Source organism: Ambystoma mexicanum, chromosome 1q (assembly GCF_040938575.1).
Source record: "Ambystoma mexicanum isolate Mex_15411 chromosome 1q, UKY_AmexF1_1, whole genome shotgun sequence".
NCBI lineage: Eukaryota > Metazoa > Chordata > Amphibia > Caudata > Ambystomatidae > Ambystoma > Ambystoma mexicanum.
This window is the reverse complement of record NC_090922.1, coordinates 803,877,424-804,021,602: the sequence shown is the minus strand read 5'-3', so window position 1 is coordinate 804,021,602 and position 144,179 is coordinate 803,877,424.

Here is a 144,179-nt window from a genome sequence, read left to right as displayed (position 1 = left end):
ATTGGTCCGTCCACTGGAAGGGTTGGTCTTTTCTCAGTAGCTACCGCAGTGGGCATGTTAGTGAGGCGTATTGTGGAAGGTAGCGGGCGCAGTATCCCGCCATGCCCAGGAATGAGCGGAGTTCGGAGGCGTCCTGTGGGCTGGGCAGGTTGGTAATGGCGCGGATCTTGTCCGGGTCTGCTTTGATTCCTTGGTCCGAGAAGATGTGTCCGAAGTAGCAGAGGGTGCGTGTGTTGATTTCGCATTTCTGGCTGTTAAGTGTCAGTCCGGCGTCCTGTAGAATGCGGCACACTTGGTGTAGGGCTGTGTCATGTTGATCCTGCGTGACACCAAAGATGAGGATGTCATCACTGTAATTGAATGCGTTGGGGACGGAGCAAATCAGTCTGTGGATAGTTTCCTGAAATATCTCGGCAGCGGACGAGATTCCAAAGTTAAGTCGTTTGTAACGGAACAGGCCCTCGTGGGTGGTAAATGTCGTGATGGGCCTTGATGCGGGGTCAATCACTAGCTGGTGGTACCCCTGGTTGAGATCCAATTTTGAGAATTTTGTGGCTTGGTTGAGCCTGATCAGCATGTCCTCTATGTTTGGGCCGGGGTGCCTTTCCCGTTGGATGGCGGTATTGGGGATCCTCATGTCCACGCAGAGGCGGAGACGTCCATCTGCTTTGGGGACAACTACGGCGTGGGTCCTGTTGCCCTTTCTATGATGTCATTGTCCAGTAGCGTCTGCAACTCATGAGATACTTTCGCCTGCAGGTGGAACCCTACTCTCCTGGGGTGCTGTGGTACTGGCTGTATCTTCGGATCGATGTGTAGCTTGATGACGTTGTCCTTCAGTTTGCCCACACCTTCGAATAGGGCCGGGTAGGTTGATTTCAGGTTTTCTATGTTTGGGGCACTGTGGTGGATGGCCTGTATGAAGTGGGAGTTGGGCGGGACGCCTTGGATCACCTCCGATGCGTCGTAGTGGATGTTGATGAGGCATAGGGCTGTGGCAGTCTTGTGGCTCAGCAGGCATCTGCCGATTGCCGGGCTGTGAATGACATGTATCGCGGTCTGTGCTCTCTTGCCCCTGTGTATGAGGTCGCATGTGAATTGTCCCTTCGAGGTTAGTGGCTGTGTTGCGCCCCATTGAAATATGTGGGCGTAAGATGGTTGTAGTGGAAACTTGTTTGCCAGATGCTCGTATGCCAGGTGACTCATGACATTTACGGTTGCGTCCGTGTCCACCAGGAATGGTGTGTCTATTCCTCCTAGGTGTACCGTCACTCTGGGTGCCGTGCTGTCGTCGGAGGCCTCCGAGATAAGTCGGACATATTCCCTGCTGTATCGGTCGTATTCCGCATAGGGTAGGTATTCCGTTGGGTGTTCTTCGACTGGTGGGTTTTCGTATGGGTCCCTGGTGTTATCTTCCCTTCGGGGTTCCTCTTCAGGGTACGTTTGCATGTGATATATTTGTTCTTGGTTGGCGTACGGTGCATCGGTTTGGTCCACCTGAAGGTTTTCGACCGCCCTGATGAACCCAGGATTGTTTGGCATTCTGGGGTTGCCGGCGGGCCTGGCGTATTCTCGTTCAGAGTATGGTCTTGGGTTCAGAGGTCTCAGTGGCTCGGGCCGCGGCTCGAACTTCCTTGTGGTCGGTTGCTGGTTGTGTGGTCTATACGCTGATAGCGGGGGCGTCTTCGCCCGGCACATGCTCTGAAAGTGGTTCTCTTGTCCGCACCTCATGCACATTTGGCCAATCGCGGGGCACTGGCCTCTGTGAGGGAATTCAAACCCGCACCGGTAGCATTGTCTTTCGGGTGGCGGGCGTCTTGCGTTGTTCCATTGGTCCTGTCTGTATGTGTTGTTGTGTTGGCGGCCCATTTGGTTGGCGGTGACGGCTGCGACGGAGTCTATCTTTCTCGGGTTCTCCATGTGTGCGGCTTGAGCATCTACTCTTTCATATACTCTGGCGAGTTCAGCTATTTCTTTCAGAGGGAGTGGTTTTTTCAGAAGATGTTTGCGGAATATCGATGACAGGCATCCCTCTATCACTCTCAGACGGATGGCCTCGTCGTCGTTGAAGTTGGCGAAATCACAGTACGCTATTTTCCTTTGTAGGCGCAATATGAATTGGCCGATTGTTTCTTGGGGTAGCTGGGTGCACTGATTAAAGATGTAGCGCTCGTAGTCTCTGTTCAGGACTATTATCAGTCGACCGTTGATGGCTTCAATGAGTCTTTGGTATGTATTCCTTTCTGCTGTGGGGATGGTCTTGATGACACTTTTAATGTCTTTCCCAACTAAGTTTGTGAACATGTCTAGTTTGTTCGGGGCATCTTGGTTTCCTACTGCCCTCATGAATTCCTCAAACTCGTCCATCCATTCTTGCCACCTTTGCCCTTGGTTTTCTTGCGGTTCTAGCGAAAAGGGGTTTGGGCGGCGTAGGAAGGAGACTGGATTGGTGGGAGTCACACCAGGCGTGGCAGGTGCCGTGGTGTCTAATGCTGCGCTTCCACTACTCCCTGGTTGTGACATGATCACTGAAATCGGGTGTCCCTTGGTGTGTGGCTGGCGCCGGCGCGTGCCAGTGAGACTTCGGTTTCAAGTGGCTTCTTGCTGGTGCTCGCGTGTGTTTCACTTCCCCCACTCTCAGGTGGGCTGTTCTGCGCTGTCGCGCCTTTCTCTTGCTAGCGCTCGCACGTGCGTGACGTTCCTCGCTTTCAAGTGGCTCATTAAAGCATTTGTGTGTGCATAAAGTTCCTCGCTTTCACGTGGCTTGTTATATGTTGTTGTGCCTTTCGCTCCCTCCCCTAGGCCTGTGGGGTCTGTCCGGTACCTGCGTGTGCGCCTGGCACCTCTCGAACTCCAGGGCGCTGCTCAGCGACCCGCTGGGCTCTTCCTCGCTTTCGGCGGTGTGCGTCTCCTTTCCTTTCTTTCACGGGCTGCAGGGCTCCTCCTCGGCTCCTGTGCAACTCCGGCTGCTCTCTGCTCTCTTTGTGCGCGTAGGTTCCTCCACGCTTCGCGTACGGTCCTCGGCGTCGGGTCCTTCACCTACTCCGGATGCCTTCTTCGGGCGCGTTGGCTCCTCCTTGCCTCGCGTTCTCCCTGCCTGGCAGTCTTCTTTGTGTGCGTGGTCCGTCTGTCTTCGTCGCCAGTTGTTGTGAGGCCTCCGGCCTACAAATCACGCAGCGACACGGGCGTGCATCTTTACAACTCCTTTATTAAACGGCAACTGCCGACCCCTTGACTTTCCCGCTCTTCCCTCCCCTTGCCCCGCCCCCCTTTCCCTCTCCTTTTCTTAAAGGGCCCGTGTCCCTTTCCTCTGCACAACAGTCATCACTCTACCAACTATCATACCCACTAACAGGAGATCAACAAACCACCCCTACAACCATACCTAAATTAAGCACGAATGCCAGACCAATGACCACGAAACCTGTAGCTGTCAGCGATAGATTGAAGACAGGATACTGTTCCAGGTAAGTTTTGTAGTGTTCTTTCTCTCTGCAGGTCCTTGGTTTCAGGTAAACTGGCATCAAAGAACTGGACACGGTGAGCGTTACGCTGCCCACAGCAGAATAACACAAAGCATGTTCTGCTGTTTGGGTCTGGTTTAAATAGTCTAAGGTAAAGTAGTCCAAGTAAAATAGTCCCAGGCCTGCCACACCCAAAGTAGTCCAGGTAAAGTAGTCCCAGGCCTGCCGCACCCAAAAGACTAGACCGCATAGCTCAGTTCCTTGTAACTGAGCTATGCGTGTGCCTCCATGTTGGCTGAACCCCCCCCAAGTTAAATAGTCCCAAGTAAATAGTCCCATTCTAATGTTGGTCTTCATGATGGTTATGAGCCTGGCGCCAAAGGCACCAGGACTGACTCGAAGAGTCTTGGATGAGGTTTTAAGGCCTTTGACCTGGCCCTAACTGGAAGGCTGACTTGCCAGTGAGGGCCAGGGGCAAAGGTCATGACATCGGGCCCCTCCTCACATTAGCCATCCCACCAGACTACACTAGCCTCAGAACGGATAGGACTCGCACACATGGAGGTGATGTGGCAATCATCGCAAGGACCACTCTCCAGCTAAGCTCATGCCAAATTAAGAGCATCCTAGGTTACGAATTACTGCCAGCTAAATTCCCCATAAATTGCAAAACCACCATCAACCTACTAGTTGTTTACAAAGCCCTGAATTCTAATAACCAGCCAGAGATTGATATTCCACTGCTACTAGCTCCCTACATTAAACCTAAAACTAAATGTCTTATCCTGGGAGATCTAGACTTAGGATTCAACGATAGCCATGACCATACTGCGGAAGCACTTCACTCCGCATTGAAGGACATGTGTTTTATTCAGCTAGAAAACTCACCTACCCATATCAAAGGACACATTCTGGATTGGGTCCTTGCGATCAACATGGATACCTGCATTGATGTGATAACCCCACTTGACTGGTCAGACCATCGTAGCATCCTGCCCATCATTAACACCTACGAACCACGTGCATCTGCTCCCAAAATCTCCAATACCTATGAAACTAGAAACTCTTGCAAACTCACACCAGAAAACCTAGAGCCTATGCTGTCTAAGGCGTTAAATACCCTACCCATCTATGACGATAGCCAGAGTACTCTAGCAGAGACCTACCCTAACTGTCTCACGGCCATCATCAACACAGTAGCCCCACTTACCACGAAAACCAAATGGTCAGAAAAACGATTGTGCTTCTGGTTTAGTGAGGATCTTGTCGCACTCAGGAGAATGAAACGCGCCTTAGAACGCACCCATAGGAAACATCCATCAACAGCATCTGAATTGGCCTACCAGGAAGCAAATAGAATTTATAAAAAAGCCATCATCATTTACAAAGATAATGCCCTCAATACCCGGATCGGTAACGCTGCATCCGATTCTAAAGAACTTTTTGCAATCCTAAAAGAACTGGAGAACCCAATACCTAGTGCGAGCTGTACTAACTCCAGCAAAGAGTTCTGTAACACCATCCAAGACGCTCTCGCTGCAAAGATTATCCTTCTACAAAACAAAATCTTAGATAAAAAACAAACTCTTAGTGAGAAACATGCTACCAATAACCACCTACCCACCCTCCATGAGAACTCCAAACCCTCTTTTCAGTTCAACCCAGTCTCTCAAGAATTAGTGCTCAAAACTATATCCAAGCTTAAAGCATCCAATTGTAGGGGTGACGCCGTCCCGGCCAAAATTGTGAAATCCTGTGCACGCACACTGGCACCCATTATAACCAAATTCATAAATGCCTCATTTGACAAAAACATGGTGCCAGCTAGCATTAAGGAAGCCTGGGTTACCCACTTGCTAAAAAAAAAAAACAACCTTCACCCTCCCGTGCGTACCAATTATAGACCCATAACCACGGGCCGCTTCCTGTCGAAAATCCTCGACACAATAGTGTAGAATCAAGTTCAAGCACACCTGGAACAGAACCAACTGCTTGGCACCAGGCAATCTGGTTTCCGCCACAATCGCAGCACGGAGATAGCCCTCCTGGATCTCAAAATACAAATGGACGCCATCAGAGGTTCAGGATAACTTTGCATCCTACTCTTACTAAACCTATCGGCAGTGTTCGATTTGGTCGATATACTCTACGCAACACTAGCCAAAGATTTCAATTTTTTCAATAATGTCACCATGTGGATCAAATCATTCTTGGCAGAACGCACATTGAGAATGGTCATAGGTAAAGAAGCTGCCAATCACATTCCGGTCCCCATAGGCGTACCGCAAGGATCCTGTCTATCACCCACACTCTACAACGCCTATCCTAAGCTCCTGTTCTCAGCCTTGGACGATATGGGTGTCATCTACATGAATTTTGCAGATGCCACCCAGATCCTCATCCCGCTATCAGGGAACTACGACCAAGACACACTAACTATAAACAAAATCTACTCCATCATTCAAAATTGGATGGTCCTAAATAGTCTTTGCCTTAATGATAAGACGGAGATTCTTATCGTGGGCTCCCCACCTAAAAACCAACCAAGCTACTAAACTCCTCATCTCCTCTCTCCTCCAGACTTTTCTACTGCTCTACTCTTCTCTTTAGACTCCCCTCCTCTCAGCTCTCCCCCCTCAAATCTGTCTACCACTCTGCCATTCGCTCCCTCTGCCTCCTCTCACCTCACGACTCCATCTCCTCTCCTCTTCTCTTCTCTCACTAGGCTGGCTCCCATTCCACTCCCAGCTCAAATGTAACTTCCTCTGCCTAGTCTTCAAAGCCCTCTATGGTCTTGCCCCTCTGTACCTCTCCTCCTTTCTCTTTCTATACTCCTTCTCTCCATTCTGCAGATCTCTTCCTTCTCTCTACTCCACCTCCCCCCTGTGCCCCCTCCTGTTTCCGCTCCTTCCAACTTCTTGCTCCTTTCAACTGGAACCACCTTCCTTTTCCCGTCTGCTCCATCACCTCCTATCCCTTATTTCGCACTTCTCTAAAATCCTATATCTTCCACTCTCCTCCCCTAGCACCAATTGTTTCCTCTCTCACCACCTAACCCACCTCCACCCTCACCTACTACCTTCTGTTCCTCTATTAGTACTTAGCCTCATCATAAATGTAAATTTGTTCATTGTACTGTTTTCTGGTTTAGATTCATTGTCAAGTATTGTTTGTTGTATTCACTTGTTCCTCTTGTAAAGCGCTTTGGATTAAGGTGCTATATAAATTAAAATAAATACAAATAAAATAAATGCACTTCATCCTGATTACGCCGCTATCAATATAGACGGCACCTTCATCCCTATTCTCAAACATGTGAAAACCCTAGGAGTCTACTTAGACTCCAACCTATCCTTAAACAAATATATCGGCGCACTCTCGTCTTCCACCTCCTACACTTCAAAACGTATCTCCCTCAGCTGCCAATTCTTGACACCTGCGAACTGCATTACATTGGCCAGAGCCCTGATTCTGTCTAGACTCGATTATTGCAATGTATTACTCTTAGGCACCGCCACCACCAACCTCAATAAATTGCAGCTGATACGAAACAAAGCTCTGAGGGCCGCCCTTGGAATAAGATCGGAGCATATATCCAAAACCAGAAGAGAGTACCATTGGTTACCTATTAAAGCTAGAGTTATCTTCAAATCTTTATGCATCACATTCAAATCCCTCTGTGAAAATGCCCCCATCTACCTAAATCAGGCAATTTCTAGAAAAACGAATACCAGATTGTTAAAATCCAACAAACAGTCACTACTGTCACTACCGCAGTTCAAAAATACTAGAGCAGGGGCTCTAGCTTCCAATACCTAGGCCCCAAACATTGGAATTCTCTACCACTGACAATCAAAAAGCAGGAAACCCTGTCTGGGATCAAAAAGATGCTGAAAACGTGGTTATTTAACAAATACTAATAACCTAGCCACCTCTCCATCCGGGAAACCTGGTCTCTGGCCTATGTCTAATGCATATACTGCTATGATCTCTCTTACCTTGCTTTTTTATCTCCATATTTTGTGTCATATTGCCAATTTAACTATGCCTCCTTCATTGTATGCACTGTGTAAACTGTCTGTAACCTTTCCGTGGTACCCAAGGGTCTGGGCGAGTAACAAATGTAATGAAATAAAATAAATAAAAGAAATGACGATGCCATACGACAGAGGAGGCTTTGCAGAACCACACTTGGAAGTGTACTGGTTGGCGGCCCAAGCACAATTCGCCACACATTAAGTAGAAGGAAGGGCCCACTGCATGTTAAACTGGAGGGGCTTGCGGCTGGTACATCAGACCTACAGAGCCTACTGCTGGACACGTCATATAAAGATGATTGCCCGTTTGACTCAGTCCTTGGCACACTGACGGCCTGGTGCTACATATGGGGAGGAAACTGGGGGTAGCACAGCCGTACTATAGGTGACTGCCACTGTGGAGGTTCACAGGCTTTGTGCCCACATGGGATACGTCTGAGCTTACACTGGGACCGGATGGGGTACAGGGCACTGAGCCATATATTCCCTGATGGTACATTCATCACACTGCAGACTTGGAAACAAGGGGGAGGGACCTCTGGTCTAGAGCTGATCCAATACTTTAGGCTAAAAGCAGCAGTATCTGCAAGATGGAAGACATACCCAGAGGAGCCCCTAGAAAATGACCTCTGCTTACATTGTCAACTCTTTATTTGATTTCTAAGGTGCAACCAAATTGGCCCGGAGGCATACGGGTGCTGACAAAGCAGAAGATGTTAAAGTGAGAAAGGACCGAACTGGGCATTATTTAAAAAGGTGTGTTTTGAGGGGTTTCTTAAAACACTCCAGAGAGGGGCCCTTTCTAAGTTCTAGCGGCAGAGCATTCCATTTAACCGGTGCGGCCATATAGAATGCTCCCTTTCTTACCAGTTTGAAAGACACTTTCGGGATATGCAGCATATTAGCATTGTTAGAGTGGAGCGATCGAACTTCAAGTTTATTTTTAACTCCAGGGGTGGGGGCAGGTTGGTGGCTGCTATCTGCAAAATGATAATGGGTAAGATTGAATTGTTAAGCCCTGGAGTAAGGAGCGCATGGGCAGCAGATATGAGCATAGAAATCACGGAGGCATAGTGGAAATTGATGTGCATGCATACTAGGAAAGTGTCATTCTATGCTAGATTCAAGCTAATCAAATAGAAGGTCCTAATTATACTCTGAGCAAATGAACCCGCAAGTGCACAGTGCGTACCCAAGGTGTCACTTTTAGGGGGCGGATCACTTTCACATGTTCTGGAGTTGTACCCGTCTTGAGTGTCTTTTGGGGGGTGGTGACAGCAGCCCTTGCAGAGATTACTTGGATGCCCGTTACATACTCTCCTATGGGGGTGGTGTTCGGACTGTGGCCAGATATCCCACAAAGAGTTCGAGAGCATTTGTTAATATGGGATGCATGATGATTAAATGCTGTATCCTCCAGAAATGGAAAGAGAAATCTCCCCCTACCACCAAGGAATCGTTAGGGGACCTGACGTGGCCCACGAACTGTGAGGAATTATTTGTTGGGACACTACCGAAGTGTAGAGGAGGAGCCAAGTACCCCACCCCAACCACTTTGCCCATATTACCCATATGTTGGGAGTCGGAGTATGAGACGCGTGCCGTACCATTGAGACTACCGATACCTAGGAGAATCCTGGAAGCAAGGTTCCCATTCAGAAAGTCATACCTGCATACAAGAAAATACGATGGCCATTTGAAGGAGATTCCGGAAGAAGCAGAGCAAATGAATAGCAATGATGAATGGTGACGACACAGAGTCGAGCTGGCAAAGAACAGATGCAGAGACTAGAGAATGAAGATATTCTATAAGGCATCAAGAAAAGGATCAAAGATAAGTGACATCTTGGGATCATGGTGAGCTTATGCTAAAGAACTGATGAAGATATCAAGTCATTTTGCACGTGTACAGATGCAAAGAAACACAAGCAAAGACTGTGGCAAGCTCAAACGTGTATATGTGTATATATATATATATATATATATATATATATATATATATATATATATATATGTGTATATATATATTTATGGTTAAGTTGCTAAACTCATAGGAAGAGCACTTTTTCTGTGACTTATAACTTCGCTCCCCCTGGTGGAATCATTACTAAACTTTGCAGAACGAGTATATGGGTGGCCCTGAATTCTTCAGCCAAGTTGTGTGAGGTTTTGTGTGTGGGGGGCAAAGTTATAGGGTGGGTCCCAACATATATTTTTTTCCCCATAGACTGAATGGGGAAAATTTTTGCGCACGGCTACAGGCTGGACGGATTTTCACCAAATTTGCGGCATTAGTGGGGGCTTGGGTCAGAGAGCGTGCTTTTGTGTTTGGTGGAAATCCGACCAGTACTTTTGTTGCAAATTACTGAAAAGTATGTCCCAAAACATTAGTGATATCAGGGTCCGCTCCGCGGACCAAAGTGTCATTGGCCTGGGGTACGCCGTAATGTCGGCGAAAGTTGGACGTGGTTGGCTGGAGGGAAGCGTGATGTGCGTCAAAGTGTTTCTCCAGCATTGGATCTTTCATAGATTCAGATGCTTGAATATTCCCCGTCGTCAGACTGGGAATCCTCGGTGATAAATTTAATAATAAAATTTTTTAAATATACACACACTGCTACCTAGCAGTGCATGTACATAGCCCATTATGGCCTATGAGCCATTTCATTGTGTAGTCCCTCCACCTCACTTTGGTCCTTTATGGCCCCAGCCAATGAGGTGGCAGGGCTTAAGCTCGCCCCCGGCAGCCATCTTCAGATTTTTCACCGCAGTCTAACAGACACAGGGAATCCTCAAGCTCTCTGAGCTTTTTCAAATTCTTTCTACTTTTGTGTGGAATATATTTGGAGAAATATATTCCATCTTGTCCCCCTTCTTAGGGGCTTTGTTTTCAATTACCCTTGGAGACAAAACTTGTTGTTTCTCTCTCAAAATCGTCGACTGAACTTCTCTTCAGAAATGGAGGCACCTCAGGCTGTCAGGAACCCTTCCCTGTTCAGGGACTGCACGAGGTGTAAGAAGAAATTGGTTTACTACAAAGACCCCCACGAGCATTGCATTTATTGTCTGTACCCGCATGACATTAAAAAATGTGAGATTTGTAGAACTTTTTCCACCAAGACCCTTCATGACAGGCATAGAAGACTCCTTTCATACCTGGAATCCAGGGATCAATCTTCGGACGAAGAGTCTGTCAGAACAGCTCCTGTCCAATCCAGCACTCCATGTGAGAGACAAACTTCAAAGAGAAGGGCCTCTTCAGTGGAAAGGAGTTCCTCTCCCAAGTCCAAAAAGAGGAAGCTGGAATTGATACCCTTTCTGCCTCCAGTTGACTTACCAAGCCAGAAAAAGTCAGCAAAATCTGCCTCCAGAGGTAAGGAGGAGTTTGCAAAAAACGGGGGGGGGGGCAGTCGTCGGCGGGTAAACCGTCCACGAATGAAGGGAAAGGTAAAGGCCCGTCATCGGCCATACCGTCGACGAAACCATCATCGAAGACGACGACGCTTAAGACATCGTCGACAATTAGATCATAGTCATCGGACATGTCGACCACGAAGCAATCGTCGACGAGCAAGAAACACCACTCGTCCACGAAGCATTCATCCATGACGCAGTCGTCCACGGAACATACTCCACATTCGTCAACGAAGCCCTCGTCGACGGGAAAATGTCAGTCGTCGACGAAGCCCTCGTCGACGGGAAAATCTCAGTCGACGGCGAAGCCCTCGTCGACGGGAAAATCTCAGTCGTCGACGGGAAAATCTCAGTCGGCAGGGAAGCCCTCGTCGACGGGAAAATCTCAGTCGTCGACGAAGATAGCATCGTCCATAACACCTTCAGAGGCACCACAAATTTCGGCAATTACGGAGGAATTACTGCCGTCCACATTTGAAACTCCTGTCATTGAAAGCAATATCATTGAGAAGAATACTGAGACTGAATCACTGGTACAGCAATTTTCACCTTTGGGGCACATGGCAGAACTTCCGGATGTAATTCTTCAGGAAGAATTCTCTGATGCGGAAGTGGTGGAAGAGTCCATCGGTCCCTTACCGAAACAATACAGCCCTCCTTGGCACCCGTCCACGGGAGAATCCGAATATCCTCATGACCCGATACTCATGTTATCCGTGCAGAGGATTGTAGAAGAATTTTACAAACGGCAAAGGGAGAAGCAAATCCCGATGAATCCCTTAGAAGCAGGAATTATTCCTAGAGAGTCATCTCCGATTCCAGGCACATCTGGTTGCTCTCCTCACAGGAGTAGACCGCAAAAATGGATGAGATCACCTGCTCGAAGACCGAGGAGCAGCACCCTCAGTGCTTCACCTACAAGAGACCCGTCACCACAGTCATCGCACAGACCGCGATCTCCGGACGTGGATCCTACGATGGTACCGTCCACCAACTCGGTATCAGACTGGCAGGAGGATCCTTTTGGAGAATTCTCGGAACCAGAAGAAGGAGAAATAACACAGGAGCCAGACGCACCCAGTGAGTGGGATGACTACGTAGTCGAGAAGCCCAGGAGGAGAGACTCGCCGGGCAAGGCCTCACCGCCGGATGATCTCGTCTCTTTCCACACCATTATAGGTAAAGCCGCAGAATTGTTTAAAATTCAGGTTTCTTCGGAGGAAAGGCAATCAGTGCTCTATGAGCACAGGGACAAACGAAGGAGGACAGTGACCACAATTCCTCTCCTCGATACCATCTCGGATCCAAGATCCTATCCACGCCCTTATCGACTCCGGCGTTGGTGTCCAGGCCAGAAAAGAAATATAAAGCTCCGGATTCGGCACCGCTTTGTTTGAGGGGTCATACGAAACCAGACTCGGTTGTTACAGTGGCGGCCAGAAAGAAACTCGCCAACCCCTCCTCACCGTTGTCGGTACCACCGGATAAGGACGGACGTAAACTGGAAGCCATGGGCAGGAAAGTATCATCTTCTGCATCCCTTACAATCAGAGCGGGCAATGCGCTGGCCATGACCGCAAGGTTCGATCGCGAGCTTTGGCTCCGCATGTCTAACTTGGCGAAGCAATTACCACCGGAGCTCCAGGAGGAGGCAAAATCGATAATCGCGGATGGTGAAGCAACATCGGATCACATGATCGACGCAGCGGTTGATGTGGCCGAATCAGGCTTCAGGCAGATGGCGCACGGCACAGTGCTCAGAAGGCAGGCCTGGATGAAGGCTACTAACTTTAGACCTGAAGTCCAGGCGCAGATATTAGACATGGCGTTTGATGGCCAAGATCTCTTTGGAAAAAAGATAGATGACCATTTGAAGGCAATCAAGACAGACACGGACACAGCCAAAGCCATCAGTTCTTTAAAGGACAAAAGTAAGGACCATCGGTCTTTTCGTCCCTTTAGAGGTTCATCTTCCAAGTTCAGAGGATACGGTCGTTCCTCCTATGGTCAAAAAGCACAAGGCGGCACGTACCAAGACAATAAATATCAGTCATCCAACAGATACGCCCATAGAGGCAGACGTGGCTCCGCCCAAGGGAAGTCACAAGGCAAGCAAAACTGACGGCCAATTTTCTCCCCCCCTTCACCACACCCCGGTGGGGGGAAGGGTGAGCCAGTTATTCCAGCGCTGGCAGTCAATTACATCGGACAGATGGGTGTTGCAGGTGATCCGAAAGGGTCACACCTTAGAATTTCTGGACCAACCTCCTTCTCTGCCTCCAACATCTCGCAGAGTGCATATGCTAAGACAGGTCATGTCCGAAGTGCAAAAACTGCTCCAGAAGGCAGCAGTAGAACCAGTACCTTATTCTCAGAGGGGAAAAGGTTTCTACTCCCGATTCTTCCTCGTCAAAAAGAAAAACGGTCAATGGAGACCCATCTTGGACCTGAGGGCACTCAACAAATTCATCAAGCCCATAACATTCAAGATGGTAGCTTTACAAGGGGTGCTACCTTGGTTAAACAAGCACAACTTCTTGGCCACTTTAGACTTGGAGGACGCATACTTCCATATTCCGATCCATCCAGCGCACAGACAGTTCCTCAGGTTCACAGTGGGAGAGCTCCACTTTCAGTTTCAAGTGCTCCCGTTCGGGCTAAAATCGGCTCCGAGAGTTTTCACAAAATGCTTGGCACCGGTAGCAGCAAGTCTCAGGAGGGCAGGAACGGACGTTTTTCCATACCTGGACGATTGGCTGATAAAGGCAAGTTCCGCTGCAAAGGCTCGCTCGGCAGTGTCGAGGACTGTCAACCTCCTAAAAGAGTTAGGTTTCTCCATAAACCAGACGAAGTCCTGCCTCGTTCCCAGCAAGGTAGCTCTCTTCCTGGGAGCCGAACTCGACACCAGCATTCCCAGAGTGAGGCCATCCACAGAAAGAATAGCAGCGATTCTACGCTCAACTTCGAACTTCCTACAGAAAGAGACAACATCCGTACGCTCTTACAAATCCCTATTGGGCATGATGTCATCATGCATATTCCTCATACCGAACTGCAGGCTTCGCATGAGACCGGTTCAGGAAGCTCTGGACCACCACAAGCTTTCGGATGCTGGGAAGACATTGTCCAGATTCCATTGACGTTGCACAAGGCCCTTCGATGGTGGAATGTTCCGAGGAATCTTCTGCAGGGAATGCCGTTTCAAGCACCGACATCGACCCTCCTACTGCGGACGGACGCTTCCTTTTCAGGCTGGGGCGCTCATCTGGCGGACCTCCAAACCAAGGGATCTTGGTCGGCACAAGAGTCCCAGCTCCACATCAACGTGTTAGAGCTCAGGGCCGTAAGGTTAGCGCTGAAAGCTTTCCTACCGGTTATAGCTGGTCAAGTTCTTACAGTCCAGACAGACAACACGACCTCCATGCACTATACAAACAAGCAAGGAGGCACGAGGTCTCAGATCCTGTCGCAAGAAGCCCAACAACTATGGGCATGGGCCTTGCGCTACGGGATACAGATCAGGGCAGAGCATCTTCCAGGAGTGGACAATGTCCTAGCGGACAGACTAAGCAGAGAGTACACAGCGTCACATGAGTGGGAGCTGGACGAAAAAGAAACCCAACGGATCTTTGCCTTATCCGCAGATCGACCTTTTTGCCACCAGGAACAACAAAAAATGCAAGAGATTTGCTTCAAGATACCCGGAGCACCAATCACTGGGAGACGCGTTCTCAGTGGATTGGTCGGGGAAATTCCTCTATGCCTTCCCACCCATTCCCCTCATGTCGAGGGTACTTCGCAGGGTAAAAGAACAGGATTGTTCTTTGATTCTTATTGCGCCGGATTGGGCACGGCAAGTCTGGTACCCGACGCTGAGGCACCTATCCTGCCGACCCCCGATTCGTCTCAAGACACATCAATATCTACTGACACAACAGAACCGCAAGGTCATCCACCACGACCCGAGGAGCCTGTCTCTCAAAGCATGGTTCCTGAGCAGCGCAAACTGATGCACCTAAAGTTACCATCAGAATGCTGGGATATCATCAGGGCCGCTAGAGCCCCGTCCACGCAACTTACCTACACCAGGAAATGGACCAGGTTTTCCAAATGGTGCGAGACCTCTGCGATCGATCCCCTCTCGGCCTCGGTTGATCAGATTCTGCCCTACTTGTTGCACCTGGCTAAGTCAGGGCTCTCACTGTCCTCTATCAAGGTCCATCTGTCAGCCATAGCGGCCTACACAGTAACCGCGGAGACGCAAGCCTTACTTTCCTTACCAGCGGTTAAGATCTTCCTGAAAGGACTGATGCGTACTTATCCGCCTACACCTACACTAGTTCCAGACTGGAGTCTCAACACCGTCTTAACAGCCCTCATGCAACCTCCCTTCGAACCCATACACAGATGCGATATGAAATTCTTGTCCTGGAAGACATCTTTCCTGATAGCCATCACTTCAGCCAGAAGGATCAGTGAGTTGCAAGCTTTGTCTTCAGAACCTCCGTTTACTCTGTTCCAGAAGGACCGCGTCATCTTAAGGCCTCACCCGAAGTTCCTCCCCAAGGTACTTTCGGAGATGTCGTAAACTGAGCGCATTGTTTTACCAACCTTCTTCCAGAATCACGCTTCTGAAGCGGAAAAGACATTACATTCTCTAGACGTTGCTAGAGTGTTGAAGTTTTACTTGCAAAGAACCAAGGAGTTCCGCTCCTCAAACCGGCAATTCATTTCGTTCTCTGGCCGTACCAAGGGTCAGCATATATCCAAACAAAGTCTGGCATGCTGGGTATCGTCCTGCATCACCCACTGCCATCAGTTGAAAGGCAACCCTTTAACTAGACCGCCATCTGCGCACTCCACCAGAGGAAGAGCGGCGTCAACAGCATTCCACGCAGGGGTGGCCTTGAAGGACATATGCAGAGCCGCCACGTGGAGCACTCTGCATACTTTCACGAAACACTACTGCCTGACTGAAAATACCAACAAAGAAGCTGCAGTTGGACAGGCAGTGCTCCGCCATCTCTTTGTATAAGGTAGGATCAGCCTCCTTTCCCGAAGTATGTAACCGTTGTGTTGCTGCATGGTAAAGGTTTGACCAGAAATATGTTTTTCTGTATTTATGCATATATGTATATTATGGTGGCATGTTTTAACTGCTTGGTATTCTATTCAAGCATCTGAATCTATGAAAGATCCAATGCTGGAGAAGTCTTAGTTACTTACCTGTAACTGTATTTCTCCAGCATTGGTATCTTTCATAGATTCACATGCGCCCGCCCGCCTCCCCTGAGAGGCTGCTCCTATGCTCGGCATCCATCATACTGTAATCTCTATGGTTCAAAATCTGAAGATGGCTGCCGGGGGCGGAGCTTAAGCCCTGCCACCTCATTCGCTGGGGCCATAAAGGACCAAAGTGAGGTGGAGGGACTACACAATGAAATGGCTCATAGGCCATAATGGGCTATGTACATGCACTGCTAGGTAGCAGTGTGTGTATATTTAAAAAAATGTTATTATTACATTTATCACCGAGGATTCCCAGTCTGACGACGGGGAATATTCAAGCATGTGAATCTATGAAAGATACCAATGCTGGAGAAATACAGTTACAGGTAAGTAACTAAGACTTGGGAAACGCCGCCAGGGTGTATAGGAGGTCATTGCGGCGTCGGAAGGGTCTGGAAAATGTACCCCATAGCTCTCAACGCATGTGCTTTTGGCAGGTGTCACACGCCTTGTAAAGAGCTGACTCACCCGGCAAGCCTCCTGCACGCCCATTCATTCCAATGGGCTCTCACCTGCCAAAAACGAAATTGTGTGTTTTCACCCGCCTTTGCGAGACTAATGGCTGAGAGCTATGGTATCGTACAGCATGTGTTGTTGACAAGAAGGAAGGGAACGTTGGGGGAAGGAGAAGTGGTTCATGTGACATATGTAGTTAGGTGGAAGAAGACAAAGGAGTGCCGGCAGTTTTCGAGCGTACCGCGTGAAGTTGCGGGTAGGTAGATATGCAAGTACTTTATGTGATGATTGGAGCCAGGTGCTCTAACGGCCTGATGGCTTCTGTGGCAACCTGTTTGTAGTGTTCTTTTTTTGGCAATAAGTGGTGGCAGGTCATTTTTAGAAGGGACATCAAGTGCACAGGACATAGGCTGGGTGGGAGCGTGGGTGGCTGCGCTATGCAGATGGAATGTGGTAGTTGGGCACATGGTGGCATGGATGGGGGAAGGCCTTTGCGTTGGGTCTGTGTAAGGATTACAGTATTGGGTGCATGGGCGAAGGGAGTTGACAGTACATCATAGAGTGAGGAGTGTAGGGTTTTAACATACCCACCACAGTAATGCAAGTGTGCAAGTCCATCTGGTACAAGGTGGTGCTTGCATAGTGCAATGTGTGCATATTGGTCGCAGTAGGCCAATGTTACCCACCCAATGTGGGTTCTGTTGCAGTGGCAGAATAGTTTGGCAATGGAAGTGGGGACGGCCATAGTATGGTCATGTAAGTGCAGAGGGGTGCAGGAGACAGGGTTTTCTTTCTACATTATGGTACCTGCTGCAATTTGTTGCTGCATAGTTGTATGGCGGTGCTTAGGTTGGGTAGTAGTGGTGGTGTTAGTGCTCTGCCATTATGTAGCAGTGACAGTGTTGAAGGTGTACATTGTTGGGTGCATGGCTGAAGGCTGTAAGCCATAGGCAAAGCAGTCAAAAGGCTAGGACTGTAGGACACGGCAGCAATGCATTTTGGAATATGCTGCACTTAGAGGGTGGTGACCTACAAAGACTGGGTGTGGAGCAAATTTACTACGCAATAGAGCAGGAGAAGGGAGCTGTAATGTGTGCATGTTTGCTTTTGTAGGTGAGCACAGTCTTACAACATGGTAAATTTACTGAAGTGTACTTGGCAATGGTGCTGGCAAAAGTCATGTAGTGTAGGCACTTGGTGCAGTGTTTGCATATTGTTACTATGGAAGAGGATATGGTAGAAGTGCACCTTGATTGTGCTTGTTTACTATGCTGTGTACTGAATTGTTTAACTAGGGGCAATGCTGGGAAAAAGTAGTGGTTAGGTTGGCACAGACACAATACTTTGTGAATGGCTGTGGAAAGAGCTGGTGGAGGCTGTGGTATGTTAGTGGATTCTGTTGACAGCAACTTGTTTGTGTGAAAGTGTGCAATGCAGTGGTTTAGTATGTGATTGGTGGATGCGTGTGTAGGTTGCGTAGGAGTGCTGGTGGCAGCAGTGTTTATGTGGTTTGGCGTGGTTGGTGATATGGTGAAGTGCATGGCGCATTACGTTGTAGGTACTTTGGCAGTGAGGCAATAAGTAGGCAATGGAAGTGGCGCTGCTTATAGTATGTGCTTGAAAGTGCACAGGGGTGCAGGAGACCGTGCTTCCTTTGTACATTATGGTAAGTGTAGAAATTTGGTGCTGCATAGTTCCAGGGTGGTGCGCAGGTTGGGTAGGAGTGTTGGTGGTGTGCTGTGTATGGGGATAGTCAAAGTTGGTGAAATGGATGGTGCCATTATGTAGCAGGGACGGTGTTGAAGGCCTAGAAGGTTAGGTGCATGGCCGAAGGCCATGTACTGAAGAGGCTAGGACTTTAGGAGACTCACAGTAGTAATGCATTTTGGATTATGCAGCAGTTAGAGGGTGGTGACTTGTAAATAATGGGTGTGGAAGACATTTGAGATGCAATGGAGCAGGAGAAGTGAGGGGCCATGCGTGTAGGTTTGGGTTTGCAGGCGAGGACTCAGAACCTGGTAACATTTTTAAGGTGCACATGGTGATGTGAAAAGTCATGCAGTATGGGCACTGGGTGCTGGGTTTACATGCTGTCAGTATGGAAGAGGATATGGTACAAGTGTACCTTAAATGTGCTTGGGTACTATGTTGGATGCTGATTTGTTGAAGTAGGGCCAATGTTGTGGAAAGGGTATTGCAAAGTTGGTAGTGATAGAATATTTTGTGAAGGGGTGTGGGTAGGGGTGGTGGAGGCAGTGGTATGTTTGTGGATGCTGCCAATTGCGCACTGTTTTCGTTAATGGGTGATGTACGGTGTGAGGCAGTTGGGCTGAAGTGCCGCTATGTATGTTAGGTTTGTGGAAAATGTAAGCTTCTCACACGGTCGCTTGCATGGATTCATGGTGTTGTGCTGGGTGTAGGCAAGGGTGAAGTGTTGTGTGCATGAGAAAAGGTGTGCTGGGTGTACCGCAGGATGACACCGGAAGCTGAAGTAGGGCATCCTGTAGGAAACATTTGTTGTGGAGGGGCTTTGGAAGGAAAGGGAACGTGTTCTCAGAGTGTTTCATGGGAAGTGTGGAGTTGTGCACATAAATAATAGTGTGCAATGGCGAGGGTCACTATGTGATTGGTGCAGGCATTTTTGAAGAAATCATAGGGGCCAATAGGCGGCACTAAGGGAGTGTTGGAAAAATGGAGTGCAAAGGCCAGAAGTATTGTGCCTGCTCTACTGAGGCGTGGCCTTAGCTGTAGCTGGGAAAGCGCACATGCCACATCATGGCTTTGTGAGCATGGAGCCTTTGCGAATGGAACTGTGTAAAAATTCCAATGAGAATCGGAGGGTGTGGTTCACCGGAAGGGGCGGTGACCTATATACCACACGTTGGATGCAGTGAGTTTGGCAGAGATGGAGAGACGGCAACTGCTTATAGTCTGTGATAGCTTTGTGTGCGGTCTGCACATATATGCCGTGGAAAGGGGCTTCGATACTGACTTTCAGTTGGAAGGAGTGCAGGCTTTTGTGGATGTGGTGGTTGTGCATTTTGGAACACTATATTTGGGACACATGTGCTCACGTTTGCTTGCTAACTTGAAGAAGTTGATGACAGCTGTGATGCAAATGTTTCCTACTGCAAAGGTGATTTTCTCCTCGATGACTCCGAAGAGGACAATGGGAGCAGGCCGCTGTAAATGTTGTCCACAGCCAGAGGTCGGGAGATGTTGGGTAAACAGTAGTATGAGTGACTTTATGTGCTGGGCTGGGATGTTCTGCACCAACTATGAAAGCATTAATAACCAGTAAGATTTGCAGTGGTTCCTAGGTAATGTCATTTTGTTGACTTCCATTGGCAATGCTGTTGTGTTTGCCACTCTACACAACTTTTTGCAGAGCATTTTGTAGAAATGTAAGATAAGCGTTCATTTGGAGGTGAGAAAAATGTCAGGAGAAGAAACAGACAGTGAGCAAAAGAGACAAAAACTAGAAAGAAAATGCATGAATGCACTTGCATAACTAAAACACGAAGAAAAAAAAGAAAAATAAGTGTCTTTAGAGACAAGCCTGAAGACATCCCTACCCTTGTGTTACATTCAACCCCGCGCCCCAACCTCCCAATGAACACCTCAAACCCATGCCCCCCCCCCCACTTTGCAGTACAGTAATGTCACAGATTACACTGGAATTTGTGGATTACACGTGGCACATCTGGCTGTTTTTACTATGGCAGGTACAGCATTGCCACTGTGGAGGCTAAGCCAGTGGGCAATGTGGTTGCTGGTTGTGGCGTGTACCAAAACACTGTCAGAAGGTCTGTTTGTACAGATAAATGTAGGAAGCTATGGTGAAAGTGTGCAAGGTAAGGGGCATGCATCCTTTTTGTATGCATGCACCGCAAGCGGTTGCTTACTGTTGCTAATATACATTCCGTGCTGCTTTTGTGGGCTCACTTTTACAACATTTGTAGTGCATGCATTACAATGGCAAGACCATATTGCGAAGTGTACAAGGTACGTGGCAGGCATAATGTTGTGACTCATAATATGATGGGCTATGGTATTTTGAGCCATTTGTATTGCGCGTACATACAAGTGTTTGAAGGTGTGCTAAAGAAAGGGAGGTGGAACGGAGACAACACAGACACATTGATTTCTCTAGGCCACCTGACATTCAAAGTACACAAGTGATTGGGACGGAGGAGGGCAAAGTGCAGTATATGGGAACAAAACAAAATAGAAATACATGCAACTACGGCAGGTGCTGGGAAGTGCAAGAATAAGTGTAGACATCAAGTGATGGCTGCACTGTGAGGGTTTTGGAGACCAGTCCCAAAGTGCGTGGGTTGACAAAGTCAGTGCAGGGGTGGAAAACGTAAAAGGGAGGTGGCCTGGGCGCAGATTATAGGGTGGGTAGGAAACAAGTGTACAAAACATTTAAGGCAGGAAGTGAGCAGGGGAGAGGACGAGAACAAGAAGCACATGGAAAGGTTTACAGGTGCTTTTAGAAGCCACAGTCGTTCTCCTGAAGGTGCAGGGAGAGAGAGAGCGTGTTCCACAGGGAGGCCCCAGCAGAAAAAATACATCTACCACCATATGGTTGTTGCGTGTAGAAGCAACTGATCCAGAGGGAGCAGGAGGTGGATGAGGAAGGAGCTGCAGCAAGCAGATAATTAGCAAATGACAGTGCAAGCTATTGAGGTGCCAGGTACCACAAGGCCTTCTGCATAATGCACAGCCCTTTCATTTCATTGTTCGCAGCCACTTGAAGCAATTGCAGACATTTCAGTCCACCAGAGATACTATCGCTGCCGTTGAGGTGAAGGGCAAGTTGCACACTCCTTTTATGGATGACTTGCTGACGGGGCACAGTGGAAGTTGGCACATTTAATAAGAGCCTGTGGCAACAGTACAGTGTACAAAGCACCACAGCCGTACAGACACTGACCTTTTGGTAAGTGACTGTAGGTTACTTACATACATTCAGTGGTGGCTTTAGTGCCTTCTTTTTATGAGTTATGTAGTAGGTGAGTTAGTGGGGAGCAATGTTTGTAACATTGTGGGAAGGGAACAACACAGTTACTCTTTCCCTGATAAAGTGTATGATATGGGGAACTGAGAATGTTGCAAGCACATACCGACAAAATGTGACTTCATGGTAGGAGATGGGAAGAAAAGCACTGTTTTTAACACGTAGTGGACGCTTAGAGGCAGATATCGTGCACCAAAGCACTTGTAACAGAGTTGTGAACATATTGCCAAAATAATATTCGTACAGTTCTTTTGTGGTGATGGGTGCTTATGTGGATGAATGTGCATGAAAAATGCTGGAATGTGACTGATCTTTCCACTGGACGTGCTTTGGAATAACAGCACATCTGCAGGCTGATTATAGTCGGTGAAGTGGCACAGCGAGTAGAGCGCTCGCTTTGACATCCGTGCAGAGCCTGCTAACGCAGGTTCGAATCCCAGCGGGGGGCCAAACTCAGCCTTTCATCCTTCCGAGGTCGATAAATGAGCACCACACACCGTGGGTAATAATAAGCAGCGCTCAGATACCTGAGGGTTTGTAGCGCTATATAAATGCCAAATTATTATTATTTATTATTATGTAACGTACATATGAAGTCTTGTGCACAACTGACACAGTAGGATGCTGAAGTCTTGGAGGGCATTAGTGGATGCATGTGAGTACTTACCAATACGTAATAAGGCTGTGCTGGGAAGAATATATTGGAAAGGGAAGAAAGACTGTTTTTTTTTTAAAAAAAATATATTTTTATTTTATTTTTTAAGGTCAAACAAACACACTACAACCGTTTCAAAACATAGAAAGCATCATATTGCAACACCTTTTCAAACTCCCCAACTCCCCCCTCCCCCTTTAAACTAGAGCCAGTTCTCACAAATCATTTACAGGAACATCACTGGGTGGCGTACTACCTAGACTGCCATCAATCGGGTCCTCTGTTTCGTTGTCACCCTGGTGAGAGTTTGCCAACGAGGCCACCAATTGCCGCCAGGCCAACAAGGGCCCTACTTCTTCTTCGCCCCCCCCTGGTGACCGCTTCAAACCAGACTACAGATTCAGCTTCCGCCCATCTCAAGAGGTCTGTCCACCACAACTCCACCCTGGGTCTATGGGCCGCCTTCCAGCCCATGGCGATCCTGCGTTTGGCCAAGACATAGGCCAGGTCCTTCATCTTGCTTATGTGTTTCAAATGCCGGGGTCTAGGGAATAGTCCAAGCAAGCATGACCAGGCCGATTCCACATCCAGCACTACCCCCCCCCCCGCCTGCCAGTTTCGTCTTGACCTCATTCCAAAATCTATGCACCTCCGGGCAAGCCCAAAATATGTGTAGCAATCCCTCGCTCACCTCCCCACACCTGGGGCATTGCTGTGTAGCTGATCCCCCGAACTTTGCAATCTTCTCGGAGGGTTAAATAAGCCCTGTGGGTAACATACAACTGAAGTTGTTGGAATCTAGCGTTACGGGACACCTTCTTATGGTACCTCTGGGCCCGTTCCCGCTGCCCATCTGTCATGGGTCCTCCCACCTCCTCCTCCCAATCTTGTCTCAATTGGAGCAACTCCTTCCCTGCCCTTGCTCGCAGGAGCTCATATATTCCCGATATTTCGTGCCCGCCCTCCGATACATCGTACATGGTTTCCAGGGAGGCATCTGGATCCTCCGTGAGCACTGTCTCCGGCCATCTTTCTCTAGTCTTTTTCACCAGCCTAGTGTAGGTTATATATTGGCCACCATGTACTCCTGTCTCTTCCTGCAGCCGCTGAAAGTCCACCGCCTCCCCATCCTGCCATATGTCCCCAAGGGTGGCTAGGCCTACCTGTTCCCAGTATCTGCGGACCGATTCAAGTAGTTGGGAGTCGCTCCCACACAGTGCCGCCAAAGGGGCCTGCTGGGAGTATGGTTCCGAGTCCCCCCCAATCTTCCATGTCCTGTGCCAGATCTCCCAGCCCAACCTCAGTAACCGCCCCTTGCCCACCAGTTTATCTCTGCCAAACCACACCACTTCCATCAGAAAGTATGGGGCCGTATCTTCGCGCAGGAGCCTGGCTTCCGCCGAATCTTCAGTTGAGAGCCACCTGGCCACGTACTGCAGCTGCCCCGCCAGGTAATAGAGTTCGAAGTTAGGCAGGCCTATCCCCCCCCCTGTCGCACGGGTTCTGGAGCTTCCACAGAGCCACCCTATTCCTAGAGCTGCCCCACACAAAACCCCTACACACGCTGTGAAGTTTCGCAAATAGGCTTCTGGGTATCAGAAACGGGACGTTTGTAAAAAAGTGCAAGAGTCTAGGCAGGACCACCATCTTGAGCAAGGCCGCCCTCCCCATCATGGTCAGGGGCAGTCTGGACCGAAATACCATACTGTTCCTAATCCCCTCTGACGCCTTTTCCGTGTTGTGCTTGTGTTCTGTCTCGATCTTGTGGTAAATGTTTATTCCCAGATACCTAAATGTTACGGGCTGCCATGGTATCGGCAGAACAGGCAGCCACTGCACCGGGACATTCCTATATCTACCCAAAGGGAACAGGCTGGACTTTCCAGGGTTCACCGATATATCGGAGAGGATGGCGTACCGTTCTATCATCTCTAGGACGTACTGTAGGTTTTCTTCTGGATAGCGTAAATAAAGGAGCATATCATCCGCATATAATGATATCAAATGCTCTCCGCTGGCCGTGTTTATGCCCACCTCCCCATATTGTTGACGCAGGCATATTGCCAGCGGCTCCAGTGCCAGTATATATAGCATCGGTGACCAGGGACATCCCTGTCTGGTCACCCTGCCCAGTTGCCAAGAATCTGAGACCGTGGACCCTGTCTTGACCCTCGCCATCGGGGTGCTGTAAAACAACTGTACCCATCTGAGGTATCCAGGTCCCACTCCATATCCCTTCAGGACCGCTTTCAGCCAGGGCCATCGTACCGAGTCGAAGGCCTTGACCGCGTCTAACGACACTATGGCCAGCTCGCCCGTGTCCTCCTCAGTTTGGTCCATGACATGGTGTAGCCTCCGGTGGTTGTCGGTGATGTTCCTGCCCGGAACATATCCCGTCTGATCTGGGTGTATCAGTTTCTTAATCACCCTTTTCAGTCTATTAGCCAGCACCACCGTGAGTATTTTGCTGTCCTGATTGAGCATGGACAACGGTCTGTAAGACCCACACTCCACGGCCGGCTTGCCTGGTTTTAAGAGTGGGATGATTACGGCCTCACAGAGAGACAACGGGAGTTCTCCCTTCTCATAGGCCTCGTTGAAAGTGGCAAGCAGTGGCTGGAGCAACTCTTGCTGGTATGTTTTGTAGAACTCGCTGGGCAGCCCATTCGAACCCGGCGCCTTGCAAGTGGGCAAGTCCCAAATCACTACCTCCAGCTCATTTGAGGTGATGGGTGCATCCAACTCAGAGCGCTCTAGATCTAAGGTGGGCAGCTCAATGTCCCCCAATGTGTCTAGTATGTCTTGACCCACATCCTCCCCCGTGTCCTCATACAAGTGTCTGTAAAACTTAAGGAATTCCTCATTTACCTCTTTCTGGGTGTTGCATATGCTACCTCCTACGCCCTGGATCTCGCTAATCACCGAGCGGGGGGTCTCACTCTTGTACAGCCAAGCCAGCAATCTGCCCGGCTTATCGCCTCTGTATATTTCGTGTATCCGCTCTGTATATTTCCTGTAGCTGAGTCTGCACAGTCTATCCCAGAGTGCACTACAGGACAACTGTAGCTCCTCCACTTTGGTTCTGTTATCATGAGCGGTGCTCTCGCAACGCGTGAGCTCCTCTAGCTCTCTTTCCGCCTCCCGGAGCTCCCTTTCAACCCCCCCCCCTGTAGCGCTTTAACTTGGGAAATAGCTACCCGACGCACCACCACCTTAAACGCTTCCCACAGTGTGCCCACAGAGCTTACGCTTCCCGTGTTTTTATCAAAATATTCTTCAATGGCGTCCCTCAGGCCCTCCCGAAACCCCTCATCCTGCAGGGCCTCGGTCCTAAGTCTCCATGTAGGGATCTACGGGCGTGGGGGCTGGTGTCTCCAGTCTACCACCAAGGGCGAGTGGTCCGACAGCACTCAGGCCTTGTATTCTGCTCCTTCTATTTCTCTCACTATCCCGGCTGTTACGAACATGTATGCTAACCTTGTGTACAAATCATGTGGTGCTGTGTAGTGTGAGTATTGTCTATCCTTGGGATGCAGCCTCCTCCACGCATCTTCTAGGCCTAGGTCTTTCAGTAGGGTACTCAGCACTTTAGCCGCCGGTGCCATTTTTCCTGCCTTATCCTTGGACCTATCCATACTGGGGTCTACGGTACAGTTAAGGTCCCCCCCCCACTACCGTACCCCCCGCCAGGGGGCCAAGTTTACCGTAGAGGGTCCTAAAGTAAGCCGCTGTATCGTTATTGGGGGCGTACAAATTTATGATGTGTATTTCTCTGTTTTCCAAGAGACCCGTTACCACCACCATTCTACCCTCCGGGTCCACCGTAGTATCAAGCACTCGAAACGGCACGTGGGGCGCCACCCAAGTGACGACCCCTCTGGCATACGCTGAGTACGCCGCCCCACAACGGTGCCCTACCATTTCCTCCCGACCACCTCCAGCCTTTCCCTAGTGAGGTGGGTCTCTTGCAGCAGGGCTATGTCTACACGCATCCTCTTTAAATACATCATCACTTTGTTGCATTTAAGATAGCTGTTGAGGCCCCGTACATTCCAGGTCACAATTCTGAGATTACCCGATGCCATCTAGTCGGTCTATCTCCGTACCATTCCCTCCCCATAATGTTCCACATGTAGGGTCGTTTACTAGCTCCGTCCCTTCTATTAACGAACCGTGCCCCCCTCCCCCTTCTCCAACCTCACACCACTGCACACAACTCCCCTCCCCACCAACCCCCAACAATAGCCCAGCTCCATCCCTGGATCTCAGGCCTACCCATGTCTGGACCCGTCTTGTGACCAAGAACAAGGACCCAGCGGGGTGTCACCAATCTAACAGTGACCTAACTAAGTATACTACTATCGGGTGCAGAGGTTGCTCCCCAGGAGCTCCCAATCATCTATTTAGGAGAAGTGAATTCAACGGGACCCGCCGGCAGATGCCGTGACTTCCCTCACACAAGCACAATATCAAACTATATTCTAGTCCCAATGTCATAGCTATGGCCTCACGGGTGCCTCTGCAGCGTGCTACTTATCTCCATCCGCTTCTGTCTGGGCATCCGATTCCTGTGGTCGACCTTGCATATCCAGCCATTCCATCGCGTCGCTCGGCGTCTCAAAGAAGAGGGATCTGTTCTTATGGATCACCTTTAACCTAGCGGGGTAAAGCAACATGTAGCGGTGGCCTGCCTCTCTGAGCCTCCTCTTCACCGTTCCAAAGTTCATTCGACTCCGTTGTACAAGCAGCATGTAATCCGGATACGCTATTATATTCGCTGACCCCCTTTCTATCGTGCCCCCTTTCCGGAAAAATTCGAGAATCTTCTCGCGGTCACGATAGTTCAAGATCTTTGCAATCAACGGCCGTGGGGGGGCTCCTGGGGCCGGTCTCCTGGTCAGGGCCCTGTGCGCCCTTTTGACCGCGAACCTCTGGGTCAGCTCTCCGCCTGTGATCTCCTGCAAGAGCATGGTTTCAACGAAATCCGTGGGGTTCGATCCTTCCATTCCCTCCGGTACCCCCACTATGCGAATGTTGTTGCGCCAGGCGCGCCCCTCCGCCTGCTCTGCTCTGTCCTCCAGATTGCCCACTCGCTGCACAAGGGCATGAAGTTCCTTGGCGTGTGTATTGCACGCCTCCACGGCGTGCATCTCTTCTCGGACCGCTCCTATCTTGAGGTTTAGGCCCTCTTGCAACTCTTTCATGGCCAGGCCCAGCTTCGTCTCCCAGGCCACCTTCAGGTCAACAATTGCTGCCAGCACCTCCTGGATGGTACCCGGTGGGTCCGTCGCCGCCGCAGGGGTTTTTTTGCTCTTGCCCCCTTCCGCGCCCGAGGGCGACCTAGCATAGGTCTCCATCGTAGGCTGCTTGATCCGGGGTCGCACCGCCTTGGAAGACATCCTGTTGCGTCAATTGGGCCCACGCGCCCAGCTGTATCCTCGCGGGTTCACTCTGCTAGTCCGCCACAACCCATGGCCTCTGCAGTAGGGGCTCGCCCTTATGTTCTTGCTTTCAGCCTGAGGCGCATGCGACCCGTCTGTCTGGTTGCGCTCGCCCACGTTCCGACCAACCTTGTCTTCCTCAGCTCGTCTGACCTTTTATGGCCCTTTGTCCACAGGGGGCCATCTTGGGTGCTCCCCTTCCTTTGCGCGACCGCCAACTTCTTTGGGGTCTAATTCCGTGAATATGCAGTCTCGCCGTTGGGGAGGGCACGCACCGTATGCCCCCCACTTTCATACGCCTTTAGATGCACCGTGGGCTTGAAAGTCCACCAAAAAGCATCACTTTTTTCCAAGGATCAGGATCGGATCATCGGGAACTCCTCCAAGGAACGTCCTCTCACGTAGCCATCAAGCTGAAGAAAGACTGTTAATGATTGACTGGGGCGCAGCTCTTACAATGGTTTGTGAGGTGCATGTGCTACATTGTGCGCTTCGAACATGCTGGCCAATGGAAATGCGATTGTTGCAATTGTCCAATCAGGTGGTTAGAGTGTGCGTCAAAGGAAAAGGTGGCCATATTTTCTTTCATTAGCTTGTGTAGTGAGGCTCCCGGAAATGGCGAGACACAGTTTTCATAGTGGGTGATCGCTTTGTGGTAGATCTGCTGCAGTATGCTCTGGAAAGACGACTTAATGGCAATTTGAATTTGGACGAAGTCTAGGCTTTGTGGTGCCGTGTTCCTGTCCGTACTTGCGACCATTTGCTTGAAGAATGTCGACGAGTGGCGACTTTAGGTACTGTACGCATTGTCTTAGTGCACTATGGAGCTTTGCTTGTGGGTTGCATAGCTTGTGCAAGTGTGTACCGGTAACTCAAAAAGAGGATGAAAAAAGTGCAGCACATTTTTGCCACTGCAAAGGTTCTTTTCTCATGTATACCACCAAGTCCAGCATATAAATATTCCAATGCATGTTGTTGGCAGCCTGAGGTGGGAAGGCGTCTTATCAACAGAAGCATGTGTAACTTTTTGCGTGCTGCTGGGCTCTACTCCTGTGACCATGAGAACATTGGTTATCGATATGTGCACCTTCTCAATGGAAATGGCATTTCATTATTGCCCAGTGGCAATGACATTTGGTTTTCCAATCTACAGGTTGCATTGAAGACGCTAATGTAAGAATGTGAGGGGCAGTGCAACAAATAAAAAGAAATGTGAAAGCCTGAAAAAAGAGTTGTTACTGTGGGATCTGTCAAAAAAAGGCTACTTTAAGAGCCACCACTACAAAGGACATCCCCTATACTGGTTGATATTTATTCCCCTAATTCCGCGCCTGCACACCTGCAAAAGTCCGCTGACATCACGACAGTTGCAGGGTTGTATGTGGAACATATGCTCCTTTAGCACATGTCCATCTTAAATTTATGACTGTGGAGGACACAATATTGCGCAATAAGGTTTCTGGGTGTGCAGTGGATGCACAGACTGTGGTATACGGTATATTTGTGGACCTAGATGTAGAGGGTGAGCTTATGGCTGTGTGTTGTCCTCAAAACAGCGTATGCTTAGTGGGTGAATTGCACATACATTACTTGACAGTGAATGTAAAACAGAGTTCGGTGGGAGTTATATCTGCAGTGTACCATGTGGGTATGCATGTGTATGGATCATCTACAAAGAAGTGATTGCTTTTGGTTTCTCTGTGTGAGACTTTGGTGGCGCGCGATCTGGACGATATTATTTTAGTTGCTTGTGGAGGGACAAATGCATACTGTGTAACACAATTTTCAGTGCCCTTTGTGCTGAGGGAGGCAGTAGGCTAGGTAATGCTTCTGTTTGCAGTCACCTGCATAATTTTGTATCTGAATATGCAGACACCTATGGAGCCGCGTTAATTTTGATCTGGTGCGCAAATGGAGAACAACTGATACATGGTGGAGAAATGTATTTATGCCTTTCTGCAGCTTGCGCCATTGCCGTACTATAGAAATAAAAATCTATGGTTTCACAGCACGAACAGTTTTCCGCACAAATAGCATTCTTGTTCATATTACTGCATTTCCAAATTCTGTATGCTCTATACACATTGTCTTGGAGCTCTTTTTGCAAGTATAGGAATAATGTTTGTGCTTCCTGTTGCACACTTGCAGTTTTGAAAACACACAGAGTTTCTGTTGAGGTGCTGTAGTCTGCACGGAACGCTGCAGAATGAGTCTATCCACTGTTGTTGCTTTTGCTGTGGGAGGACCCATTGAAAAGACTTTCCGGGCTGCGGAGCGGCCGCTGAGGTGCTGCAGTCTGGCAGTCTAGCTGCAACGGCGGGAATGCCAGAATTGGCCCGCTCACAACACTTGGAGGAGGAAGTGAGTTACCTACGAATCGGACACCTGCGAAGTGACGATCCGGCAGTGGCACTTCTACCATCTCGGGCTTCAAATCTGAGACAAACCGGCAACCAAAGAAGTCACCCGGATCTTCAAGAGTCATCCGTAATGAAAGCCTGTGAAGCGAGGGGTAAGTGCATGTTCGAGCCCATATCCCCAGTTACAATCCAAGCTCAGCAATCTTTACAATCTCCTCTGATACCGCCCCTCTGTTCTCCCCACACTCCCACCTGTTGATCACATCACTCGCCAGACCATTCTCCTGTGTCCACAGTCAGTCAGGCCGGCCGTGTCGGCTGGCCGACAAGGAGTTGAATGAGGGATGGCGGTGGAGTCAGAGGGCGGGGCGGCACTTAGCTTGACGGACATGACTGAACCAACACAACTGGGAATTAAGGTCAACGAGAACCTCACGTCTCAAACTCAGGAACACAGCTCCCCATCCAATGTGTACAAAAATACAACGAACCTCCCTGTTTTAGACCAGCAAGACAGCCTCAAGGGTACTCTGAGTCCTAAAGAGAAGCTCTCCAATGAACAAAATGTTGTACTTCCTCCCTTGATTAAACCTGAAATCCATCCAGTGAGACTAATGGAAGAACTGGACACACTGTCTCATGAATTCACTGGTCTAAGTATCATTTCAACAACAGAAATGAGTACAGCCTCAGCATATGCCGGCCCCCGGGATTCCTCTTTACAGGAACCATCAACTCAATAAGGGCCAACTCTGTTGGAACACTAACGTGTGCCTTAAGACAAAAAAGAGCTGGACATAGTCCAGCTACAGAAAACAATTAAGAAAAACAAAAAAAATCATGCTCACATTAGAAGCTCTCTTTTGAAAACTTCCAAGCCCCATACACGGTACTTGTCTAAACCAAATGAGAAAAACCACCCTCAAAAAATTAATCCAAAGAACTTCATCAAAATAAATTTGGCCAACAATACACACACCAGCTTGATTGAAAGGTTTTTCCATAAATCAAAGAAAGCATACTCTGATTTCCAATCTAGAACCAGTGAACTTTCTGGTGTAGGAATATTGGAAGGGCTAGAAGAACACAATTCAGAGGATCCGATCCAAAATGTTATCGAGATAGGCACTAAACTGCCCAATGAAACTCCTATGGGTGAACTGCCGGATAACCTCCTAACATAAACCAGATGGCACTTTAGGCAACCAGGTCCGGCGGCTCCTTCTGACCAGCCTAACCCCTCTCGATGTCCACCAATTTTGCCCCAACACCAATCCCATCCAAAGCAGCGGCAGGTTGCACCTGGGATAAACCTATCTTCTCATACAAATCCTTCAAGCACAGAATCGCTACTGGCAGCCTCTCGACCTAGTATGATGCCTGATCACACTCCACCTAAGGAGAGGCATACGCCAAAAGAGACGGGTCAAAGATAACTCCAACAGTTAGCCCAGAAAAGTACCCTTTAACTTGGTGCCAAAACTGACACTAAGGACTTATCTTTATGCCCAGATCAGAGCCAAAGTCACTGGCTAAACATAGGCCAAAGCTTACTCGCTTACAATTGCAGCAACTGCATCCATCTACCCTGCTCAAAAATCGGTGGCTAAGTGAGATTCCCCCAGCAGCGCGCGTCATCACCCCCAGTAAAAAAACAGACATTTTTGCTATGTCTGCCGTTACCATCGCTCTCACCCCATTCACCAAATTGTATGAAGCCGTCAACGAAAACTTAAAGGATCACACAAACATGACAGCCCTCATGCACACTAAGCTAATCCATTTGGAAGGCTTTGTCATGGCCACTGAGGCGTGGAAAGCGAGCTTGAGAAATCGGGGACCCATGACCGACCCCCCTACAGTGCACAGCCACCCCTACCAATATTTATCAAGATAAGGTTCACAAACATCTAAAGGTTGTATCAACCACAACTCAGATAAATGAAGCATCTGATTTTCAAGGCACCCCAAAACGATGTCTGGCTAAAGACCTAAGCAACCTAGGGGACACAGGGGTTTTGACAATTGCTAACCACCAGTCAACTCGGCGTCACCTCTCAAACGTACCTAAAACCATCAGGCACGGGGCGCCCCAAAAGGCAGTCGTGACGAACGTCAACCCAACAATAACTAAGAATACCAAACATTGGCACCCAACGGATTTAGTCGAACCAATATTCCTTTTGCAAGCAAATTCAAACAAGAACTTGCCTCCAAAACTATTCCCAATGAAAGACCAGGCTGCCTTTCGAATTAATGAGACTAAATCCATAACAAAACCTAACGTTCATGCTACAACCTTGAACATGAAAATAACGAGCAAATAGGCAAGAGGTAAAATCAGCATTTACCTTTTGAAAAACGAGTCTCTCTTTGTGGCATTCGGAAAGCTGATTCAGTACGACCTTAATCATTAATCCCACCAACACAACCAACCTTATCAGAGGGGCCTGATGTCTCAGTAACGTTGGATGACCTTATGGAACTGAGCCAGTACCCCATTGAAGATTCAGAAGATGAACCTATTGAGCAACTTAGTTGCAAAAGGAAAATAGATTTTGACCATACACGACAGCCATCAGTCGAAATACCAAGAAAACCACAAATCGCTGTTCCATGCTCTTCTGTCTTCCTGACCATGGAAGAAAAACACAAGAAGCTGAGGTCGGATGTGGAAAAATCAAACAAATACATGTGGGACCGTCCAACAGACCACTCAAGGACCATAAGATCTTCACGGCCGGATAAGACTTCACGACTAGACAGAAGGCAAAGATCAACTGATGGCCACTGAATCAAACCTCACGGCACTAATAGACCTAGTGGGAAGACACATTCAGGAACTAATCGAGTAGACAAAAGAAATTACTATGGTGCCCAAAACCTAACTCCTAGGTCTAACACTAATAAGCTGGACACGAGAAATTCAAGCTTATTTACTTGCAAAACCCATTCGACCAGAACTTTAAAATTGGAAAGAGTTGTGGACACTGGGACTAAGATAATTTTGAATCGAAAATAAGTAATGCACTTATTTCACCATATTGAGAATTTAAGATCCATCCAAATGGAAGACCTAAAAATTGTTGAATTTGCACAGAAGGGTCGTACAGACTCTGCATATCTTCATCTGACTTCTCCCACAGTGAAACACAAACTTCTTAACGCTGGAGAAAATCTCTTAAAGCTGAGATATGATCTAAGAGAAACCAGCCAAAAGGATAGAGGCCTTGACGATAAGGAGCTTAAAAAAACAGAGCCAATCCACGATCGGTCAAGGCGAAGGTCATTTAATCAGAAGACTACCCACAGCTCTTTGTTTCAAAGACATACTTTCCACCCCTCGCCCATGAGCTCCGTCTCTACCTCCCCTTCAGATTCAAATAGATCAACTGAAGGGCAGAGACAGTCATTTCTCAGAGAATCCCTCAAAAGCACTCAAGACAAAAGAAAGCTTCTGCCAATAAGCCCACGCAGAAGACAGGACCTAAACACTGAGGATGACAGAGACCCAGAACAAAGACCTTGCAGCCCCTACAAAAATTAAGTGACCTTCAGCCAATCATCAATGGAGGGCCACTCAGTCTCCTTCCCAGACCCCAAGGAACAAACCAGATGGGAATGGATCCCTGAGACACTCCCACCCACCGCAAAACAATAGAAATCACCTGGGAATCCATATGGATGGTCCCAGCAGATTGCACCATCTGCTAAATTAAGCCCACACAAGATAACATTAGGATCCTGGAACACCAGAGGATACAACATCTAACAAGAGAAGGTGAAACAAACTTGTGTGAATTCGATGTAATATGCCTGCAGGAGACCTGGTTAAAGGTCCCTCTAATTCTAGATGGATACGAAATATCGATATGTCCTGCAGTTGGAGGAATGAAGGGACGCCCCACTCTGGGACTTTTGACAGCGGTCCGCTCTGGTAGCTCGCTGCGATTGGTAAAATCTCTGTTGGCTACCATATTTGTCCAGGCAACGCTTCGGAGAAGAGGGGAGCTGCGGAACAAATTTTGGTAATCAATGCCTATTGTAACCTGAAAATTGAGTCATCAGACAACTTTATTAGCTCAATTGAACTGATTCTTGACGAGCCAAACATCAGCCACAACATAACTCATACCATCATTTGCGGTGACTTAAATGCCACATGCCAAACTTCGGACAATAGGACGTAACCTGAACAAACCCAACTAAAAGGTGGCTACAACCTGACCTCAAAGCAGCGAGGCAATTTATGGGTCAACCTGATGGACTTTCGAGATATGTACAACCTTCACGAAATGCAACTCTCATCCAAAACACCAACCCCAACATGGGAAAGAGATTACGTCAGGACCATAATCGATTACATCTTTGTCTCTAAAGGCCTGTTTTCAATCATCGACACATTTAAGATTATAAAAACTCCTAATAGTGACCATAACCTTCTCCTCACGACTTGGCCAGATCTGAGAACATCAAACACAGTGATGAAGTTTCCCTTTCAGGCTAATCATCAAGGCTTTCACCCGAGACTGACAGCGGAAGCAATCAGCAAAATTTCAACCCAATATAAAGCTTCATAAATACAGGATCCAAAGCTGGCACAACAGTCTGAACTGGTACCATACCATCGACCTAACCAGACTAAGCAAAACCTCTCTTCAACATCTGCACGACTTTGATGATACTCTGAATAAGAGGAGAATAAATATGAGGCAAGCAAAAAGACTTGCCAAAAGGCATCCAACAAAGGTCAACTAAGAAACCACTTTGATAAGCGTAAGAGCCTACAAACAATGGCTGATAGGACACAGGAGAATATAATACCAACAAACTCGGAATCTATGCTGCGTGCAGCCTGCAGTAGGAAATCTAAAGACTTCTGGAGCCTCATCAAATCTTTTGCAAAACCCATTGACGAACAGCTTCAAAACAATGTCAGCGAGGCTAAATGGACATCTCATTTTTGAAGACCTGTTTTACCAGCACCCAACTTGCTCAGAAGTTGAACAGCCCCGCAACAAGATCCATTGGGATATTTATTATGACAAGGCTACGATCATAAGAAAAATTGTGGGCCTGAACAACTCAAGGGCCCCGGGCCCGGACAGACTAACCAATGTTGAACTGAAATTACACAGGGAAGTTTGGGCTGAACTCATTTCAGAGATCATAAAAAGATGCACCATAAGGAGGACAATTCCCGACTCCTCGAAAACAGCCAACATAATCCCAATTTTTAAAAAGGGTAACAAGTCCGACCCGGGGAATTATAGGCCAATCGCTTTATTGGATACAATTGGCAAGATTTTTTTGGATCACTAATTCTGGATAAATTCCAAAAATGGTCAAAGGAGGCGTATTGCACTGACCAATTTCAATCAGGCTTTGTCAAAGGCATTGGCATAGCGGCTAACATCATGATGATCAGTGCATTGAAAGCTAAAATCACAAATGGTAATCTGAAAGTCTACATGGCCTTTATAGACCTGACTCAGGCCTTCGACAGGGTGAATCGAGGGAAGCTATGGGAAAAGCTGTCCAAATGGAACTGTTCCCGATCTATGTTGGATCCCATTAAATCCTTATACTCGGAAACCACCATGAGGGTGATATTAAATGGTGCCGGCCTATTGTCAAAACCGATTCCCACCTCACATGGGGTCAAACAGGTTTGTCCTTTGGCATCCGCTCTGTATAACGCCTATATAAATATAAGAGTCATTGAAGACCTGGACGCCTACACAAGAAACTTTCCACCAACAATTGGCAGAGAAAAGATATTGTACCTTTTATTTGCGGATGACATCATTCTGTTGGATCAGACTGAAATAGGCCTCCAACACCAACTGGACAACATCGTGGCCTATTTAACAAAAAACAACCTCCAAATCATTTCAGCAAAAACGAAAATTGTAATTCTGGAAAAAAAGGTCAAGAAAAAGAGCAAATATGGCTGGCATATAGAAGGTGTCAACTTAGAAACAGTGGCAAGCTTCAAATACCTTGGTGTCACTATTAGTAAGAGTCTAGTAGAATCGACAATTCAATCCACTTTGATTGCCAAGATGAAATCTCTATCTGCGCAGGCAATGGCACTGGGCAAGAAAATGTGGGTGTTTCTCCCTTGGTCCAACATTGACCTTCTATAAAGGCAAGGTCATCCCAGCAATCACCTATGGTGCTGAAGCAATGCAGATGATTCCAACTCCGCTTTGGACTAAACTTGAAGGCCTCTTTTGGCGAAAAGTGCTGCAATTACCATCTTCGACGCCGATGGTGTCCATCAGACGTGACCTCAGTCTGGTCTCCCTAAAAGCAGCCATAGAAAGAAACAATCTGCTGCTCTACAGAAAGATTCAACGACCATCGAAAAATATTGGACTTTGTAAAGATCGAAATGGACAGTGTTGAGAACCGAATGTTGTCGGAATGGGCTCTTAACAACGTCAACCTCTTGAACGCATTGGGAAGCTCAGCAGAAGAACTTGAGGCAAACCCGTCTAAAGTGAAGTTGAAATTGAATAGATGGGATTGGATCCAAACCCTGCAAGCAGTTGGGAAATACAAACCAACTGCTCACCTCCCGGTTGATAGCCAGAAGGTCAACCAATTGAAGAACTACCTGGTAAAGTTTCCAGATAGACATCTCCGAGGCACACTCTTGAAAGCAAGATTAAACACCCTAAAGACGAACAAGATCTTAAAAATTCAGCGACAATCAACAACTGACTTATGCCACTTCTGTGGAAGTAAAGCACAGCCAGAGACCATCAGGCACATTTTGTTGTCATGCAAGGGCAAAGTGAAAACAAGAGACACTTATTTACGACAACATTTATTAAAGCATACTTTGCATGATGAAGAGCTCCGGTGGCCTAGACTGATTAATGGCGACATAGTCACTTATGCAATAGCGACAGCAAAGATGATTCAAGCCTTCAGACTTGACCAGGAATCTAGGGGGAATAGAGGGTAGAGTGCAATTTGGAAACATTTCCTGGTGAGATGTTTCACTTTCCATGGACTCTTGTAATCAAGAAACCCCCCTTTCCAAAGAAAAAACTTTTTAGACGTGAGGCTTGATGCCTACTTTTTTGTAAAAATTGTTTATACAATTAAAAGCAATTAATATTTTTTTATTTTAAAAAACGCACAGCAACACGCACAATCGTCAGTTTGCACAGCCACCCATTGCTACCTGTTGGCACTGCAGTGTTTTCACAGTACCACGGTTCCTTCCAGTTAGCACACAATTGTGTGGAGGGTATACGATGCGTGTCACACTGCCTCCCTTCATTGCCACTTATATTGTGACACTCTGAAACGAGGTTTATATCATGCTGACCCACAGAAAATACTCCTAGAGGGACGTTATGGTGAAGGTGCAGTACTACAAACATAGCATCATTTCATAGTGCACTATGGTAAAGCAACGTTACGTTTACAGTGTCCTAATAAAAACCTATGCAATGCAGTAGCAAAAACCTATGCAATTCAATGGGAAAACATTGTTACAGGGACCTTATGCTTGCAGGTAAAAACGAAAAACCCCTGAAAAAAGTCAGTTATGGTAGGCTAAGCAACCAAAAATCGTGCCACCAGTGTGCACTACATGGACTAACACCCATGAAATCAAAGATGTCATCACATATCTCATTGATGACATCACATGTGTGCATGCCCCTTTTTTTCTTCACTGACATAAGTAGGCCAGCTGCTTTTCTTCACTAACAGTTAGGAAGTAACAAATGAAAAGGTTCCATCTTTTTGTACAACACCCTTCTCATATGTTCTTGCACTAGTTTCCTGACGGTTCCCTCACATCATATGATATATATATATATATTCACTAACAAAAAACCTTGTTAACGAGATGTTATGGTTAAGTTGCACTACTAAAAAAAACTATGCAATTCAATGGAAAAACATTGCTACAGGGATGTTATGGTTACAGGTAAAAACACCACAAATTCGCAAGTTATGGTACGGTACACAACCATAACTCGCGCTACCACTGTGCACTGCAAGGACTAACACCCATGACATCAGAAATGTCATTAATGACATCACTGATGACATCACAGCTGTGGCTTCCCCTTTTCTTGCTTAGTGACATATCTACAGTAGGTGCTTTCCTTCACTAACACTGAGGAACTACAAAGTGAAAAGGGACTACACTTGTACACCTTACCCCTCTCATATGGTCTTACACTACTTTCCTTAAGGTTCACTCACATCACATGGTACGTATACATATGGGAAAAAGGCAAGGCTAAAATACAGCAATCATTACTGTGTAGGAAGATAATCTGTTAGGTTATCAACACTTTCTGGTTTTACTGGTACTATTTTGCTTACTTTACTTTCTTTGTATATGCTGCTATTCGTATGCGTTGTGGGGTCTTTTAGTTTTGTGTGCAGTGCTACATTTATGTTGTCAATGAGGGAATTGTTGGTACTTACTACATGTTTAACAGTCCACAAAAGTCTAAAAGGAAAGCATTTATAATTTCACTATGTAACATGGCAAGAATGTGGATATTGCACCTGTAGTATGCTTGCTGCACACAATGCCTACGTTTGTACATGACTTCAGTTATGTAATGGAACGAAATGTGAAATCCAACACTGTTTATGCCAATGCATTACTTAATCACCTAATTATGTAACTATAGTTCTCCCAATGAAACATTACAATGACAATCCCTTCAGGATACTTTTCATAACCACTAAATGCACATGTGATGTCATCAGTGACATTTGTGATGTCATCTTTGATGTCATGGATGTTAGTCCTTGCAGTGCACAGTGGTAGTGCGAGTTATGGTTACATACCGACCATAACTTGCAAATTTGTGGGTTTTTTAGGTTTTTACCTATAGCCATAACGTTCCTGTAGCAATGGTTTTTATTGAATTTTATAGGTTTTTTAATAGTGCAACTTAACCATAATGACCTGTTAACAAGGTTTTTTGTTAGTGAATTTCATTGGTTTTTAGCAGGATACCCTTAGTTTGTTATGAAGAAATGTGCAACATATTGAAACTGCTGGCACCATGTTAATGCGGACAGCAGTTGTGGACTGTGCGTCTGTTTGCACAGATTGCGTGGCATCCAACCTGCTGAGGAAGGCAGGTGCTCACTTACATAGTGGTACCAATCACCAACCGCAAAGAACGTATTCAAACCGCGCCATGTACAAGAATTGCAAGTGAAAAAAGAGTAGGTTTGCAAATTGTGTACTTATGAAGCAAACAGGACAAAGGCATAAGCAGTACACCATAACTGAATGCATGAACAACAGAAGTGACGTCCGCCTTCAACAATGTACTGCACTGCTACTGTAAATGGAAACGAAGAACAAAGTGCCACAGTAATGAGTGGAAAGTGCTAAGACCTCAACGTCACTACAATGTGTAATGGACACTAAAAATTATGTTGTAGAGGAGGACCCAAATAAAACCTGCACCCCAATCGTCCATTTTGAAGTACCAGGAATGTTCACACCGAGATATTATGTGACGTATGACGAGCAAATAAACCAGCAGAGAGCCACACTAGGACTCTGCCTAGTGCCTATTAGAAGAATAGCACCTATTGAAGTACCAATACCCAGAAAACCATGGACAGTAAGGTACCCATTAAGAAAACCCTATCAACAACTGAAACTAAATGAAGATCGCCTTAGTACAGTCCTTGAAGAAACCAAAAAGGCCTTAATAGAAGATGAATGGTGACGTCACGAGGGCCCGGACTGACTTGCAGATGGAAGAAATTACACCCAGAGAATGATGCAAAGAGATTAAATGCCATGAATAAGGACATCGTGAACTTAAAGTAAAAGAACAATGTCAAAATGTAAGAAGTTTCGGCTGTAAGGAAGATGAAGAGATTCGACCAGTTTACACCTGTAAATATGCTTGGAACCGCAAGAAAGCTAAGAAAACACTGCAGCTTCCTATGCTTAGTAGAAGAGTAGTGCGGCAAGCGCCATTATACATAATCTACCTCAAACTAAGCACTTTATTTTAAGTATATTTCTACTTTGCACAAGAAGCAGAATCAACCCAGGTTACTAAAGGCCAAATGAGAGAAAGCTTCATATTTAGCAAAAACAAGAAGAGATGACTGAAACGAAACTCAGCAGAGGCAACTCGTGCCAGGAGAGCCAAGGTCATACCAATAGATGAAACGAACAGTTGCAACATCTAATTGAAACCAAGAACAGAATATCCTGCATCTGAAAGGTCGAGATAAGAAGGCGAAGGCAGGTGGTGGGTGAAACGAAAATCAAATACACTAATTGATGGAAAAGAGGCAAATTCAAAGTGTCTGAATCACGTGACCAGCCGAGCAAGAAGAAGACAGGGTTCACACCTACGCATGGCACCAGGCCAGATGAAGATATCAGAAACTTTTCCAGACAGAAGATGCAATTTTGAGGCCAACCACAGAGAACTAATTGACACATGGCTACTAAAGTTATGATTGATTGTAGCAAGGACCAAGGGATGGCCGAGTAACCAAGGGGCACCTCACAACTGGCCGACCATTCTGCGTGCTGCTAAGCAAAGTGGAAAAGTATGCATGGTGCTGGTGCCAACCCCAACACAATGGACCAAATAATCTAGGGTCCTATAGATGGTAGAACCAATAGGACGTTGTACTTTTAGTGGCGTCTACAGCAGTCATTTTGAAGGAAGGGCTTAGACGCCCACCTGATAGTGTTTACCCAATCCCCTCACTCCGTTACCATATACAGACATAGTACCTATAGTAAAGTTACCTTTCCTAACCAATAGAATTGCATGTCAACTTTTGAGTGTTATACGTCAATGATGACGAGTTTTGAGTATAAATGTTACAACTTGTCTGAAGTTCGTGGGAGTTGAAGGAAGGAATCGAGAAGGAAGATCGCATCACTGCTGATATTCATGACTCCCTTTGCCAAACCATTGAGTTGTCCTTATTGATTGGTCTTGGAGTAATCAATCTGCACCCCCATGCATCTCATGGGTGCAGCTATCTTGTCTTAAAGTGCTTCTGAGCAAACCTCAGCTCTATGGGCCGGCCGGGGGTCTCAGAGTACAATGTATTAATTAGACATCTAGTGCAGTATGCAATAGAACATAACCATAATGTGTGTTTGTGTAACGCAGCAATAGCAAGTACCTTAGAGTGGCAGGATGAAAATGTCCCTCATGACGCAAACTGTTTCTATAGTAACCCCATTGGTACACACAGTACAGTGAACTGTAAATTGTGTAATATATGTTGCTGCATGTGCACCAAACAGTCTCTTTTCGCTAAGAGAACATATTGCAAAGGAAAGAAATGCAGTACAAGAGGCAATCCTTGCACAACAGCATACGAGCATAGGAAAGGAAAGGAACTCTGTGCATAGGAAAATGGACAGCCTGGAGTGGAAAGTTGAAAAAGTAGAGAACAAATTGACTGCCGTAAAGTTTGCGTACAAGGATATATTTTGAACAAAATAAAACAGCAGTGGCACACCTGCACGTGTACTCCTCCCCCATGTCATAGGCCACCATCCCCTCAAAAACCATGTAATGGGAGATGTTACGGTAATACATGAAGCTCTTCCTCTCCTCACAACCAAGTTCTGTAAATCCCCACTTCTGCTACCCTGTCCCTTTCCCAATAATGTGTATGATTGTGTGCAAGTAAACTGTAATATTGTAGAAGCTGCTGAGGGTTTGTGTGGTCTGTTTTTTCCCCTAAATTGAGGTTGTGACTCAGTGGCACACAGTCCTCACTGCAAAGACCACAATAAATGAAAAGGTAGGTGTCCTACAGACACTGCAGCTGTCCAGCCTATCCGCAATCACAATGAAGGTATCCGTACGCCGCCTATCAATGCGTGCGGGAGTGGACGTTTGAGCGTAGTGCAAGTATGTGTATGTGTTCCTGTGTTTCCTAGTAACACTGCCACTCTGCTGCATATGCGAATGAACTTTAACGTGCTGGAGGCGTCCACCCACTTCCAACAAGTAGCTATACACATGAACATTCAACCTGCTATGCACTATAAAGATGCAGCGTGTTCAAAAATGAGTCGGCGCACGTGTGTTGCACTATTATTCAGTAGACAAGTGGCAGCGCTGTGCATAGGACACTCTCCTCATGCGTACAACGCATTCTGGCCAAAATGCGTCCTGGGGCCAGCCATCCCAAAGGAGAACAGTGGTGACGGCAGCAAACTCCGAACAAACGCTGCACGTAGGCCCTTATTTCAGGAACACCATGTGGACCCTCGGACAGTGGAAAAGTGCAGTGTTAAGATTGTTTTCCTGAAAGTACACACTTACAAACACCCCACAATGTGCCGTTGCACATATATGTATCTTTTTCAAAAATGCAAGCCTGTTTTCCTAGTCAGGTTCTCCACAGCAGTCTTACAAAAGTGCACACCGCAAAGTTCCACCACAATTTCTTTGTAGCTTCCCAAAACAGAGTGAGAGGCCACAGCACTGTGCCCTGTAAATGAGGTTGGACCGAGTCTGCTGTGCTGCATTTTCTTTGCAATCATTGCAAGAATTAACTGCCCTTCCTGTAACCTACACCCTAAGTTGCAATAGCCCCCTGCAGTGGCCTATGAATTATCACAGCAGACGTGAAGGTTCATTTCCTGTGCTTTTATTAACTCTTCACAAATAGCACTGCCTCAAATTTTAGTAACCTGGCATCATACATTTCAGCATATACTTATATGAATTTTATTGTCCTGCTGATGTTCCCTGTATTTAGGTGAGTCAAAGTCTGTGGCGGAAGGTTGTAGGGGAGACCGTATGACAGCCTTCTGCTACCTGGTTTGCCAGGCTGACGATGTGCTCAGTGGGAGCTGGCACACATGATCTCACAAGTTCTCCCACGTAACTTCCGCCAGTACCTGCCTAATGTCCTTTACTGTGCAACCCCATAATGGCATTCCATAGGTAGCATGCTGCAAGTGGTTTTATATGCCACATGCGTTTCTTGAACTACGGCGAATGCTGTACCCCAGTGAAGCACAAAGATTCCTTCCTCCCTTTCCTCTTCCTTCTTTGTAAGACATCAGCAGCGGTTGCTGTTAGAATGTTCCACACACATCTACCAATCACATTGAAAAGGTGTCCATTGAACTATATTAGTTTTGTACACCAGTCCTCTGCGTACATGCTACACCCAGATGTGGTAATGGGCAAATCCTCAGCCTGCACAGTCCCGGTTCCATGGCCATCCTCAAAATCCCCTGATGGGGATTTTGTGCTGCGTGCGGCCGTAACGTAATGAAGTACAACCAAAGTGGGGGAGGTTGTTTGTGCGGACAACTCTGAAAATAGCACTTTTTCTTTTAAGTTGTATTGCAGATGCTTCTACTAAACGCCCTTTCTTTCAGGTTTGAATTGCTTTTGAGTTTGCTTGTGCTCACATTGACACATTGAAGTCTCAACGCATCCGGTAGGTGCCAAACAAAACAGCATCACCAATGGTGTACAACGAAATACCTTCTGCTTGCAAAGACTCTGCATTTGCACAATGACTGGGTTCATTGTTGATGAGAAATATCCCACCAGCGGGCAAAAAAAATGTACATGCTTCTATTCAAAAGAAACCTTCAAACCTCTGGCTCAGAACAACTTACATGACCATTGTCCCACACTCTTATTACTATTAGGCACCAGAAAAGCACCTTGGTAGTGCGACAAGGCATGTGCTCAACATTTAGCAACCTCTTCGGTGGACGGAGGATGCGTAACCAAGGCAGTTAATCCATATGCATGTTGCTGTACTTCATGACGATAACATCGCCAGTATTAAAAGGGGCCATGTCTCTCCAAAAGGCATGCATAGTGGCAATACGGCCGTCATACACAGCGCACCACAATGCTTGCACTCCTTCCAAATCTCAGTGGCCTTTAAAGTATCTTTCCTGGGCATACTTATGCATATGTAACACAAATGCATCACCCAAGGACAACTCAAAGCTTTTCGACATGTTAAACAGCCTCACTACGCCAAGCAATATACAACAGTATGACCAGGCCTTTGTGTGACCCAGACCCACAGTGCCTGATGGCATATTACCCACAGTTCCATTTCCATAAGCACGTATGGTGAGACGAGCAGATTCTAGCACAGGCACATCAGAAAGTATGTCGAAGGCCGGGCCCCAGTGAAACAGGAGGAGTTCCTCTCCCTAGGGCCGCCCTGGCCTGTGATGCGCACCTCATTGGACAATGCCCACAGTTCCATTTCCATTGGACACCATGGGGAGAAGAGCAAGTGCGCTTTACCAAGTATCGCTACTGGCACGGCCCACTGAAGCATCAACAATTCTTCTTCCCTTTCCACTTCTTTCCTTCCTGCATGCCGTTGTTATGTTCTCTTACAGTATTGCACGCGCATCCACCAATTACATTAAAGAGCTCTCCATGTAACAGTATGAGTTTTCAACAGCAGTCCTCTGCGTACACACCACACTCAGAAACAGAATTGCGCAATACTTCAGCCTGCACAGTCCCATTTCCATGGCCATCGTGAAAATCCCCCGATGAGGTTTTCGTGCTGCGCGTGTACCCAAGGATGGTGACGGCCTTGTCCGATTAAAACGCACACATTCCTTCTTCTCTTTCCAGTGTGTTCTTAACAGCACAGCGTCATTCCGTACTAGTACAAAGTTGCACACACTAGTCCACCCCTCTAGCAACGCCACTGGTCCCAGTCCACGTAGTCAATGATGAGGAATCATGGAAGGCGTCTTCAAGGCATATGGAGAGCTAAAGGTTTCAGAGCCCCGCAAGGACCAACTCTTCTTAGTGTGTGTTCGTACCCCCAGCTACCGCAGCTGGCAAGTCTGCTGTAAAACGCTTTGGTTAAAAACGTTGTATAAAACTCAATAAATACAGATACAATGAACAGCTGTCCTTTTAACAGTATTACATCTCTACAGCAGGCCTCTGCTTACACACCACAGCCACAAACACTATTGCGCAATTCCTGTGCATCTACAATTCCAGTTGCATTGGTGCCATCCTCAAAGTGTCTGGATGTTGCTTTCCAACTGCATGCAGCCGCAGCGAAATAACTTACAAGCAGGATAAGGGAATGCTGTTCTAGGAAGCACCACTGAAGAAAGCTTTCCCTTTTTAAAAAATGTTTTTTAAAGTGCTTGAACAGAAACACCTTCTCTTTCGGAAACTATTTACTTGTTTCTTTCCTTGTGCGTACATTCGTACAGTACTTTCTTCACTGCATCTTGTAGACGAACAAACAACACAGCATTAACAATGGCTGAAAAACGAATGTCATTTTCTTGAGAGAACTGCGGTTTTTCACAACTAATGAGGTCATCGTTCCAGAACAACATTGCTGCACCTCATGCAAAAGTGTACATGCTTCTGTAAATAAGACACCTTCCTGCCTCAAGCTCCTATCAACACCCAGTACCAGTGTCCCATACTGTTCGTAGTTTCAGCTCCCATGGCATACGTAAGGCTCCCTGCAATCTGCACACAAGTCTCCTGGCTACTCGGGTAACTGCCAATTTCAATACTGTGCACCAATGCTGCTAGCACACCACCCTCCTCTTCTCGTAACATTTCTCACACAAAGCACTGCTCACTCGCGCCCCTTTCCCATCCCTTCTTGCACCCACCTCATGCCGTGCACTATGTTCTTCAGCCCCTTTCAGCGCCTCATTGTCCTCCCACACAACATGGCACCGTCATAGTTATCTTTTCTTACACATGCCGTCACCGGCTACTGCAGTACAATCACAATTTTGCCCGCACAGCGACCAGCAAAATGGGATGCCAGACCTCTGCCTTATATAACTACTACTTTCAGTGCGCACAATCCTATGTACAAAAGTGCCAGCCACGCATACTATCTCTTACAACCTTGCCACACACATGACAACAATATCCTCCTATACACTCATAGCACTATTTTCCAAAAACTTTAACGCACAGCATGCTTCTAATTACACTGGGCACAATTCTACAAAAGGCCCATCCGCACACAGTACCTCTTACAACCTTGCCACACACAGAACGCCGTACCGCGCACCAATTACACTTCAGTCCATGGGGCGAACAGGGAAATGGGTCCCAGATATCACTAATTTTTTGGGACTTACATTTCAGTTCCATGCAACAAAAGCACTGCTCGGATTTGCACCAAACACACAAAAGCACGCTTTCTGGCCCAAGCCCCCGCTCCTGGCGCAAATTTGATAAAAATCCATCCAGCTGTTCGGCCTGTAGCCGTGCGCAAAGTTTTTCTCCATTCAGTCTTTAATCTCCCCCCCCCCCACCCTGCATGAAAACTCTCCCAACATGGCAAAAAGATTCACAGGAGTCCATATACTTTTTTTTTGCAAAGTTTGGTGGGGATTCGTCCAGGGGAGCGAACTTATAAGCTGCCCAAAAAGTGAGTTTGGCAACTTAACCAAAACTACACGCGGCCGCTACCGCGGGCCATCTAATATATAAAATAGAACTAAAGAAAAACCTTATTTATTCATTTCTAATGCGCACCAGACCCAAGGGTATCAGGGCGCAGCAGTTACATATATGAAAAGCTTAGGTTCACCAGTTACACAATAAGTAATTCCAGGACATGGACAAATCAAGTATATAAATTGTTACACAGTGGAAATATTACAAAGCAGAACAATGAAATATATACAATAGGTGAAAACATTGTTACAATGCAGGGTGCTCGCGTCGAAGGGGCTAAAGATCAGAGGACTTGAGCCAGTTTATATTGTTGAGTCGGAATTTCAAGTACGGTTGATCTTCTCTGATGGTATGTGGCAGGGAGTTACATAGTTGGGCAGCTTTGACGAGGAAGCTACAGCTGTCAACCTTTGAAATCTTAAATCTAGGGATAGTCAGACAGTTAGAATTGGAAAGTCTCGAAGGGTCTAGTAGAGGTTCTTCTGTGGAATCTGTCCATGAGATAGATGGGGGCTGCGTTGTTCAGTGCTTTGTGTGTGAGGGATGCGGTTTTAAGCTGAATTTTGTTGAAGGTTGACAGCCAGTTATTTTGGCGCCTAATTATAGTTATGTGTGATTTTCTAGCCACACCAAGAGCCGCTCTTAAGGCATTGTTTTGGAGATTTTGTATCCTTTGGATGATCGATTTGTTAGCCCTGATATAGAAGGCATTGCAATAATCGAGCCTCGAGAGTATAAGGGCTCTGGCCAGGATAATGCAGTTTTCGTTAGAGAGAAAGGGTTTGCCAGTTCTAATGAGCTTGCTAGTGTAAGCTGTGGCAGATGCCATAGCGTTCACTTGTTTGGTAAAAGAGAGGGTAGAATTGATGTAGAAGCCAAGGGTCTTAACCTCCTTTGCAACCTTGATGAGGTTGCCATCAGTTCAGAAGACCTGATCACATTTTTTGAGATTAGCGTGGGTGCCCAGGAGGATAAGCTCTGTTTTGTCATCATTCAGGCATGGACCATGGGTAGCCGTCCATGCCTGGATGATGACGTACACTCTATTCACCAAGGCCAAATCCTTAACGTAATCCCCTGAAAGTGGGAGGAGAATCTGAGTATCATCTGCATAGTTGGTGTAGGTGATACCAAGATGGTCCAGATCATCGAAAAGGGGCTCAGTGAATATATTGTACGATGTGGGGGAGACCCAAGATCCCTGGGGCACTACACACGTGATAGGTATGGGGTCTGCTGCTGCTGAGGGGGAGAAGACCCTCATGGTTCTATTACTTAGGAATGACTCAATCCAAGTTATAGCCTCTTTGGAAAAGTGGACAGCTGAATCCAGGTGGCTGCATAAGACCTTGTGGTCAACAAGGTCAAATGCCACCGATGGGTCAAGCAACAGAAGGAGGGCAGTTTTCCCCTTATCTCTTAGTTCATCAACTTGGGACTTAAGGTCGATAAGGGCGGTCTTGGTTCCCTGTAATGGGCGGAATACAGATTGTTGTGCTCCTAACAGTTTGTAGTTTTCCAGATATTTCTGGATTTGGAGGTAGGCAATCTTATCAAGGATTTGTAAGAGAAAGGGCACTGTCGTGATGGGATGGTAATTAGTAGGTATAAGTGGGTCGAGGGTTTGCTTTTTTAGCAGCGGGAGTACCCATGATTGTTTGAGATTCGTGGGTATAGTACGGATGCAAAGGAGGCATTGATGAGTTTAGAAATGAATGGGGCAAGGTCTCTAGCTGTATCCTTTATCAACTGGGCTGGGCAGAGATCACCCTGGCAGTTGGACGGCTTGAGGGAGAGTATAACTTTTTCTACCTCCAATATGGAAGTTTTGGTAAAGTTAAACCGGACAGGAGAGTCGGCTACTGGTTCTTTGGGGTGTTGGTCCGGGGCAGTTTTAAGCACATGGGATAGAGAGTTTGAGGCCTTTTTTAAAGCTATTTTGTTTTGGAGGTTGGATAATTTTTAGAAAGAGCCTGTTGTATGTCTGAGCACCAGGATTCATCTTTAATGCAAGTGTCAGGAATAGGGATGGGAGTTTCGAGTTCCTTGAGGATGGTAAATAATTCTTTCATACTGGAATTGGCATAAGAGATGCGTTTGTTGTAGGAGTTGCGTTTAGCTAGGCAGATTTCTTTTTTGTATTGGGATGAGACTTCAGTTAGTTTGGTTTTGTTAATTTCTGACGGGAATGATCTCCAGGCGGTTTCGCAACACCTCTTTCGTTGTCGTAGCTCCTTTAGCTCTGGGGTAAACCACTTGTTTAAGTGGTATTTGGGCTTGCTAGGTCTAAGTTTAAGTGGGGCAATGTTGTCTAATGAGGTTTGTAGGATTTTGTTGTATTCATTAACAAGAGTTTATGGGTCTAGGTTGTCAGGAAGCGCATAAAGGGTAGGGAGGATGGCGGTGATCACCTTGTCGACAGTAATGTTCTTTTTATTTCTTGTTAAACAAGGTGGGGCAACAGGTGTAGCTAAAGGAAGTGGTCTTGCGGTTAAGAGGGTACATGACAGGAGGAAGTGGTCAGTCCAAGGTTAAGGTGTGAGGGAGGTGATATTGGCAGTGCAATTATAGTCAGCCACCCAGTCGAGTGTTCTCCCTTTGTTGTGAGTGGGTTCACTGATTTTTTGGGAAAGGATATTGGCAGTGGCTTGGCATGCTTGTCTAATGGGTTGTTAAAGCCCAGGTTAAGGTCCCCTAAAAGAAGAAGTTGAGATGACGTTTTAAGGTTGTTAGAAAGTATGTTATAGATGTCCTCTCCAAATGTTCCAGTAGGGCCAGGGGGTCTATAGATAAGGTGAATGGTCAGGGTCTGGGAGTTAACCAGTGGGAGTTTGACAGTAAGGACTTCGCAAGAGTGGGTGAGTTGGGTTGGAGCTAGTCTCATGGAAAGGCTAGATTTGGCAATGATGGCGATGCCTCCACCTCGAGCTTTATCTCTGTCCTGTCTAAGGATGGTGTAGCCGTCGCGGACGACTAGCGCAAGAATACGCCCTGCCGCTTCATGCAACCATGATTCAGTAATGGCCAGAAAAGTCCAGGTTGTCAGCCATTATCAGGTCAGATACGTCTGTGACATGAGCAAACAGTGACCTGGCATTTATTAAGGCTCCTTTGAGCAGGAGGGCAGAGGTAGTGGCTGTGGCAGAGGTTTTGGTGGTTGGTAGGTTTCTTTTATTGGATTTCGGACCAATATGGTGCTTAGAGGTAGCGTAGGGGCATGGCTTGATGGTGGTATAGTTATTAGCTCTGAAGTCCCTTAACGGGCCCCATCCATAACGCCTGGTAAATCCAGGCGTTATGGAAGGGACCCGCTAAGGGACCTCGAAATAGGGCGCAAAGGGATTACCGTCACCGATGTCCTTAACGGTGCCCAGTATCCCTTTGCGCCCAACTCGGAATGAGGACCACTGAGTTAATCTAACGATGGAGGCAGTGGCAATTTACATTTATTAAGATAGGCTTATTCGACTTTGACATTAGGTGGGTAATTGCTAGGCAGGCCTAAAGTTGAACAGTACAGGCAAGATCCATTAATATACTAAGTTAATCTAACATTGCAGGCAGCAGTAGTTAGTGTGTAGCAGAAGAGCCATTATGGTAATAGCATATACTCAAACTTGCACAGTGTGGCTGAGGCATATGGGTGCCGTGCCACAGTGCCATGTGTATATGATAATGAGAGAAAACTATGCATATAGTCCAACTGTGGTATAACAGACAGAAGTACAAATCATTGCAATAGGTCAGTTAATTAACATGGGCATATAAACGTCTTAATGCATACCTTTCATGTAAACACATAATAGCTATAAACTAAGAGGCCTATGATTAGGGCATATAGCTCAACATGGCAATTCAGGTAATGGGAGCAATGAATACAGACAACTTGAAAGGCCACGAGCTGTAGATGACCCGATAGACTAACAATAGCACATGATTAAATTTTGGGCAGTTAGCCTCGGATACGATATGGGCACCAGAAGAATAGTTTGAGCGGGAGAGGTAATAATCTAGCAGTGTAGCGCAATCGTTTCTGGACGTAGCAGGCCGGTAATAGTTAGTCAGCTATAGTCTAGTGTAGTGATGGCTAGGGGTGGGTAGGGAGACGTACCTTTGTCAGCAGAACGAAGGAGCTGAGTTGTAAGGGTAGGGAGTAGATGCCTACACCGTGTCCTGCCGCGGACAGCCGCAGACAGGCCCTTAATAGCGCGGCCCTTAGAAGCTGTCGGCCGGATTCCGCCTCCGGTCGAGGGTTCCTTGTGATGTAGCGCGACGCAGCCAATCAGCTGGTCGCTGTAGAAGGCAATCTAACCTTCGGCAATATTATGCCAGTCGGACGGCCTTTTTGGAAAGGTCGAGGCGTCTTCAAGGCAGTAGGCAAAGAAGCCTTTGTAAAGTAATAATGCATAGATGCAAGCAGTGTCAGTATGCTTAGCTTACTTGCAGATGAATAGTAGATCATTGACGATATTGGGCACTACTCATGTGCGGCGGTGAGGAGAAGTCGCGAACAGGCCCAAGAAATGCGGATCAGCTACGGGAGGGGCGGCTCCTGCCCTGCCCACGTCGGCTGACGAGATGAAATGCACAAGAATCCACGCAGACAGGCCCTTAATAGCGCAGCCCTTAGAAGCTGTCGGCCAGCTTCCACCTCTGTATCCATGTACTTTACATTGAGACGCTAGACATATCGATAACCAATGTTGTCATTGTCACAGCAGTACGTCCCAGCAGCACGCAGAAACGTAAACATGTTTTTGTTGATAAAATGCTTTCCCACCTCTCGCTGAGAATAGTAATAAGCTGGACTTGGTGGTAAACATGAGAAAAGCACCTTCGCAGTGTGAAACATACGCTGCACTTTTTTCATCTTTTTCAGTTGACGTTACACACTTGCACAAGTTATGGAACCCACAAGCAAAGCTCCAAACTACACTACCACAACGTGTACAGTACCTAACGTGGCCACTCGTCCACATTCTGCAAGCAAATGGTCGATACTGTGGACTGCCACACCAGCAAGCCTCCACTTTGTCCAAATTCAAATTGCCATTAAGTCCTTTTTCCATGGCATACTGGTGCAAACCTACCACAAACCAATCACCCACTATAAAAACTGTCCGTCTCGCCATCTCTGCCAGCCGCACTACACAAAGTAATGAAAGAAAATATGGCTGACCTTTCGTGTGACGCACTCTCTAAGCACCTGATTGGTTTATTGTAACAATGGCATTACCATTGCCCAGCATTTTCAGAAGCACGCAATTTCGCACATGGACCTTGCTGATTCTTGTGAATGCCACGCCCCAGTCATTCATAAACAGTCCTTCTTCCATTTCCAATATCATCGTCCCACCACGCCAATATTACATACTGCTAGGTACGCACACGCATGCACCTATGCCCTTCAAAAACTTCACCATCCTATAGTGTCAGTCCTCCACAAGACTTCATTTCCACTGTTACAAAAGCAGCCTACATGTCTGCTGTTTTTCGAAAGTACGTGCAGTGAAAATGTATTTCACTCATTGCAGGGTTATACCTGCATACTCGTCCACATAAGCAGCATGACCTCAAAAGAAAGCTGTGATCATTTTTGTAGCACTATGGCCAGAATTGTGTCATAACTGTCTCTGCACATGATATCTGCCTCTAAGAGTCAAATACGTATTGCCAAAGCATACTGACGTTCTTCCCATGTGCTACCATCAAGCGTCAATTTGTTGGTATGTGCTTGCAGCATTCTCACTTACCCATTTCATACACTATAATAGCGAAACAGGAACTCTGTTGGTTCCATCCTACTATGGTACAAAAAGTGCTCCCTACTAACCCACCAACTACATAGGTTGGAGTAAGAAGGCACTAAAGGCACCACTGCATGGACCTTAGCAACGTAGAGTCACTTACGAAAAGTTCAGTGTCTACAGGGCGGTGGTGTTTTCTACCCTTCAGTGGCGGCACAGGCTCTTTTTAAATCTAGCAACTTCCAATGTGCCCCGTCTGCAACTCATCCATAAAAAGACTATAGAACTTGTCCTTCACCTCAACGGCAAGATTTGTATCTCTGGTCTACTACAATGTGTGCTATAGCTCCCAGTGGGTGCGACCAATAAAATGAAAGCCCAGGGCATTACGCAGAAGGCCTTCTAATCTCTGGCATACCTTGCACTCCGATTTCCTAACTATCCACTTACTCCAGCTCCTTCCTCCTCCGCCTCATACATCCTCGGGATCAGTTGCTTCTACACACAACCATATGCAGGTATATGTGTTTCTTCTGCTGGGGCCTCCCTGTGGAACACGCTCTCATTGTGCATGCACCTTCAGGGGAAAGATCGTGGCCTTTGAAAGCACCTGAACACCTTTTCATGAGCTTCTTCTTTTTCGACTCCTCTCCCCTGCACACTTCCTTGCTCAAAAGGTATTGCACACTTCTTTCCTACCCACCCTATCACCTGTGCCTTTGGCCACATCCCTCCCTACATATCTACCCCTGCACTCGCCCTCTGCCAACCCCCGGCACTTTGGGACTGTTCTCTTGAAGCCTCACAATGCAGGCCCCACTTAATGTCTACACTTACCCTTGCACTTGCCAGCACCGGCGGGAGGTGGATGCATTTGTTTTTAGTATTCTTCCCATGTACTACACTTTGGCCTCCCCCTTCCCATTTACTTGCGCATTCGCAATGTCACCTGGCCTAGAGGAATGAATGTGTCTGTGTGGCTTCCGTTCCACCACCCTTTCCTCAGCACGCCTTCATACACTTGTATGTAGGCGCAACACAAATTGCACAAAACACCACACTACATCATATGATAGGTTGCACACACTGCATTCGTAACAACATGATGACTGCCACATACCTTGTACACTGCACAATATTGCCTTCCCATTGTAATACATGCACTACAAATGTTGGAAAACTAATCCTAAGAAAAGCAACACGGAATATATATCAGGAACGTTAAGGAACTGCGTGCAGTGCGTGCACACTAACAGGATGCATGGCCGTTACCTTGCACACTGTCACCATACCATCCTACATGTAACTATACACATACTACTTATGTCAGTGTTTACCTACACACCACACCCAACAACCACATTGTCCACTGCCTTAGCCTGCTCAGTGTGAATGCTGTAGCTGTCTTTGTAAAAATAGTGGGATGTGCCACGTGTACTCTGCAAAAGTCATGCTGAATCTGCTGCAGTACCATGTAGCAAAGTGGAGGGGGAGGGGGACGGGGAATCGGGTTATTTGGGGGAAAGGAGGGAAGGGAGGAATTTAACACAGGGATGGGAATTGCATCTTTAGGATTGTCTCTAAAAACTTTTTTTTGTATTTTTTTCTTTTGTCATGTTTTCCTTATGTACGTGTATTCATACAATTTTCTCTTTCATTTCCTCTGTTTTGCTCAGTGTCTGTTTGCTTCTCCTCACATTTTCCTCAACCGTAGATGAACCCTTATCTTACATGTCTACAGGATTCTCTCCAACGCTTCGTGCGGAGCAGCAAACACTTGTGTATAGGTGCGTTATAAATGCCATATCATATCATATCATAACGCCACAGCATTCCCAATTGAGGTAAAAAAAATGCCATTTCCTTTGTACCACTGGAAATCTTTCTGGTTATTAATGCTTTGATAGTGGGTGCAGAACAACCCAGCCTTGCACACAAAGTTGCACATGCTAATGTTTATCTAGCATCTCGTAACCTCTGCCTGTGGACAACATACACCGGCCTGCTCCCATTTTCCCCTTGGTGTGATGGAGGAGAAAATCACTTTTGCAGTGGGAAATAGTTGCATCACAGTTGTCATCAACGTCTGTAAGTACCAAGAAAATGTGAGCACTGCATGTGCCCCAAAGGTAGTCCTCCGAAATGCACTACCACCACATCTACAGCACCAACAGAGGCCACAAATTTACAAAGCAGATCCATGCACTCAAAACCCCACTCGTAAACAGTAGCTCAAAAAGCCTGCACTCCTTCCAACTGAAAGTCAGTATCGAAGCCTCTTTCCACAGCATATTTGTGTAGATCATGCACAAAAGAATCGCCGACTACAAGCACGCGCCGTCTGTCCATCTCTGCCAACCTCACAGCATCCACTTCTGTCTTAATATAGCACCTCCCCTTCCGTAGAACCACACCCTTCAACTATCATTGGAAACTCCCCACGCTTCCATTCGGAAAGGCTGCACGCTCACAAGGCCATGATGTGGCACGTGTGCTTGGCAAGGTACAGCTAGGGCCACGGCTCAATAAAGCAGACACAATACTTGTATCCTTTGCACTCCATTTTTCCAACACTCCCTTTCTACCGCCTATTGGCCAGTATTCTTTTATCAAAAAGGCCTGCACCAATGACAAAGTGACTGTTGGCATTGCACAATATCATTTCTGTTCACAACTCCATACTTCCCGTGAAACACTGACACAACACTTTCCCTTTGCTTTTAAAGGCCCTTCAACCAGAAACATTTTCCAATACTACATGCCGTATTCCAACATCCGCGACCGTCCAGCGGCGCACCCAGCACACCTGTCGCCATGCACACAACACAGCACCCTTGGCCACACCCACCACTACACTAACAATGCATGCATGCCACCATGTGTGGGCAACTAACATTGCACACAAACGTTGCATATGTACTGCCACTTCAACCCAACTCCCTCACACCATGCACCACCCATTCACGACAAGAGAACACATTTAGCAGCATCCACAAACATATGACATCCTCCACCACCCCTAGCAAAACACATTCACAAAGGATTTCATCACTACCTACCTTGCACCTACCTTTGCACAGCATTCACCCTAGTTTTCCAAATGTACACCCAACACAGTAACCAAGCACTGTAAAGTTGCACATCTACCATACCCTCTTCCAGACTAACAGTATGTAAACCCAGCACCGACTGCATGACATCACCGTCGCCAAGGACACATCAGTATCTTTGCCATCTTGTAACACTGACCTCTCCTGCTAAACCAAACATGAAGGCATGCCAGCTCACTTGTGCTGCTGTACTGGACCCAATGGGGCACCCTTCAACACACGCAATGCAACATAATAGCACCATGCACTTCACCATTTCACCAAGTACCCCAACCCACATACAAACCACCGCAGCCATCACTCTGACCCTACTGGCAGAGGCCCCCGCCAATGACATATGCAACCGGTGGACTGCATCCATTGAGTAACCCAGGTTGCTATCTGAACTATCCAACAGCACACCACAGCTTCCACCACCCCTACCCACACCCATTCACAAACCATTCTCTCTCTACCAACCTCACCACAACTCTTTGGCAACATTGTGATAGGTCAAATATTCAACACACTGCATAGCAACAAAACACAATTAAGGTGCACTTCCACAACATCCTCTTCCATAAATACAGCATTCAAAGGCCGCACACAGTGCCCACACTGCATCGCTTTCCACACCACCATCACCATGTATACATCACAAACTTTACCATGTGCTGTGTCCTCACCAGCTAAACCAAACATACACGCATTGAGCTCATGCATTGCACCTTAGCAACAACTACGCCAAACCACATACACACCAGTGCCACCACCACTCCAACCCAATTTGCACACTCTTCCACCAATCACATACTGAAGGAGTACACTGAACCCATTCACGACTACAGGTTACCAGCACCACAATCCACAAACATACCACTGCCTCCATCATCCCTACCCACACCCATTCTCTAAGTATTGCCTCTCTCCCAACACAAGCACAATTTATACTGAACATTGACCCTTACTTCAACAATGCAGCGCACAACATAGCAACAAAGCACTATTAAAGTGCACTTCTACCGCATCGTTTTCCATAATGACAATATGGAAACCCTGTACCCAGTGGGCACATACACGTTCGGGAGCTCATTTTTTCTAATCCATTGTGTCTTGAATATACTCCACACCCATTCTTTACAGGTTGCTAACCTCCTACAGCAGCATAATCCAAAAATGATTAGTACTGTGTGTGTCCTACAGTGCAAGCCTCTTGAGTGGTACGCCCACGGCGTACAGCCTTCTGGCATGCATCAAAAAGTCTGGACGGCTTCAACAGTCTCTTTGCAACATAACAGCACCATCCGTTTCACCATGTTACCAACTACAACTATCCACTTACACAACACTACCACCAACAACACTTCTACCCAACCTTGGCACCGGCATGGATATGTGCAGTAAGAAATTGCACCAGTTACCATAATATGGCATGAAAACCCTCCATCTTCCATCTCTGTGCACTTTCATGCACATCCTATGTGCAGCGCTGCTTCCAATCCCAAACTATTGTGTCACTGCCAAAGTACCCCCAACGTAAAGTGACATGCATTTCACCACATCACACACACCTCTCACAGCAGCTCTCCAACCCAATCTACACACTCATCCACCAATCACATACTGAACCTCTGCATTGCATCTATTCCTAAAAGGTTGCTATGAACAGAATCCAGAAACATAACACAGCTGCCACCATCCCTATCCACACCCATTCATAAAGTATTATGTCACCACCAACCTAACCACAACTTTACCCCAACAGTGCCCCTACTGCAACAATGCAACATACAGCACAGTAACTAAGGACATTGAAGGTGCACGTCTACCATATCCTCTTCCATAGTAACGGTATGCAAACCCTACACACAGTGCCCAACCTGCGTCACAAAACCATTGCCAAGTACACATGAAATAGAACACATTAACTAAGGACATTGAAGGTGCACTTCTACCATATACTCTTCCATAGTAACGGTATGCAAACCCTGTACCCACTGCCCACACTGCTTGACTTGTCACTATACCATCGCCAACAACAGATGCAAACATGTAACTTGTTGTACAAGTGTCCTCTCCTGTAAACCTAAACGTGCAGACATTCCAGCGCACTTCTCCTACTCTATTGTGTGTCAAATGTGCCACACACCCTGTCTTTCCAAGTCACCACCACCTAAGTGCTGCAAATTTCATCAACCATCACTGCCTACTACGTCCTACTGTCGTAGCCTTCTGACTGCATGGCCTATAATCTATGGCCTTTGACCATTTACCTAACAGTCTATATCGTGAACATTCTGACTGAGGTGGCCGCAAACAGTTTGCGTCTGAAGCTATTGGACCATTACAGCAACTGCCTTCAATCAACACGCACAGCACTCACCTGTCCACATACCTGCTACTGCACGCAGTAGGTGCGAAAACTGCTGGCACTCCCCTCCATCTTCTTCCACTTATACCTACATAGGTCACATCAACCACTTCTTATTACCCCACCTGTTCCCTCCTTTCTTGCCACCACACATGCTGTACGTTACATTTTGTACACCTTTCCGCTGTGGCTCTGTCCTCCGATACACCATGGCGGCGTTTCAGAAACACTTTGACGCACATTACGCTTCCCTCCAGCCAACCACCGCCACGTCCAACATTCCCTAACATCACGTTGTACCGGCCACCAATGACACATTGCTCCGCGGAGCGAACAGGGAAATGGGTCTGCGGAGCGGACCCAGATATCACTATTTTTTTGGGACATACATTTCAGTGCTTTGCAACAAAAGTACTGATCCGATTTCCACCAAACATGCAAAAGTACACTTTCTGGCCCAAGCCCCCGTTCCTGGCGCAAATTTGGTGAGAATCCGTCCAGCTGTTCGGCCTGTAGCTGTGCGCAAAGTTTTTCCCCATTCAGTCTGTGGGAAAACAAAAATGTGGGACCCCCATATAACTTCGCTCCCCTGCACAAAAACCTCCCCCAACTTGGCGAAAAAGTTCAGAGCCGCCCATATACTTTTTTTTGCAAAGTTTGGTGTGGATTCGTCCAAGGGGAGCGAAGTTATAAGCTGCAGAAAAAGTGCTCTTCCTATGAGTTTAGCAACTTAACCATCCATAACCCCTAATAGGGGAAGACTGTGATGCTGGAAATGCATCAGAGGGATAGGGTCTCCATATCCTTTCCTTTACTGCTTTTTATTGTGTGTTCTGTCGTGTTTTCCACGCAGGAATTCATGTGGGACTCCTGGCGGTGCAGCTCTCTTTTGGTTTTGGTGAACAGACCCATGGGATACCCTTATGGCGCCCATGGTTAGAGGTACAATGCTGTGCCCCTAGTGTATGTTTGTGGGCACCTGTGTGTGGCCCACAGAGCAGGGTACGGGCTGGTGGCAGCTCTGTGCTGAATTGACTGGTGCCCTGAGTATCCTCCATTTTGGGATGCCCAGGCCCTGTCATTGGAATCGGTAGATGGAGACATGATGGCCCCCGTGGACTCTTGCCTTCCATCGCCTGTTACCTTGATCTTCCCGAAGTCCGGGAAGCCCTGATGCTGTCCCTTCCCCCTGACTGGCTGTTGGGTGTAATTTCCATATGTGGTAGTGTGGGGGAAGTGCCGACCAGACTGGCTGGAGCCTTCCCAACGACTGTATGTTGTGGGTACACCGGTGGGTGGGACCTGGGTGAATGGAGTGTGTGACGAATATGCACTTCTTGTTGTGGATGTCTGGTTTCTGGTGTTTGACACAATGACTGAGACAGCCCTGCCCGAAATTGGTATGAATGCAGTGTGTAGTGTTGAATGGCGTGGTACTTGTCCGAATCCACATTCTGTGCTGTGTCTGGATGGAGAAGAATGGCCTGAATGCACCGTGTGCCTGATTGGCTGACAGACTGCTGAATGCCCTTCGTAGTGATTTGATGCTCGAGTGTGACGCAGCGGAATGAATGGGAGATCAACAGTATATCTGGGGACCTCTCACTGCTAGGAATCGTGTTCAGAAGTGTTCAGAGCTGAAGTCCAAACTACGAAGAGTAACTGGAGTGAAACTGACAGTTGACCTTGAAGCCCTGCTGGAAGAGAAGAATTGCTGTTGCTCTCCTTCATCAATCTGAAAGCTGCTGTGTCTTCAAGGACTGACCCAGAGAGGACCTGTTAAGGCACCCTCTTCCCGAGCTACGAGGGACCATCGTGCACCAGCTGATCTTTGCAAAAGCTCCCTTGTAGACAGACCTATGACAGGCTGCCGACCGGAGACGGGGACCGCCGCGGAATCCCAAAGAGAAGCGCCTGGCCTGTTGTCTGCCACTGTCGATGACCGCCATCGTCGACCGGAGACGCTGTGCTCCCGTTGCCTAAGAACTCTTGATCCAAGGACGCTCTCGTCTGCATCATTGCCCATCTAATCTCGCTGGAGAAGGCCAGACCGTTGACATGCCGAGGAGCAACCGCCAGTGGGTTTCCCGCCACCCAAAGACCACAGAGACGCTGATGACTCGAAGCCTTTGCTGGGCCACAGTTCTTCAAACTCTTTGCGGTCCACAACTAACTATCGTCATCGAGGTGCCCCGCACGCCTCTCCCTTGCAGGACGTTTACGCTTCCCCGTCGACGAGCACCGCTAGAAAAGAAGCTGCCACTTCACCGTCATAGCTCACCCTGTTCTCCGTCGGACGTTCGACGACCTGTGAATCCTGCCTTAAAGGGAGGGCACTCAAGAAGGGCCGTCGATTCCCCGACGAGGAACGCTACAACGACAGGTATTTTGGGGTTGCAGAACTATTGGAAAGTCTCTTGTGAACAATATATGGACTGGGCTTGTGATCTATCTTTATTCTACAGGTTGCCCAGGTGGGGGGGATCGCCACACAGAACTGTGTCTAGGTATCAGGGCCAGTATTCTGCCAATTGTTCTAACCAACTGCTTTCCTCTTATATCTATGGTTGGTTTCCTTTACAAACTGATTTGTGGGACATTTAACCGTACAGATGATGCACTTTAAAGAGATCTAATAGTAATTGTGGTACCACGTAGAACTGTATATTTGCCATTATAGATAACCGAGTACAAAGTGAGTTATCGTGATATTGTACATAACCTTGAATATTAATTATATAAAGACTGTGTTTTAACTAATACAGTGTGCGGACATTCCTTTGTGGCTGCTTGGACTACACTGTACTTAAGAACCAGCCCGCATCACCTCCTGAGAAGCTAGGCCTTGATTGCTCGACCACGTACCAATAATAGAGAATCTGGTCTGGGGTCCTATGTGCCTCTCCTCTGCCATAGAGAGCAGAAGTACCGACACCCCCCTCCGGTCCTTCACACTGGTGACAGTGGTGGGATGCTTATGGTTTTAGGAATCAGTGTATAACCGTGCCACTTACAAGGATATCTGCACGTTGTTAAATTGAGATTTAATTGTGTACAAGATAACTGCATTAAAATCAATGGAATCTATTGCGAATGGTAAATTGACTCGGATGAGCTTAGAGGCTCTCCAAGATGCTTGTGAAGACAGGGAGTTAGACTTTGTGGATACGTCTAGGGCTGAGCTGATAGCTGCCCCGGTGGACTACCAGACTGATGGTGAAACTCTTGAAGGGGGGGAAGCAACCAATGAGGACTCCACCCCGAGGGTTGTCGCTGAATCTGATTCTGGGAATGTCACCATTCCTGCTGCCTCTGTTCCGAACCCCAGCAATTCCTTGGAACTTGAGTTATTAAGGATGACATTGGCCTTTGAATATCGCAAGTTGGAAGTAGATGCTGAGCTTAAGAAAGAGGAGTTGGCACAGCAAGTGGAGCTCAAGAATCGGGATCATAAACTGAAAGATAGGGATCTTGAACTCAAAGATAAGGACCTTGAACTCAAGAACTGGGACACTGAATGTCAGCAAATCCAGTTAGAGAAAGCTCGAGTGGAGACTTCAGCTAAACCAGTTGAGAGTGTCAGGTCCCCAGCAACCAAGTTTATGAAAGATTTGGTTGGTGTGTATGCGGAGGGTTCGGCTATCCTCCAATGGATTGAAGCGTTTGAGATGGCTTGTGCAATTCATGATGTAGATAAAAGAAATTGAGCTAAGTGTTTGTTAAGCAGAGTGCCTCAGGCTGGATATGACTGTATTCTGAAACTGAGTGTGGAAGAAAGGTGTCCGTATGAGTGCATGAAGTCTGCTTTGATTGCCAAGTTTGGCAAGACACCTTCCCAATACCTTAAGAGATTCAGGGATTTTAAGAAACGAGAGAATGTGTCTTGGGTTGACTGGGTGAGTGCTGCGCACATGAACATGATGGGGTTGATTGATGGTTACAAAGTGAAAACGTTTGATGAATTTTCCCACCTTTTGTTTTTGGAACATTTTGCGGAAGCCTGTTCACCAGTGCTGCGTCAGTATGTTGCTGACCAGAAGATTTTGGACCCCTTTAAGCTGGCTAGGTTGGCTGACAAGTGGGTCTCCCACCTGGTGTCCCCTAAGGACTCCAGTGGGAAGGACAAGGACAAAGAAAAGGGGACCTCTCAGGAAGCTGAGGAGTCCCAGAAGGCAGTCAGTCGGGTAAACCAAAACCTTCCTCTCCTAAAACCCAAAAACCTAGTGGGTATAAGTCTGTTGTGGGTGGGAGTAGGAGTAGTGGTCCGCCTGCTGCCAAGCAGGGTCCCAGTAGTTCCAGTACCGTACCCCGCACTCCCGGCACTTGTTGGGATTGTGGGGCTCTGGATCACTGAAGGGGTGACCCCAAGTGTAAGGGTAAGGCACTCGGAGTCCAGGCTGTCAGCCTGACCTACCCCTACTCCATACCTGTGGTGGAGGCCACTGTCCTCCCCTCTTATACTGCGATCACCTTCGGTGCTCCCTTAGAGACTTCCTTAGTGTCCCTCGGAGCCTGGGACCAGTACGCAGAAGTACTGGCAACTATCCCACAGAACACTCGTAGGTTTTTGAGAAGTGTCCTCTTAAACGGCCAGCCTTCTACTGGTTTGAGAGACACTGGGGCAAGCATGACAGTGGTGGACAGGACCCTGCTCAAGCCAGTGGACTATGTAGGCGCTCCTCTGAGAACCACCAGGTTAGCCGCTGGGCCTCCCAAATTATGCCTGTAGCCTTAGTCAACATTACGATTGGAGACAAGACAACAAAGCTTCCGGTCCTGGTTCAGGACAACATGCCTGCGAACATCTTGTTAGGAAACGATTCGGTCGAGTTGGGGATGATCACGGATGGTCTACCCATGGCTGCTGTGGCAGTCACCCGATCGCAGGTCACACAGGGTCCGGCTGCGAGCCCGGTACCCTCGCCGACGGGGAAACCCAAGGTGCGATGGAAATGGAAGAGTAATAAGGCCACCTCTGTGGAGGAGGCCCCTGATCTTCCTTCTGTTCCGACAGCACCCATTGGGATCCAGGCTCCGGACGGGCTGGGTCCAGTGGTGAACCCCGTCTCAACTCCTGTGGGAGAAGAGCCAGAAGACTTTCCTGTGGGAGAGGTACTCAACCCAGAGGATCATCCCGACCTTCAATACTTGTTAGCTGAAGGGGGAACCCCCCGGGCGGACTTCTGTAAGGTACAGAGAGAGTGCCACTCTCTCAAAGGTCTGAGGAAACAGGCCCTGTCGCAGGCACAAGGTGAAGTGCCTAGGACATTCCGGATTTATTGGGAGGGTGAGCTCCTTGTCAGTGAGCCCACTAAGCCTGACCCTAGTGCCCTCAGAGGTTGGTGGTACTCCAGGTTTACAGGCCCTTCCTGCTGCAGTTGGCGCATGAGGTGCCCTTAGCTGGCCATCTTGGTACCAAGAAGACTAAGCAGAGGCTCTCTGGCCATTTCTACTCAGACGGGAGTAGAAGTGGAGTCCCACTGCAGGACCTGCCCAACTTATCAGTTGTCTGGTAAAACTGGAGGCAGTGTCATCGCCCCACTGCAGCCGTTGCCAGTGGTCGGCACACCGTTTGAGAGGGTGGGCATCGACATTGTCGGTCCCCTTGACCCTCTCACTTCAGGTGGACATCGATTCGTCTTGGTTGATCATGCCACCAGGTATCCTGAGGCTATACCCTTTCGGACTGTTACTGCCAAGGTGGTTGCCAGGGCTCTCCTGGGCATTTTCACCCATGTTGGATTCCCTAAGAAGGTTGTCTCTGACAGAGGATCCAACTTCATTTCTAGTTACATGAAAACCATGTGGAAAGAGTGCGGGGTAACCTACAAGTTCTCCACCTCTTACCATCGCCAGACCAATGGTCTGGTTGAGAGATTTAATAAAACTCTCAAAGGCATGCTAGGTGCTTTGAAAGAGCCCCTATGGATGAAATGGGATCTCCTCCTGCCATGCCTGATGGTTGCTTACAGAGAGGTACCTCAAGTTGTGTTGGTTTCAGCCCCTTTGAGTTACTCTTTGGACATCCCATGAGGGGCCACTTGCCTTGATCACAGAAGGTTTGGAAGCCACCCCTCCAGGTCCCTCGGAGCAAGTGGGGGACTATGTGTTAGGCCTCAGACGGAGGATGACACAGATGATGGGTCAGGCAACAGCAAATCTCAAGGCCAGCCAGGAATTGAATAAGTACTGGCATGACCTTAAAGCATCACAAGTGGATTGGACTCCGGAACAGGAGGTCCTCGTGATGCAGCCTACCAAGCCTCAAGCTTTGGTGGATAAATGGACTGGACCCTTCAGGATAATCTCCAAGGTGGGCGAGGTCAATTATCTGGTTGACACGGAAGCCTCTGGGGTAGCCCCTCAAGTATTCCATGTTAACAAACTCAAGCCTTTCCACAGGCGAGCAGAAGTCTTGTGTCTCTTGCTAGCTTCAGAGCAAGAAGAGGATGAGAGTGAGCCCCTTCCTGATTTGCTGCATAGCAACCCTCAGGATGGCTCAGTGGAGGCAGTGCATCTCTCTCCCGATCTGACGACAGAGCAGCAGAGGGCCTGCAGGGCTTTGCTCCGGCAGCATGCCTCTCTGTTTTCACTGACACCAGGCCTTACACCTTGGTGTAGGCACGAAATTGACACTGGTGACAGTGTGCCTGTCAAAAGCAGGTGCTACCGTTTGTCAGATACCGTTAAGAACCACATCCAGGCTGAGGTTGCCAAGATGTTGGATCTGGATGTTATCGAACCCTCAACTAGTCCCTGGTCCAGTCCAGTGGTCCTTGTCCCGAAGGCAAGTTCCCAGGCTGGTACCAATGACTGGAGGTTCTGCATGGACTACCGAGGAGTTAATGGTGTCACCAAAACTGATGCGCACCCATTGCCCCAGGCTGAGGTGCTTGTGGACACAATAGGTGCTGTCAAATTTTTGAGCACCTTTGACCTTATCTCAGGCTATTTGCAAATAGCTCTGACGTACCATGCCAAGGAAAAGACCGCATTCTCAACACCAGAGGGACTCTACCAGTTTAGGGTCATGCCTTTTAGGCTGAAGAATGCCCCTGCAACCTTCCAGAGATTGGTCAATCATGCACTCAGTGGGCTGGAGGCCTTTTGTGTGGCCTAGTTAGATGACATTGCCGTCCACAGTTCCACCTGGGAAGAGCATTTGATACACCTGGATAAGGTTTTGCAGGCCTTGAAAAGGGCTAACCTCACTATCAAGACCACCAAGTGCCAGATAGCTCAGGGGAAAGTCAAATATCTTGGTCATGAGGTAGGAGGGGGTCAAATCCAACCTCTCCCCAGTAAAGTACAGGATGTACATGACTGGGAGACTCCCACTACTCAAACCTAGGTGAGAGCCTTTTTGGGCCTCGCTGGGTATTATCGCAATTTCATGGCGGACTATAGAACCATAGCTGCACCACTGAGCTCTGACTTCACCCAAACAACCTAGGAAGGTTAATTGGACTAACGACTGTCAGAGGGCCTTTGATGGCTTGAAAGAAAGTCTGTGTAGGGCACCCGTGTTGTGTGCACCTGATTACAGCAAGCCCTTTATCGTTCAAACTGACGCCTGCGACACCGGAATCGGAGCTCTCTTGTCCCAGTTAGATGACAAAGGAACAGAACATCCAATCATATTCATCAGTAGACAACTCAAGGGTAGAGAACTTAGGTGGGCTACTGTTGAAAAGGAATGTTTTAGTATAGTTTGGAGTTTTAGGCGTTTTAAAACCTACCTTACCGGGTCTACCTTCAAGGTCCACACATATCATAAGCCCCTGAAGTGGCTTATGCAGATGAAGGGTGAGAACCCGAAACTGCTCAGGTGGTCCATTATACATACATCTATCTACCTCGTGGGAGATTAGGCACCGTAACCTCAGTCTGTGGGGGGTGGGGTGACAATGATGCAGGAAATGCATCGTAGTGACAGGGCCTCCTTATCCTTGTCCTTTACTGCTTTTTATGGTGTTTTCCGCAGAGGAGTCCATGTGGGACTCCTGGCGGTGCACCTCTCTCTTTTGGTTTTGGTGAACAGACCCATAGGATACCCTTGTGGCACCCATGGGTGGGGGTACAACCCTGTGCCCCTAGTGTATGTTTTTGGGCACCTGTGTGTGGCCCACAGAGCAGGGAATGGGCTGGTGGCAGCTGCGTGCTGAATTGACTGGTGCCCTGAGTATCCTCCATTTTGGGATGCCCAGGCCCTGTCATTGGAATCAGTAGATTCCTGATGGAGACAAGATGGCCCCTGTGGCCTCTTGCCTCCATCGCCTGTTACCTTGATCTTCCCGAAGTCCCGGGAAGCCCTGACTCTTTCCCTTCCCCCTGACTGGCTGTTGGGTGGAAGTTCCATATATGGTAGTGTGGGTAAGTGCCGACCAGACTAGCTGTAGCCTTCCCAACGACCGTATGTTGTGGGTACACCTGTGGGTGGGATCTGGGTGAATGGAGTGTGTGACGAATATGCACTTCTTGTTGTGGATGTGTGGTTTCTGGTGTTTGAAACAATGACTGAGACAGCCCTGCCCGAAACTGGTATTAATGCAGTGTGTAGTGTTGAATGGCGTGGTATTTGTCCGAATCCACATTCTGTGTTGTGAGTGTCTGGATGGAGAAGAATGGCCTGAATGTACTGTGCGCCTGATTGGCTGACAGACTGCTGAATGCCCTTCGTAGTGATTGGATGCTCGCGTGTGACCCAGCGGAATGAATGGGAGATCAACAGTATATCTGGGGACCTCTCACTGCTAGGAATCGTGTTCAGAAGTGTTCAGAGCTGAAGTCCAAACTACGAAGAGTAACTGGAGTGAACTTACGCTTGACCTTGAAGCCCTGCTGGAAGAGAAGAATTTCTGTTGCTCTCCTTCAACAATCTGAAAGCTGCTGTGTCTCCAAGGACTGACCCAGAGAGGACCTGGTAAGGCGCCCTCTTCCTGAGCTAGGAGGGACCATCGTGTACCAGCTGATCTTTGCCAAAGCTCCCTGGTAGACAGACCTACGACAGGCTGCCGACCGGAGACGGGGACCGCCGTGGAATCCCAAAGAGAAGCGCCTGGACTGTTGTCCGCCACTGTCGACGACCGCCGTCGCCTACCGAAGCCGCTGTGCTCCCGTTGCCTAAGAACTCTTGATCCAAGGATGCTCTCGTCTTCATCATCGCCTGTCTGATCCCGCTGTAGAAGGCCAGGCCGTCGATGCACCGAGGAGCATCCGCCGGTGGGTTTCCCTCCACCCAAAGACCACAGAGACACCGATGACTCAACGCCCTTGCTGGGCCACAGTTCTTCAAACTCTTTGTGGTCCAGAACTATCGACATCGAGGTGCCCTGCACTCCTCTTCCTTGTAGGACGTTTACACTTCCCTGTCGACGAGCACCGCTAGGAAAGAAGCTGTCACTTCACCGTCGTAGCTCACCCTGTTCTCCGTTGGACGTTTGATGACTCGTGACTCCTACCTTAAAGGGAGGGCACTCAAGAAGGGCCGTTGATTCCCCGATGAGGAACACTACAACGCCAGGTACTTTGGGGTTGCAGAACTATTGGAAAGTCTCTTGTGAACAATATATGGACTGGACTTGTGATATATCTTTATTCTACAGATTGCCCAGGTGGGGGATCTCCACAAAGAACTGTGTCTAGGTATCGGGGCCAGTATTCTGCCAATTGTTCTAACCAACTGCTTTCCTCTTATATCTATGGTTGGTTTCCTTTACAAACTGATTTGTGGGACATTTAACCGTACAGTTGATGCACTTTAAATAGATCTAATAGTAATTGTGGTACCACGTAGAACTGCATATTTGCCATTATAGATAACCGAGTACAAAGTGTGTTATCGTGATATTGTACATAACCTTGAATATTAATTATATAAAGACTGTATTTTAACTAATACAGTGTGCGGACATTCCTTTGTGGGTGCTTGGGGACTACACTGTACTTAAAAACCAGCCCGCATCACCTCCTGGGAAGCTACGCCTTGATTGCTCGACCATGTACCAATAATAGAGAATCTGGTCTGGGGTCCTCTGTGCCTCTCCTCTGCCATAGAGAGCAGAAGTACAGACACCCCCCTCCGGTCCTTCACAAAGACAAAAGCGTAAAACATAGCAATCATTTCTGCGCCTGAAGGTAATCAGTTATATTATGAACTGTTTACTGTTTGGTAATACTGCTCTTTTTATGCCTTCAATAATTTCCCTGTATATATTCATATTTGCATGCATTGTGGTGTCTTAATGTTTTCTGTGTAGGAGTGCAATTATGTAATTAGTAAGGCAAAAGTAACTACCTTTTACAAGTTTGACAGTACCCAAAACTGTAAAACGAAAGCATTCATGATGTCAGTATGTAACGTGGCAAGAATTTCGAGATTACACTTCTATGGGCCATGGTGCAACCAATGCGTACATGTCAACATGAGTTGGTTCATGTACTGTGAGGAAGTTTGTAATACAATGGTGTGTATAGCAATGTGTTGCTGGCTGAACTATTTACGTCACGATAGTTGTTAAATGATATTTGATTGTCTTCTGCCACCTTTACAATAACAATCCCTTGTAGAGGCTTTCCATGCAAACTAAATGCACATGTGATGTCATCAGTAATGTAATCAATGACATTTGTAATGGCATCTTTAATGTCATGGGTGTTAGTCCTTGCAGTGCACACTGGTGGCGTAAGTTATGGTTGCTTAGCCTACTATAACTGGCGAATATTATATTTGTATAAATAGGAAAGTTAATTTGAGCCAACTCACACATTCCACTACGCCATCTAGTAGCCATTGCAGGAAGTTCACCTCCAGTTGTGAGCCAGAACAGCAAGGCATTGTATATATGCAAACTAAGTTTCTCTCTCTCTCTTTCTCTCTCTCTCGCTCTCTTTCTCTCTCTCTCTCTCTCTCTCTCTCTCTCTCTCTCTCTCTCTCTCTCTCTCTCTCTCTCTCAAAGAACCTAAAGCATGGTGTTGCAAATGTGGTCATGTTTTACTTTTTTAACACGTGTCATAATGTAGGTACAAAAAATAGTGATATACCTTTGGTGACTGAGGTGTAGCCTGGGCCATGGGCAGTGGCCACGTTGTCTGGGTCATGGAGTATGGTCATGATCTCAATAATCTGTCTACTGCCATGAGGACGAGGGACAACATATGGGGTTAAAGTGGCCATGTTCACCTGGAACTGGCTTTGTGGTAAAGTTGATGGAAAATGGTATAGGTTTCAAAGGGAAGAAAAATGTATTTGTGGTAATATGGGCATACCGTTCACTCTTCGCCTTCTGCAGGCTGCCATGGAAAGTAAAGAGGAGCCCGGTATGACAATCCGCCTTCCCTTTCCATGGTGGCCATCTGGAAAATCTTTTTCTTTTTGTTTTAGCTCCCCGGGATCCCGCTTTGGGAACCGGAGGTGACTGGTATAGTCACAGTGACATGTCGCTTTCTAAGAACAAGCTATCACTAACATTCTCACATTGAGACATTGCATTGCAGTCTCGTTTGCATAACAAAAACATTAGTTCCCCTATTCAGCGAAGCACCTATCCCCTCTCGCCTCCAGCTCTGCCAGCCAAAGCCATCTTGCTGGGCCAAACAGCTACTGGCAAAGACAATGGTTTTCATTCCATTCCACACTGCACAACAACAATCTTCTGTGCACAGCAAAGCCGATTCAGAATGGTAGAGGGAGAACATCTGTTTCTAGCTCTTAAAAGCACTACTCATTGCTATACTAAAATGACAAGTGTACAATTCACATGGCTTTCAAGCAAATATGGAACCATTATAGCTTAAGCAACCCCATGGTGTTAATATGGCCTATTTCTAGATGAATACATGGTCAAAATGCTTAAATGAACGAAATGGAATGTATTAATCTCAGCAAAATATCAGGATCAAATATATCTCATCCTGGTGCTCATAATGCATAACTATCCAACATGTGTATTCAAAACATGTGAAATCAAAGTAGGTAAATCAAGCATAGGAAATCAATGCATGTGTTCTGTGGATATAGGCCAATCATTTCAGTAATCGCTTCTTGCACACAAGAGACATTTCAGAATATTTCCAGTCTTTAGCAAGTGACAAGTGTCACATAGTCAGTAGCCAAACAGTGGTCTCCTCATGGAACCAGTTCATTCCAGTCTATGGAAAACTGCATGTCAGTCTGTATGTATGTGTGTCCTCACATCTGCACAAAGCATAAAACAGCATTGTATAGCTCCAGTGTAGCATAATTCCAGCATAGTATAGTTCCAGTGTCCAGCATGGCATGTGTACATCATCAGTGATTATCATGGAGCCTCACTGACATAGGCTCACTCGCAAAAGATAATTCATGCTTACAGCTCACTGCATTGCAAGCAGGCCTCTTCAAGCACATCGTTAGTTTCATGTGGGTGCAAAACAGATTGCTGCAATCTGCAATCTGGCACTTTCCTCAACCTCAATTAGTCTTCTGTTCACTATTCCCGCTGTTGCTACTCCAAGCGTCTTTGGGCGGATAGAGCAAACAAATCGTTGGTGCTGAACACATTCTACTGTGCAGCACTCTCGCTCAGAACAATGCAGAAAATTGCAAGTAGCAATGGACCTCATGTTTGTCCACACATGGGTCAAAGCTTTTCTCGAATCAAAGCAAACAAAGCACGGGGAATACATGTCAAGTCCCATTTTTCTTCTATCTTTTGCCCATAGGTATCATCTCCATCTCTTGGGCCCAACCTCTGGCCCCTCATTAGGGTCAAAGGTAAGGCAAAATATTTTCTCTTGTCGCTGCACAATTCAAACAGCTTGCAAAACGGACTTGTGGCAAATATGTCGATTCAAAATCATCAGGGCAAAACACATCTCTGTGTGAGGATTTCACATGGAAAATCTCTCAGCCTGGAAATCAGCCAGCAAGCAAGCTTCTCCTGCCTACATTCTCAGGGCAGAACGGATATCGGGTTCACACCCTAAGGGCTCAAGTGGCGTTCTGCAGAATTCTTACTGCTTTTCGGCACCATCATGTGGCACGTGTGTTCAGTGTCAGGTTGTCAACTCGGAATGCAGTCTGTCTGTGTCACTCAGCAACATCTCTGGACAGGTCAATCCGGGTCGGTCTGCAAATTGTCATGCGTAGGCAGTCTTCCCAGCATCAGATGTAACTCGAAACCAAAAAGAAATAAAGTGCAGTATCAGTGTTTTCAGCTTGTATCGCGCTGTATTCAAACAAAACAAACGCAAAACTATTCTCATTTCTCATTGCACCACTGAATAAACTAGGCAAAAACTGTGGCTGCCTCTCAAGAGACAGCAATGCTAAAATCAAAACGTCTGTCCATTCCCATTCAGTGTATAGCAGTTCAGGAACTGTCTGCCATAGTTCAAGCTGATGTCAACTCTGTGAAGCATCTCCCCTTCGCGTTCTCTGTACACTGCATTTCTGTCTTTCAAGAATGTAAACAGAACGAATTCCTTCAAATAATTCGAAAATTCCAAGATTGCAAACCACTCTGTGTTGAACTGCAATGTATCAAAAACATGTATAGCCATTCTCATCCCCTCTTTCAACATTAAGAAACCACCACATTGGCTTTCTCCATGACGACAAAACTGAAACCGTGCCCTCCTGGCATACTTCATCACAGCAGTCTGATAGCAATGTTGTGGCAATTCTAATCTCTCATTCCGCATTCCTCTATAAACGCCAGTACTATCAGTGTTGTTTCCCTGAGGCATTCTAGCAAAGCTCAATGAATTCTGCACATCAAAGCATATCTGTGCACAATTCGTGCTCAATTTCAATTTTTCTTCTAAATAAATCCCATATCTGTCTGGCAAAATACTGTCACCTTCCCCACAAGCTCGCAAATTGGTGCCGTTACAATTTATATCAAATATCTTCACTATTTCACTTCCCCCCATCAAATCAGAATGCAATGCTAAGTATTGCTGTGCAGAAGCATTTCTCTGCAAAGATGCAATCAACGATACATCATCAGTCAATAGGTTCTCTTCACAGTGGGATGTCTACAAATGGCATTCCTCTACAAAGGGACTCACAACAACAATGGGTACTACTTCTATGGGTACTACTTCTAACATAGGACATATCTCTGGCATACATGCACTCTCTACTGGAACATCAATCAGTCGCCCTGCTGACATGGCAATATGTAGAACCGCTGAACTGTCAATGAAACATATGTGTCACACCTTCTAGTGGCATAGCACTCATCACACATTAGTTTACCCTAGGTAACTCATTCTACTCATGGACCACCCTTATCACATGCAATTGCACTGTCTCGTGCTCCGATTCTGGGACCTTGTGCCAATTCTCTAGCATATTCTTGAGTCGATCCTTTATTGATCTGAGGCTATTAAGGTATGGATTCACTATTTCATCATTTAACCCTCTGAGTTTCTCAACAAAGCAAGACTCATAACACGTGCAAGTTCCCAAACAAATCTCAGACATCTCTAAACAAGTAGTTCTAGCCTGACAAATATGCACGCACATTTCAAAACAATTCCAACAACAAAGTTGACAACAAATTCCGGATGTTCAACAAAGGACTAATGTCCTAGAGCATGCTCACCAAATTCCAAAGAGAGTCGCGAATTCCATGAACTCCCATCAAAGACGAATTCCCCCCAATCACTGTGTCTGGCAACCTTCATTCCCCTGAATTCTCCAGAGCTAAGAACATTTCCAAGGACAAGTTCAAAGCCCTAATTGACAGCAGACCACTGAATTGATGATGGATGAATATGCTAATTGGTGGGAAGCTATGGTTAAGACAAGCTCACCAGCACCTGGAAGGCCAGCCTGCGTGCTGCTAGACGTAGGTGCAAAAGTACTGACGGAAGTTAGAGTGCCAACCAATCGTAGAGGGCCATGTAATTAAGGGTCCTATAGTTTGTGTAGCCAATGGGACGTTGTACATTTAGTGTTAATAGTGGCCATTTTGAGGGGAGTGCTTAATTGTCCCACCTGATGTTAAGTAACCAATCATATAGTTTCACTCTCTTTAGACTAGGATGGAACTGTCATGATGCCTACCTCAAGGGGCCAGGTCCGACCCAGCAACCACAGAAGCAGGCATCATTCCCCCCAGGGAAGTGCCAGCGGGCCCAAGCTGGGGCCCTTTGGACACAGTCCTGGCGCCTTAGGCGCCAGGCTCATGTTGGACCCCTGTCCTGGCGCCTTAGGCGCCAGGCTCATAAAGCTAGACATGTGTTCAAGTGTTTTAATGTGCACTTACCTGATGCAGACCATGCTGCTACATCCAGGCCCTCTTGAGGCCTGAATGGAACTACTTTACCTGTGGGACTACTTTCCACCTGGGTGTGGTCGGGGAAGGATACATACCTGATCGGTGGAAGGATACATACCTGGAACTTCTTCCAAAGCTATTTAAACCACGCCCGATCAGCAACTCACGCCTCGCGTTGTTCTGCTCCTCGCAGCTGGACGCTCACCGTGTCAGCACCTGCATCTGGACTTCAGCCACGCCTGTCAGCATCCTGGGTCACCTGCAAGGGGAGATAAGAGAGAATTGGAGAGAAAGAAGACCTTACCTGCTAAAGCTGCATCACAGAGACATCACACCGACGATCCTGAAAGGGAAGACATCATTTTTAAAAGCATTTCGCTTCGATCGCTGCAGCGCTGCATTTCACTCACCTTTCCTGGGCACCTCCATCTTCAGCAGCGATCATCCGGATCCGCAGCCACTTCCCAGAGCCTAGAGAGAAAAAGACAAGAACACAAGGTGAGAGAAGGAAGGGAATAGGAAAAGCTCAGTTTCCTTCTATGTAACGCTCACCTGATTCCCACGGAGGCGCGGGTCTTGGCAGGAAGGTGTCTGTGACTCGAAAAGTGATGTGCAGGACTCGATTGGCTTCTGGGGTCGAACCTCTTCGCACTGTGTGTTGAACTCGAAGAGTGAGGTTTCTGCAGGTGAAAGAATATGGGGGTTAATGGCCTGGGTTGTTGAATGTCCCTCTCTCTCTCTCTCTCTCTCTCTCTCTCTCTCTCTCTCTCTCTCTCTCTCTCTCTCTCTCTCTCTCTCTCTCTCTCTCTCTCTCTCTCTTCCCAGCTTTTCTGTAGAGCCCCCCCCCAGGTCAACGTGCTCACCTTCGATAGGTGAATGCTGGGCTCTCCATCTGCGTCTGGTGCAGGGTGCCGTTGCCAGTTCCTTCACTGGTGAAACATTGGCCTCTTGAATTCAGAGGATGGTTACCGTCGTTATCTGCACGAGCGGTGAGTTTCTGGACACCTTTTGTCTTTATAGTCTTTAAATGCGTGGCACGTTAATATTGAAGACTCTGTATAATGCTTTTCCCTTATGTATTGCAGGACTCTTGGGATGGAAGATGGAGTGAAGCGCCTGGAAATTCGTAAGTATGGCAAGCGCTCTAACTGTCTCTTTCCTTGCAGCTTAGTTCGTGTTAAAGAGACGCCGGAGTATTCGCAGGCGTTTTATTGCGACGAGCGTGAGGGGCGTGAGTAAATACCTGCTTAATGTCTTTTTCTTTTGTCTTTCAGATGTTGGTTTGCAGCGCCGGAGTCAGCGGAATGCTAGTAAGTTTTAACTATACTTTGTCTTCTCAGGCGGCGATGCAGAATGAAGAAATCCGGAATTCACGGCGTGCCGGTAAGTATAACAATGCTTTTGTCTTTGCAGGCGAAGGTGCTGCTGATGGATCAGGTGAGAAAGCACCGTGTGTAGAGTTTGTCTTGCTAACCTGTTGTTTCTTGTCTTTTGCAGGTGCTGATGTTGTCTGGATACAGGAATGGTAAGTATAATTCTTGCAGGTTCAGGATCGAAAGAGGAAAGGCTGGAACAGACTCGGTGAGCGTTCTGCTGCAGATGCAGAATAACGCGAAGCACGTTTCATCTATCGGGTGTGGTTTAAATAGCCTTGGAGTGATGAGGCGTCTTCTTCCACGGCCCCGCCTACGTAAGAAAAGAGTTCCAGTTTCCAGAAGAGTTCCAGTGCTGTATCCAGGGAGTGGAGCTGCCCCACCCAGGTAAGAAAGTAGTTCCTGTTCACAGAGGGCTTCTAAGTGGCTGGTAAGTAAGCAGCATGGTCTGCTGCAGGTAAGTCCACCCAAGCACTTTCACACCAATTATGAGCCCAGCGCTTCCAGTGCCGGGACCGATGGTTTTGATGAGCCTGGTGCCACCGGCGCCAGGACAGGGTCCAAAAGGTCCCAGTAGGGACCGGCTGGTGCCTAGGATTAGGGTTAGGGGCCTGCTCCCAAGGACGTTGGGCTGGTCCTGGCTCCTTGGGAACAGTGATCATGACAGCACCCCCCTCAAGGCCCCTCCTAAGCGTGTCTTCTCCGGGGGTTTTGGCTTGTTGGGGTGATTCTGATGGAATTTCTTGACCAGACGAGGTGCGTGGACATATTCTGAGGGTTCCCAAGACCTCTCCTGGGGGCCGTATCCTTTCCAATCAACCAGATAATATAACTTAGATTTGGAGATTTTGGAGTCTAGGATGTTCTTCACTTTGAATTCAAGTTCTCCATCTACTAAAACCGGTTCTGGAAGTTCAGTCAATCGGGTTTCTGGTTGTACTGGTTTTAATAAGGAGACATGGAATACTGGATGTATTTTCATATGCGTAGGTAATTCCAATTTGACAGCCACCGGATTAATCATGGCAGATATGAGATAGGGTCCAAGGTATCTCGGGATGAAGGTGCGGGGTCCTTTTAGAGGCAGGTGCTTAGTGGATAACCAGACCTGATCTCCTACAGCGTAGTGAGGGGCCTCTTTACGGTGTCGATCTGCTCCTTTTTTGAATTGAGCTTTAGCTCTTTGCAGATGGGCAGTGGCTTCCTTAAAAGCACGGGTGATTTCTGAGTGCAAGTGATCCACAGCAGGTGCTTCAAATTCTTGGGGATGATCCAGGTTGGAGGTTCTAGGATGGTGTCCGTATAATAGGAAAAAAGGAGTCTTCCCGGTTCCATAATGAGTCGAATTGTTGTAAGCGTATTCAGCGATCCAAAGAATATCCTTCCAGGGGTTTTCAGTTTGTTGGAGCATGCAACGTAGATATTGTTCTAGTGTCTGATTTGTCCTTTCGGTTTGTCCGTCAGTTTGGGGATGGTGACTGGTCGAAAGTCTTACATCAATTTGGGCTAGACGACAGCAACTGCGCCAGAAGTGGGAGATGAATTGACTTCCCCTATCGGAGACTAAAACCGAGGGAAAACCGTGTAAGCGAACAATGTTTTCCAAGAATTCTCGAGCCAATACTGAGGCTGAAGGTAGACCCTTCAGGGGAATGAAGTGAGCCATCTTGGAGAATAGATCCACGACTACTAAAATGGTAGTATACCCTGAGCATGGAGGTAAGTCCGTGATAAAATCCATGGACAAGGTATGCCATGGACAGGGAGGGATGTCTAGTGGCTGTAATAGGCCGGCTGGTTTCTGCTTCTGACTTTTATTCTGGGCACACACACCGCAGGAGATTACAAAGTCTCTAATATCCTTTTTCCATGATGGCCACCAGAAATGTCTTTTAATCTTTTCCATGGTTTTGGTAATGCCAGGGTGACCCTCCATTAGAGAGTCGTGATAACAGGAAATTACTTGTTTTTGTATTTTCTCACAGGGCAAGTGCAATCGTCCTCGGAAATATGGTAGGTCTTGATCCACTGAGAATTCTTTTCCCTTTATTCGCCAGTCCTGCAAATCGGCCGTAGTTAGGAGTGATTTAACCGTGGTCTTGATGTCTTCAAAAGATTGAGTGCTGACCAAACCCAAAATCCTTTGTTCTGGGATTATGGGTATTGGTTCTGGATTGGTCAAATGTTCATCTACTCCCATCCGGGACAGGGCATCTGCTTTTCCGTTCTTACTGCCTGGTCGATAATTAATTATAAAGTCAAATTCAGCCAGAAACAGAGCCCAGCGAAGCTGTCTGGAAGACTGAGCTTTGGCCGTCTTTAGATATTGTAAATTGCGGTGATCAGTCATTATGGTGACTGTGTGTCTGGCTCATAAAAGATAATGCCGCCATGCTTTAAAGGCCGATCTGATAGCTAAAGGTTCCTTGTCTGTAATTGAATAGTTGATCTCGGGAGCCGAAAACTTGCAGGACCAAAAAGCTACAGGGTGTAACTGGTGTGTGACCGATCTCTTTGTGATAAAACTGCCCCCATAGCAAGACTAGAAGCATCCGTTTCCATGATGTAGGGGAGTTCTGGGCGAGGATGTTTTAGAACAGGTGCAGAAATGAATTTAGCTTTTAAGTCCTGAAAAGCTTGTTCTGCTTCAGAAGACCACTCAAAACGTTTGTTCTTTTTTAACAGAGCGGTGATGGGCTGGACTAACCGAGAAAATTCAGGAATAAATCTGCGGTAAAAGTTAGCGAAGCCTAACATGCTTTGAACTCCTTTTACAGAGGTTGGTGATGGCCACTTGATGATTGCATCGACTTTCTTTGAATCCATATGGACTCCGTTAGGTGACAATATGAATTCCAGGAACTCGACTTCAGTTACGTTGAGAACGCATTTTTCAAGCTTAGCAAAAAGATTATGTTGACGCAATCTCTCGAGAACCTTTTTAACGTGTCTCTGGTGTTCCTCTTCGGATGATGAATAGACAAGGATGTCATCAATGTAGACAACAACACACACGTCTATGAGTTCTCTCAGGACATCGTTCATAAAATATTGGAAAGCGGCAGGAGCGTTACAAAGTCCAAAGGGCATCACTTGATATTCGAATAGCCCGTACTTGGTGCGGAAGGCCGTTTTCCATTCATCGCCCTCTTTTATCCGTACGAAGTGGTAGGCTCCTCTGAGATCCAATTTTGTATATATACATGCGTCTTTGACTTGGTCCAGGAGTTCAGGGATCAAAGGTAACGGGTATCTGTTTTTAACGGTGATTTGATTCAGGGCGCGATAATCTATGCAAGTCCTAAGGTCTCCTTCCTTTTTCGGAACGAAGAACAAAGCCGATGAAGCTGGAGATTTTGAAGGACGAATAAACCCGTTAGCTAGGTATTGGTCCAAATATTGTCTGAGGTGAAGATTCTCTGGCTCGGTGAGGGCATAAATCCTGCTGCAAGGAGGAGTTGTTCCGGGTATCAAATCTATTTGACAGTCGTAAGACCTATGAGGAGGCAGGGTGTTAGCTTAATCCTTCCGGAAGACGTCTTGGAATTCCTGGTATTCGGGAGGTAATTTGGGAACCTCCTCCGAAGAGATTGCCGCCAGTGAAACATCAGGCCTAGGATAACAAGTGGTAAAACATTCTGGAAACTGAACCGTCTTTGCTCGCCAATCGATCTGAGGATTATGCTTCTCTAACCAAGGGATTCCCAGAATGATCTGGAACTGAGCAGCCTTGATCACATCAAACACGATTCTCTCCCGGTGTCCATCTTGACTCACTAGCGTCACTTCTTGGGTGGCATGCGTTACTGGTCCGGAGGCTATCTCCGTGCCATCCACAGTAGTAATGACGTCTTTTACAGCCTTAGGGACAAGGGGTAGATTCATCCTTGATACCATTTCACGGTCCACATAATTTCCGATTGCTCCACTGTCGATGTAAGCTTCAATTGCATGCAAGCAATCCGGACGTTCAGGACTAATGAGGACCATGGGTACCACGAAATGCGAGGTCACGGGACAGATCTTAACGCTCGGCAAAGAGGACCTCTACTCTTGTCGGGCTAGGTCGTTTCCCTGCTCAGAATTTGTGGTACAGGTATCCGCGGCTCCTACAGCCTTCTTAGCTGGTTTCACTGGACAGTCCCGAAGAAAGTGTCCTGAGTTTCCGCAATAGAGGCATAATTGCAGCTGCCTTCTTCTTTCCCGTTCTTTCTGGGTTAAAGGTCCTTTCATGCCCCCTATTTGCATGGGTTCCACCGTGTCATCTCCCCTAGTAGAGGTTTGTGGTTTAGAAAACACTCGGGTATCAAATTTGGAACGATCTGCCTTCCTGTTCTGCAGTCTGTGGTCCAATTGGACAACTAAGTCAATATAGTCTGAGCATTCTTGTGGAGGATTCACAACTTGAGCTAACACATCCTTGAGCTCTCCAGGCCTCTGTAGAAAAGCGTTATTCTCTTATTCTCGGGCCATTGAGTTTCCACTATAAGTCTGTTGAATGAGGCTATATAAGTCAAGAGGTCTTGATTACCTTGTCGTAATGAAAGAAGTTCATTGTCCAAGGCCTGCCCTTGTGCATGTCTTGCGAACAGTTTTTCCATGCTGGACTGGAAGGCCTGGAAAACATGTAAAACCGGATCATCCTGGGTGTCTAAAGGGATCGACCAATCTGCAGCGCTGCCACTGAGATAAGAAAGCACGAAAGCCACCTTGGTCTGGTCTGTTGGGAAAGCAGCTGGTCGACATAAGAAGTGTAAGCGGCACTGGTTGATGAACACCGCGAATTTCTTTGGATCACCAGAAAAGCGTTTGGGCGGAGCCAAGGGCACATTACCGGGCAGATTGATTTGCACTGGATTTAAAGATGATGCAGAAGGATAACTTCCTCCTGGAACGGGCAAAGGTGTCTGTCCTGCCTGCGTTTGTAGCAACTGCCTAGCGAGGTCCTCAGTTCGCTCTTTGGAAATTATCAGTTTGCTTCTTAGAGAGTTTGTTTCCTGACGAGCTGCATGTACTTCTGCTCTTAATTCTCCGAGCAACTGGGCTAGTTGATCAGTGTCTGAGGTTTCCATTGCGCCTGGGTAGGAGTATTGTGGTGGGCTTCGCGTTCTGTAACACTCACCTGATTCCCACGGAGGCGCGGGTTTGGCAGGAAGGTGCCTGTGACTCGAAAAGTGATGTGCGGGACTCGATTGGCTTCTGGGGTCGAACCTCTTCGCACTGTGTGTCGAACTCGAAGAGTGAGGTTTCTGCAGGTGAAAGAATATGGGGGTTAATGGCCTGGGTTGTTGAATGTCCCTCTCTCTCTCTTCCCAGCTTTTCTGTAGAGCCCCCCCCAGGTCAACGTGCTCACCTTAGATAGGTGAATGCCGGGCTCTCCATCTGCGTCTGGTGCAGGGTGCCGTTGCCAGTTCCTTCACTGGTGAAACATTGGCCTCTTGAATTCAGAGGATGGTTACCGTCGTTATCTGCACGAGCGGTGAGTTTCTGGACACCTTTTGTCTTTATAGTCTTTAAATGCGTGGCACGTTAATATTGAAGACTCTGTATAATGCTTTTCCCTTATGTATTGCAGGACTCTTGGGATGGAAGATGGAGTGGAGCGCCTGGAAATTCGTAAGTATGGCAAGCGCTCTAACTGTCTCTTTCCTTGCAGCTTAGTTCGTGTTAAAGAGACGCCGGAGTATTCGCAGGCGTTTTATTGCGACGAGCGTGAGGGGCGTGAGTAAATACCTGCTTAATGTCTTTTTCTTTTGTCTTTCAGATGTTGGTTTGCAGCGCCGGAGTCAGCGGAATGCTTGTAAGTTTTAACTATACTTTGTCTTCTCAGGCGGCGATGCAGAATGAAGAAATCCGGAATTCACGGCGTGCCGGTAAGTATAACAATGCTTTTGTCTTTGCAGGCGAAGGTGCAGCGTGAAGACACGGCCGCTGCTGATGGATCAGGTGAGAAAGCACCGTGTGTAGAGTTTGTCTTGCTAACCTGTTGTTTCTTGTCTTTTGCAGGTGCTGATGTTGACTGGATACAGGAATGGTAAGTATAATTCTTGCAGGTTCAGGATCGAAAGAGGAAAGGCTGGAACAGACTCGGTGAGCGTTCTGCTGCAGATGCAGAATAACGCGAAGCACGTTTCATCTATCGGATGTGGTTTAAATAGCCTTGGAGTGATGAGGCGTCTTCTTCCACGGCCCCGCCTACGTAAGAAAAGAGTTCCAGTTTCCAGAAGAGTTCCAGTGCTGTATCCAGGGAGTGGAGCTGCCCCACCCAGGTAAGAAAGTAGTTCCTGTTCACAGAGGGCTTCTAAGTGGCTGGTAAGTAAGCAGCATGGTCTGCTGCAGGGAAGTCCACCCAAGCACTTTCACACCAATTATGAGCCCGGCACTTCCAGTGCCGGGACCGATGGTTTTGATGAGCCTGGTGCCACCGGCGCCAGGACAGGGTCCAAAAGGTCCCAGTAGGGACCGGCTGGTGCCTAGGATTAGGGTTAGGGGCCTGCTCCCAAGGACGTTGGGCTGGTCCTGGCTCCTTGGGAACAGTGATCATGACATTCTAAGACTTACCTGTTGGGTCATTCCCATTTCATTTCGGGTCCTGCCGCTTCCTGGCATTCCGGACCCCGGCCCCTATGGGGAAAAAAGACAAAGACATTGAATGAGCGAATGCAAAGACATTACCCGAACGCTCATCCAGAACTTACCTGTCATTTACTGGAACTGCACGTTTCACTTCGGGTCGGCGCCATATCTCCGGCATGGTTGGAGCCACTGATAACGATTTATTGACACCTGATTCGGGAAACGACCTAGCCCGACAAGCGTAGGGGTCCGCTTGCCGAGCTTGAAAACAAACTCTTTGACCTCGCATTTCGTCATGCCAATGGTGCTCGTGGACCCAAAACAGCCTCAGCAGTTGCATGCTATAAAAGCATACATCGACAGTGGAGCTATTGGAAATTACATAGACCGTGAATTGGCTTCCAGGATTAAGCTCCCTCTCCGCCCGAAAGTAACCCAAGATGTCATTACTACAGTAGATGGAACCGAAATAGCCTTAGGGCCTGTAACGCATTCCACTGTTGAAATGACACTGGTGGGTCAGGATGGACATCGGGAAGCAATCGTGTTTGATGTGATCAAGGCCCCACAATTTCAAGTAATTCTTGGAATTCCTTGGTTAGAAACACATAATCCCAGAATTGACTGGCGAGCAAAGAAGATAAGTTTTCCTGATTGTGAACCAACTTGTTATCCAAGAAATCCAGTTATGGGTCTAGCCTCAGCAACTTCCACCCCTGTACAGCTACCGTCAGAATACCAAGAATTCCAAGACGTTTTTCCGAAGGAACAGGCTAATACGTTACCTCCCCATCGGTCTTATGATTGCCAAATCGATCTGGTACCCAATGCTCAACTACCTTGTAGTAGGATTTATGCTCTTACGGAACCTGAGAACCTGCATTTGCGTCAGTATTTAGATCAGTACCTGGCCAATGGTTTTATTCGCCCGTCCAAGTCTCCTGTCTCCTCAGCTCTGTTCTTCGTGCCGAAAAAAGAGGGCGACTTTAGAACATGTATAGACTATCCCGCCCTAAATCAAATAACGATTAAGAATCGTTATCCTCTGCCCCTGATCCCTGAGCTTATCGACCAGGTGAAAGACGCTTGTGTGTACACTAAGTTAGATCTCCGAGGAGCTTATCACCTGGTGCGTATAAAAGAAGGCGACGAATGGAAGACTGCATTCCGCACCAAATTTGGGCTCTTCGAATATCAGGTGATGCCCTTCGGTTTGTGCAATGCACCTGCCGCCTTTCAGTACTTTATGAATGATGTTCTTCGGGAACTTATCGATGTCTGTGTCATTGTTTATATTGACGACATCCTGGTGTACTCTTCTTCAGAATCCGATCACAGAAAACATGTTAGGGCAGTTCTTGAGAAATTGCGCCAGCACAGACTATTTGCAAAGCTCGAAAAATGCGTTTTCCATACCAGTTGAGTTTCTCGGATTCATCCTGACACCTCAAGGAGTCCGAATGGACTCGCGAAAGGTGGACGCCATCCTCAAATGGCCATCTCCTAGCTCGGTGAAGGGAGTTCAGAGCATGCTCGGCTTCGCCAATTTCTATCGAAGATTCATCCCGGAATTTTCCCGAACAGTCCAACCCATCACAGCTCTCCTAAAGAAAAACAAACGCTTTGAATGGACTCTTGAGGCCGAACAAGCCTTTCAGGACCTGAAAACCAAATTTACCTCTGCACCTGTATTGAAGCACCCGCACCCAGATCTCCCTTACATTGTGGAAACCGACGCATCCAGTTCGGCCACGGGAGCTGTCCTGTCGCAAAGAGACCCAGAAACTAACCAACTACACCCTGTGGCCTTTTGGTCCAGGAAATTTTCTCCTCCTGAAATCAACTACGCAATTACCGACAAAGAGTTACTGGCTATTAAATCTGCTTTCAAGGCTTGGCGTCACTACCTTCTCGGGGCAAGACACACCATCACCGTAATTACGAACCACAGAAATGTACAGTATTTAAAGACGGCCAAAGCTCAATCTTCACGACAACTCCGATGGGCTCTATTCTTTGCGGAATTTGATTTTGTAATTACCTATCACCCTGGTTGCAAGAATGGTAAAGCGGATGCCTTATCCCGGATTGGCATGGAAGAACCCAATTCGAGTTTAGAACCTGTGCCAATCATACCTGAACAAAGAATCTTAGGCCTAACTTCATTGCAAACTATTGAGGACATCCAAACGCAAGTAAAACAACTTCTAGACACTTCAGCCTTACTGGAATGGAGTCAAAAGGGTCCTCATTACTCCGTTAAGGATGATTTACCCTACTTCCAGGAGCGGTTGTTTCTGCCAAGTAAAGAATTGCAAGAACTTGTTATTGCCCATCATCATGAATCATTAATGGAAGGACACCCTGGTATCGCTAAAACGGAGGAAAAAATCAAACGCCACTTCTGGTGGCCTTCTTGGAGAAAAGACATAAAGTCTTTTGTATTGTCTTACGGAATTTGCGCCCAAAACAAGGGTCAAAAGAAAAGGCCAGCCGGCCTACTTCAACCCTTGGATATTCCACCGGCACCATGGCACACCTTGTCAATGGACTTTATAACTGACCTGCCTCCTTGTGCTGGTTACAACACTATCCTTGTAATTGTGGATCTATTCTCCAAAATGGCCCACTTTATCCCTTTAAAACGTTTGCCTTCAGCTTCCACCTTGGCCAAGGAATTTCTGGAGAATATAGTTTGCATACATGGTTTCCCTTCCATATTAGTCTCGGATCGTGGAAGTCAATTTATCTCCCATTTTTGGAAGAAGTGTTGCCAACTAGCACAAATAGATGTGCGGTTATCCACCAGCCACCACCCCAGACCGACGGACAAACCGAGAGAACCAATCAGACTCTCGAGCAATATCTTCGGTGCATGTTACACCAATCCGAGTTAAATTGGAAAGACATCCTTTGGATCGCAGAATATGCATACAACAATTCAGTGCATTCTGAAACCGGACAAACTCCTTTTTATACTTTGTATGGTCACCATCCTCGGACCTCTGACCTAGATCCACCTCTGACCCTGGAAATGCCCGCAGTAAATCATCTGCATTCCACAATAACCCAAGCCTTCAAAGAAGCTGCAACTCATTTACAGCAAGCCAAGAAAAAGTATAAAGAAAACGCTGATTTGCACCCAAGTAAAACTCCTCCTTACCAAGTAGGAGACCAGGTATGGCTAGCAACGAAACATTTACCCCTCAAGGGCCCGCAAACCTTCAATCCCAGATTCATAGGACTTTATCCCATCAAGGCTATAATCAATCCCGTGGCCTTTAAACTGGATTTACCGTCTAACATGCGTATTCATCCAGTTTTTCATGCATCACTTTTGAAGCCAGTACAACCAGGGACCCGACTGTCCAAGCCTCCAGACCCAGTTCAAATTGAAGGGGAATTAGAATTCGAAGTTAAAGACATTTTAGACTCCAAGGTGTTAAAATCAAAACTCTTCTATCTTGTTGACTGGAAGGGATATGGACCTCAGGAGAGATCGTGGGAGCCTAGTAACCATGTTCACGCACCTCGATTAATACAAAGGTTCCACCAGAGATTTCCGAACAAGCCAAAACCCCCAGAGGGAACAACCTTGGGAGGGGCCTTGAGGGGGGGTACTGTCATGATGCCTACCTCCAAGGCGCCAGGTCTGACCCAGCAACCCCAGAGACAGGCATCATTCCCCCCCAGGGAAGTGCCAGCGGGCCCAAGCTGGGGCCCTTTGGACACAGTCCTGGCGCCTTAGGCGCCAGGCTCATGTTGGATCCCTGTCCTGGCGCCTTAGGCGCCAGGCTCATAAAGCTAGACATGTGTTCAGGTGTTTTAATGTGCACTTACCTGATGCAGACCATGCTGCTACATCCAGGCCCTCTTGAGGCCTGAATGGAACTACTTTACCTGTGGGACTACTTTCCACCTGGGTGTGGTCAGGGAAGGATACATACCTGATCGGTGGAAGGATACATACCTGGAACTTCTTCCAAAGCTATTTAAACCACACCCGATCAGCAACTCACGCTTCGCGTTGTTCTGCTCCTCGCAGCTGGACGCTCACCGTGTCAGCTCCTGCATCTGGACTTCAGCCACGCCTGTCAGCATCCTGGGTCACCTGCAAGGGGAGATAAGAGAGAATTGGATAGAAAGAAGACCTTACCTGCTAAAGCTGCATCACAGAGACATCACACCGACGATCCTGAAAGGGAAGACATCATTTTTAAAAGCATTTCACTTCGATCGCTGCAGCGCTGCATTTCACTCACCTTTCCTGGGCACCTCCATCTTCAGCAGCGATCATCCGGATCCGCAGCCACTTCCCAGAGCCTAGAGAGAAAAAGACAAGAACACAAGGTGAGAGAAGGAAGGGAATAGGAAAAGCTCAGTTTCCTTCTAAGACTTACCTGTTGGGTCATTCCCATTTCATTTCGGGTCCTGCCGCTTCCTGGCATTCCGGACCCCGGCCCCTATGGGGAAAAAAGACAAAGACATTGAATGAGTGAATGCAAAGACATTACCCGAACGCTCATCCAGAACTTACCTGTCATTTACTGGAATTGCACGTTTCACTTCGGGTCGGCGCCATATCTCCGGCATTCCGAACCCCGGCCCCTAAGGGGAAAAAGACATAAGCGTTAGCGCTTGCTGCAATAAGACAATGAACATTATTATTAAGCTTGAACTTTTGAACTTGCTACAGAACTCTTACAGCGCCTTACCTGAATAGTCAAGCTTATTTGAACTCCCATCAAATCTCAATCCAGTGAAGTAACTGGGTTTCAACGCGCCCCTGCATCAGAAGCAGGATGGAGAACTCATCCTTCCAGACCCTAAGGGGAATATTCCTGCGAGCCAGAGAAGCCAGAGTAGAGGGGCCCTACCTGTCCATCCTCAGAGTCCTGCGCTTCACCATTGAAGAAGCATCAGCACTCGAAGCCAGACCTGCGCCTCTGTGGGAATCAGGTGAGCGTGACAGGAACATATAGTTAGATGTTCTCTGAGAGCCTATCACTGGTACTCGTAGATTTTTGTAGTTTGCCACATAGGATGACGTTAGTAATACATAGGATAAACGTCACCTATGACAATGTTTTGCTTTAAAAGAGATGTTTTTTTAAAGTGCACTGAGAGATTTGCGCTGTGACATCTGTTGATGTCCGTTGTACTCCCTGTTTTATATAACTGATATTAAAACAGTTAAGTTATCCTTTTTGCTAACTACCTGAGTCGTTTCGATTATTAAATATTATCTGCATCCCCATCCAGCTCCAGGGTATTGCTACTCATCTTAAAGGGATGGGTTATCCAGGACAGAACCCCTCCCTGCCTAAACATATCTGGACAGAGTTTCGGTCCGACCTGCTGAAGGTACCACAGTTCTATCCAGTATTCATAAGTTCACACTCCCTCTGGCTGGTGGACATACAGGTCTGGCTGGCTGAATTGTCTCTCCCTCCAGCCCCTGACAGGCGAACACTTTGAGATTGTTTGTACATACTTTTTATGTGATAACATGTGGACTGTGCCTGCCCTGCCACAAGGTACTGTATAACCTGACTGCCAAGTTTAAATAAAGTTTTTTAAAGGTAAAGAAATATTGCATAATAGTCGGTAGAACATGTGCACTGTTACAGCCATAACTATAAGATTGTCTTTGTGACTGAAAAGCCACAGGAACAGAGAGAAGGGGGATACTAGGTATCCACTTAGCACGCCACATAAGGTGGAATGTATCCCTCTATACTTAAGAATTGTAATTACTCAAGGATAAAGAAAAAATCTCAAACGAGAACCCAAAGGGTTCCCAGCAACACTGCCCATAAGGAGCTGTGTGCTGCAAAAGTTAAACACAGATGCCGTTAAAGAGATATGGAGGAAAGCAGACTCCATAGTAAAGGTAAAACACAGAGAACAGAGTTCCAAATGTGAGAGCAAATAAGAATAAATTAGTGGAAAAAGGCTCCACTCATTCTGGATAGAAAGAAAAAATTTCCAGTAGTCCAACAAAAAGTGCTGGGAGTCTCACTAGGAGAGTGGATGGAGCATAAAAATGATAAACCTCCCTTGCAAATGTCATCTGTCTAAGGAATCGTTTTCAGACACAACGGGGTATAGTGCAGCTCTACTCGGCACCATGCGGCACACATGACACCAAGTCTGACATCCAGGGCTGTATATATTCGAACAGGCAGCAATCAATGACCTCTGCTAATTTTTTCCCCCGCATGCTCAATACGTTACTTTACTTATTGTGATTTTTCCACTGCATCATCCCCGTTGGGTGGAAAGCCTACTTTTACCTGATGTGGCAGCTCCTTGTACATTTTGTGGGTTTTGGGTTGTTTGCTTTCTTCTTCTGCTTGCCTTAATCCTAAGCCTGACTGTGGCTGTGTTTTGTGGTCCTCTCTGTGAAGTCAGAAATGAGTCGGACACAATGCAGTCATAGTTTGGGTTAAAGACTTAAAAGAAACAGGGTTGGGAAAACCTCTATTCTGACATTCAAACTAAAACTAAACTCTAAGGTGAGAAGGGGATATTTCTTTAACCATCGCTGGTTTGGAAAAGAATTCATAAAGGAAACATGACTCAAACTGTTTCTTCAAGGCTGAAGTTCTTGACTCCACAGGGTAGTTCCCTTCGCCTTGATTCTTCTTTATTCCGTTTCACACACAACTGTAATTTGGGCCTCTCTTGGCCAAGCACAACACTTGCACAGCAACTGTTTAACTTCACAGTTGCAGTTTCTCTCCCAACAATTCCTTGGATTTTCCTGAGCCAAGGATACCATTTACATACTGAACTTTCTTTGGCTTTCACAATGGTTTTCTTTCAGAACGGATCCTTTGGGTCTCTCTTGACCAAGTGCAATACTTGCATGCTGACCTTTGTTAGCTTCACAATGTTGGCTTCTTCCCGAACAGTTCTTTATTTCACACGTACGCTTTTATACCAGGACTTTTGTTTCATACACCTAATACTGCCTGTTATGTTCTCCCGTCAGGACATCTGGTTTCCACATTTGAGACTGCCTGGTATACTCTCTTTTTATTATTATGATGGTATTCATTGAGCGCAGACCTGGCTTCGAGAAGCAACAGAGCGCTCCTGCCAGGACTTCTAATGACCACACACGCCTGACTGCCTGGTATACTCCCCTTCAAGGACTTCTGCCTTTTCACCTTTTCAGGTCTACTGCTCCCTCCAAAAGTTGTTTATATACAAGATTTGATAATATATCCTTCCGATACCTTATCCTTGTTCTGTTTGCTTTGTATTGGCACTGTGTACATTTACATATTAGTAAAGGTTCTCTTTTCAATTAAAATACCCTTTTCTCAATATGTCCCAGTTGCTTTCAGGACTCCTCACCGGTCTCTGGCGGTGTTGGTTTCTTCTCCCGCGGTCGACCGGTAAAGGAATCTCTTCCGCTTCTCTTGCAGTCTGCTTTTCTTCATTCTGCAGACCTTCGCGGCTTCCACCCGGCTCATTTGCTGTTCTCTCGGCTCCGATCAGTGGAAGACTGCTCCTCACCTTTTGCGAACGCCCAGGGGGTCTTTACCGGCTCCTGGCATTCTCGCAGCTTAGCAGTTCCTCCGGAAGCACGACTCCTTGCTACACCACACCGGTTCTGGCTTTGTGTATCTCTGCTCCGTACAGGGAGATGTAACGTTCTTTCGCCAGTCGCCACAGCAGCTTTCGTTCTCCAGTTGGGCAGCTTACATTTCCTGTGCTGAGGTGGATGAACAAAAAAAGGTTGTGAAGGCAATTCTTATTTGACAGATCAATAAGTGGAACTGAAAAGGGTAATTTCACCAGAATGGCAAGGTGGTTTCAGAGATTTAGTCAAAGGGAGTTCCCTACTCTTCATGGGAAAGGGAATGGAAACATGGCAATAAGCCATGAGGGTTTCAGGCATGGGCAGGTGGTTCTTAGGAAAATATGGGGGGATACCATGTGTCTCTTCATATTGTCGCCCCCAGAGTCAGGATCAGGTAGCGGCTGAACCCCTGGACATGAGAGGAGGTTACCACCGGGAGATCAGTGATGACTTCACTCCATTGGATTCATCACATATGCTTTAAAAGTCCTTATGCGTCCGATGGTGGAGGTAGCCCAAAGATACTCCCTCACTGTTAGTGGTGCGGCTAGGCTGGTGGCAGGTTTTTCTATTTGTAATATTGTAACATGACTTCCACCTGGTGTCAATGACTTTACCTGTCTGGGTTCCATTTTTGCCCCTGTCTTCCTTCACAAAGTGGAGGTAGTCTTTGTTTTAATTGAAGAGGGGGCGGTGGTAGGGACCACATGAATATCCCTTGTCCCTCTTTGTGTATATGAGAGGAAGTGAGCCTATTTGATCAGAGGGTGCTTGTATCCCATGACTGGTGGTTACAGCCAGTCTGAATCTAGTTATCACTGACTATTGCAGGTGTCTTCCTGCGGTAGTGTGGATTCTCTTCCTGAGTGTTTGGGCGTATGTCGGAGGATGTCGGTCCTTGACAAACTAGCTCTTTGAATTTTGCCTGGTCTGTGATTGATTGCTGTTTTCACTCACTGCTTTCCAAAGGGAATAAAAGCAGAACCCCTTAATCCACCCACCCTGCCTACTGCTGGAACTCTGAGCTTAACCTCTTGGAAGCTCTACTGCCACATGGAAGGACCAAAACGCTGCACCAGTGCATTTGACAGTCCACTGAATCGGATGGCAAAGCTCTGCCTCTCTAGGTGACCAGAAAGTACAGATTGTGGTGCGTCCTTCCTCTGACCCAATGGGGGCAACTGGATCACCTATACTGCTGTAGGTACGTTTCTCTAAAGCTCTTTTCTATGCCTGCATCGCTAGACCCAGAAGGGGTGGCCGCTTGTTAGGCAGAAACCTGCGACTTCTCAAGTTCCAGTCCCCAAAGCCCTGCTTTTATGCAGCACACCCCCATTCACTCAACCTAGCTGTCAATCAAACATGCTAAGTGGTGAGCCAGCCGGCTCACCACTTGGGCCAATCACACAAGAGTGCGACTTGAGTTACCAAGGTAACTCAGTCCAGGGTGCCTTAACCCCCTCCCACGCCCCCTATGGTACCCAGACAGCGTGGCACCACTTTTGGAGTCTTCTGTGGAGAAGCCCGCCAAAAAGTGGAACAAAGGGCTCGACTTGGGTTGGAATCACAGAAGAGAACACAAACAGCATTTTAGAATCGAGTTCTGGCAAAAAATACCAACCGGTGAATTAATATTAAATAAATAAACCGGCGGTATGTTCGAGACTATAAGAATTAAATAATTCAAGTTGGTAGCCTCGAACAATGGGAAAATCCCATAGAGATATATTTGCGGTTGAATATAAAAAGTAGTATCCACTACCACCAGCCAAAACTCGATCAGGGGGGACGGAAACGTGCCTCCTCGAACAACAGACCCCAGGGCAATCGAATTGCCCCAACCAGTACGTCCACAATATGATGGTTTGTACTGTTTTCTGTTCATAATTTGGGACTAGTAAAGCCAATGGTGACTTTACATGCCCTGGGAGACAGTAGTCAGTCCCAGGGTATGGAGTCTATGTTGGGGGGTCACCACGACACCCCTGGGTTACGGCACGGAGGGTGCTGTGTAACCCATATAAAAAAAAACACATGGGACCCTCTGGAGTAACAGGACCCAATAGCCCATAAAACACATGGAAAGTCAAAGGAACACCTCAAATCATGTCTAAGAGTGGGAGCAAAAGAATCTCACTCTTAGCAGGAGAGAAAAAAAATAAACGCCAAAAATCCAGCAAAGCTGCTGGGGGACTCACTAGGTTTGGGAAATTAGCCTTACAGAGAATTCTCCCTAACACCGCTTTGCTGCCAGAGCCCCAGGGACTCGCTCAGTCATTTGGACCTCAGATTCTTCATCCAAGGGCACCAGGCACACTCTCACCCTCATCACTCTAGCCGGGAAAGTGACAGGGCCCGTGTTGCCCTTGAACTGCAACAAGGAACTTTCCTCCTGTGGCTGGCTGCTCTTTTCGGTGTACCCCCATGGGTGAATCTCAATCCTTCCATGGGGTCCTCACAAGCTAAGCCCGTCCTTAAGAGCTGAATCCTGAAACTGAGGATAACTGGGCAACCCTGCTTTAGGACCTACTGCTGACCAGAGCCTCTCTAGCATTGGATCTTTAATAAATTCATATACTGTGCATATTCCCTGTCATTAGACTTGGCATCCTCTGTAACATGGAGCAGTTTAATTTTAAACTGAAAACTTCAGTCACTTTGGTGCTCTATCATAGTTTTGGGCCATACTGCCCAGCGCAAAAAGAAAGGGCTCCCTTAGCTCCCCCCCCGCTGGAGGCCATCTTCAGATTTATGCTGGACGTTTTTGTGTTGGGAGTCCTCAATTTCTCTTTACTGCATTTGATTAACATAAGTCTATTATACTACAACTTTACCAAGTTTTCAACATCGGATCAAGCGATGATCCGAAGATGACTGGCCAGTGTTTTTTTTCCAGCTCGTCAGCTGTTTTCCTGTCCACAGTAGCAACGTCTTCGATATCCTTCACATTTGGGCCTACTAAAATGTCTAAGGCCATGAGAAGTATTTTTAAGGCCTGCAAATGATGTGGCCTAAAGAATGTCTTTGTGGAAAATCTCCATGAGAAGTGCCTATATTGCCTACATCCTCACCACGACAATGAAGAGTGTGAGATTTGCCAGTAATTCTAAAATAATACCCAGCGAGAACCGTCGTAGACTGGTAGGATGGCTCGACGATGCCAGTGGAGTCACTGACTCCGCTTCCGTACAAAGTCATGCTTCACTAAGGAGGGTAGGTCTACCTAGTGAACCACCTCTAGTAAGAGGTCTAGATCGCACGAACCGTCAAAAAGCAGAATAAGGGCACATCCAGCTCCCATTACAGGTGCCTTGTCGCAGACTACACCACTCGCCAGGACGTCGGAGAAATCCTCATCATCCACGAATGGTAGGCCAGTTTCCTCACCTTCATTGTCGAAGGACAAAGGCGAAAGAGAAGACCATTCTGTCGGTACCGCCCCTGGACGACATCTGGGATGAGGGGCTGGCGCTGCTGAAGAACCCCTCCTCAGCCCCAGTGAAGAGGGACCGGCTAGAAAAGAAATACTGGGTCCCGGAATCAGCACCCAAGTATCTGCGGTCACAATCATCGCCAGACTCTGTGGTCTTGGGAGCAGTTAGGAAGAAGTCATCAAACCTGTCATCAACCTCTGTCCCCCGGACAGTGAGGTGAAGAAATTGGACGCTGTGGAACGGAAAGTCAATTACTCAGCAGCGACGATGGTCAAGGTGGCCAACACCTAAGCGATCTTGGCCTGGTACGACCGGGAGCTATGGTAAAAGATGGCTCTGATTCTGGATTTCCTCACCGACAACAAGCGGATAGAGGCAATGGAGATCCTTCAGGAAGGCGAGGTGACGTCGGACCATGCCATCACTGTGGCCCTGGACATTGCAGAAACGGGGTTCCGCCAGATGGGAAACAGGGTTTGCCTCCATCGCTGTAGCTGGCTGAAGGCCACCAACTTCAGACAAGAGCACCAGATGAAGGTCCTGGACATGCCGTTCGACGGAGACAACCTTTTCGGAAAGGCTGTTAATGAATCTCCTCAGGCCATCAAAGCCGACACGGAGTCGGCCCTTGCCCTGGGCATGCTGCAACAGCACTGTCCATCCTTTCGTCCCTCAGGAAGAAAGTCAGGGAGATCTTCTAAGAGTTTCGGTGGGGGGGTCGTCGTATTACGCCAGCCCTCACGTTCCACAACCCAGGAAATCTATAGGGGTCGTTCCAAGACCTTTGGAGGTGGCCACCATCGTCATCGAGGCTCCCAGGGTGGTGCGCTGGCCTTCAAGCAGGACTGAACTAGCCGGGACGTTGGGCCCCCCACCCCTGCACCCCGGTGGGAAACCAGTTGTTGAACTTTGTCAGTGTGTGAGAAAACATCTCCACCAATCCACCACCAATTGTTTCTGCGCGCCAAACCAGGTTTGGTCCCTTTGTTTCTATGCCCTTGGCAGGATTCAGGACTGGAGACCGCCTCTGGCGTCTGAGTTTCTGGGGTGGGCAGGAAGTGAGGGAGGTGCCCCAAACTCCCTGTGCTTTGTCTCCTAGGAGACCCAAATTCACTCTGGCGTGATTGGCTGGCTGACTGTCCGGCAAGGACAGCCACCCTGCTGGGTGAGTGGCAGCTAGGCTGGAATGAAAGGGAGAAAACTGTTTAAAAGGTGAGTCTCTTGGACTGGAAAGCAGAGTCGACCACTGGAACGAAAGAACTGAAGACGAGCTGGAAGAGGACGGCTGCTGCAACTCTTGGACCGTTGGTTTGCCCGGTGAAGCCCTGCTGCAGGTCCGAATTGCCAAGTTCACCTCGACAGAGAAGCCCTTTCAAAGACGACTTCTTCCTTTGAGTTGGTGGGACCAATCAACTCATAAGCCACATGGATAACATTCGCGAAGATGTTTAGGATTAACCATGGGCAAGGACACCTGCTTGTGTGCTTGATGAACAGCTACTCTAACTGAAGTGATTTAATTTTGTCCGCATTTTTGCGACAATCCCGTGCAGTGCAGGAGTCCCCCAACGTCCTCCCTCTTGTCCCCACGACTGAGGCTCAGAAACAGTGTGATCTGCAGGAACTGCCAGAAACCAACGTCTTTAGCTGCATATTTTGCTACATACTGAGGTACTGTGCCAACCCGATTGAGAGAACGCTTCTCTCGCGGTGAAAGTTTGCAGAACTTTCCCAACTTGAAGGCCTAATCAGCTTGTGACCCAACATATGATTATTTTTCGTACAAACTACTTCTGAGAACTTTGGCAAAGACTTTACCTTTTACTTCAAGAACTGCTCTTTCCTATCCAAGTCACTAGTCCATTGACTTTGGCCTAGGCCTATTGAACTGAATTGAGTCCTCTAGTGAACTATAACTATTTGCACTGCCTAAGAAAGTATTTGTGATCTATTCTGCTAACTTGAGCTTTACCCCCATTGAAAGTAACTGAAATGCCATTTGGCTCCTATTTCAGGGGAGCCTAATTTGTTCAGAAACATATTGGTTTGCTATTAAGTGTGTTTGTGTATAATATTAAGTTGCCTCCCTCTAGTGAATGTTTTCTAAATGATTGTGTAATAAATTAATAAGTGTTTTACCAAGAAACCTTGAGAGTAAGTGTCTACTTGACCCACTGTGAATGTAAGACCTCTGTGTAACCTTGTGTACTGCTCACATTCCCTCTTGAGATAAGCCTAGCTGCTCAGCTCTCTACCGCAAAACTGTGTAGTACAGACTTATACCAAAGGTTGGTTTTGCTTACACCTGTAGTCCTAATTGTATGTGGTGGTCCCAGAGGGTACTGCATGCAATTCTGCCTAACATTTACTCAAGATATTTTCTGGTAAGAAAGAAGACTGGGGGATGGAGGCCCATTCTCAACCTGCGACGACTCAACAAGTACATCAAGTCCCAAAAATTCAGGATGGTCACTTTGCAGTACATGCTCGGCCAACTGGAGGAGGGAGACTTTCTGTCGTCATTGGATCTGGAGAACGCGTACTTCCAGGTCCCCATTAACGTAAAACATTGCAAGTTCCTGTGCTTCGTCGTACAAAAGAATCGCTACCAGTTCAAGGCTCTCCCCTATGGACTGAAGTCGGTGCCCAGAGTCTTTAGGAAGTGCCTGGCTCCAGTGGCAGCCCACCTGACTCTACAGGGAATTAATGTGTACCCATACCTCGACGAATGGCTCATCCAGTCCAAGTCGAAAGACATCACCGTCGATCACACAGAGAGGACCGTCCAGCTGCTGACGCACCTGGGGTTCTCAGTGAACTATGCAAAATCCTGCTTAACTCCATCGCAGAAAGCGCTGTTCCTGGGGTCCAAGCTCAACACAGTGTCCTGCCTGGCGGCTCTGTCAGAGGAGAGGACAGCGGCCATTTTGGGCAAGGTGCAATGGCTGTTAGCACTGAAGATCGCCATGATAAGGACCATAAAGTCACTACTTGTCATGATGTCATGCATCTACCTGGTCCGACTTTGCAGGTTGTGGATGCGACCGCTCCAGGAATTCCTGGACTCCTGATGGATCCATGTGTCTGGAAGTTTCAAGGACAGGATTGCGTTCGACGAGGAGTTCCGTTGAGCGATAAAGTGGTGGGGCGTGTGCTCAAAAATCACCGGAAGGGCGGACTTCCAGAGCCCCCAGTACCAGGAGACCGTCACGACGGATGCTTCCCTGGAGGGGTGGGGAAGCACACACCAGACATCTCCACGACAGAGGCCGTGGCTGCTGGGGGAGAAGTCGCTACACATCAAAGTCCTGGATCTACGGGCTGTGCGTTGGGCCCTCAAGTCATTTCTGCTGTTCCTCAAGGGCAAGGTGGTGAGGGTCTTCACGGACATTACCACCACAATGTTTTACATACGGAAGCAGGGGGGCACTAGATCCCTGGCACTCTCCAGAGAGGCGCAGGAGTTGTGGCACTGGGCTGTCGCCCAGGGGATGTTCTTCATTACTTTTCACATGGTGGGAGTCAAAAACACTGTCGCCGACTCCCTCAGCAGAGAGCTGCGCTCTTGCCACCAATGGGAGCTTTGGCAGGATCAAGTGGACAACCTCTTCCTCAGGTGGGGCAGTCCCCAGATCGATCTGTTTGCGACGGCGACAAACACCAAGTGCCGGAGGTTCGCCAGTAGGTTCCCCCAGGCGGGGATCATGGGGGACGCATTCTCATTCCCTTGGGAAGGCCTGTTCCTGTATGCATTCCCTCCTTTGCAGCTGCTACTACGAGTCAACAGTCAACTGATGGTGCCGTGCAGGATGATCCTCGTCGCGCCTGCGTGGCCGAGGCAAATCTGGTACCCGGACCTTCTCAGCATGTCGCTGTCCCCTCCAGTCAAGCTGCCAGTGGTCGTGGATCTTCTCGCTAGGGAAGGAGGTGCGATCCTGCACCATGACCCAGGATCGCCAAACCTGAAGGCCTTGCTCCTACAGCATTAGAATTTGGTGGGTAAGGACTGCAGGGAGGTCCTCGCCAAGGCCAGGGCGTCTTCGACTCTGAAGTGTTACAGTCACAAATGGAAGCGTTTCGCGACTTGGTTCCGGTTGCAGAAGATTAACCCTCTGAGGGTCACGGCAGCCCAGGTTCTTCCGTACTTGTCGTTGGCCAAGTTGGGGCTGGCGCATGCCTCCATCAAGGTGCATCTGGTGGCTATCTCCCGCTACACCAGGTCTCTGGGGCGGTCTTCTCTTTGGTTGCACCGACTAGTGAAGGAGTTCATCAAAGGACTGTTCCGTTAGTTACCGCCGGTGAAGGCGCCTGCCTCGGCGTGGGGACTCAACGTGGTACTGACGAGGCTCATGGGGGTGCCCATTTGAGCCTATGCATCAAGTTCTGCTTAAGTTCATGTCGTGGAAGACGGCTTTCCTCGTGGCCATCACCTCTGCCAGGAGAGTGGGTAAGATCCAGGCCCTGTCCTGCAAGCGGCCTTACTTGATTTTCCATGAGAGGAGGGTGGTGCTGTGGACGCACCCCTCCTTCATGCCCAAGGTACCATCGGAATTTCATCTCAACCAGCCCTTGGTGTTACCTGTGTTTTTTCCAACTCCTTCGTCGCCGGCGGAAAGGACTTTGCACTCGCTGGATGTGGCTCGAGTGCTGAAGTTTTATGTGGCCCGCACAAAGAGTTTCAGGAAGACTTATCAGCTTTTTGTGAACTTTGGTCCTGTGAACCATGGTAAGGCCTTTTCCAAGGCTTCTATCTCCAGGTGGCTCTGCGGCTGCATCACTCATTGTCACCGATTGGCTAACCGACTGTTGCCTGGCCATCCGAGAGCCCATTCTACCAGAGCGATCGCTGCTACGACGGCGTTCCTGTCTGGTGTGCCCCTGCTGGACATCTGCAGGGCTGCTACATGGAGGTCTACGCAAACCTTCACGAAATTCTACTGCTTCGACACGGATTCCAGGGAGGAGTCCAGAGTTGGCCAAGCAGTGCTACGCAACCTGTTCGCTTAAAGGTGAGCTTAGTGAGGAGGTAAGAATAATTGCTTCTGTTGAGCCTTGCCACTTCCCCTGGTTGTGTATTTATGTACAGCAATGTATTCTTTATTCATGAGCATGTGACTCCATGCCAGACCCCATGCTGGAGAAGAAACAAGTTACTTACCTGTAGCTGATTTTCTCCAGCATAGGTCTGGCATGGATTCACATGCAAACCCTCCCCCCTGCCCCTCTGCGACTCTTCTTGGTCATACTGCCGCTTTGCGTGCTACCAAATCTAAAGATGACTGCCAGAGGAGGGGCCTAGGGAGAGGGCAGTCATTGGGTGGGGGCAGTATGACCCAGAGCTCAGTGATAGGTTTCGAGGAAAAAGACAGAAAGTGAAACTGTTTTTTCTTTTACTGAGGATTCCCAGCCTGATGACGGGGAATATTCATGAGCATGCGAATCCATGCCAGACCCATGCTGGAGAACAACAGTTACAGTTAAGTAACTTGTTCCATCTTCAGAGATAAAAAAAAGGTAGCAGGCGCCCCTCTCTCAAAATAACACGGCATGATAACCTGTTCAGTCGTTTTTACCCACCTTGAGAGTCGCAGCCATCGCTTTTTGCTCACTGTACTTTTCACAAAGGAGGAATATCCATTTGCATATCAGTCTTTGTCCCACCCACAAGGGCAGTCAAGCACCGAAATGCCAGACAAACTTTCTTTGAACAAGAGTACAAACAGCAACCCCATACACGTGTTTCAGCCTTGTTGGGTCTCATCAGTGAGGTGGAGCTGTGCCTCTCTGAGCATAGTGAGCAGGCCCTCAAAATGGGGGAAAAACCACAGAACAGGTTATCATGCCATGTTCTTTCTGGAGAGGTGCGCCTGCTACCTTTTTTGATCTATCTTCAGAGACTTGGGGTAGATTAGGGCTGGACTTCTAAAGTTTATTATATGCTGTTGGGCCTACCTGTGAGATGACATCACTTGCTCCCTACTTTGAAAGTTTGCATTAACTGTCTATGTTCTAAGCTAAAGTAGTGTGTAACCCATATCGGTGACCAACTGGGAGTTGTATATATGTACTAAAGTAGTTTTACCTACTTTATGATCTTTAAAGTGGACCTTAATATAGTATTGTAATAAGAGTGTTATTTACTTGTGTGGGTCTTTTACTTACCTGGTCTGATGAGTGTTAATTTTACTACACAAAGGTGCCCACTTCCTCCTTAGTTCAGCCTTGCTGCTTGGTCATTCTACTAGAGTGAGTGGCTTTGCTGAACTGGGATGTAAGCAAACTTGAGTGTCAGAAGCGGCCGTCTAATGCACTGGTTGCATACTGAGTATCGTGTAGTGCAGAGAGTGGTACGGCTTGACGCTCGCATCACGTTGTGCAGATGTTGCTCAGACCTTTCCTCTAACCTAACCGCGTGGACCGAGAGCTCTACAAGAGCGCTAGATTGAAGTACGCAGCATACAACACTACGGCGCAGTATTATGTATATAGTAACCTGCGAGCCGTGACAGCACTGGCCTGGACATTGGGGATAGTGACCCAGTAAGCCTTAGATGAATTTGGGGGCTAACATTAAGCCTGGCCACCAAGTGGTTGCAGTATCTGGCTAAATTTGAATGATGGCTGGATAAAAGCAGGGAGCTGTGGAGACGAGTTCTGCTTTTGTTATGCTCACCTGGTATCCACGGGTGCGCCACACGATACTTGATGGAGGTCTAAGCGCTATTCCAGACCCCTCTCTGCTTGGTTATGTGCCAGACATTGGGTAGCGCCTATAACAGGAGAATGGAGGGTTAAGATACTGGTTCTGTGATGGGTGGACTCCCACCTCCCTCTGGTCCAAATACCCTCCCTTGGGGTTATTGCTCACCTTAGGTTTTTGTGCGTTGAACTCTCTGTCCTGCGTCTCTGTGCAGGGGCGCATGGTTGGTGCGGGCGTTCCGTGGACCTAGTTGCTTCACTGGTCTGTGAACCCTTATGTCGGGTCCAGACCGCTGTTACTCCGACTCTGCTTGCTGTCTTCTAGGTGAGTTATGATGTCTTTTCCGTGTTTATTCTGTCTCTTTCTTTCCCTCCGTTTTCTCTCATCTCGGCATCTTGCTCCACTACGCTGTTCCCCAACAATGTCTCTTTTTTGTTTTCACAGGGATGGTTGCGATTTCAGAGTTGCTGCGCCGATGGCAAAGACCACAGTGACTTAGTGATGCGCGGAGCGCTGCGTTGTTTATTGGTGTTAATTGTTAACCTGTGTTCTCTCTACTCTTCTTTGTACAGGTTGCCGTGATGTTCCGGAGTGATGAGCGAACCAAGCGCTGCTTGCCCAGGTAAGTGCTTTGTTAATGCTGACGTTGTTCCTTCTCCCTTGCAGGTTGCAGTGAAACCCGGAGATGGGCGAGGTGAGAAAAGCGCAGGGTGCTGCCAGGACTCGCTGCTTGCCCAGGTAAGAACTGTTATTAATGCTGTCCTTGTTTCTTTACCTGTGTAGGTTGCAGCGAACTCCGGAGATGGGTGAGGTAAGCGAAGCGCAGGATGGATTCAAGGCCGGTTACTTCACGGGTAAGTGTTCTTGCTCACTAATGCTGTTCTTGTTCGTCCAGGTAATTAATGAAATCCGGATCTAGGGCTTCAGGATCAGGCTGCCGGAGAAGCAGATGAGCAGGAGCTGGACACAGTGAGCTTTACGCTGCAGGAGTGCAGAATAACGCAAAGCGTGTTCTGCTGTTTGGGTGTGGTTTAAATAGCCCAGGTAAAGTAGTTCCAGGCCAAGTAGTTACAAGCCCAGCCACACCCAAAACACTAGACCGCATGGCTTGGTTCTAAAGAACTGAGCTGTATACTAGGCTTCCATGCAGTGGAGTAACGTTGGTGAAAATGTTGGGGGGGACATGTCATCTGAAAAAAAATGCCCCATTCAAATGAATGGGGACAAAATCATGTGCCATGAAAGTTGGGGGGGACAAACACCCCCGCCCCCCCTAGAATTACGCCCATGCCTCCATGTTGGATTAAGGTCCAAAACTGGCATTGCTTTATTCCTGATAATGAGTCTGGCGCTAAAGGCGCCAGGACTGACTCCATGTATGTTCTGATGGAGTTTTAAGGCCTTTGGGGCCGGTGTGAAGGGCTTTAGCCCCACTGCTGCCAGGGGGCTGTTATACCTGAGGGGGTCAAGGGCATGAATCGTGGCAGCACTCCCCCCTAAGGCCCCTCAAGGTATTTCCTCCGTCTGGCCCTGGTTTGGTCGGATGGTTCTGATGAAATCGTCTTACCAGGCGTGGCACATGGACGTGCTCGCTAGGCTCCCATGTCCTGTCCTGAGGGCCGTATCCCTTCCAGTCCACTAAGTAATATAACTTGGACCTGGTGAGTTTAGAATCTAGGATGTCCTTGACTTCAAATTCAGGTTCTCTGTTAATCAGTACCGGATTTGGTGGTGTTTTGACCAGAGTTCCAGGCTGAACAGGTTTTGATAGTGACACATGGAATACTGGATGGATCTGCATATTTGGTGGTAAAGCGAGTTTTACTGCCACAGGATTTATATTAGCCTTGATGGTATAGGGCCCTAGATTTCTGGGACGAAATGTTCGAGTTCCTCTTATGGGCACGTGCCGAGACGCCAACCAGACTTCGTAGTCTGGGGCTTTTCTTCGGTGTTGATCAGAGAATCTTTTCTGTCTTTCTTTGGCTTGGATCAAGTATTCTGCTGCCTTTTTGAAGGCTTGAGTGATGGTTGTATGTAAAGTCTTCACCACAGGCATTTCCAAGGCCATGGGGTTATCTGATTCGGAAGTACATGGGTGCCTTCTATATAGTGTATAGGGCGAAGGACTGTGTAGAGCTGATGAGTGCGTGGAGCGGATGAGTGCGTGGAGCGGATGGGTGCGTAGAGCGGGTGGGTGCGTAGAGCGGATGGGTGCTCAGAGCGGATGGGTGCATAGATCAGATGGGTACATATTGCAGAAGTGTGAGTAGAGCGGATGGGTGTGTAGAACGGATGAGTGTGCGGAGCGGAAGGGTCCTTAGAGCAGACGACTGTGTAGAGCAGACGAGTGTGTAAGAGCGGATGAGTGAGTGGACGTGTGCATAGAGCGGATGAGTGCGTAGAGCGGATGAATGCGTAGAGCAGATGGGAGCGCAGAGCGCACGAGTGCACAGAACGGACGAGCGCGCATAGCTGACGAGTATGCAGAGCAGACTGTGCAAAACGGACAAGTGTGTAAGACGGACGAGTGTGTAAGAACGGAGGAGTGTGTAGAGCGGATGTATGCGTAGAACGGACTAGTGTGTAGAGCGGACTAGTGTGTAAGAGCAGACGAGTGTGTAAGAGCGGACGAGTGTGTAAGAGCAGACGAGTGTGTAAGAACGGATGAGTGTGTAAGAACGGATGAGTGTGTAAGAGCCGATGAGTGCATTGAGCGGGCGATTGCGTTGAGCATGTGAGTGCATTGACTGGGCGAAGGTGTAGAGTGGGCGAGGGCGTGGAAAGGACAAGTGTGTGGAGCGGATGAATGTGTGGAGCAGAAGAGTGCCTTGAGCGGACGAATGCCTCGAGCGGACGAGTGCATAGAGCGGACGAGTGCGTAAAGCGGACGAGTGTGTAGAGCGGATGGAACAGGGAACGTATGTGGATGGAACGGGAGGCATATGTGGATAGAACGGGGGACGTATGTGGATGGAACCGAGGACATATGTGGATGGAATGGGGATGTATGTCGATGGAATGGGGCCGTATGTCGATGGAATGGGGATATACGTGGATAGAACGGATGTGGAAGGTACTGGTGTAATATGTACGGGCGAAATATGTGGAAAGTACAGGTGAAATATGTGGATGGTTGCATAAAACAACTTGAACTCACGGAAATGGTCGGAGTACATGGAACGGACTTGAGTGCGTGGAACGGACTCGAGTGCGTGGAGCGGACCGGATTGCATGGAGCGGACCGGATTGCATGGAGCGGACCAGGATGCGTGGAGCGGACCGGAGTGCATTGAGCGGACCGGAGTGCACGGAGCGGACTGGAGTGCATGGAACTGATTAGAGTGCATAGAACCGACTGGAGCGCATAGCAGTGCGAGACTACATGGAATGGCTTGACTGCATGGAACATTTGAAAGAGCATGTAAACCATCATATCACATCACCATGCTTACTCTCTTCTTTACACCACCACTCAACTAGAACACAGAGATACTATGACACCATTCAGTATAGCTGTTCTCATGCCAACATCTGCCTCATACTCCACAGCACTCTAACTAAACACTGCTAGTTTCACACCCTCCAGCCAGGCATTCTCCTCAGGCCTAACGCAGCCAGAACTGGTCTGGATAAAACCTGCCAGAACAAACACATACTCTTGATCCCTCAACCACCACACCTACCGCTATGAAGCAGCTATTACACAAATGCCACACCAGCTGCACACATATCCGGTGCTCACATGCAGCTTTGACTCTCTACTCTCTCTACTGACTTGAACTTCGGTTCCCGAGGGCGTTCAACCTACCAGCACTTTGAGACCATACCAAAGGTACATAAGGCATTATATAAATTCAAAGTAACATAACATACGGTATAGAATGGACTCTGTCCAGTACTGGTGTGTAGCAAGTTGTTGTAGGCTTATTTGGCTATTCACAGCACGTCCTTCCAGCTTTCTTCCACTTGATGTAACATGCACCGTAGGTATTGCTCTAGTGTCTGATTCGTCTGCTCCGTTTGGCCATCAGTTTGGGGGTGGTGACTAGTGGACAGACGAATATCGATTTGGGCAATTGCACAAGTCTTCCTCCAGAAGTAAGACACAAACTGACTCCCTCGGTCAGAAATCAGGACGGAGGGAAAACCATGTAATCGTACGATTTGCTCTAAAAACACCTTTGCCAGACTGGATGCATTTGGTAGACACTTAAGCAGAATGAAATGGGCCATTTTAGACAATAGGTCAACAACCACTAGGATAGTGTTGAACCCCCGACAGGGAGGCAGATCTGTGATGAAATCGAGGGAGAGTGTGTGCCAAGGTGCAGGTGGAATTTCCTGGGGTTGAAGAAGGCCTGCAGGTCTTTGTTTCTGGGATGTATTCTGTGCATAAATGCCACATGACAGAATAAACTGCGTAAGGTCCTTTCGCTAGGTCGGCCACCAATAATTTCTTTTCACCTTGGCTAGGGTCTTGGAAATTCCTGGATGTTCTTCTATAAGGGGGTCGAGATAAACAGAAATGACTTGTTCTTTAAGTGCCTTATTCGGTAGATATAAACACCCTCTGAAATACGCGAGTTTGTTATTTTTTGTGTAATGTTCACCTTCAGTGATCCATTCTTGTAGAGCCTCAATGTTCATTAGGAGCCGAATTTCCTTTTGCAGTTCGTCCAGAGATAAAGTTGTTGTAAGTCCTAGTAGATTGTCACCTGGAATAATGGCCACCGGGTCTGGGGTTGAATATGTGTTCTCATCAATACCCATTCAGGATAGAACGTCAGCTTTTCAGTTCTGGACTCCAGGTCGGTATGGGTTTATGTAATCATATTCTGCGAAGAATAAAGCCCATCGGAGTTGACGGGATGATTGAGCCTTTGCCGTCTTGAGGTATTGTAGGTTGCAATGGTCGGTGATTACTGTGATGGCATGTCTGGCGCCTAGGAGGTAATACTGCCAAGTCTTAAAGGCTGCGTTGATCGCTAGGAGTTCCTTGTCTGTTATTGCATAGTTAAGTTCAGGTGTAGTAAATTTTCGTGACCAAAAGGCCACGGGATGTAACTGGCCTGTTTCGGGATCCCTTTGGGAAAGAACAGCCCCGATTGCCATGCTGGAGGCATCTGTTTCCACTACATATGGGAGATCTCGGCGGGGGTGTCATAGCACCGGAGCTGAGGTAAATCTTTTCTTGAGTTCCTGGAAGGCCTTCTCTGCCTCTTCTGTCCATTGGAACAGTCTGTTGTTTTTTCGTAATAAAGAAGTGATCGGGTGCACAATCTGGGAGAAACCCGGGATGAATCAGCGATAAAAGTTCGCAAAGCTGAGAATACTTTGAATACCTTTGACTGAAGATGGGGATGGCCAGCTAAGGATGGCGTCTACTTTGTGCTTATCCATCCTGACGCCTCTGGGATTGAGGACAAAACCAAGGAACTCGACTTCGGTGACATGGAAGGAGCATTTTTCAAGTTTGGTGTATAGCTGGTGCTGTCAGAGTTTTGCAAGGACGGAGCGAACGTGCCTGACATGGTCCTTTTTAGAAGAGGAGTACACCAAGATGTCATTGATGTAAACTAGGACACATAAATCGATCAATTCCCGTAGTACATCATTCATGAAGTACTGGAATGCGGCGGGAGCATTGCAAAGCCCAAAGGGCATCACCTGATATTCGTACAGCCCATACTTAGTACGAAAGGTGGTCTTCCATTCGTCTTCTTTCTTTACACGCACAAGATGGTATGCCCCCTGAGGTCCAATTTGGTGTAAATTTGGGCATCCTTGACTTGGTCCAGCAGTTCTGGCATAAGGGGTAGAGGATAACTGTTTTTAACTGTTACCTGGTTTAGTGCGTGGTAGTTGATGCACGTTCTCAAGTCCCCCTCCTTCTTGGGTACGAAGAATAGGGGCGAAGCTGCTGGGGATTTGGACGGGCCGATAAAACCGTTTGCCAGGTATTGGTCCAGATATGATTTCAAGTGGAAGTTTTCAGGTTCGGTGAGTGCATGAATTCGACTACACAGGATTTGTGCACCAGATCGATCTGACAGTCATATGGCCTGTGAGGGGGTAAGGTATTGGCCTGTTCATTTTGGAAAACGTCTTTGAAATCATGGTATTCGCTTGGTAGTGTACTTGTTACACCTAGTACCAACGCCTATTTATCTTGGACAGGTGTCTCTGGGCCAGACAATGGCATTTCCACTTGGTAGCACGCATGAGCACACTCACTGGAGAAGGCTAATTTCTTGGCTCGCCAGTCGATGTTAGGATTGTGAGCCACCAACCACGGCATCCCTAGAATCAACCGGAACTAAGGGGCCTTGATAAGGTCGAAGGCAATGGCTTCCTGATGTCCGTCTTGACACATAAGGGTCAATTCTGCTGTGCGTTGGGTTACAGGACCAGAAGCTATCTCTGTGCCGTAGACAGTGGTGACCTCCTCAGTTGTAGTTTTCTGACAGAGGGGAAGCCCCATCCTTGTGGCCAGGCCTTGGTCTATGTAGTTGCCAAAGGCTCTGCTGTCTATGTATGCCACCACAGCATGCATCCGAGACGGTTGTTGGTGACTGATCAAAATCACAGGCAGGGCAAGGTGTGAGGTCTGTGGCTCTTTTACTTCACTCGACAAACGGACCTCTACGCTTGCCGGGCTTGGAAGTTTTCCAACTCATGTTCTTCTCCTTTTTCTGTAGCTCCAACTGTTCTCCTAGGGGGTTTTATGGGACATTCTCTGAGGAAGTGACCTGACTTCCCGTAGTACGTGCATAATTGCTGTCGTCTCCTTTTGGCTCTTTCGGTCTTGGTTAATGGGCTTCGTACCCCCCTAATTTGCATGGGTTCCGAAGTGTTTGCTGATGAACGTGGACTGTTCTCCTTTGAGCTGTCATGACCCTCACCCAAAACCCCCCCTGGCAAACCCATTGGCCAGGTGGAGTCAGGACTCGGGCCTCTAGAGCCTGGCATCCTCTTCAAAAGCCCTCATGGGGCCAGTCCTGGCGCCTATGGCGCCAGGCTCTTACACCATGAACAACAATGTGCTTGGGAACTACTTTATTGTATTATCAGCCAACATGGAGGCATCCACATTGCTTGGTTCCTAAGAACCAAGCTATGCGGTCTAGTGTTTTGGGTGTGGCAGGCCTGGAACTACTTTCCCTGGTACTACTTTACCTGGGCTATATAAACCACACCCTGACTGCAGAACATGCTTCGTGTTACTTTGCAGCTTGCAACGTGACGCTCACCGTGTCCAGCTTTTCCCTCAAACCTCGGAGAAGCAGAACCTGCAAGGAGACAAAAGGAACATCATTAGCAGTAGCATCTTACCGGCAGTCTTCATCTTTAAACACTTGCAGCTACTGAGAACAGCTTCCTCAAATCTGCACGCCTCCCGGACAGAACGACCTGAAAGAGGAAGATGGAGGCAACATTAAAGAAAGCTCTAGAGACATTTATAAATTACGAACTGCTCAAAAGGCTTACCTGGCTGGTCGCCTCTCGGCTGGCACCACTCCGGACATTCCACTCACGCTGAAGAACACCGCGACCTACAAGGAAGGAAAACACAGGTTAGCAAAGGCAAGACTTTGCAGCGCTGCGCATATCGCTTACTTACCGCATCATAGCACTCTTAATGCGCCATCATTTACCAGCGGGGCTCAACCAAGCCAGTTCGCCGCGCTGAAGCTCTGCATACCTAAGGGAGAAAAAAGAGACATTTTAAATATGTTAGAAAGGCATGCAGGATAGCAACAAAACTAAAGAACAGCAATAAGACCTACCTGAACAATATCTAACGGGCCGGCGTCAGTGAAGTAACTGGACCGCACTCGCCCATGAAAGACAACGCGCCCCTGCAAAGAAGGCAGGACGGAGAGCACGCCTAATTCTACCACAAGGCAGAACCTTCCCTGCAGACCACATCAGGGCAAAGCTGAGAAGCATACCAGCGAGTAACCCAGCTGGGTGGCGTTCCTGTGGATACCAGGTGAGCGTAACATGAGCATACATACAGAGTCTGATTTGTTCTGACTTGATCTGTCCTTCGATCTTGCAGCCTGTGGTCTAGCTGCACCACTAGGTTGATGAACTCTGGACAGTCTTTTGGCGTGTTTACCACCTGAGCTAGGACGTCTTTCATTACCCCCGTAATCCTAGATGGAATAACGTTGTTAGTTTCTCCTCAGGCCACCCAGTTTCAATGACAAGTCTGTTAAAAGTGGTGATATATGTTAACAAATCTTGGCTGCCTTGGTGGAGGGACAGAAGTTCGTTATCCAGAGCTTGGCCCTGGTTATGTCCGGCGAACAGTTTCTCCATCTCCTGTTGAAACCCCCTGAAATCCCGCAGGAGTGGGTCATCCTGGCTTACTAATGGTATGGACCAATCCGCGGCACTGCCACTCAGATATGACAGAATGAAGGCAACCCGCGACTGATCGTTAGGAAAGGCTCCGGGTCTACAAAGAAAATGGAGGCAGCACTGGTTCATGAATACTGCATATTTTCTTGGGTCTCCCGTAAAAGGTTCCAGTGGGGCCAAAGGAACTGCCCCAGGGAGGACTACCTGCACTGGATTGACGGATGTGCCTGGAGCTGACGGAGTACTTCCTGGTAACGGAGCCTGCCCAGCCTTTGTTTGGAGCAATTGTCTGGCTAATTCATCGGTGCGGTCCTTGGTGACAATCAACTCCCTCCTAAGAGCGTTGGTTTCTTGCCGGGCGGAGTGCACCTCGGCCCGTAATTCTCCTAGTAACTAGGCTAGTTGGTCAGTCTCTGATGTTTCCATGACGCCCAGGTGGATGTTTTAATTGAGGCTTCGCATTCTGTTACGCTCACCTGGTATCCACGGGGGCGCCACACGGTACTGGATGGAGTTCTAAGCGCTATCCCGGACCCCTCTCTGCTTGGTTATGTGCCAGACATTGGGTAGCGCCTATAACAGGAGAATGGAGGGTTAAGATACTGGTTCTGTGATGGGTGGACTCCCACCTCCCTCTGGTCCAAATCCCCTCCCTTGGGGTTATTGCTCACCTTTGGTTTTTGTGCGTTGAACTCTGTCCTGCGTCCTGGTGCAGGGGCACGTGGTTGGTGCGGGCGTTCCGTGGACCTAGTTGCTTAACTGGTCCGTGTGCCATTATGTTGGGTCCAGACCGGCTGTTACTCCGACTCTGCTTGCTGTCTTCCATGTGTGTTATAATATCTTTTCCGTCTTTATTCTGGCCCTCATTCCAACCCAGGTGTTAAGGGTTTAACGGCGCCGTCGGCACCGTTAACCCTTAACGCCTGATTTCCACCTTAGCGCATGCTTTTAGCAGGCGTTAAGTACGAAGGCGCTAAGCGTCCTTGGCGCTAATTACGGCACCGTAATTTACGGTGCCGTAATTAGCGCCTTCCCCACTCCCATTATGCCCTATGGGGCAAAAATGGGAATGGGGAAGGGTAAATGGGGATTGGGGATTTACCGCCCCACTCACCTTGGAATGGGGCGGTAAATCCGCCATCCACCATGGTGTAAACTGTGTTTACACCATGGTGGTAAAGTAGGAAACTTACCCCCTGGGTTGGAATGAGGGCCTCTGTCTCTTTCTTTCCCTCTGTTTTCTTTGCCTTCTCTGTGTCTTGCTCCACTATGCTGTTCCCTAACAATGGGCCTCATTACAGGTTGGGCAGTCCGGAATTAACAGTGGCGGTAAACCCGCCGACACTGTTAATTCCGTACCACCCGATCCTGAGTCCTGCAGGCGGGAGGTGATCTTCCCGCCAGGTCTGACCTGGCGGGTTTAACACCGCCCGCCTGCAGGCAGACGTGGAAACACCAGCACCATAACGAGATGGTGCCGGTGTTTCCACTTCCCCATTCGCATTGAGTCCTTTGGGACTCAATGGGAATGGGGATTTACCGAATTCCGCCTCCGGAATTCCCGGGACACCACGGTCGTAATGCCCTGGTATTTCCGGGAGTCACGGAGGCAGAATGGTAATAAGAGTCCGGAGGTAACCAAGGCGGTAAAACCGCCTGGTTACCGCCAGACTCGTAATATGGCCCAATGTCTCTTTTGTTTTCACAGGGATGGTTGCGATTTCGGAGTTGCCGTGCTGATGGCGAAGACCACAGTGAGTTGGTCATGCGCGAAGCGCTGCGCTGTTTATTGGTGTTAATTGCTAACCTGTGTTCTCTTCTCTTCTTTGTACAGGTTGCGGTGATGTTCTGGAGTGATGAGCGATCGAAGCGCTGCTTGCCCAGGTAAGTGCTTTGTTAATGCTGACCTTTTTCCTTCTCCCTTGCAGGTTGCGGTGAAACCCGGAGATGGGTGAGGTAAGAGAAGCGCAGGGTGCTTCCAGGACTCGCTGCTTGCCCAGGTAAGAATTGTTATTAATGCTGGCCTTGTTTCTTTACCTTTGTAGGTTGCGGCGATCTTCGGAGATGGGTGAGGTAAGCGAGGCACAGGATGGATTCAAGGCCGGTTACTTCACAGGTAAGTGTTCTTGCTCGCTAATGCTGTTCTTGTTCTTCCATGTTATTAATGGAATCCGGATCTAGGGCTTCAGGATCGGGCCCCCGGAGAAGCAGATGAGCAGGTCCTGGACATGGTGTGCGTTACGCTGCAGGAGTGCAGAATAACGTGAAGCGTGTTCTGCTGTTTGGGTGTGGTTTAAATAGCCCAGGTAAAGTAGTTCCAAGCCAAGTAGTTCCATACCAAGCAACACCAAAAACACTAGACCGCATGGCTTGGTTCTAAAGAACTGAGCTGTGTAATAGGCCTCCATGTTGGATTAAGGTCCAAAACTGGTATTGCTTTATTCCTGATAATGACTCCATCTATGTTTCTGATGGAGTTTTAAGGTCCTTGGGGCCAGTGTGAGGGGCTTTAGCCCCACTGCTACCAGGGGGCTGTTATACCTGAGGGGGTCAGGGGCATGGATCGTGACAGTTTTCAGTAGAGCACACAGTTATCAACCCTGCATGTTTCCCCTTCTTGTGTGATGACCTGTAACTTGCAGTGTGTGCAAGCTGCACCCTGCAGTAAATGGGTTGTTTGCATTCGCCCTAGATGAGGGGGTTGCCAGAGTAGTACTTGTGTGCGGGGAAGTTATTAGGGGGATGCAAGAGAGAGACAGTGTGCCTTAGTCATAGTCAGCTGACCCAGCGAATTATCAACTGAAAGAGCTAACCTGACACTAGTGTACTAGACGGTAATTGTTTAGACGGTAAATACAAGCACAGTATCTGAGGTACGTGCTTAATATAACTTGTGACTACCATAGCGATAGTAAATCATCACAAGAGTCAGAACTTAGTGATATAATGCAAGTGAACATTACTCTGAAATACATTGTAATTATGCTTCCCAAATTGCAAGAATCTAACAGTAAACTCCCCCACCACTTGTGGCATTAGCACAAGATAAAATAACAGACCATAAGATGCTAAAGATCTTGGGAAAAGATCGAATGAAAGCCTGTACCAGAGTAGGAGCAACAGAGTCGTAAGACAGATTGAGAACGACAGTATGGAGGTGGACCATAATTTGCTACTAAACTTGTGTTGCGACTACAGGTGCATCGCTCCATGGGTATACCATCATCTTTGCCCAAACGGAAGAGTACCACCCAGGAGCGTTGTGAGAATTTGATTACAATTAATGTATCTGCATCACCAGATCTTGAACGGATAACAGCAGAAGTAGCCGATTCCTCATTTTCCACTGTAGAAAATGCTACTTTGTCAAGCTCATCTTTTCCGTCCCATCAATCACCAAATCTGGCTGCCAGGCTTGATGCACTATCAGCCACTTTGGAAGCAGTATTTGGGTTATGCTCATCCCTAAAGAAAGAACACAGGGATCTTAATATGATGGTGGCAAAAATAGTGGACATAACAACATCGAATGATGAGCCCAGTACTGGTGCGCCCAAAAGAGCAGACACAGACGAACATGGCTCTACAGACAATCTAGAACCGGAACAGGTGGCAAGTGAAATCAAATGTGGTAGTCCCATAGTTGCGCTCTTTCTATGAATGAAAAGGTCAATACTGGTTTGTAGTTTCAAAAAAATATTTTCTTTGCTTTAATAGTCAAAACAAAAGCAAGAGGATATTATTACAGCATAAACAGTCAGAAGGCACTTAAACTTCTCCTTCTTCATCAACAGATTTGTATCTGGGTTCCTTCGAATTACTTAACACAATACTTGCATATTGGACCACTTAACATACACATGGCATCACAATCTCTAATTAATTATTGCCCAATGCTAAGAAGACATGACACATATTATATCCTAATGACACTAGTTCAGAGCATTTCTTGATGGCACACACAACCGTTCAATTGGAAAATAAATACATTACTACTTCAATCACTTCTTCACTTAAATGCTTATTAGCAATAACTCACATGCACCAATGGTTTGTCATTATGTGAAATCTTTAACCTTTGCGCAAAATAATAATGGAAAAAGATTTATGAACTTTTTATTAGATATCAACAGACAGACACTATCATAGCACGCCTTGCATCATCAGCCCATTAGCATGATCACTGTTATTGTAGCAATAGATTCACAGCAATGAATCATTCAGCATAACCTGGCCCAAATGCTTATGAGCATGAGTCCATATGCATCAATGTTATGCTACTATGTATTTGTATATATAAAAAGCGGAAAACAATTATGAAGTCAAGTTTTTTCATATCATCACAAAAAAGATGGCGCCGGACGTAAACGCATGACATCATCGTGCAAATTGTCAGCACGATGACGTCAGTGTGCGTTACTTAAAGCAGCCATCTTAGCATTAACTAACATGGCAATCGCACGCTCCAGACCTGTACATCAGCAACAAAAGATTTAAGGTAAGAGCATTTGAACCCCAATTTTTCTCATTTATCTACCTAAAAGGAACACTTTGGATTAAATTAGCAGCAACCAGAAATGTGATCCCTTCAATGAATATTTGTGATATATCTGCCCATGCTCATCAGCCAAACCATTTTTTAACAACAATATTTTGATCCATTGACATTTTTACCCATGACTATTAACCAGTGGGGCAACCTAGATATCCTTTCATCTTGCATTGCAGTCAGCTGCACAAATGTTTTGTAAACAATAATCCCAATGCCATAAATCTCTATCCATCTATAGAACATAGGCAATGAATTGGGTACTTAGATTATCCTTTTTTTACAGGAATATCCAACCGTCTCTCACAATGGCAAATAAGGGACCGTGCACTATGAGCATTATAAAGTGTTATCTCTGAAGATAATGGGAGTACACACCCACGTGAGTACTTCATTGCATCTACCATGTATTTAACTGCCACCATGAGTACACAAACACATTATTCACTTAAACCTTTCTCTTTAGGTCAACCACAAGTATATTTTCTAAATAAGGAAAACTGGTCATTACCATCACAAATACAATTTGAAAAATGGAAAATTGACCAACTTAACCTCCTGAAGAGCCACTCGTGAACCTGAGTGGGGAAACACGTGTTGAGGTTCGGTACTTCAATTTCTAATTAAAAGGAACATCTGAAATAAAATGTAACCTATCCATTCACAAGGATTTCAAATGACAACATCTGAGAACTGAAGAGAGAAGAGGTCCAAGAATTAAGATTCCAAATCACTAAGGAGAATTGTAATCGATTCAAATCAATTCAATCACAAAGACTTTCAGTGACAATACAGAGGACTAAAACCAATAGGGAACTGACACCAAGACCTCCAAATTATCAGGAGAACTGGAATTTACCTAAATTTATCAAATCACAAGGACCTAAAGCGGCATTTTTTGTTAACTTGAACAAACCATAACAGACAGATAGTGAAAACTTAACTATACTGTCCAATACTCTTTATTTGTTTATTGTAATAATTTCCTCTTGCTTTTGTTTTGACTATTAAAGCAAAGAAAATATTTTTTTAAAACTACAAACCAGTATTGACCTTTTCATTCATAGAAAGAGCGCAACGCTGGGACTACCACATTTCGTTTTCACATGAACATAGCTCAAGTCAGCCTCTGAGGAGCCCCGAGGCTGAAGCACTTTCTGTCTTAATCAATTAAGCTTTCTGAATAAAGAAACTAAGGTGGGCGCCATTGCTGTCAATAAGGCTGAATATCCTTTCCATAAGGCAAGTGAAATCAGTACACCTATGAACAACTGCGTAAATCAACATGCATTGTCTGGGACCTCAATAGCCATGAATGACCGTGAAAATACACAGAACTACAGGAAATTAAAAAGTTCCCATAGAAGCCGAAAAATAGGTAAATGGCTAATCAAGACCAAACCGCTGAAATGGGGGCCTAAGTAAATGGCAAAAAGAAATGGGAGTTCCCTGGCAACATTAAACACCAGTGACATGACTTTTATCAGCGTCAAATCAAAATTTGATCTGAAACTGCCTGAAAAAGGTAATAAAAACAGAGGACCCAATATTTCCATTGATAATCTAGGACCTTTGGACAAGTGGCTGAAAATAACCAAGCCAAAAAATCACCAAAAAAGGGTGGCAATATTATCTACGGGACAAGAGGAGGAAGACGTGACTAAATAAGGAAATAGAATAGACTGGGATAAGAATGGAGAGTTACAGAGACATTTTTGGGTAAACAAGTACTGATCCGACGAGGAGCACTACAACTGGAATTGAATCAGGAACAAGGACTACACTCGATAGTGACTGAACATCAAGCATCAAAGGATCAAATACACAGCTAATAAAGAACGGTCAAAACCAAGAGATCTTCTTTCAAGAAGAAGTTTGGAAAACGATCAAAATCTTTCATCTGGGAAAAACTATAACGATTATAGAAATATACCCAACGAGTGAAAGTCTCTTTCTAAACAGGAAAAGGGTTCTAAGCCTATCACACTATGTTCCTTGCTTGACTGGGATTACTACCTCTAACATTGGCTCAGTGGAAATACCAGATTCATATGGCCCTGACAACTAGGCCATAGTAGAATTTGTGTCCCCAATAATACCTGAATTAACAGCTGTTTTAACCGCACCATTATTGCGTATAGGCAACGATATTATTGTGAGTAAGAAATGTGTCGGTGAAGAAAATAAACCAATAAAGCAGAGGTCAGCAAAAGCAAATGAGAGAACAGAATATGGCTTCCAACGGGAAATGCTCACCCTAGTATTGCGGAGTCTAGCGCTAAAAATAGGAATATGGAAAGGTGGACATCAGAGAGCTTGTAGCATTATGTTGAATGAAATACTCACACAAATAGTCAAATGATCTTCCTATCGTGGAATACCAGGGAGTATAGGTAATTCACAAGTATTGAAGGAAGGGCTACCTTAACTAAATGTGTCCTTTTTGCACTACAGGAGACTAATTTATGCAGTAACATCTATATGGACGGGAAATGCACTATACAACGATTTGCATGTAATAACAGCATAGACCGACCTTCTGGTGGGCTGTGTATAAGGGTAAGGTTGTGGTATAAAATACAAGAATATGCTAAACCTGGCTACTACCCTTATGCCTTGAGTGCACGTTTTAATGGCCTAGAGGTCATGGGTAGACTATTAGGCATCAATGTCTATGACCCCCCTGGAGGACTGAATACCTAAAGAATATTGAAGTATGTTGAATGCACAATTGAGCATTGGTCTTGTAACTACCCTAAAACGGGAATTCTACTAGTAGGGGATCTGTGCATATTGTCATCAAGTGACCATAGATGCAGTGGATAGCAACGACAACATGGTTGACATGAATAAAACATACAATAAATTAACAAAGGGAAAACTACAAATTGAGAATGGATTAAAATGGTTGGAGTGCTTAGGGGGGATGGGACTTGATTCTCTGAACACCATAAACCCTGAAGGTAATAAGGGTTGGGGGTACATGGTCTAATGGGAGGGCCTCCACCAGAGTGGATTATATTTTCTCAAACGTCATAGCATTTAAACGGATACAACAGTTAACTAATATTCCAACATCACTAAGTGATCATAGAATGCTGAAGCTCGGGTTCAAAGGTAGAACAAGTGTTTATAATGTAAACAGTTCCCAGAACATCCAGGTAAGAACAGGGGGGGAACAGGCTATGATGGTCTGATCCTAACATAACCAGGTGTAATCAATTACTAACATGTGCCCCATGATCATTAGTGATTTAGACCAAATGGGTACCTTGGAAATAGTGATGACACAGGGAAAAGTTCTGGAACAGGCCATGAAATCAACTGTAGTAATGAGAAATGGGAAAACTCACCAGAACATATGTGACATAACTATTAGGAAGGAGAAGAAACTGTACAGAGGAGAGCTTTGTAGAACAAAAAGCGCTATGCATCTGAACATGTCTGAAAAAATCCAGATAACATCTTCAAAAACAAAATACAAAAACTGGTTGAGATCCTATAAGCAAGATGTTAAGAATGGTGATTGGGGGAGGGAGGCGGTTTATGAACCCAGAGACATCGGAAAAATGAATTTGCACAGTACTATAGTAATCTCTATACCTCAGAATGTAGGGGCGAGGAGGCAGATATAGATGAATTTTTGAGGGGATTGCCCGTCCCAGGGCTCTCCCAGGATATGGTAGACAACCTGGAGCTTCTCATAATGGTAGAAGAGGTCCTGCATGCCATCAAGGTTATGAAGTCAGGATCTGCCCCCGGGGAGGACGGTTTCACATTGAGGTTCTACAAACTATTCAGGTCACTGATAGCCCCATGTTTAGTAAAGGTGTTCAATGCTTGTCTGCAGGAGGAAGCTCAACCCCCAACGATGCTACTGGCCATGATTGTGGCGATCCCAAAGGACGGGGAAGGACCCCACGTGGTTCTCCTCTTATAGATGCATCTCTCTCTTGAATAGGGATGTAAAGATCCTAGCGAAAGTGTTGGGAACACGACTAGAGGCGGGACGAAATTGGTACATGGAGAGCAAGTAGCCTTAGAAGAGGGAAGCAAGGGCCGGATAATATTCCAAAGACTATAAACCTGATCCACTGGGGGAGAGCATGCGTGCCTGTTGTCTCTGGATTCGGAGAAGGCTTCCGACAGGGTCGAGTGTGTTACGCGCACCTTAGCTCTGCGGAAACACCTGGAAACCTCTTCTTTCTCGTATCGATGTCGGGGTCCACTGAAGGAAGCTGGGGTCCCAGGTGTTATTCTAAAAGAAATATGTAGAGCTTATAAGGGAAAATGATGGCAGGGTCCTTCCCACCTCCCGATATCCCTCCTGGCTCCCTATCCCCCGTGGCTTGTGCTCACCTTGTATATTAGAAAGGGAAGCTCTCCGTCCTGCTCTCTCTCCTTGGCAGGGGCGCAGTGGATGTAGAACCAGTTGCTTCACTGGGGGAGAGTCTGTATCCCGCCCAGGCCTGCTGCGGCGTGGATTTATGCCTTTAAAGTGGATTCACTTCTGTTCTTTAAGGTGAGCCCAGTTCTGTTCCTGCACAGAGTTCTGTTCAGTTCTTGCACAACTATTTACCAATGCTTAGCTGTGTGCGCTTTGCTGTGCGCTATGCCTTCTCTTGATTGTTCTGTGTATACTCTATGAGCCATTGTCCCAAGCACTGCCTTTCTTGCGCTTGGTTCCTTTTCAGCACTGTCCGTGCGCGCTTACCCCTTCATGAGCCTTGACCTCTCTGGGGCATGCTGCAAAAGGTACGAAGATGTCCGTGCACAGAATACGTGTTGTCCTTCCAACGCCTGTGAGCTGTTCTTGTCAGGTGCAGCATTCGTGCTTTCTGAGAAGCGTTACTGCCTCTGCGTGCGCTGATGATGTTTTTGTTATGTGCAGTGATAATGCAGCGTTGCTGTCTCTGCGCGCGCTGATGATGGTGACTCCACTTACTGATTCTTGTTTCTCTTCACAGGAGGGGGTGAGCTGCGGTTTAGACAAGATTCACGCAGGCTGCAGAACAGGATTAACATAGGAGCGATTACCAGGTAAGTACCACGGGGATCGTGGGTCAGGTCTTCTGCAGATATCTCATGTAACTATTGTTTTGTCTCTTTCAGGTCACGAAACAATGCCTGTGAGCGTTACGCTGCAGCTAGTGCAGGAGAAAAATGAGCACTGGCCTGGGTGTGGCTTATATAGGCAGCCACACTCAGCCACACCCAAAAGGCAGGCCTGCAGCATACCAATGCTGCTTGGACTAGTTGTCCTCCATATTGGGGGAAACAGGAAGCAGAGTCCCTATCCCTCCATAAAATGAGGAATGTGGTGCCAGGCGCGCCAAGCTTCACTCCAATTCCTATTCCTGCTTTTTCTTGATTTGTTACTAGGCCTTCAATGGTGTTGCAGGGATACACATGGTTGGGGAGACCCTGGGCCGTGTGTACCTGCGCATGCTGCTGGGTTGGGACGGACACAAGGGGGAAAGCAATGTGGTGGTACAGCCAGTAGTCGTGACAGCACTCCCCCTAAGGCCCCTCTCAAGGAAGTTCTCGGGGTTCCTGGTCCGGGTTTGGTAGGATAGTTGTAATGGAACCTTTTGAACAACCTAGGTGTGTGGACATGTTCACTAGGGTCCCATGACCTGTCCTGTGGCCATACCCCTTCCACTCGATAAGGTAATATAGCTTGGACCTCACTACCTTAGAATCTAGTATGTCTTTGACTTCATACTCGGGCTCGTTATTTACTATCACAGGGACTGGAGGAGTTTTCAATCGAGTGTCGAGCTGGGCAGGTTTTAAGAGGGACACGTGGAATACATGGTGGATATGCATGTTAGGGGGTAAGGCTAATTTCATAGCAACCGGGTTAATCACAGCCTTGATGGTGTATGGCCCGAGGTACCTGGGGCGAAATGTCTTGGGCCCTTTTGTGGGCACATGTTTGAGGATAGCCATACGGCGTCTCCAACCTTATACACAGGAGCTTCTTTACAGTGTTGGTCTGCAAACCTTTTATGCCTTTCCTTGGCCTGTGTCAGTTGCTCGGTGGCGTCTTTGAGGACTTTGTTGATTCTTGTATGCAGGGCTTTCACTGTGGGCATTTCTAATTCTTCTGGTAGGTTACAAATGGAGGTCCGCTGGTGTCGGCCATATAAGGTGTAGAATGAGGTCTGTCCAGTTGTGGCGTGATACGAGTTGTTGTACGCGTATTCCGCGATCCATAACATGTCGTTCCATGTGCCTTCTGACTGGTGAAGTAGGCACCGTAGGTATTGCTCGAGCGTCTAGTTGGTCCGTTCTGTCTGGCCAACTGTTTAAGGATGGTGGCTAGTGGATAGGCGAATGCCAATCTGCACCAGGCTGCAACTCTTCTTCCAGAATTTGGAAACAAACTGGCTACCGCAATCGGATACCAGAATTGACGGGAAACCATGCAGTCGAATGACCTGCTCTAGGAATACCTTTGCCAGAGTGGACGCAGTGGGCAGTCCCCTCAACGGAATAAAGTGAGCCATTTTCGAGAATGCATCCACCACAACTAGGATTGTATTACGTCCATTGCAGCGGGGGGAAGATCTGTGATGAAGTCTAGGGACAGCTTATGCCATGGCATGCAAGGAACTGCTAGCAAGTTTTTGTTTATCGGCTTTGTTCTGTGCACAAATCCCACATGCCAGTACATATTGAGTGATATCTTTCCTCCAAGTTGGCCACCAGTAGTTTCGTTTGATCTTGGCCATCGTCTTTGTCACTCCTGCATGTCCTTCCAATAATGTGTCATGGTAGTTGGTGATGATCCGATCTTGTTGAGTTTTTGTCGGAAGGTAGATGAGGGCCATGTAGAATGGTAACCCATCAATGAGCGTATGTTGGATGCCTTTCAAGGTCCAGGCCTGTAGATCCTCTGTACTCATCTGGTGTCGTAGGTCGGCCTTTAGCTCGTCCAACGGAGATGCTGTTGTTACGCCTAGGAGCTTGTTTTCGGGTATGATGGCGATCAGTTCCGGTGCCGTGTATGCGTCTTCTCCTTCTCCTAGACGGGATAAGGCGTCTGCTTTTCCATTATGGACTCCTGGGCGGTAGCTGATAATGTAGTCATACTCCGCGATGAACAGAGTCCATCTTAGTTGGCAGGATGACTGTGCCTTGGCAGACATTAGATACTGCAAATTATGATGATCGATGATAACCGTGATCGTATGCTGGGCCCCTAGAAGGTAATGCCTCCTCTCTTTGAAGGCTGCTTTGATCGCAAGTAGTTCTTTGTCTGTGATGGCGTAGTTCCTCTCAGCGGGGGAGAATTTCTTTGACCAGAACGCTACTGTATGTAAATGACTGGTGGTAGGGTTTTTTTGCGAGAGGACTGCCCCCATGGCAATATTTGAGGCGTCCGCTTCGACCACATATGGGAGGTCGGGATTTGGGTATTGCAGTATTGGGGCCGAGATAAACGGCTGTTTTAGATCCCGAAAAGCCCTCTCAGGTTCTGTAGACCAGACAAAACATTTTTTTTTTCCATAGCATGGTGATGATTGGATGCACTAACTGAGAAAAGCCAGGGATAAAACAGCGGTAAAAATTTGCAAAGCCTAGAAAGCTTTGAACGCCCTTAACCGACGTTGGTGAGGACCAGTTAAGAATCGCATCTACCTTGCGATTGCCCATCCGGATCCCATGAGGGGTGAGGATAAAACCTAAAAACTCGACTTCGGTGACTTGGAAGGAGCTCTTTTCCAACTTCGCATACAACCGCTGTGGAGGAATACACCAAGATGTCGTCGATATACACCATCACACAGACGTCCAACAGGTCACGTAATACATCGTTCATGAAGAACTGAAATGCGGCTGGGGCATTGCAAAGCCCAAAGGGCATCACCTGGTATTCGTAGAGGCCATACTTGGTTCTGAATGCTGTCTTTCATTTGTCCCCTTGTTTTACTCGTACCAGGTGGTACGCCCCCCTGAGATCCAGTTTGGTATAGATCTGTGCTCCTTTTACCTGATCTAGGAGCTCTGGAATGAGTGGCAGCGGGTACCTGTTCTTTATCGTTAACTGGTTCAGCAAACGATAATCGATGCAAGCCCTGAGGTCCCCCTCCTCCTTTGGTACAAAGAAGAGGGGCGAGGCTGCTGGGGACTTGGATGGCTGAATAAAACCATTTACCAAATACTTATCAAGGTAGGCCTTTAGGTGGTGGTTTTCCTGTTTCGTTAATGCGTAAATGTGACTGCACGGGACCTGTGCACCTGGAATAAGGTTGATTTGGCAGTCATACGCCCGGTGTGGAGGCAGCATTTCTGCCTGATCCTTCCGAAAGACCTCCTGGAAGTCGTGGTAAGCAGAGGGTAAGATACCCATTAATCCTAGCATCGGCCCTTGTCTTGAGACAGCTTGAACATGTTCCGCCAGAGGGTGCCGTTCAACCGTGTAGCAGGAATGGGCGCATTCCTTGGAGAAGGTCAGTACTCTGGCACACCAGTCTATGTGCGGATTGTGAGGCTCCAACCATGGGATCCCCAGGATCAAAGGAAACTGCAGAGTGTTTATTAAGTCGAAGGTGATGCCTTCCTTATAGCCGTCCTGGCAAAGGAGAGTCACAACATCAGTGTTGTGGGTTACCGGGTCGGAGGACAGCGGGGTACCGTCGACTGTCATGACGTTCTCAGTTGCAACCTTCAGACAAGTAGGGAGACCAATCCGGACTGCCAGGTCCTGATCAATATAATTGCCTCTTGCCCCGCTGTCTATATACGCTTCTAAAGGGTGCATTTTATACAGCTGTTGGTGGCAAATCAGGATCACTGGCATGGTGAAATGTGAGGTCTGTGGTTCTTTCTCCTCGCTCGACAAACGGACCCCTACGCTTGCCGGGCATTGGGGTTTTCCGAGGCCAGTTCAGGGTTTTCCTTTTCCGGGGCACCTACAGTCTTCCGGAGGGGGTTTCACAGGACACTCGCATAGGAAATGCCCTGCTTTCCCACAATACAAACACAGTTGCTGCTGTCTCCTTTTCTCCCTTTCAGCTTTGGTAAGCGGACTACGCACCCCTCCGATCTGCATAAGTTCCGGCTGGTTTTTTGACTGATGGGGTTGAATCTCTCTGGGACGGATGTACATTGATCTCCCTTCTGCCCATGCCCAGTCTGTCTTTCGATCCTGAAGTCTGTGATCTAATTGCACTGCAAGGTCGATGTATTCGGCGTAGCCGGCAGGTAGATTTACAACTTGGGCTAGCACGTCTTTTAGTTCTCCCCTCAGGCCCCAATAGAACAGGGTAGTTCTTTTTTCCTCCGGCCAGTTGGTTTCAGCGATCAGTCTATTGAAGGTGGCTATGTACGTCAGCAGGTCCTGACCCCCCTGTCAGAGCGACAATAGTTCATTGTCTAAGGCCTGTCCCCTGGTGTGGCGGGCGAATAACTTCTCAAGTTCTCACTGGAACCCTCCAAGAGCCGCAACAAGGGATCATCCCGATTTACCAGGGGGATTGACCAGTCAGCGGCACTTCCCCCCAGATACGATAACACAAAGGCGACTTTGGACTGGTCATTGGGGAACATCCCAGGCCTACAAAGGAAGTGCAGGCGGCACTGATTCATAAAGATGGCTAATTTCTTAGGGTCCCTTAGGAATCGTTCAGGTGGAGCCAAGGTGACTGCACAAAGTAGTACCACCTGTACGGGGGGCGCTGTGGTAGTAGACGGGGCTTGAGGGTGACTCCCTGGTAATAGGGCCTGACTTGCTTGACTCTGGAGTACCTGTCGAGCCAACTCATCAGTTCGGTCTCCGTTGACCACTAACTCCCTCCGCAGGGTGTTTGTCTCCTGTCGGGCCGCATGGACCTCAGCTCGCAGTTCCCCTAGCAATTGGGCTAGCTGGTCTGTGTCTGAGGTTTCCATGATGCTCGGCAGAGTTTCAAAGTTGTCTTTGCGTTCTGTTACGCTCACCTTAGCTCTGCGGAAACCCCTGGAAACCTCTTCTCTCTCGTATAAATGTCAGGGCCCACTGAAGGAAGCTGGGGTCTCAGGTGTTATTCTAAAAGAAATGTATAGAGCTTATTAGGGGAAATGATGGCAGGGTCCTTCCCACCTCCCGATATCCCTCCTGGCTCCCTATCCCCCGTGGCTTGTGCTCACCTTGTATATTAGGAAGGGAAGCTCTCCGTCCTGCTCTCTCTCCTTGGCAGGGGCGCAGTGGATGTAGAACCAGTTCCTTCACTGGTGTAGACTCTGTATCCCGCCCAAGCCTGCTGCAGCGTGGATTTATGCCTTTAAAGGTGGATTCAGTTCTGTTCTTTAAGGTGAGCCCAGTTGTGTTCCTGCACAGAGTTCTGTTCAGTTCTTGTACAACTATTGGAGAGTCCAGTTCTGTTCCTGCACAGAGTTCTGTTCAGTTCTTGAACAACTATTTGCCAATGCTAAGCTGTGTGCACTCTGCTGTGCGCTATGCCTTCTCTTGATTGTTCTGTGTATACTCAATGAGCCGTTGTCCCAAGCACTGCCTTTCTTGTGCTTGGTTCCTTTTTGGCGCTGTCCGTGCGCTCTTACCCTTTCGTGAGCCTTGACGTCTTTGGGGCGTGCTGCAAAAGGTATGAAGATGTCCGTGCACAGAACGCGTGTTGTCCTTCCAATGCCTGTGAGCTGTTCTTGTCAGGTGCAGCGTTCGTGCTTTCTGAGAAGCGTTACTGCCTCTGCGCGCGCTGATGCTGTTCTTGTTATGTGCAGTGATAATGCAGCGTTGCTGTCTTTGCGTGCGCTGATGATGGTGACTGAGTCACCGTGACTCCACTTACTGATTCTTGTTTCTCTTCAGAGGAGCGGGTGAGCTGCGGCGGAGACGAGATTTACGGCAGGCTGCAGAACAGGATTAATATAGGAGCGATTACCAGGTAAGTACCACAGGGATCGTGGGTCGGGTCTTCTGCAGATATCTCGTGTAACTGTTTTTTTTCTTGCAGGTCATGAAGCAATGGCGGTGAGCGTTACGCTGCAGCTAGTGAAGAATACCGTGAAGCAATGAGCTCTGGCCTGGGTGTGGCTTATATAGGCAGCCACACCCAAAAGGCAGGCTTGAGGCATACCAATGCTGCATGGACTAGTTGTCCTCCATATTGGGGGAAACAGGAAGCAGAGTCCCTATCCATCCATAAGATGAGGAATGTGGCACCAGGCGCGCCAAGCTTCACTCCAATTCTTCCTGCTTTTTCTTGATTTGTTACTGGGCCCCCAATGGTGTTGCAGGGATACATGTGGTTTGGGAGACCCTGGGCCGTGTGTACCTGCGCATGCTGCTGGGTTGGGACAGACACAAGGGGCAAATCCTGTGGTGGTACAGCCAGTAGTCGGGACAAAGAGGCCCTTTATGGCGAAGGTCTTGAGGAGGATGGGTCTGGGGACAAACTTCCTGCGATGGTTAGCGGAACTCAAAAATACAGCCAGAGTGAGTGTTAACGGGCGCCTCTCAGAGATATTTACACTGACAAGAGGTACAAGGCAAGGATTCCCCTTATCACCGCTACTCTATGCCCTAGCGATTGAGCCACTGGCAATCGTGATCCGGTCCAACAGGCAAATCAGGGGCATCCACGGTGGGGAGATAGAGTGCAACCTCTCGCTCTTTGCGGATGACATTCTGGCTTACCTCACCAATATACAACACTCCCTACCAGCGCTAATGGCACAGATTGCGGAAATGGCCGTCTCTCGGGGCTGAAGATTAATGTAGAAAAATTGTGCATGATGCCGATATTAGAGCATAGCCCCCTCCTCGAGAGGAAACAATGTTACCAATGCATGAGGATTGCTGAGAAAGGTATACAGTACTTGGGTGTCTGGGTGACTAGGAACTTGGAGGAGGCGGTTTCGGCCAACTATGAACCCTTCTGGGCACAACTGACGGCAGATTTGAATAGGTGGGACACCCTCATTCTAACGTGGTATGGTAGGATGACCTCCATAAACATGAATGTGCTCCCCCGACTGCTATATCTGTTCACAGCAATCCTGAGTCAGCTACCAGAGAAGTTCTTCCTAGAAGTAACAGGGGAACTCCGCAAATTTATATGGACGCTGAGGGTGAAGATGGTGACCCAGACCCTCCCAAGGGATAAGGGTGGGGGTTCGGGTTCCCAGATATTCGCCTATATTATAAGGTGGCCCAACTCAGGGTGATGATAGAGCACACGAGGGACGAATTAAGGACCTACTGGACCTATTTGGAGGATCTGGCGGCACACCCACTGAAGGTGAGGGACTACTTCTGGTCCCCTGTCCGGTCCATCACGGAAAAGCTGAGATCCCACCGCACCCTTGGGGTTCTTTGGTCAATTTGGCATGACTCCGAGGCTAACCGCAGGTATTCAACATGGCCCTCTCCTATGGCATCGGTTTGGGGTCCCCAAGTTCTCCTCGGGCACCAGAGGCTGGCCCACTCGCAGACATGGTCAGATATGGGTCTTGAAAGGGATGGTTTAGGGACAATTATTTAGGGATGGTGATTTTCTGGACCTGGAGGCAGTACGGGAAATACTGGGGAGTGACTTGATCTCAGTGTTTGAATATCTCTGCGTCAAGAACATTTTAACAGATACAAAATGGGAAGGCCTCTTCACGAGAGGGTTAACAGCAGTGGAAAAGGTGATCGAAGCGTCCACCACAAGAAAGGAGATCTTATCCAGATTGTATAGAGCTATGAATGAGGCCAGCCTGGAGGTGAGACAAACATTCCATGGTACTGGGTAGATTTGGTAGGGGAGGAGATCACGGTGGAGGAATGGACACAAATCTACAAAGTGGCCTTCCAGGGCGGTCTGTTCACCTCCACAGTAGAACATAACTTTAAAATGGTGATGGGCTGGTATAGGGACCCCCTAAGGCTGTCCAGGATGTTTGCAGGAGCTTCTCCCATGTGTCCCTGGGGCTGCGTGCAGCGGGGGTCGCTGGCCCATATGTGGTGGCCTGCCCCAAAGGGAAGGTGTTCTGGAAGGAGTTGTTGAGTTGGATGGAAGAAGTAACGGGAGTAGGGTTGGCCCTAGACCCACAACAGATGCTCTTGGGGGTCCCCCAGAAAGTAAGAGGAGCATATAGGTTCCCTAGAATATGGGAAGCAATGCTGCGAGCGGGGAGACTGGCTATTGCCCATTGTTGGAAGAGTGAGACACTCCCGTCAAAAGAAACCTGGTAAGGAAAAGTACACAGCATGATGGTAATGGAGAGGCTGACAGCTGTAGTGAATGATGGGATGAGTGAATTTCAGGCGGAATGGAGTGCCCTGCTGCTTAAGTGGGGACTGAAAGAGGGGAACCTGGGGGCTTGAACAAGTACATGAATGGCCATGGAAGGGGAGTGGGGGAGGAGAGGCCCCGCAGGGAGCCGACAACAGACAAACACAGGCACGAAGAGAACAGTTCCTCCGAGACTGAGGTGTTGGGGCAAATAGCACCAATGGGCAACTTAGTGTGAGGGAATTTAAGGGGGGAGAGGGATGGAGTATGGGGCTTTTTCTTTGTTGGGGGGAGAATTGTGAGGTTTGATAGGTGATGAGGGGGGTGCAGGGAGGGGTTGACCGTAATGTGGTGTTGCATTTGACTTCAATGTTTCTTTGTAATGGCATGTTTTTCTGATAAATGCAAATAAAAAAAAGTTAAAAAAAGGGTAATTGGAAGTTAATGTTTAGCATGTTTAGATCCAAGGACAACGGGACATTTTGGTACCTAGATCGTCAAAATGTGTCAGAAAAGGATCTTAATATGGCAGAACACCATAGCGGCGACAGTATGGGAGAGTCACATCAGTAAAGTATACCACTGTGTAACAAAGTTAAATATGATTGAAGAGCATACTGGGCTCAATTATCGATATAAATTCCCATTTGACCTAGACAATATACTGAATGTTATTTCCAGTCTAAAGGCCTCGAGGGCCCCTGGTCTATTGTATGCAGTAATAAAACAAGACCCAAATGGTTGGGCCCCGATAACTTTTAGAATGTGTACTATGATATGGCACGACGGCAGTGTCCCTGACAGCTGGCGTGAAGCTGTATTTATGGTATTACCCAAATTGTTCGTTTACAATTGTTCGAATGAACAATTGACCGAATTTAAAGGGTCACAATTGAACTTTTCACAATTGACCCAATATATATATATATATATATATATATATATATATATATATATATATATAATATATAATATATATATATATATATATAGGTTTTGGGGGGTTTGGCGTTGGGTGGGGAGTTGTGGGGGGGTTCCCCCCACATATATGGTACAATTGACCTTCACAATTCGGTCAATTGTGAAAAGGTCAATTGTCATTCTAGCGGTTGTAAAACAAACAATTTGTATACAACCGCCTTTTTATTCCAGGGTTACAAAATGTGATCACGGATTGATCTTGCAAAATATTGATTGCTGGTGTATAGGTATACCAGAGGACCGAGGTTTGTGTGACAAGACAACCATTCAGCAGAGTACCCAGGGCCAAACAAACCCTCCCCCTGTAAAAGTGTAACACTTTCCTCTGGTGCCCTGCAGGAGTGCCTGGTCCGGACTGTTCGCAGTATTGCCCTCAAGAAATGGAGTAGATATGACGGGTTCGCAAACCACTCCTTCCCATCTGTACCAGTGAAAAGCTAAAGCCCAGTGACCAGTTTAGTTGGGAGTGGCCTGGTAGGATTTTAAGCCTTTGGCAAGGAGTGTGAGGGGCCTGGATGAGGACCTATGGATGAACAAGTGAACGTATTCAGTATATGTGCCCCTGCTTCCCCCCCACCTCCTTCCTATGTCTCCACTAGGTTTGCTGGCTGGCGCACAGGTGGATTTGCTCACCATTTTGATATGGAGCTGAAGACTGAAGATATCAGGTAAGCATCCGACTCCAGTTATTTCACTGGAACTAGAGGCCCAGGCCAGCTGCGGTACACGAGATGCACTGGAAGTGTGGAGGTAAGTGTTCATATAGCGCTGAGTGTGTTCTTCTAGAGTTTTACCAGCTTGCAATGTGGAGCGCGGCTTGGTTTGTATTGTTTGTTCTTGTGTTCTTGTTTGGTGGTGGTGCAGAGCGCATATAATGCAAATAATGTCTTGTTTTCCCCTATGTTTCTGCAAGTGCAGAATATGCGAAATGCAGTGCCAGATTGGAGCAGCTGCGCGAGGGGTGATCGATGATACAGCTGAGGAGAATTCCAGCTGGCTGACAACATGCGCAGGTACGCAGGTTCACGGGGGCGGGGGGTGGTGTTGTTTTGACTATGGGACGCTTACTGCATATATTTTATCAGATTTGGAACTCAGAGGATCTTCAGGAGTTCACCGGTATGGTTGGAAGTCTCTGTGCACATAGAAGCAGGAGCAGTAAGCATTGCACTGCTTACACAGGTAGCAGAAGAAACACTAAGCACAGGGCAGGCCCGGGGCATGGTTTTATAGCCTCGGGCTGCACCCTGTAACACTAGACCACCAGGGATCCCAGAAACACGGGCCAGCTGGGGGCCATCTTGAGTTCTGCCCAAAGTCCTGACTTGGCGGCCATGTTGGTGTGTGGGTCATGACAGCCTATTCCCTTTAATGTACGCCTACGCCTGGCAGCCACCCTCAGTGTCCAGGCCTTCACCACGCTGCTATGTGAAAGTTTGCCCTGCATTCCCAAAGGGTTCATGACAAAAAGACAGAGGACTCAGCCAAGGGCAAATTAAAACTGTCCTTTAGTTTCCATAACAGACAGGGATCATACAGGAAATAATTCTCCAGCAATCACAGCTCCTGAGCCCGTGTCAGGGGCAACTGTTGGTATGTGTCGTCACAAGTTGGGGCTCTTCCCCAAAAACCTAAGAGTTTACAGTATTGGGTGGCTGGGGTTGTAGTGCCTATAGACGGCACCTATGGAAGTTAGCTGACTGGCCCTGACAATTATTTAGGGATGGTGATTTTCTGGACCTGGAGGCAGTATGGGAAATACTGGGAAGTGACTCGATCTCAGTGTTTGAATACCTCTGCGTCAAGAACATTTTAACAGATTCAAAATGGGAAGGCCTCCTCACGAGAGGGTTAACAGCAGTGGAAAAGGTGATCAATGCGTCCACCACGAGAAAGGAGATCTTGTCCAGATTGTATAGAGCTATGAATGAGGCCAGCCTGGAGGGGAGACAAACATTCCATGGTACTGGGTAGATTTGGTGGGGGAGGAGATCACGGTGGAGGAATGGACACACATCTACAAAGTGGCCTTCCAGGGCGGTCTGTTCACCTCCACAGTAGAACATAACTTTAAAATGGTGATGGGCTGGCATAGGGACCCCCTAAGGCTGTCCAGGATGTTTGCAGGAGCTTCTCCCATGTGTCCCTGGGGCTGCGTGCAGCAGGGGTCGCTGGCCCATATGTGGTGGCGATGCCCCAAAGGGCAGGTGTTCTGGAAGGAGTTGTTGAGTTGGATGGAAGAAGTAACGGGAGTAGGGTTGGCCCTAGACCCACTATAGATGCTCTTGGGGGTCCCCCAGAAAGTAAGAGGAGAATATAGGCTCCCTAGAATATGGGAAGCAATGCTGCGAGCGGGGAGACTGGCTATTGCCCATTGTTGGAAGAGTGAGACACTCCCGTCAAAAGAAATCTGGTAAGGAAAAGTACACAGCATGATGGTAATGGAGAGGCTGACAGCTGTAGTAAATGATGGAATGAGTGAATTTCAGGCGGAATGGAGTGCCCTGCTGCTTAAGTGGGGACTGGAAGAGGGGAACCTGGGGGCTTGAACAAGTACATGAATGGCCATGGAAGGGGAGTGGGGGAGGAGAGGCCCCTCAGGGAGCCGACAACAGACAAACACAGGCACGAAGAGAACAGTTCCTCCGAGACTGAGGTGTTGGGGCAAATAGCACCAATGGGCAACTTAGTGTGAGGGATTTTAAGGGGGGAGAGGGATGGAGTATGGGGCTTTTTCTTTGTTGGGGGGAGAATTGTGAGGTTTGATAGGTGATGAGGGGGTGCAGGGAGGGGTTGACAGTAATGTGGTGTTGCATTTGACTTCAATGTTTCTTTGTAATGGCATGTTTTTCTGATAAATGCAAATAAAAATAAGTTAAAAAAAGGGTAATTGGAAGTTAATGTTTAGCATGTTTAGATCCAAGGACAACAGGACATTTTGGTACCTAGATCGTCAAAATGTGTCAGAAAAGGATCTTAATATGGCAGAACACCATAGCGGCGACAGTATGGGAGAGTCACATCAGTAAAGTATACCACTGTGTAACAAAGTTAAATATGATTGAAGAGCATATTGGGCTCAATTATCGATATAAATTCCCATTTGACCTAGACAATATACTGAATGTTATTTCCAGTCTAAAGACCTCGAGGGCCCCTGGTCTATTGTATGCAGTAATAAAACAAGACCCAAATGGTTGGGCCCCGATAACCTTTAGAATGTATACTATGATATGGCACGACGGCAGTGTCCCTGACAGCTGGCGTGAAGCTGTATTTATTCCAGTTTACAAAATGTGATCACGGATTGATCTTGCAAAATATTGATTGCTGGTGTATAGGTATACCAGAGGACTGAGGTTTGTGCGACAAGATCACCATTCAGCAGAGTACCCAGGGCCAAACAAACCCTCCCCCTGTAAAAGTGTAACACTTTCCTCTGGTGCCCTGCAGGAGTGCCTGGTCCGGACTGTTCGCAGAATTGCCCTCAAGAAATGGAGTAGATATGACGGGTTCCCAAACCACTCCTTCCCATCTGTAGCAGTGAAAAGCTAAAGTCCAGTGACCAGTTTAGTTGGGAGTGGCCTGGTAGGATTTTAAGCCTTTGGCAAGGTGTGTGAGGGCAAAGAGAGGGGGTTGGACTCGGGCTGCCTCTTCCTCTGAGACACTAACAGGTGTCGCGCTAGCATACATGAGACCAAGTCTACGCTAGTAAGACTTGTGATTTTTTGTAATAGAACCCAACAACAATTTTTCACGGGTGCTTAAGAATTTTTATTTGGTACACACCCCAAAAGATTTTTTAAAAAAACATAGACAAACTAAAAGTCCATTGTCACAAATTGTATTTTCATTATATTGTATCGGCATATAATGTCAACAACACTTAGTCATTAATACAACAAGGTTATCAAATGCAATATTATTGTTCATGCACTGAGAAGGAGTCGACACTTAGATGTGTTTCCAGCTATATAACAACGCAGATGTAGATGGTGGGTTGTTCTATAGCTTTCCTCAGGACTGTGAAATCGGGTAGTCTTGTGTGTGTTTCTCTGACCAAGCTGTGGATGAGGAACAAGAAAAAAGGGGGGGACATGTGCTGTTTAAAAGGGTTCTATAGAATAAGAAACTAAAAAAGCATGATGCTAAGCTCAGACATACCTGTCTTCAACAGTATTTTGTCTCAGGGCAGGATGGTGCGTGGGGAATGGCGAATCCGAGTATGCCAGACCAGGTGGTGATTGTTCTCTGGAGTTGCAGGAGAGGTCTCCGCTGCAATATATAGGACACAGCGTGTGTTAGATGCAAGTGTCCTACTTGTGTCATGAAATTGACACTGTGCACGTGAGAAATTAAGGTGCTGTTTGCCTATTATTGGCCGGTACAGAGTGTAGTTAGCTGTGCGTGGACACATGTCTCATGTTATAATATATAGACAATGTATCCTAAATGGGATGTCAATAGACTGTAATAGTTACTTTGGTATTAATACTTGTAACACCCCGAAGGAGAGGGCGAGATGCTTACCTTCTCATACTGGGGAGAGCTCCTGAGGTGAGCTGTGTCGCTGACCGTGCTCCGCGCATGCGTGGTGTCACGTCGGTGAGGCGGGCAACCAAAAAAAGGTGAACCAAAATGGTTTGCGCATGCGTGAGTAAATAGTGGTGGAGTTACCGCGCATGTGTGGGAGAAGAAAGTGTACGTGCGTTCATGGCTGGGATACTGTTGCTATGTCGCGTCAGAGATGGGCGTTGTCTGTCTGCACAGTGGATTAGTCCCGTGATTTGCAATGTATACAGGGGGGCTGTATAGTCCATGTGTTTTCCAACAGTACAGTACAGTCTGCATTTCATACATTTTGAGATTGAATTTCAGTAATACAGAGCACGTACATGTGTATTTTGATTAATACAAACATGCGGACATTAACATACATAGAATTTTGCACCTCATTCTATCCTATGTAACATGATAATTGGTTAATGAGGTAAGTAGGGAAGTATACTAGTGGGAGGTAATTAAGGTGTATTTAGAAGAAAAGGTTCCACTCTATGCAGATGTTTAATTCATTCTTCACCATATCTAATCTGTGGATCCATTTCTGTTCCAATTTTCTCAGGGCTAGGTCTCTGTCACCTCCTCGTTCCTTTTCATCTATGGTTTGGATGATCGCCCATTGAAAGTCTGTATATTTATGTTTAAGTTTGCTGAAGTGGGCCACTAAAGGTTTGTCCTCAACAACGTTTTTTAAGCATGATCTGTGTTCGCAAATACGTTGCCTCACCTCTCTTTTACTTTTGCCGATGTATAATAGATCACAGGGGCACCGTATTACGTAAATACTCCACTTGGTACGGCAGTTGGTGAAGGTTTTGTACTTCCATTCTAGGCCATTAAGCGAGATGGTTTTTTGGTCCTTTGTCAAATTGCAGACTGAGCAGTTGCCACATCTGTGATGTCCAATGACAGGGGGGAGATCCCATAGGTTGGTCTGATTGGATTTTTTTGTGGAGCCTGGGTATGTGTGTACTAGGCGATCCTTTATGTTCTTACTTCTTTTAAATGCGAATCTAGGCTTTTCGGGGCTAAAATCTTCTGTTTGTAGAAGTTTCCAATTTGATAGCACCGATTTTCGAATGCAATTGCTTATTGGGGTAAAGGTGGTGACACATGTCATTTTTTCAGCGTGTTCCACTCTCGGTCTCTTGGTAAGACATGTTTCCCTACTCATATGCCTTGCTGTCCTACGTGCTCTACGTATAATATTCGGTGGGTACCCTCTTGCTTTTAGGCGAAATTCTAGGTCCTTTCCATTTTTGTCATATTCTGGTAGGGTGGTACAGTTTCTCCGTATCCTGAGGAATTGGCCGAAAGGGAGGTTTTCTCTGAGTGATTGTGGATGAAAGCTTTCAAAGTTTAACAGTGTGTTTTTGTCTGTTGGTTTTCTGTAGAGGGTAGTGACGAGATTGCCTTCTTCTGTAGTTTGAATGTTGAGATCCAGGAAAGGTATACTGTCGTCGTTTGAATTCATGGTGAATTTGATGCACGGGTCTACGGTGTTGAGCCAGGTGTGGAAAGATTCTAATTCCGGAGGAGTGCCTCTCCAGACGGTGAAAACATCGTCGATGTATCTGACCCAACCGATTAGGTTTTGTTTATATACGTTGTCTACGTTGTAAATGTGCTTGCTTTCCAAATTGTCCATGTACAGGTTTGCTATATCCGGAGCGAATGTTGAACCCATACTGGTTCCTCTTATTTGTTGAAAGTATTTGCCTTGGCACATGAAAAAGTTTTCTGTGAGAGCTATCCGTATACATTCTAGAATGAAGGATGTCGGTGTTGATTGATCTCGTCTGTTGTCTAGGTAGGTCTTTAGTATTTCCAAGCATTCTCTTTGTGGAATGCTGGTATATAGGGCTTCTACGTCGAAAGTGACCAAGATTTCATTTTGTTCTGTTCTGATACTGGCGAGATGGTGTATCATAGCTGTAGTATCTTGTATGTATGATTTCATTTTCTGGACAAAGGGTCGTAGGAAGATGTCTGTATATATTGATAAAGGTTCTAGAAGTGAGCCTATTCCGGACACTATCGGTCTCCCCGGTGGTACTGTGGTATTCTTGTGTATTTTGGGGATGCAGTAGAAGGCCGGGGTGATCGGGTGTTCTGTTGTGAGAAACATTTTTTCATCATTGTCGATCCAGCCCTGGGATTCTGCAAAAAGCATAAGACTCTTGATTTCATCCATTAGACGTGTTGTTGGATTATGATCTAATTTTTTGTAGAACCGTCCGTCTTGAAGATGTTTCTGTAGTTCATTGTCGTAGAGATTGTTACCCCAGAGCACAATGCCCCCTCCTTTGTCTGCTGGTTTGATACAAAATGTTTATTGGTTTTCCAGATGTTGTAGTGCCAGTCTTTCCTGTTTTGTGAGATTGTCCCTTTTATGATTTTTGGTTTTGAAAAAGGTGTCCATGTCTCTTAGGATTTTATTTTCAAATGCCAGTATTTCTGGGCAGATCATTGATGTTGCAGGGGTAAACGTGGATTTCGGTTTTAGGCCCGTTGTGGTCATGTCTTTGGGTTCGTTTTGTTTGGAATTTCGGAAGAAGTATCTTAAGCGTACCGTTCTGAAAAACTTTCTTAATTCTACTTCTGTAGTAAATCGATCTGCTCTGTTTGTAGGTACAAAGCTCAGTCCTTTGCTCAGTCCTTTGCTGAGAATTGTTGCTGTGGTGGTTGTTGTGGGGTCCATTGGCGTGTTCTCATCCGCGGAAGAGTCTGATCCACTGCTGTTGTCTGGATGTCTTTTTTCAGTTTCCAAATTTTCTTATCTGGATAAGAACATTTGGAAACTGAAAAAAGACATCCAGAACTACCAAGAGGAAAAAACGTACCCTTACCTTGTTCCAGGATTCTACCAACAACAAAACACAGGCAACAACACCAGAGGAGGCACTCAACAACGGTTTCCCAAAAAACACGTATCTTTTTCGAATTCCTCCAACAGCAGTGGATCAGACTCTTCCGCTAGCGGCCCGTCGACATCGGGCACAGGACAACAACGAGGTCAGTTTTTTCAAGGACGTGGGAAACAAGGCAGAACACGCCAACAAGGGTACCACGGGATGAGAACACGCCAATGGACCCCACAACAACCACCACAGCAACAATGGTAATACCAATCTTTAATTTGAGCAACTATACCCTCACCCCTGAGGATGTGAACATTCTCAGCAAAGGACTGAGCTTTGTACCTACAAACAGAGCAGATCGATTTACTACAGAAGTAGAATTAAGAAAGTTTTTCAGAACGGTACGCTTAAGATACTTCTTCCGAAATTCCAAACAAAACGAACCCAAAGACATGACCACAACAGGCCTAAAACCGAAATCCACGTTTACCCCTGCAACATCAATGATCTGCCCAGAAATACTGGCATTTGAAAATAAAATCCTAAGAGACATGGACACCTTTTTCAAAACCAAAAATCATAAAAGGGACAATCTCACAAAACAGGAAAGACTGGCACTACAACATCTGGAAAACCAAAAAACATTTTGTATCAAACCAGCAGACAAAGGAGGGGGCATTGTGCTCTGGGGTAACAATCTCTACGACAATGAACTACAGAAACATCTTCAAGACGGACGGTTCTACAAAAAATTAGATCATAATCCAACAACACGTCTAATGGATGAAATCAAGAGTCTTATGCTTTTTGCAGAATCCCAGGGCTGGATCGACAATGATGAAAAAATGTTTCTCACAACAGAACACCCGATCACCCCGGCCTTCTACTGCATCCCCAAAATACACAAGAATACCACAGTACCACCGGGGAGACCGATAGTGTCCGGAATAGGCTCACTGCTAGAACCTTTATCAATATATACAGACATCTTCCTACGACCCTTTGTCCAGAAAATGAAATCATACATACAAGATACTACAGCTATGATACACCATCTCGCCAGTATCAGAACAGAACAAAATGACATCTTGGTCACTTTCGACGTAGAAGCCCTATATACCAGCATTCCACAAAGAGAATGCTTGGAAATACTAAAGACCTACCTAGACAACAGACGAGATAAATCAACACCGACATCCTTCATTCTAGAATGTATACAGATAGCTCTCACAGAAAACTTTTTCATGTGCCAAGGCAAATACTTTCAACAAATAAGAGGAACCAGTATGGGTTCAACATTCGCTCCGGATATAGCAAACCTGTACATGGACAATTTGGAAAGCAAGCACATTTACAACGTAGACAACGTATATAAACAAAACCTAATCGGTTGGGTCAGATACATCGACGATGTTTTCACCGTCTGGAGAGGCACTCCTCCGGAATTAGAATCTTTCCACACCTGGCTCAACACCGTAGACCCGTGCATCAAATTCACCATGAATTCAAACAACGACAGTATACCTTTCCTGGATCTCAACATTCAAACTACAGAAGAAGGCAATCTCGTCACTACCCTCTACAGAAAACCAACAGACAAAAACACACTGTTAAACTTTGAAAGCTTTCATCCACAATCACTCAGAGAAAACCTCCCTTTCGGCCAATTCCTCAGGATACGGAGAAACTGTACCACCCTACCAGAATATGACAAAAATGGAAAGGACCTAGAATTTCGCCTAAAAGCAAGAGGGTACCCACCGAATATTATACGTAGAGCACGTAGGACAGCAAGGCATATGAGTAGGGAAACATGTCTTACCAAGAGACCGAGAGTGGAACACGCTGAAAAAATGACATGTGTCACCACCTTTACCCCAATAAGCAATTGCATTCGAAAATCGGTGCTATCAAATTGGAAACTTCTACAAACAGAAGATTTTATCCCCGAAAAGCCTAGATTCGCATTTAAAAGAAGTAAGAACATAAAGGATCGCCTAGTACACACATAACCAGGCTCCACAAAAAAATCCAATCAGACCAACCTATGGGATCTCCCCCCTGTCATTGGACATCACAGATGTGGCAACTGCTCAGTCTGCAATTTGACAAAGGACCAAAAAACCATCTCGCTTAATGGCCTAGAATGGAAGTACAAAACCTTCACCAACTGCCGTACCAAGTGGAGTATTTACGTAATACGGTGCCCCTGTGATCTATTATACATCGGCAAAAGTAAAAGAGAGGTGAGGCAACGTATTTGCGAACACAGATCATGCTTAAAAAACGTTGTTGAGGACAAACCTTTAGTGGCCCACTTCAGCAAACTTAAACATAAATATACAGACTTTCAATGGGCGATCATCCAAACCATAGATGAAAAGGAACGAGGAGGTGACAGAGACCTAGCCCTGAGAAAATTGGAACAGAAATGGATCCACAGATTAGATACGGTGAAGAATGGATTAAACATCTGCATAGAGTGGAACCTTTTCTTCTAAATACACCTTAATTACCTCCCACTAGTATACTTCCCTACTTACCTCATTAACCAATTATCATGTTACATAGGATAGAATGAGGTGCAAAATTCTATGTATGTTAATGTCCGCATGTTTGTATTAATCAAAATACACATGTACGTGCTCTGTATTACTGAAATTCAATCTCAAAATGTATGAAATGCAGACTGTACTGTACTGTTGGAAAACACATGGACTACACAGCCCCCCTGTATACATTGCAAATCACGGGACTAATCCACTGTGCAGACAGACAACGCCCATCTCTGACGCGACATAGCAACAGTATCCCAGCCATGAACGCACGTACACTTTCTTCTCCCACACATGCGCGGTAACTCCACCACTATTTACTCACGCATGCGCAAACCATTTTGGTTCACCTTTTTTTGGTTGCCCGCCTCACCGACGTGACACCACGCATGCGCGGAGCACGGTCAGCGACACAGCTCACCTCAGGAGCTCTCCCCAGTACGAGAAGGTAAGCATCTCGCCCTCTCCTTCGGGGTGTTACAAGTATTAATACCAAAGTAACTATTACAGTCTATTGACATCCCATTTAGGATACATTGTCTATATATTATAACATGAGACATGTGTCCACGCACAGCTAACTACACTCTGTACCGGCCAATAATAGGCAAACAGCACCTTAATTTCTCACGTGCACAGTGTCAATTTCATGACACAAGTAGGACACTTGCATCTAACACACGCTGTGTCCTATATATTGCAGCGGAGACCTCTCCTGCAACTCCAGAGAACAATCACCACCTGGTCTGGCATACTCGGATTCGCCATTCCCCACGCACCATCCTGCCCTGAGACAAAATACTGTTGAAGACAGGTATGTCTGAGCTTAGCATCATGCTTTTTTAGTTTCTTATTCTATAGAACCCTTTTAAACAGCACATGTCCCCCCCTTTTTTCTTGTTCCTCATCCACAGCTTGGTCAGAGAAACACACACAAGACTACCCGATTTCACAGTCCTGAGGAAAGCTATAGAACAACCCACCATCTACATCTGCGTTGTTATATAGCTGGAAACACATCTAAGTGTCGACTCCTTCTCAGTGCATGAACAATAATATTGCATTTGATAACCTTGTTGTATTAATGACTAAGTGTTGTTGACATTATATGCCGATACAATATAATGAAAATACAATTTGTGACAATGGACTTTTAGTTTGTCTATGTTTTTTTTAAAAATCTTTTGGGGTGTGTCCCAAATAAAAATTCTTAAGCACCCGTGAAAAATTGTTGTTGGGTTCTATTACAAAAAATCACAAGTCTTACTAGCGTAGACTTGGTCTCATGTATGCTAGCGCGACACCTGTTAGTGTCTCAGAGGAAGAGGCAGCCAGAGTCCAACCCCCTCTCTTTGCAGTGTAAATTCGTCCTCCAGACTCAGGCCCCTCTATAAAATACAAAGAGGATCCCCCCTTTCCCTTCCTTATAAACCCAAGGTGTGTGAGGGGCCTGGATGAGGACCTATGGATGAACAAGTGAACGTATTCAGTATATGTGCCCCTGCTTCACCCCCCCCACCTCCTTCCTATGTCTCCACTAGGTTTGCTGGCTGGCGCGCAGGTGGATTTGCTCACCATTTTGATATGGAGCTGAAGACTGAAGATATCAGGTAAGCATCCGACTCCAGTTATTTCACTGGAACTAGAGGCCCAGGCCAGCTGCGGTACACAAGATGCACTGGAAGTGTGGAGGTAAGTGTTCATATAGCGCTGCGTGTGTTCTTCTAGAGTTTTAGCAGCTTGCGATGTGGAGCGCGGCTTGGTTTGTATTGTTTGTTCTTGTGTTCTTGTTTGGTGGTGGTGCAGAGCACATATAATGCAAATAATGTCTTGTTTTCCCCTATGTTTCGGCAAGTGCAGAATATGCGAAATGCAGTGCCAGATTGGGGCAGCTGCACGAGGGGTGATCGATGATACAGCTGAGGAGAATTCCAGCTGGCTGACAACATGCGCAGGTACGCAGGTTCACGGAGGTGGGGGGTGGTGTTGTTTTGACTATGGGACGCTTACTGCATATCTTTTATCAGATTCGGAACACAGAGGATCTTCAGGAGTTCACCGGTATGGTTGGAAGTCTCTGTGCACATAGAAGCAGGAGCAGTAAGCATTGCACTGCTTACACAGGTAGCAGAAGAAACGCTAAGCACAGGGCAGGCCCGGGGCATGGTTTTATAGCCTCGGGCTGCACCCTGTAACACTAGACCACCAGGGATCCCAGAAACACGGGCCAGCTGGGGCCATCTTGAGTTCTGCCCAAAGTCCTGACTTGGCGGCCATGCTGGTGTGTGGGTCATGACAGCCTATTCCCTTTAATGTACGCCTGCACCTGGCAGCCACTCTCAGTGTCCAGGCTTTCACCACGCTGCTATGTGAAAGTTTGCCCTGCATTCCCAAAGGGTTCATGACAAAAAGACAGAGGACTCAGCCAAGGGCAAATTAAAACTGTCCTTTAGTTTCCATGGCAGACAGGGATCATACAGGAAATAATTCTCCAGCAATCACAGCTCCTGAGCCCGTGTCAGGGGCAACTGTTGGTATGTGTCGTCACAAGTTGGGGCTCTTCCCCAAAAACCTAAGAGTTTACACTATTGGGTGGCTGGGGTTGTAGTGCCTACAGACGGCACCTAAGGAAGTTAGCTGACTGGCCCTTACATGTCGGGCTCCTTTGCTGGCGCCTTCCCCAAAAACTATCTATTACATTGTTGCAGGGCCGCAGGATTACCATTGGCCCTTGCCCTTTGCCATCCACCCCTGGATTTGAGTTCCCTGACTGGCTGGAGCAGGTCTCTTCAGGCCTGATACCCGGCTCTGTTCTCAGCGCTCTGTGTACCTTCTCAAGGTGAGGAGAAAGACTGCGTCCCTATTGTTGCTATTGGTATAACCACTTTGCCTGAGAGAGTGGCTGCAAGTTGCAACATTGTAAAACAACACATGCATCAGTCTTGTTTGCTTTGCTGGGAACTGCTCCTCTTCCCACCGTGGGAAAATGGCCAATGTTCGGCTCGGCCTAATCACAAGGGTGAAGGCCACAGAATTGAGCTTGTCTGTTTGCAATTAGTGGGATTAATCCTGCTATTTTGCAGGTGGCTCCCTGTCCCTGGAGCCAGGAATGTCCTGCTTGCCCCTGACCTTGGCTGCGAGCACCAGTTCTGAGCAGCGTACTGTAAAATATGTTTTCTTTCGTCCCTTAGTGTGAGGCCTGTGGCTTCATGTAATTCTACTATAGTTATGCTTTGAATTCTATATGTCTATATTGAATCATTTTCCTTATGGGTTAGTGGGAATTGGTTCTTCCAGGTTACTTATACGACCCTGTAGTTCCATATGGTTAGTTACAATAAGCGGCTGCAAGCTTGCTCTGCATCTCTTGCTTTCTTGTGTTTCTGCGGTTTGCTAATGAAAAGGAAAGGCTTCTGACAGTATGTGTATGTATCAATCCTCTATCTACAGAACGGTGTAAGCATGTTCTTTGTGTGTGTGCACATGTGTGTCCATGTAACTTCGTGCAGGGATGCGAGTTTGCTTCGTGGCTAACGTTACTGTGTCGTGGTGTCTCTAATGACGTCAGCACAGCTGGATATTTATCAATAGTCAACCAGTTCCAGTGTTGAGGCACCTGTATCCATGAAGATGCCAGCTGGATAAGGTTTGAATGGTTGTCTGAGAGAATATCTCTTCCCATGTGTAGAAGTCACTGGCCCTCCTGGGGGCTGGCCAGACAGGGACTCGCAGCTTGCATTTCTGACTCTTTGGGCTGTCACATGCTTATAGGGGTCCAGAGGGGCATTCCAGGGACCCTTTCTTCACTGGCCATGTCAGACGTATGCATGAAAATATTTGCAACATTGTTATTAAGAAAAATAAAAGATTGGGCTGCACAAAACAGATTGCTGTCAAGACTGCAAACAGGGTTTAGAACCGGTATGGGGGACACTGGATAATATATTAGTACTGCATTATTTTATATCTGAGCTTAAAGCTAGTAAGGGGAAGAGGTTATACCTATGCTATGTGGATTATTTATCCGCTTTTGATAGAGTAAATTGATCACAACTATGGACAATACTAAGGAACTGGGGAATGTGCCCACTACTATTGCACTTTGTAATGGCAATGCACACCAGGACCACGGTGACAGTCCAACTGGACACTGAGGGGAGTCAAACTAGGGTCATAAAGACAAACATTGGCCTTAGACAAGGCCGCTTATTAGCACAAGTACTGTTTAATTTATACCTAGCAGATATGACTAAAGCCCTTAATTAAATATGCATTTTCCCCCCAGTGTTAGGAAGGGAGCAAATAAAATGGCTTACCTATGCAGATAACACCATGGTCGGGAACAGTGCCCAGATAGGTTTGCAAAGATCAATTAAAGCATTGCATACCTATGCCACAGAAAACAAGCATTGACAATGGCAACAATTTGGCAATTTGTGTAGGGATGTAAAAAGCCCTTGCAAGCACTGTCATAGTGGTATTAAATGGCCATTGATGGTAGCAGGTGCAAAGTGGTGTGAGTATCTGGGCATCTAATAGCAGTGCCTGGCAAATGCATAATTCTTTCACACAAGCCAAAACTGGTGGCTTTGCCAATGCTTGATTTTAACAGGACTTTAATGTAGTGAAGAACACGATTGGTGCTTATATATCGGGTGGCTGAAGGTAGACCTGGTTAAGACATTTTATTACAGCAGTGGCCTACTGCTGTAATAAAATGTCTTAACCAGGCAGTAGCACGTGTACTACTCCAATTAAGTCATTAAAAATCAGAAGACTGCTTGTAAAAAACACTAGCAGGCATTTCGAGTGCAAAGTTTGATGGTACGGATTGATTAAAGCGAGCTCAAAGTGTTCCCATGAGGAGGTGTGACGAGAAGGGCAGGAATTGGGTTGGAGTGGCCAAAGGGATTAGCATGGCCCTGGCCAGTCAATGGATGGGCAAATGACTGAAACACACCTACAAGCTGTGTGCCTCCACTTCTGCCATTTCTTCTCTGCGACAATTAGCAAGACACAGTAATCGAAGTTAGCGGGATAAGCGCGGAGAAGCACTAGCACAGATGCCCACGTCAGCAAAAGGTAGTGGCTCAGAGTTTTAGTGATTTAATTTGTACAAATTTGGCAATCAATACCGAACATGGGGAGTGGGGTTAGCGGGGGTGTTCCCCGCTTCCTGAGGACTGGAGGCGGGGGAAAAAACAAAAAAAGAAATGCGGACCCTGCAGCATCGGATCTGACCCGTGTAAGAGGGACAGAACTGACGCTTCAGGGTCAGAAGCAATCGGAGAAGCGAAAGGTAAGTGAGGGACTGTGGGGGAGATGTATTGGAGATTCGGGGGTCCCAATACTGCCAGATTTGGCCACAGCTTAATTGTATTTGCGGCAAAATTGACCACAGTCAATTCCGCTGTGAACAATTCTTCCACGGTCAAATCACGTATATCTGTCGACTGCACCACCAATCTATCAATGGCCCTCATTAGGACCCAGGCGTTAAAGGGTTTACGGCGCCGTAAACGGCGCCGACCCTTAACGCCTGATTCCAAGGTCCCTTTGCGGGATGGTGATTTTAACGCCTGCTTTTTGCAGGCGTTAAAAAACCATGCCGCAAAGGGACCTTGGTGCTAATTACGCCACCGTAATTTACGGTGGCGTAATTAGCGCCTCTCCCCATTCCCATTATGCCCTATGGTGCAAAAATGGGAATGGGGAAGGGTAAAATGGGAAATGGGGATTTACCGCCCCACTCTCCCTGGAATTGGGCGGTAAATCTGCCAACCACCATGGCGTACCACATAGTTTACGTCATGGTGGTAAGGGTACGACCCAGGAGGTAACTTACTGCCTGGGTCGTAATGAGGCCCAATGTATGGGGTGGGCTAAAGTTGGAGACCTACTACATCTGCCACGCTTCAAAAAGGGATTTTTAGAGGCCCAGGGCAGGAAAGGGTTGATTGATTAATTCATAACTGTTATTTAATGTATTTATTATTTGTCTACTCCTCTATTCCAAATGCAAATATGTGAGTGATTTGAGAAAATGTACCCCCTGGGTGGCATTTGGGGAATCTTAGTCCATGTTGGGAGGTGCCAGTCTATTTTAGAATAATGTTTTTGAAAAAATACACACACATTAAGTCCGTTTCCACCTCAATGTTCTACATGCTGGGCACACTATAGTTACCCAAATGTGCATCTTACACTTTCATAGAGAGAAAAAAGTAATTTCCAAACTAAAAAATGCTGCTTAAATTTGCATTCACTAGTTTTCTTTGAAATGTTTCTTTTTTTTGTCAGACTACCACACAAATACCCTGTAATGTGTGTGCTCCTTCCTTTGTGTTTTTTCACATGTTATACTTTGGCCCTCATTACAAGTGTGGCAGTCTGCTAACAACGGCGCTGGTAAGCCTCCCGACACCGTTGTTACCGGACCGGCACACTACGAGGCTGTGGGCGGGTGCTGTCCCGCCCGCCAGGCCTAGCCTGGCGGGCGGAACAGCACCTGCCTGAAGACCTTCATGGAAGCTTCCATGCTCCCCATGCCCGACTCAAATGAGAATGGGTTGTTACAATTACTACCACCTGACTTACCGGACCGCCGGGGCTGTAATGCCCCGGTGTATCCGGCAAGTCAGGCGGCGGCAATTCATTGCAAGTCCGGCGGCAACCTGCCGGTTTTACCGGCAAGGTTACTGCTGGACTTGTAATGAGGGCCTGCTTAAACTCAAATTATTCTGTTGTGTTGACAACAGTTATTAGGAAATGAAACTGTGGGTTCATAGGTGCCAACTTGTGATTCTCACTACAAGGGCAGAAATAACCCCACCTCTGCCCTGAATATAAGCAAGAGACCAGCCCAACCCATGCCCTGGCCAAACACCTTTTATAGCAGTTGTTTTTTTTAATAAGGAATTGCAAAAAGTCATATGATTAACAACCAGTTTGTTATATATAACATCTCAGGATCGTTCTCTCAACCTACTGAGCTACCCTGGTAGCCTTCTATTGTAGACCGTGTCTATGTATTCCTTAATGTACTAAAAATTACTGCATTACCAACAGTATTTTGGGTGCACCATTCCCCCGGAAGTGGTTTAAAGTGGAATTGATGTACAGTGTGGAGTTTGGAAAGAAGCTGCATGAAAGATCACCCATTTAAATGTTTTCCATTTTCACCACTGAACTAAAATGACAGGAGGGAGGTAATAGGTTTTATTTTGAGTGTCACAGCAACAGCAGAAGCTAATCTGAATCTCTATTTTAATCTCGATCTGTCATTAAACACACTGTTCTTCAGCTGTGTTTGTAAGTGCTCGCCCACAGGAGTACGACTCGGACCTTATCAGAGATGTGGCTTTTGTTTTCAGGCACGAGGACAGTGTGTATAATCGCAGTGTACTAACGGGGCCACACCTCTCTGAAGCCCCATCACAAGCTGTGCATTCTTGTAGCCTGGCACTGACTATTCTTCTAAGATGGCCACCGCCTTTTCTTTGTGGTTAAGGTAGTTCATCTTGGACTTCCCTGTTTATCCTGCATCCTTGACATTAGCCATTGAAGTATTCTATAATTGTACTCCTCTCCTCACCTCCCCCAGATGTATCCTCATCGTACACGGTCAGAGATGTCTATCAGACTCAGTTCTATGTCTATTGGTGTGCCCAATACGTCGGGGGTCCCTCATGCATAATCTATTCTTGAGTATGTACGATGCACATGTGAAAAATAAGTATACCCTGTCCCTGGTGCCTTTTTCACCCTCCTTAGGTCCTTTAATGCCATCCCTTCCATTCTGTTTCGTACCGCCTCCGAAGGATGTCTGCCCTTATGGTTGGTCTGCCCGCTCCTATCAAGCTCTGGGTCCCATGTCATGTTAAAGTCTCCTGTGATTATTAGTTCCCCGACTACGAACTGCTCCAGTTTCCCCAGAACCTGATTTAAAAAGGGGTCTTGTCCTGTGTTGGGGGCGTATACCGTCCCGATGGTAATTATTCTCTTTCCTATCTGCACCTGAACAAATATATATCTCCATTTTCGGTCTATCCGTGTGTTGATTATTAATGCCCTCAATGAATTCTTAAAGCCTCCCATTACTCCTGCTGTCTTATTATTGGCATTAGCCTGGTGCAGTTGTGGGTATTGCTGTATCTGTATCTTATGTTTGTCTTCTTTCCGTATTTGTGTCTCTTGTAGTAGGAATATGTCTGCGTCGTATCTCTTTAACTGTGTTTGGACCTTCTTCCGTTTTACCAGCGTATTTAGGCCCCTTAAATTATGTGAAATAATCAGTAACGGCCAAGCCATTAGTTTGTCATACTGCTC